Source organism: Oncorhynchus gorbuscha, linkage group LG06, assembly GCF_021184085.1.
Source record: "Oncorhynchus gorbuscha isolate QuinsamMale2020 ecotype Even-year linkage group LG06, OgorEven_v1.0, whole genome shotgun sequence".
Lineage (NCBI taxonomy): Eukaryota > Metazoa > Chordata > Actinopteri > Salmoniformes > Salmonidae > Oncorhynchus > Oncorhynchus gorbuscha.
This window is the reverse complement of record NC_060178.1, coordinates 106,397,305-106,541,483: the sequence shown is the minus strand read 5'-3', so window position 1 is coordinate 106,541,483 and position 144,179 is coordinate 106,397,305. Positions and strand designations below refer to the sequence as shown.

Sequence of the window (144,179 nt, the reverse complement as noted above, 5' to 3'; positions counted from 1 at the left end):
TTCTACTTTTAAACTCGGACAAAACAGAGATGCTTGTTTTAGGTCCCAAGAAACAAAGAGATCTTCTGTTGAATCTGACAATTAATCTTAATGGTTGTACAGTCGTCTCAAATAAAACTGTGAAGGATCTCGGCGTTACTCTGGACCCTGATCTCTCTTTTGAAGAACATATCAAGACTGTTTCAAGGACAGCTTTTTTCCATCTACGTAACATTGCAAAAATCTGAAACTTTCTGTCCAGAAATGATGCAGAAAAATTGATCCATGCTTTTGTCACTTCTAGGTTACACTACTGCAATGCTCTACTTTCCGGCTACCCGTATAAAGCACTAAATAAACTTCAGTTAGAATCCTGACTAGAACCAAAAAATGTGATCATATTACTCCAGTGCTAGCCTCCCTACACTGGCTTCCTGTCAAGGAAAGGGCTGATTTCAAGGTTTTACTGCTAACCTACAAAGCATTACATGGGCTTGCTCCTACCTACCTCTCTGATTTGGTCCTGCCGTACATACCTACACGTACGCTATGGTCACAAGACGCAGGCCTCCTAATTGTCACTAGAATTTCTAAGCAAACAGCTGGAGGCAGGGCTTTCTCCTATAGAGCTCCATTTTTATGGAATGGTCTGCCTACCCATGTGAGAGACGCAAACTCGGTCTCAACCTTTAAGTCTTTACTGAAGACTCATCTCTGGCACAGGAGTGTAAAGGTGAACGGAAAGGCTCTGGAGCAACGAACCGCCCTTGCTGTCTCTTTCTAGGGAGTTTTTCCTAGCCACCGTGCTTCTACACCTGCATTGCTTGCTGTTTGGGGTTTTAGGCTGGGTTTCTGTACAGCACTTTGAGATATCAGCTGATGTACGAAGGGCTATATAAATACATTTGATTTGAAATTTGATTTGATATATTTACAGTGTAAACAGAAAAGCAAGGGGGGAAAAACAAAATGTATTTATTTTTCAAAACGTTGTATTTTCATCCAAATTTCGGGATGAACAGTAACAAACAAAACAAATACAGTACAAGATAAACAAATAGGTTTGTTACGATAAAGAAAAAAACAATTAGGGTGCATCCTGTCTCCTATTTGGGTCTGATCACAGCACCTCATCAACATCACAAGCAATGTTCTCTCTGGCTTAACAGTGGGGGAAGTAGCGTCTGGAGTGGCGTATCCTGCCCTGGCATGCTCCCTCGTCTATGTCACCACAGGCCTCTTCCTTGTCCTCGTCCTCCTCTTCCCTTCACTCCTCTTCCTCTAATTCTCTCTCCTTTAATTGGCCTCCATTGTTGTCCAAACCAAGAAAGCCAACCTGAAGCCTGTTTATAGTGCTCAAGCTTCAATTTCTAAGTGAATAAATTGGCTATGTGTTTTCACACCTGAGCACTGGTGTAGGTAATCACTGGGTGTAGGTAATCACTGGGTGTAGGTAATCACTGGGTGTAGGTAATCACTGGGTGTAGGTAATCACTGGGTGTAGGTAATCACTGGGTGTAGGTAATAACTGGGTGTAGGTAATCACTGGGTGTAGGTAATCACTGGGTGTAGGTAATCACTGGGTGTAGGTAATAACTGGGTGTAGGTAATCACTGGGTGTAGGTAATCACTGGGTGTAGGTAATCACTGGGTGTAGGTAATGTAGGCACTGGGTGTATGTAATCACTGGGTGTATATAATCACTGGATGTAGGTAATCACTGGGTGTAGGTAATCACTGGGTGTAGGTAATCACTGGGTGTAGGTAATCAGTAAATGAGTATCATTTTGAATGGCAGTGTTTTCCAAACGAACCACAAGACCTGTTAGTTTTGAATGACGTGTCTAATGTAGAGAACTGTGTTTAGTGCAATGCAATTTCAAACTGAGTGTAAAGCAAATAATGTGCTTGTAGTTTTGCAGACTTGGTCTGAAGATTAGGTTCATGAGTTAATGGTTTCACTGAGTCTGCCTCAAGTACCACATTTAGAGTGTAAGGGATTGTAAAAAACTGTAACTATGTTTGTGTTCAGTGTGTTTACTGTAGGTTCAGTGTGTTTACTGTAGGTTCAGTGTGTTTACTGTAGGTTCAGTGTGTGTACTGTAGATTCAGTGTGTTTACTGTAGGTTCAGTGTGTTTACTGTAGGTTCAGTGTGTTTACTGTAGGTTCAGTGTTTTTACTGTAGGTTCAGTGTGTTTACTGTAGGTTCAGTTTGTTTAGGTTACTGTATGTGTGTGTTTAAACTGCCCAAGTCATCACAACAGACAATGTACTTCTGCATAAGCTCTTTTCAAACCTCAGAGGCATACTGTAACAATTGAACTACCAAATGATCTCAACACATTAGGCTATAGGTTACAGTACAGGGTAACGTGCCCAAGAAAAGTGCAATACCACCTCATGCATTCATTCCGGATTCTATAAATACAACTATCCCTATGAAACTGTAAATGCGAACAGTCTCTTAAAAGTTTCCAGTCCCTTAACAGTTAATGGTTAATAGGTGATGATGATTGTGCTTGAGGCCCTGCTAAAATGTCCTCCTCCTGTGAAAGTCCCACAGTACCCCATGTCTCTGTCAGGATGAAAATAGCTCTGCACTGCCACCAGAAAACACAGGTTTGTGTGTGTGCACGTGCGCTCGCGTGTGTATCTTCCAGAGGGGCCTCAGGCACATACAAGCCCCCTCTCCAACTGGCTTCCGACCCCACCGCAGTGGCCAGCCAGGCTGTGTGGGGTGTGGGACCAGCAGCCGGTGGTCACAGAGAGACCCAGACGATGATACGCTGTGTTTTTCTAGTGGTATTCCCACTGGCTTTATTTATTCATATCCTAATAGTCCCACGTCTCCACTGCTACAGCTGTTATGACACAGAGTGTGTAGCTAATGGCTTGATGATGTCAGAGACACAGGCTACAGTCCAATATCCCCAACAGCATACCAGTTACAGTATATAAATACCATACAAATGGCTTAGTTCTATGTTGCATGCTAATGTAGGTATTTGAAAGGATCTCGTTGCTATATGTGGGTGGATGATACAGGCATGTCTATATGTGGGTGGATGATACAGGCATGTCTATATGTATGTGGATGGATGATACAGGCATGTCTATATGTATGTGGATGGATAATACAGACATGTCTATATGTATGTGGATGGATGATACAGGCATGTCTATATGTATGTGGATGGATGATACAGACATGTCTATATGTATGTGGATGGATGATACAGGCATGTCTATATGTATGTGGATGGATGATACAGGCATGTCTATATGTGGGTGGATGATACAGGCATGTCTATATGTATGTGGATGGATGATACAGGCATGTCTATATGTATGTGGATGGATGATACAGACATGTCTATATGTATGTGGATGGATGATACAGGCATGTCTATATGTGGGTGGATGATACAGGCATGTCTGCACCATATTTGCCAGTTCTCAATGGGATTGAGATCCGGGCTCTTCGCTGGCCATAGCAGAACACTGACATTCCTGTCTTGCAGGAAATCATGCACAGAATGAGCAGTATAGCTGGTGGTATTGTCATGTTGGAGGGTCATGTCAGGATGAGCCTGAAGGAATGGTACCACATGAGGGAGGAGGATGTCTTCCCTGAAACGCACAGCGTTGAGATTGCCTGCATTGACAACAAGCTCAGTCTGATGATGCTGTGACACACCGTCCCAGACCATGACGGACCCTCCACCTCCAAATCGATCCCGCTCCAGAGTACAGGCCTCGGTGTAACGCTCATTCCTTCGACAATAATCGCGAATCCGACCATCGCAACCGGTGAGACAAAACCGCGACTCGTCAGTGAAGAGCACTTTTTGCCAGTCCTGTCTGGTCCAGCGACGGTGGATTTGTGCCCATAGGCAATGTTGTTGCAGGTGATGTCTGGTGAGGACCTGCCTTACAACAGGCCTACAAGCCCTCAGTCCAGCCTCTCTCAGCCTATTGCGGACAGTCTGAGCACTGATGGAGGGATTTTGCGTTCCTGGTGTAACACGGGCAGTTGTTGTTGCCATCCTGTACCTGTCCCACTGGTGTGATGTTCGGATGTACCTATTGGGGTTCGTTCCTTGTTCCTTGTCAATCATTTGCTTATTGGTGAAATGAGCATTCAGACAATATCTTTAAGTAAATCAATCATTAATTTATTAATGCAGTTGCAGACTGAGGTTGACAACGGGAACATAGCACGCATGTTTCCGAGTAAGTTCTGCAAAATAGAAAAGGGTCCAAGTTGTTTTATTATGCTTGCAGTCAACCCCTAGTGATGTCACTGCCTATGTCATTACCTTCTACACATGAGACCAAGCCCATACCTACACAGCTATACAAACAAGAGTTCCAGTGTTATCTAAATGCTCTGCAGTAAATGTCCATCTTGATTTATAGTGGTATGTCTGACTTGTCTCTTATCTCTTTCAGTCCCCTGCAGGGTTCTGTGTCTATGGAACTCTTGTATCTTTGAGGCGCTTTCTCACATACACCCTGTTTTGACTGCCATAACTCAGACATCTCTCAGACCGTTTGTTATAAGAAGGAGAGACTAGAAAGGTTCTGTGGAACAATATTAAACCTTATAATGCATTGTTCATCTGTAGTCTAGGACCTTATAAATGTAAGGGGGAGGGATCTTATAACCCTTACCCTTCTATTAATACAACATAAGCTTAATAAATTATTATAATACATCAAACATTTGGTACAGCCCCTATCATGACCCCAAGGTGAACCCAACATTTCGATCCTGTGCAGGTGTTGTTACACTGTGAGGACAATCAGCTGTCCATCCTGTCTCCCTGTAGCGCTGTCTTAGGCATCTCACAGTACGGACATTGCAATTTATTGCCCTGGCCACATCTGCAGTCCTCATGCCTCCTTGCAGCATGCTTAAGGTACATTCACTCAGATGAGCAGGGACCTTGGGAATCTTTCTTTGGGTGTTTTATCAGAGTCAGTAGAAAGGACTCTTTAGTGTCCTACATTTTCATAACTGTGACCTTATCTGCCCACCAGTTAGTGTCTTAACGACCGTTCCACAGGTTCATGTTCATTAATTGTTTATGGTTCATTGAACAAGCATGGGAAATAGTGTTTAAACCCTTTACAATGAAGATCTGTGAAGTTATTTGGATTTTTACGAATGATCTTTGAAGGACAGGGTCCTGAAAAAGGGCCGTTTCTTTTTGTTGCTGAGTTTATGTAACCGGTGGATCTTGAGGGAGAGGATCTTCTCAGTTAAACATGATGTACTGCACTCACCTGTAGGCTACTGTACCACTGTGATGTAATGGTTGAGGTCAATGGGACATGGTACTTTTACATTTTCTAACCTAAATTATAACAAAACATGTATATTTTCTATTCTGATTCTGAACAGCAGGGTGAAGGGCTTTCTTTTTTATTCACATGATTATGTGTTGACCAACAGGGCAGTGTCTCTTTTAGGAGGGTTGGCAGGGCGAAGCTATTTTATGAATAAACTAACTTTTCCCAGAGGACTTAGAGGAGTCTTGACAGTAGCTGTGTTGTTGTTGGAGTAAAGATGTGGCATGCTCCCTCTCTTCACAACCCACAGAGAAAACGAACACGGAAACTCCATTCCCTCATCCCCTGTATTTCTAAAGCTATTTATGCTTGATAGTGTTCATGGTTTCGGTCGGATGAGAAGATTTGAAATGAGAGGCACTGGCACATTAAAGAGAATTACAGTGCATTTAATGTATTCAGACCCCTTGACCCCATGACTTTTCCCACATTTTGTTACATTACAGCCTTACTCTAAAATTGATTAAACATATGTATATCATCAATCTAACCCTAACCCTACCCCATAATGATGAAGCAAAAACACGTTTTTAAAAATTATTTTAAATTTATAAAAAAAACAAAATTATCATATTTACAAGTATTCAGACCCTTTACTCAGTACTTTGTTGAAGCACCTTTGGCAGTGATTACAGTCTTGAGTCTTCTTGGGTATGATGCCACAAGCTTGGCACACCTGTATTTGGGGAGTTTCTCCCATTCTTATCTGCAGATCCTCTCAAGCTCTGTCAGGTTGGATGGGGAGCATCGCTGCACAGCTATTTTCAGGTCTCTCTAGAGATGTTAGATCGGGTTCAAGTCCAGGCTCTGGCTGGGCCACTCAGGACATTCAGAGACCCGAAGCCACTCCTGCATTGTCTTGGCTGTGTGCTTAGGGTTGTTTTCCTGCTGGAAGGTGAACCTTCACCCCAGTCTGAAGTTCTGAGCGCTCTGGAGCAGGTTTTCATCAAGGATCTCTATACTTTGCTCCGTTCATCTTTCCCCCGATCCTGAATAGTCTCCTAGTCCCTGCCGCTGAAAACCATCCCCACAGCATGATGCTGCCACCACCATTCTTCACCGTAGGGGTGGTATCAGGTTTCCTCCAGATGTGACACTTGGCATTCAGGCCAAAAACTTCAATCTTGGTTTCATCAGACCTGAGAATCTTGTTTCTCATGGTCTGAGAGTCTTTAGGTGCCTTTTGGCAAACTTCAAGCGGGATGTCATGTGTCTTTTACTGAGGAGTGGCTTCCATATGGCCACTCTATCATAAAGGTATGTTTGGTGGAGTGCTGCAGAGATGGTTGTCTTTCTGGAAGTTTCTTCCATCTCCACAGAGGAACTCTGTAGCTCTGTCAAATTGACCATCGGGTTCTTGGTCACCACCCTGACCAAGGCCCTTCTCCTCCGATTGCTCAGTTTGGCCGAGAGGTCAGCTCTTGGAAGAGTCTTGGTGGTTCCAAACTTCATCCATTTAAGAATGATGCAGGCCACTGTGTTCTTGAGGACCTTCAATGCAGCAGACATTTTTTGGTACCCTTCCCCAGATCTGTGCCTCGACACAATCCTGACTCGTAGCTCTACGGACAATTCCTTCGACCTCATGGCTTGGTTTTTGCTCTGACGTGCACTGTCAACTGTGGGACCTTATATAGACAGGTGTGTGCCCAATCAATTTAATTTACCACAGGTGGACTTCAATCAAGTTGTAGAAACATCTCAAGGATGTTCAATGGAAACAGGATGGACCTGAGCTAATAGCAAAGGGTCTCATAGCAAAGGGTCTGAATACTTATGTAAGTAATGTATTGTATGTAGATTGATGAGGGGGGGAAAATGATTTAATTAATTTTATAATACGGCTGTGGTGTAACAAAATATGAAAAAAGGGAAAGGAGTCTGAATACTTTTCCGAATGCACTGTATATCCTGTAGCTTAGCGCTGTGACAGACCAATCAGTCACTGTATATCCTGTAGCTTAGCGCTGTGACAGACCAATCAGTCACTGTATATCCTGTAGCTTAGCGCTGTGACAGACCAATCAGTCACTGTATATCCTGTGACAGACCAATCAGTCACTATATCCTGTAGCTGCTGTGACAGACCAATCAGTCACTGTATATCCAGACCAATCAGTCACTGTATATCCTGTAGCTTAGCGTTGTGACCTCATCTTTACTAGATGCTGTTCTTCCACTAACCTCATTGCAACTCCCCTCCAAGTCTCCGACCACTGCCTTGTATCCTTTTCCCTCTCGCTCTCATCCAACACCTCCCACACTGCCCCTACTCGGATGGTATCGCCGTCCCAACCTTCGCTCTCTCTCCCCGCTACTCTCTCCTCTTCCATCCTATCATCTCTTCCCTCCGCTCAAACCTTCTCCCACCTATCTCCTGATTCTGCCTCCTTAACCCTCCTCTCCTCCCTCTCTGCATCCCTTGACTCTCTATGTCCCCTATCCTCCAGGCCGGCTCGGTCCTCCCCTCCCGCTCCGTGGCTCGATGACTCATTGCGAGCTCACAGAACAGGGCTCCGGGCAGCCGAGCGGAAATGGAGGAAAACTCGCCTCCCTGCGGACCTGGCATCCTTTCACTCCCTCCTCTCTACATTTTCCTCCTCTGTCTCTGCTGCTAAAGCCACTTTCTACCACGCTAAATTCCAAGCATCTGCCTCTAACCCTAGGAAGCTCTTTGCCACCTTCTCCTCCCTCCTGAATCCTCCGCCCCCTCCCCCCTCCTCCCTCTCTGCAGATGACTTCGTCAACCATTTTGAAAAGAAGGTCGACGACATCCGATCCTCGTTTGCTAAGTCAAACGACACCGCTGGTTCTGCTCACACTGCCCTACCCTGTGCTCTGACCTCTTTCTCCCTCTCTCTCCAGATGAAATCTCGCGTCTTGTGACGGCCGGCCGCCCAACAACCTGCCCGCTTGACCCTATCCCCTCCTCTCTTCTCCAGACCATTTCCGGAGACCTTCTCCCTTACCTCACCTCGCTCATCAACTCATCCCTGACCGTTGGCTACGTCCCTTCCGTCTTCAAGAGAGCGAGAGTTGCACCCCTTCTGAAAAAACCTACACTCGATCCCTCCGATGTCAACAATTACAGACCAGTATCCCTTCTTTCTTTTCTCTCCAAAACTCTTGAACGTGCCGTCCTTGGCCAGCTCTCCCGCTATCTCTCTCTGAATGACCTTCTTGATCCAAATCAGTCAGGTTTCAAGACTAGTCATTCAACTGAGACTGCTCTCCTCTGTATCACGGAGGCGCTCCGCACTGCTAAAGCTAACTCTCTCTCCTCTGCTCTCATCCTTCTAGATCTATCGGCTGCCTTCGATACTGTGAACCATCAGATCCTCCTCTCCACCCTCTCCGAGTTGGGCATCTCCGGCGCGGCCCACGCTTGATTGCGTCCTACCTGACAGGTCGCTCCTACCAGGTGGCGTGGCGAGAATCTGTCTCCTCACCACGCGCTCTCACCACTGGTATCCCCCAGGGCTCTGTTCTTGGCCCTCTCCTATTCTCGCTATACACCAAGTCACTTGGCTCTGTCATAACCTCACATGGTCTCTCTTATCATTGCTATGCAGACGACACACAATTAATCTTCTCCTTTCCCCCTTCTGATGACCAGGTGGCGAATCGCATCTCTGCATGTCTGGCAGACATATCAGTGTGGATGACGGATCACCACCTCAAGCTGAACCTCGGCAAGACGGAGCTGCTCTTCCTCCCGGGGAAGGACTGCCCGTTCCATGATCTCGCCATCACGGTTGACAACTCCATTGTGTCCTCCTCCCAGAGCGCCAAGAACCTTGGCGTGATCCTGGACAACACCCTGTCGTTCTCAACTAACATCAAGGCGGTGGCCCGTTCCTGTAGGTTCATGCTCTACAACATCCGCAGAGTACGACCCTGCCTCACACAGGAAGCGGCGCAGGTCCTAATCCAGGCACTTGTCATCTCCCGTCTGGATTACTGCAACTCGCTGTTGGCTGGGCTCCCTGCCTGTGCCATTAAACCCCTTCAACTCATCCAGAACGCCGCAGCCCGTCTGGTGTTCAACCTTCCCAAGTTCTCTCACGTCACCCCGCTCCTCCGTTCTCTCCACTGGCTTCCAGTTGAAGCTCGCATCCGCTACAAGACCATGGTGCTTGCCTACGGAGCTGTGAGGGGAACGGCACCTCAGTACCTCCAGGCTCTGATCAGGCCCTACACCCAAACAAGGGCACTGCGTTCATCCACCTCTGGCCTGCTCGCCTCCCTACCACTGAGGAAGTACAGCTCCCGCTCAGCCCAGTCAAAACTGTTCGCTGCCCTGGCCCCCCAATGGTGGAACAAACTCCCTCACGACGCCAGGACAGCGGAGTCAATCACCACCTTCCGGAGACACCTGAAACCCCACCTCTTTAAGGAATACCTAGGATAGGTTAAGTAATCCCTCTCACCCCACCCCCCTAAGTTTTAGATGCACTATTGTTAAGTGACTGTCCCACTGGATGTCATAAGGTGAATGCACCAATTTGTAAGTCGCTCTGGATAAGAGCGTCTGCTAAATGACTTAAATGTAATGTAAATGTAAATGTAATGTGACAGACCAATGAGTCACTGTATATCCTGTAGCTTAGCGCTGTGACAGACCAATCAGTCACTGTATATCCTGTAGCTTAGCGCTGTGACAGACCAATCAGTCACTGTATATCCTGTAGCTTAGCGTTGTGACAGACCAATGAGTCACTGTATATCCTGTAGCTTAGCGCTGTGACAGACCAATCAGTCACTGTATATCCTGTAGCTTAGCGCTGTGACAGACCAATCAGTCACTGTATATCCTGTAGCTTAGCGTTGTGACAGACCAATGAGTCACTGTATATCCTGTAGCCTAGCGTTCTGACAGACCAATGAGTCACTGTATATCCTGAAGCCCAGCGCTCTGACAGACCAATCAGTCACTGTATATCCTGTAGCTTAGCGTTGTGACAGACCAATCAGTCACTGTATATCCTGTAGCCCAGCGCTCTGACAGACCAATCAGTCACTGTATATCCTGTAGCCCAGCGTTGTGACAGACCAATCAGTCACTGTATATCCTGTAGCCCAGCGTTGTGACAGACCAATCACAGTGTTGTGCTTGTTGCTGTTATAGGCTTACAAATGAAAAGTAACCTGATACAGCGATTGAAGGAAGGATGAACTGGAGAGATATGGTGAGGAGAAAGGGAGTGACAGTGAGAGAAGAACAGTAATATAAACAGGTGTTAAAACTCCCTTCTTCCAGTTTCTCTTAAACTGTGGACAACATCTCGTTCAATGGCCTCACTCACGGCTATGACACACATACACACACACAGAAACACACACACAGACAGTCTACACTTCAGTCTGATGTGTAAATCACCACCTCTCATGTTTTCGTCAGTATGTCTCTTCATCATGATTCAGGGGTCAGGGTTGTCTTAATCAAAGACTCTTTCATTCCCTCCCGTTCATCCCAAGTCTTTGATTAGTGCTTCACACAGACTGAGACAAAGGCTGTCTAAGATATCTGTAGCCGCCCATCTTCATGTCTCCCACCCTGATGAGAAGCATGAGAAGAATGACATCAAATAGAGACCATTCAAAGTGTCCTAGCCATTTGATTTCTTCCTTGATAAAAGAGACCCATCACCATTACTTCAAGGCTCTGGAAGATCAAAGCAGCTTCGTTGCCCATCTGATTTTTCTTCTCCTCTCTTTCCTCTGACCGCATGTCCCTCTCAATGTTAGTCTCTCTGATTCATGCAGGAACATACCCATTTCTATAGCTTTACTGGCTCTAAGTATTTATGTTCTTGACCAGCTTTGAACTTCTCATAACTGCATTGCATGCCTCAACTCAACAATTGTAATGGTACTTTCCCTCCTCTAATCTACCCCCCCCTCCCTCCCTCGCTCTCTCTCCCCCGTCTCTCTCTCTCTCTCTCTCCCCCGTCTCTCTCTCTCTCTCCCTCTCTAATATGGTCATACATTTGGCAGGAGGTTAGGAAGTGCAGCTCAGTTTCCACCTCATTTTGTGGGCAGTGAGCACATAGCCTGTCTTCTCTTGAGAGACAGGTCTGAATTCGACGGCATTTCTCAATAGCAAGGCTATGCTCACTGAGTCTGTACATAGTCAAAGATTTGTATTCTGGTATTCTGCCACTGTGTACTCTCTGTTTAGGGCCAAATAGCATTCTAGATTGATCAGTTTTTTGGTAAATTCTTTCCAATGTGTTAAATAATTATCTTATTGTTTTCTCTTGATTTGATTGGGTCTAATTGTGTTGCTGTCCTGGGGGTCTGTTGGGTCTGTTTGTGTTCGTGAACCGAGCTCCAGGATCAGCTTGCTTGAGGGACTCTTCTCCAGGTTAATTTCTCTGTAGGTGATGGCTTTGTTATGAAAGGTTTGGGAATAGTTTACTTTTAGGTGGTTGTAGAATTTAACGTCTAATTTCTGGATTTAGAAAGTTAGCAGGTATCGGCCTAATTCTGCTCTGCATGCACTATTTGGTGTTTTACGTTGTACTCCGATTATATTTTGACAGAATTTTGCATGCAGAGTCTCAATTAGGTGTTTGTCCCATTTTGTGAATTATTGGTAGGTATAAAGGACAATGGGTTCTATAACTGATTCAAGTATTTTTATCCAGATCCTAATTGGTATGTTGAATTTTATGTTCCATTTGATGGCATAGAATGCCCATCTTGCCTTGTCTCTCAGTTTGTTCAGAGCTATGTGAAAGTTACCTGTGGCTCTGATGTTTAGGCAGAGGTATGAATCTTTTTTGTGTGCTCTAGGGCAACATTGTCTAGATGGAATTTGTATTCTTTTTTACTGAGATTCACTGTCAGGGCCCAGGTCTGACAGAATCTGTTCAGAAGCTCTAGGTACTGCTGTAGGTCCTTCTTGGTTGGGGACAGAAGCACCAGATCATCAGCAACAGTGGCGTAACGGTTTTCTTCAATTATGTAGTTCTTATGCCACATGAATCATCGTAGCCTGGTGATAAAGAAGTCAGGACGAGAGCATGCTGGTTATCCTCTACATTATATTCCCACATTTACAGCTGTTGTGTGCAATAAGACCAGTGCGGCATACGTAATGGTTTGGAAAACACAGCCGTACAAACAGTTCCACAACATTATTTTCCCCATCCTGCATTAAAAGAGTCTAAATGTGTATTTAGTTCTATGACAAACCAAACTGAGCACACTAATAACTAGGTATTGTGTTGTTGAACAGATACACAGGCCACTGAAATAGAACATACACCCAACAGTAACACTGACCTGGACTGTTACAGTTACTATAAGACCATCACCCTACAGTAACACTGACCAGGACTGTTACAGTTACTATAAGACCATCACCCTACAGTAACACTGACCAGGACTGTTACAGTTACTATAAGACCATCACACTACAGTAACACTGACCAGGACTCTTACAGTTACTATAAGACCATCACCCTACAGTAACACTGACCAGGACTGTTACAGTTACTATAAGACCATCACCCTACAGTAACACCAGGACTGTTACAGTTACTATAAGAACATCACCCTAACAGTCCTGGTGTTACTGTAGGGTGATGGTCTTATAGTAACTGTAACAGTCCTGGTGTTACTGTAGGGTGATGGTCTTATAGTAGCTGTAACAGTCCTGGTCAGTATTACTGTAGGGTGATGGTCTTATAGTAACTGTAACAGTCCTGGTCAGTGTTACTGTAGGGTGATGGTCTTATAGTAGCTGTAACAGTCCTGGTCAGTATTACTGTAGGGTGATGGTCTTATAGTAACTGTAACAGTCCTGGTGTTACTGTAGGGTGATGGTCTTATAGTAACTGTAACAGTCCTGGTCAGTGTTACTGTAGGGTGGTGGTCTTATAGTAACTGTAACAGTCCAGGTCAGTGTTACTGTAGGGTGGTGGTCTTATAGTAACTGTAACAGTCCTGGTGTTACTGTAGGGTGATGGTCTTATAGTAACTGTAACAGTCCTGGTGTTACTGTAGGGTGATGGTCTTATAGTAACTGTAACAGTCCTGGTGTTACTGTAGGGTGATGGTCTTATAGTAACTGTAACAGTCCTGGTGTTACTGTAGGGTGATGGTCTTATAGTAACTGTAACAGTCCTGGTGTTAATGTAGGGTGATGGTCTTATAGTAGCTGTAACAGTCCTGGTCAGTGTTACTGTAGGGTGGTGGTCTTATAGTAACTGTAACAGTCCTGGTGTTACTGTAGGGTGATGGTCTTATAGTAACTGTAACAGTCCTGGTGTTACTGTAGGGTGATGGTCTTATAGTAACTGTAACAGTCCTGGTGTTACTGTAGGGTGATGGTCTTATAGTAACTGTAACAGTCCTGGTGTTACTGTAGGGTGATGGTCTTATAGTAACTGTAACAGTCCTGGTGTTACTGTAGGGTGATGGTCTTATAGTAGCTGTAACAGTCCTGGTCAGTGTTACTGTAGGGTGGTGGTCTTATAGTAACTGTAACAGTCCTGGTCAGTGTTACTGTAGGGTGGTGGTCTTATAGTAACTGTAACAGTCCTGGTGTTACTGTAGGGTGATGATCTTATAGTAACTGTAACAGTCCTGGTCAGTGTTACTGTAGGGTGATGGTCTTATAGTAACTGTAACAGTCCTGGTGTTACTGTAGGGTGATGATCTTATAGTAACTGTAACAGTCCTGGTGTTACTGTAGGGTGATGGTCTTATAGTAACTGTAACAGTCCTGGTGTTACTGTAGGGTGATGGTCTTATAGTAGCTGTAACAGTCCTGGTCAGTGTTACTGTAGGGTGGTGGTCTTATAGTAACTGTAACAGTCCTGGTGTTACTGTAGGGTGATGGTCTTATAGTAACTGTAACAGTCCTGGTGTTACTGTAGGGTGATGATCTTATAGTAACTGTAACAGTCCTGGTCAGTGTTACTGTAGGGTGGTGGTCTTATAGTAACTGTAACAGTCCTGGTGTTACTGTAGGGTGATGGTCTTATAGTAACTGTAACAGTCCTGGTCAGTGTTACTGTAGGGTGATGGTCTTATAGTAACTGTAACAGTCCTGGTGTTACTGTAGGGTGATGGTCTTATAGTAACTGTAACAGTCCTGGTTACAGTGTTACTGTAGGGTGATGGTCTTATAGTAACTGTAACAGTCCTGGTCAGTGTTACTGTAGGGTGATGGTCTTATAGTAACTGTAACAGTCCTGGTCAGTGTTACTGTAGGGTGATGGTCTTATAGTAACTGTAACAGTCCTGGTCAGTGTTACTGTAGGGTGATGGTCTTATAGTAACTGTAACAGTCCTGGTCAGTGTTACTGTAGGGTGATGGTCTTATAGTAACTGTAACAGTCCAGGTCAGTGTTACTGTAGGGTGGTGGTCTTATAGTAACTGTAACAGTCCTGGTGTTACTGTAGGGTGATGGTCTTATAGTAACTGTAACAGTCCTGGTCAGTGTTACTGTAGGGTGATGGTCTTATAGTAACTGTAACAGTCCTGGTCAGTGTTACTGTAGGGTGGTGGTCTTATAGTAACTGTAACAGTCCTGGTCAGTGTTACTGTAGGGTGGTGGTCTTATAGTAACTGTAACAGTCCTGGTGTTACTGTAGGGTGATGGTCTTATAGTAACTGTAACAGTCCTGGTCAGTGTTACTGTAGGGTGATGGTCTTATAGTAACTGTAACAGTCCTGGTCAGTGTTACTGTACTGGGTGATGGTCTTATAGTAACTGTAACAGTCCTGGTCAGTGTTACTGTAGGGTGATGGTCTTATAGTAACTGTAACAGTCCTGGTCAGTGTTACTGTAGGGTGATGGTCTTATAGTAACTGTAACAGTCCTGGTGTTACTGTAGGGTGATGGTCTTATAGTAACTGTAACAGTCCTGGTCAGTATTACTGTAGGGTGATGGTCTTATAGTAACTGTAACAGTCCTGGTGTTACTGTAGTTACTGTAGGGTGATGGTCTTATAGTAACTGTAACAGTCCTGGTCAGTGTTACTGTAGGGTGATGGTCTTATAGTAACTGTAACAGTCCTGGTCAGTGTTACTGTAGGGTGGTGGTCTTATAGTAACTGTAACAGTCCTGGTCAGTGTTACTGTAGGGTGGTGGTCTTATAGTAACTGTAACAGTCCAGGTCAGTGTTACTGTAGGGTGGTGGTCTTATAGTAACTGTAACAGTCCTGGTGTTACTGTAGGGTGATGGTCTTATAGTAACTGTAACAGTCCTGGTGTTACTGTAGGGTGATGGTCTTATAGTAACTGTAACAGTCCTGGTCAGTGTTACTGTAGGGTGATGGTCTTATAGTAACTGTAACAGTCCTGGTCAGTGTTACTGTAGGGTGATGGTCTTATAGTAACTGTAACAGTCCAGGTCAGTGTTACTTATAGTAACTGTAGGGTGATGGTCTTATAGTAACTGTAACAGTCCTGGTCAGTGTTACTGTAGGGTGATGGTCTTATAGTAACTGTAACAGTCCTGGTGTTACTGTAGGGTGATGGTCTTATAGTAACTGTAACAGTCCTGGTCAGTGTTACTGTAGGGTGATGGTCTTATAGTAACTGTAACAGTCCTGGTCAGTGTTACTGTAGGGTGATGGTCTTATAGTAACTGTAACAGTCCAGGTCAGTGTTACTGTAGGGTGATGGTCTTATAGTAACTGTAACAGTCCAGGTCAGTGTTACTGTAGGGTGATGGTCTTATAGTAACTGTAACAGTCCTGGTCAGTGTTACTGTAGGGTGATGGTCTTATAGTAACTGTAACAGTCCTGGTGTTACTGTAGGGTGATGGTCTTATAGTAACTGTAACAGTCCTGGTCAGTGTTACTGTATGGTGATGGTCTTATAGTAACTGTAACAGTCCTGGTCAGTGTTACTGTAGGGTGATGGTCTTATAGTAACTGTAACAGTCCAGGTCAGTGTTACTGTAGGGTGATGGTCTTATAGTAACTGTAACAGTCCTGGTCAGTGTTACTGTAGGGTGATGGTCTTATAGTAACTGTAACAGTCCTGGTCAGTGTTACTGTAGGGTGATGGTCTTATAGTAACTGTAACAGTCCAGGTCAGTGTTACTGTAGGGTGGTGGTCTTATAGTAACTGTAACAGTCCAGGTCAGTGTTACTGTAGGGTGGTGGTCTTATAGTAACTGTAACAGTCCTGGTGTTACTGTAGGGTGATGGTCTTATAGTAACTGTAACAGTCCTGGTCAGTGTTACTGTAGGGTGATGGTCTTATAGTAACTGTAACAGTCCTGGTCAGTGTTACTGTAGGGTGATGGTCTTATAGTAACTGTAACAGTCCTGGTCAGTGTTACTGTAGGGTGGTGGTCTTATAGTAACTGTAACAGTCCAGGTCAGTGTTACTGTAGGGTGGTGGTCTTATAGTAACTGTAACAGTCCTGGTCAGTGTTACTGTAGGGTGATGGTCTTATAGTAACTGTAACAGTCCTGGTGTTACTGTAGGGTGATGGTCTTATAGTAACTGTAACAGTCCTGGTGTTACTGTAGGGTGATGGTCTTATAGTAACTGTAACAGTCCTGGTCAGTGTTACTGTAGGGTGATGGTCTTATAGTAACTGTAACAGTCCAGGTCAGTGTTACTGTAGGGTGATGGTCTTATAGTAACTGTAACAGTCCTGGTCAGTGTTACTGTAGGGTGATGGTCTTATAGTAACTGTAACAGTCCTGGTCAGTGTTACTGTAGGGTGATGGTCTTATAGTAACTGTAACAGTCCTGGTCAGTGTTACTGTAGTGTGATGGTCTTATAGTAACTGTAACAGTCCTGGTCAGTGTTACTGTAGGGTAATGGTCTTATAGTAACTGTAACAGTCCTGGTCAGTGTTACTGTAGTGTGATGGTCTTATCGTTAGTAACTGTAACAGTCCTGGTCAGTGTTACTGTAGGGTGATGGTCTTATAGTAGCCTGTAACAGTCCTGGTCAGTGTTACTGTAGGGTGATGGTCTTATAGTAACTGTAACAGTCCTGGTCAGTGTTACTGTAGTGGTCTTATAGTAACTGTAACAGTCCTGGGTTACTGGGTACTGTAACTGTAACAGTCCTGGACTGATGGGTACTGTCGCCGGTAGGGTGACGTCTTCTGGACTGTAACAGTTCTGTCAGTGGACGCTCTGGACTGGGTTCTAACTGTAACAGCCGGACGCTCTGGACCTGGTCAGGTTCTGTGTGATGGTCTTATAGTAACTGTAACAGTCCTGGTCAGCTCTGGACTGGGTTCTGACTGTAACAGTCCTGGACGCTCTGGACTGGGTTCTGTAACAGTCCGGACGCTCTGGACTGATGGTTCTGTCGCCGGACGCTCTGGACTGGGTTCTGTAGCCGGACGCTCTGGACTGGGTTCTGTAGCCGGACGCTCTGGACTGGGTACTGTCGCCGGACGCTCTGGACTGGGTACTGTCGCCAGACGCTCTGGACTGGCAAGGCGCACTGTAGGCCTGGTGTGTGGTGCAGGCAATGGTGGTGCCGGGCTGGGGACACGCACCTCAGGGCGAGTGCGGGGAGGAGGAACAGGGCGTACTGGACTGCCGAGGCACACTATAGGCCTGGTGCCGGCACTGGTGGTACCGGGCTGGGGACACGCACCTCAGGGCGAGTGCGGGGAGCAGGCACAGCACGTACTGGCCTGTGGAGGCGTACTGGAGTTCTGGAGTATAGAGCTGACACAACCCATCCTGGCTGGATGTTTATAATAATATATATGCCATTTAGCAGACGCTTTTATCCAAAGCGACTTACAGTCATGTGTGCATACATTCTACGTATGGGTGGTCCCGGGGATCGAACCCACTACCCTGGCGATACAAGCGCCATGCTCTACCAACTGAGCTACAGAAGGACCAGTGCCCTACAGTACGCAGAGCCGGCACAGGATATCCTGGTCCATGGAGGTATACTGGAGACCAGGAGCGCTGAGCCGGCACTCTCCTTCCTGGCTGGATGCCCATTCAGAAATGCGCACTGGAGACACTGTGCATTCCACTGCATAACACGGTGCCTGACCAGTAACACGCTCCCCACGGGAAGCACGAGGAGTTGGCTCAGGTCTCCTACCAACGCTCCTACCTAAACATTTTTTATTGGGGCTGCCTCTCAGGCTTGCATGCTAGCCGTGTACCCTTACTAGGCAGGGTAGCCTAGTTGTTAGAGCGTTGGACTGGTAACCGGAAGGTTGCAAGTTCAAATCCCTGAGCTGACATAGTACAAATCTGTCGTTCTGCCCCTGAACAGGCAGTTAACCCACTGTTCCTAAGCAGTCATTGAAAATAAGAATTTGTTCTTAACTGACTTGCCTGTATCCCTCCTCGCACTGTTCCATAGAATCCCAAGCGGGCTCTGGTACTATCCCTGGATCGATGGACCACCTCTCCATCTCCTCCCAGGTTGTCACCCACTCATCCTTCTCCTGGGTCCATTCTTCCACAAAGCGCTGTTCCTCAACACGCTGCTTGGTCCTTGTTTGGTGGGTTATTCTGTCATGGTCGTTGCATGGAGGAGACCAAGGCGCAGTGTGAGATGAACACATCTTCTTTAATAAGACGAAGAACACTTAAACAAACTTACAAAACAACAAAACGACCGTGGAGCTATATATGATAAGTGCAGACACAGGCAACTAACACATAGACAATAACTCACGAATTACCCAAAGAATATGGCTGCCTAAATATGGTTCCCAATCAGAGACAACAATAAACAGCTGCCTCTGATTGAGAACCAATCTAGGCAACCATAGACATACATAACACCTAGATAGTACACAACCCAATAAACATACAAAACCCCTAGACAGTACAAAAACACATACGTCACACCCTGAACCAAAATAATAAAGAAAACAAAGAATACTAAGGTCAGGGCGTGACAATGTCCACAATAATAATACCAGGATGTCCACAATAATAATACCAGGATGTCCACAATAATAATACCAGTATGTCCACAATAATAATGGGGACAATAATAATACCAGGATGTCCACAATAATACTACCAGGATGTCCACAATAATAATGGGGACAATAATAATACCAGGATGTCCACAATAATAATACCAGTATGTCCACAATAATAATGGGGACAATAATAATACCAGGATGTCCACAATAATACTACCAGGATGTCCACAATAATAATGGGGACAATAATAATACCAGGATGTCCACAATAATAATACCAGTATGTCCACAATAATAATGGGGACAATAATAATACCAGGATGTCCACAATAGTACTACCAGGATGTCCACAATAATAATGGGGACAATAATAATACCAGGATGTCCACAATAATAATACCAGTATGTCCACAATAATAATGGGGACAATAATAATACCAGGATGTCCACAAGAATACTACCAGGATGTCCACAATAATAATGGGGACAATAATAATACCAGTATGTCCACAATAATAATACCAGGATGTCCACAATAATAATACCAGTATGTCCACAATAATAATACCAGGATGTCCACAATAATAATACCAGGATGTCCACAATAATAATACCAGGATGTCCACAATAATACTACCAGTATGTCCACAATAATAATGGGGACAATAATAATACCAGGATGTCCACAATAATAATGTGGACAATAATAATACCAGGATGTCCACAATAATAATACCAGGATGTCCACAATAATAATACCAGTATGTCCACAATAATAATGGGGACAATAATAATACCAGGATGTCCACAATAATAATACCAGGATGTCCACAATAATAATATCAGTATGTCCACAATAATAATGGGGACAATAATAATACCAGGATGTCCACAATAATAATACCAGGATGTCCACAATAATAATATCATCCACAATAATAATACCAGGATGTCCACAATAATAATACCAGGATGTCCATAATAATAATACCAGGATGTCCACAATAATAATACCAGGATGTCCACAATAATAATATCAGTATGTCCACAATAATAATACCAGGATGTCCACAATAATAACACCAGGATGTCCATAATAATAATACCAGGATGTCCACAATAATAATACCAGGATGTCCACAATAATAATACCAGGATGTCCACAATAATAATACCAGGATGTCCACAATAATAATACCAGGATGTCCACAATAATAATACCAGGATGTCCACAATAATAATACCAGGATGTCCACAATAATAATACCAGGATGTCCACAAGTCAGCTTGTACTCACATGTATGCTTCAAACAAATATGTTTCAAATACAGGATGACATCATGACAAATACGTACAAGCAAATACATGAATATTCCCTTCTGTACATCTTAACTTAAATCTTAATTTAGTTGATTTTTGTAGATCTTAATTTGGGCAATATATGTCAGTTAATTCATTATAATGTAGCTATTACAAATCAGTTAAAGAGTTGTCCAGGGAAATGTTTCTACTGCATTGTACTGTAAAGCCTGTCTGCCTGCTGTCAATCAGTGTTTTCTATAGTCAAGTTCCTCTGAGTCTCTCACGGAGTACCTTTATTAGAATCATCATCTGCATAAATTACAAACACACATTTGTAAACACTCCTTTTAACATGCCCCAGAAATACGAAGCTCTTTCTAAAATAGTTCAAAGCTAGTTTATAATCATGTTTTTAAATAGTGATTTGCAGTATCAAATAATCTGACTTTTCTTGTCTGTCACAGAGCAGTCCTGAAGCATTACAGATGTAGGCTCTTAATTTGATCACTCTTTGTTGCAGATGAGCTTTGTGATTTACATACATTCACTAAACACCCGCACTAACACAGTTATATTAACAGTATTGCACTTTTCATGTAGCCTACTTTTGGCCAGCCTAACCACTAATCAAGCAACATTATGGACTAAATGTTAAAATCCTGTTCCTGCAGGATTATTTTGCTGTGACAATACTGGTCAAATTGAGATCCTATATCTGTACACCCACTGCAAGTCTTCTAACAACATCACTTCTTCTAAATTCAGTTCTTCTTTGTCCTCTCACTTAAATCTGAAGTTCAAGACATAACTTTTGTACTTTCCAGAACCAATCATTTTTGGTCCAAAATGTTCAACACGGTCATTTCCCATTTCTGAGTGGTCCACATAAGGTGTTCAGAAACCTGCTGTGGTCATACGATTGATGATAATACACTGCTAAAAATAAGGTGCTTTATGAGATGAGTCACTGAACCTTTCATGGTTCTATACAGCATCATTTCTTCTGGCAGTGAACCATGATTCAGACCTGCTTTGTTCGTGTTCCTTTTTTAACTGTCCCTTTAACAGACAATAAGCCACACAGACACAGTGAGTCCATTTCCTTCAGACTAAATAACATGAGAAATACAGACAGTACAGCACTAGTCAAGAAACATTTAACTACCTCAACATAACATCACAACTGGTACTTTAAACTAGCATCAAATAAACATCTTACTGTATATTTATATTCAGAGCATTTCACAATGATGAAATGTGCTACGGTTGTATACCTGATCCAGTTAACCTGAATACATGCGTTTCAGTTCACTCCTTTAAAATATACCTTAGAACTACATCCAGTACTATGTGTACAGACTCTAACAGTATAACGTGATATTAGCTTCCATTTTCCCAGGTGGATGTCCAATTAAATGTTCCCAACTGTGCTATTGTCAAGTTAGTAGGACTTTCTATCAACTTTCTACGAAGCCCATATCTATGTGTTTATAACTGCATCATAACTCACTATAAGCGTGTTCATAAACACATGATAGATATGGATATAGTCTATATAAGAACAGTAGATAGATAGCAAGGCTGTTCTGAACAAGGATCCTGAAAATGAACGAAGCTCCAATAGTAAGGTAGACATTTCCCTTATCGTTAAGTTAACCAGCGTACACATCAACTAGACATATGAAGGCTACATGTTGTGTGTCATTAAGAGGGATAGTTAAGTTCCCGTGGACGATAAAGGGCTAAAATACTATCGTATTCAATATTACTAACAGTTGTTTGAAGTCAAGCTTTTGTTTTTAAAATGTATCCTTTTGCTGAAGCTTAAGTTCTCTGAAATACCCTTCTACTCTATGAGACCCCGGTATCACCATTCCCTTCCTTCATAGGCTGCATCCCGATTCTCTACCCTTCTTATCGAAAAGCATTGAATTGGTGTAAGCATCGATTGGGGAGAGTTTCGCCGAGAGATTTTCAGCTAATGTTACAGAGTTTCACCTGGAGAGAATTGATGGTAGGCAGTGATCAAGAGGCGAAAGAAACGCCCACGTGTTTAGGCGAGGTGCTGGCTAGCGGAGTAGAACACCTGTTTAGGAGAGGTGCTGGCTAGCGGAGTAGAACACGTGTTTAGGCGAGGTGCTGGCTAGCGGAGTAGAACACGCGTTTAGGCGAGGTGCTGGCTAGCGGAGTAGAACACGCGTTTAGGCGAGGTGCTGGCTAGCGGAGTAGAACACGCGTTTAGGCGAGGTGCTGGCTAGCGGAGTAGAACACGCGTTTAGGCGAGGTGCTGGCTAGCGGAGTAGAACACGCGTTTAGGCGAGGTGCTGGCTAGCGGAGTAGAACACGCGTTTAGGCGAGGTGCTGGCTAGCGGAGTAGAACACGCGTTTAGGCGAGGTGCTGGCTAGCGGAGTAGAACACGCGTTTAGGCGAGGTGCTGGCTAGCGGAGTAGAACACGCGTTTAGGCGAGGTGCTGGCTAGCGGAGTAGAACACGCGTTTAGGCGAGGTGCTGGCTAGCGGAGTAGAACACGCGTTTAGGCGAGGTGCTGGCTAGCAGAGTAGAACACGCGTTTAGGCGAGGTGCTGGCTAGCGGAGTAGAACACGCGTTTAGGCGAGGTGCTGGCTAGCGGAGTAGAACACGCGTTTAGGCGAGGTGCTGGCTAGCGGAGTAGAACACGAGTTTAGGCGAGGTGCTGGCTAGCGGAGTAGAACACGCGTTTAGGCGAGGTGCTAGCTAGCGGAGTAGAACACGCGTTTAGGCGAGGTGCTAGCTAGCAGAGTAGAACACTTGAAAAAGAAAAGGAGAGCTGCACACCCAGGGGCTCAGATGCAATCATTTAATATCCTAATAACCAACGTTTCGACAGACAAGCTGTCTTCATCAGGGTATAGTGACAAATGCAGTGATCAAGTGCACACTTCAGAAGAAGGATAGAGAATTGGATTGCAACCTTAGATTCACCATCCCTCCCCCCTGAGTTTCACCTCAACATTTTAACTATCCCCACCCCCTTTCTAGCCGATCATGGGGTCGTCCCCACCGGGCGAGGCCAGCTCGGGGACACTAACGAAGGGCAGGTTCTTGGTGTTGTCCTCCCTGAGCGAGGTGGAGTTGTTCCGGTGGGACACGGCGGTGAAGGCCAGATGGTCGTGCTCCAGTATAGCCAGGCGGTCCTGTGGTTTCTCCTTCTTCAGATAGAACATCTTCCTCAGGGTCTTCAGCTGCTGCAGCTCACAGAACGTCTCCAGGACCACCAGCATCACGACCAAGCCCAGGAGGAGGTAGACTGGAGAGAGAGAGAATCCATTAATATTGTAATTTGATCACTCTCCCCCTATGGTTCATATCCTCACATGCATAGTATGATATAAATAGTGAATAGGCTATCTGCAGCGCTCCTCTTCTCCAACTCATCACTGGCTCATTGAAACCCTCAGCTGACTCAGTTCATAGCATGGCAATCACAACCTCACAACATTGTTTGTTTTTCTATCTAACCACTAGGGGGAGGGAAAGGGCACTGATGAGCCCAGCAAGCAGTGTGTAATCAGTAAAAGGTTTTGGTGTTGGTTTTCCCAATAATAGATGAGCTCATTATTATCATGATCATTACTATGGTGATAATCATTTTTGAACTAGAATTTAGATCAACTAAAGTCTCTGAATAGCAGTAGCAGTCTACATTAATTTAGATGTCTACAATGATGCCAAGCCTTTCTGTGTATTGATGAAGGAAGAAGGGATGTTCAGGAAAGACATGGGAAGATTCTCTTGTCTCAGAGTCAGCCAAACTTCACAAACATGCCAGAAGTACTGAGGGCAATCCAAATCAAATATACAGGACCCCTACTAAGTTCAAAATCAGCCTTTTTCTCTCTTCTTAGCCAGTAGCTGTCTTCTCTTTCACAGCAAAAGGCTTCTGGTTTTTGGCTTCTAAAGAGCAAGATGAGTCTGTCCAATAGGATCCAGAGCCTCAAGACGAACATGTCCAATAGCATCCAGAGCCTCAAGACAAACCTGTCCAATAGCATCCAGAGCCTCAAGACAAACCTGTCCAATAGCATCCAGAGCCTCAAGACAAACCTGTCCAATAGCATCTAGAGCCTCAAGACAAACCTGTCCAATAGCATCTAGAGCCTCAAGACAAACCTGTCCAATAGCATCTAGAGCCTCAAGACAAACCTGTCCAATAGCATCCAGAGCCTCAAGACAAACCTGTCCAATAGCATCTAGAGCCTCAAGACAAACCTGCCCAATAGCATCCAGAGCCTCAAGACAAACCTGTCCAATAGCATCTCTAGAGCCTCAAGACAAACCTGTCCAATAGCATCTAGAGCCTCAGGACAAACCTGTCCAATAGCATCTAGAGCCTCAAGACAAACCTGTCCAATAGCATCTAGAGCCTCAAGACAACCCTGTCCAATAGCATCTAGAGCCTCAAGACAACCCTGTCCAATAGCATCTAGAGCCTCAAGACAAACCTGTCCAATAGCATCCAGAGCCTCAAGACAAACCTGTCCAATAGCATCTAGAGCCTCAAGACGAACCTGTCCAATAGCATCCAGAGCCTCAAGACAAACCTGTCCAATGCTGAGCCTCAAGGTGTTGGATGATGCTGTATCTCTATTTATATGGTTATTTAAGTTCACTTTAATTTGGACAACCCAGTTCTGGATCATTCATCACCCCAGTTCTGGATCATTCATCTCCCCAGTTCTGGATCATTCATCTCCCCAGTTCTGGATCATTCATCTCCTCAGTTCTGGATCATTCATCTCCCCAGTTCTGGATCATTCATCTCCCCAGTTCTGGATCATTCATCTCCCCAGTTCTGGATCATTCATCTCCCCAGTTCTGGATCATTCATCTCCCCAGTTCTGGATCATTCATCTCCCCAGTTCTGGATCATTCATCACCCCAGTTCTGGATCATTCATCACCCCAGTTCTGGATCATTCATCACCCCAGTTCTGGATCATTCATCAATCTCTCATGGACTCTTGGAAGACCAGCACCTATTGTGGGCTAAAAGACATTCAAGCAAACAAATGTGAACACTTACCAGTGATGCCCACTTTATAGATCTGTCTGAACCTCTGGTTGAAGGACTCTCCTGGTACGTAATCTCCCAGTCCGATGGTACTGAGAGATATAAAACAGAAGTAGAAACTCTCCAGGAAGTTCCAGTTCTCCTCTAAGGAGGAGAAGATGGCCGCCGGGATGAGGAAGAAACAGGAAGCAGCCAGGATGGCGAGGAGCGTGGCGTGGACCACGGCTACGAGAGGTTTGGACAGGCCCCAGCGGGTGGACACATACATGACGGGCCGGCGTGTGCTGAAGTTCATGATGCGTTGGACCACGGCAGTGAGGAAGAGGAGGGTGAAGGGGATGCCGAGCACAGAGTAGACGATACAAAAAGCTTTTCCCCCGTCGGAGAGCGGAGCGGTGTGACCGTATCCTGGAGGAAACACAAAGCAGTGTTTCATTCATATTATGATCCATGTTAAAGTACAGCATTATCTAACAACATGTTAATACAATATTGATATTAGTTAAGTCCAACCTTAATACAAAGTGTTACCTACTTCCCAAATATTTGCATCACTTTTTTCATCTACACGTTCAAGGTAGTAGTAGTGATGACAGTAGTCTACTGTCCAGCTGAACCACATTACTAGGTAGTAGTAGTGATGACAGTAGTCTACTGTCCAGCTGAACCACATTACACGGCAGTAGTAGTGATGACAGTAGTCTACTGTCCAGCTGAACCACATTACTAGGTAGTAGTAGTGATGACAGTAGTCTACTGCCCAGCTGAACCACATTACAAGGCAGTAGTAGTGATGACAGTAGCCTACTGCCCAGCTGAACCACATTACAAGGCAGTAGTAGTGATGACAGTAGTCTACTGACCAGCTGAACCACATTACATGGCAGTAGTAGTGATGACAGTAGTCTACTGACCAGCTGAACCACATTACAAGGCAGTAGTAGTGATGACAGTAGCCTACTGCCCAGCTGAACCACATTACAAGGCAGTAGTAGTGATGACAGTAGTCTACTGCCCAGCTGAACCACATTACATGGCAGTAGTAGTGATGACAGTAGTATATTGCCCAGCTGAACCACATTACACGGCAGTAGTAGTGATGACAGTGGTCTACTGCCCAGCTGAACCACATTACAAGGCAGTAGTAGTGATGACCGTAGTCTACTGTCCAGCTGAACCACATTACTAGGTGGTAGTAGTAGTGATGACAGTAGTCTACTGTCCAGCTGAACCACATTACTAGGTAGTAATAGTGATGACAGTAGTATATTGCCCAGCTGAACCACATTACAAGGCAGTAGTAGTGATGACAGTAGTATATTGCCCAGCTGAACCACATTACAAGGCAGTAGTAGTGATGAAAGTAGTATATTGCCCAGCTGAACCACATTACAAGGCAGTAGCAGTGATGACAGTAGCCTACTGCCCAGCTGAACCACATTACAAGGCAGTAGTAGTGATGACAGTAGTATATTACCCAGCTGAACCACATTACATGGCAGTAGTAGTGATGACAGTAGTATATTGCCCAGCTGAACCACATTACAAGGCAGTAGCAGTGATGACAGTAGCCTACTGCCCAGCTGAACCACATTACATGGCAGTAGTAGTGATGACAGTAGTATATTGCCCAGCTGAACCACATTACAAGGCAGTAGCAGTGATGACAGTAGCCTACTGCCCAGCTGAACCACATTACAAGGCAGTAGTAGTGATGACAGTAGTATATTGCCCAGCTGAACCACATTACACAGCAGTAGTAGTGATGACAGTGGTCTACTGCCCAGCTGAACCACATTACAAGGCAGTAGTAGTGATGACCGTAGTCTACTGTCCAGCTGAACCACATTACTAGGTGGTAGTAGTAGTGATGACAGTAGTCTACTGTCCAGCTGAACCACATTACTAGGTAGTAATAGTGATGACAGTAGTATATTGCCCAGCTGAACCACATTACAAGGCAGTAGTAGTGATGACAGTAGTATATTGCCCAGCTGAACCACATTACAAGGCAGTAGTAGTGATGAAAGTAGTATATTGCCCAGCTGAACCACATTACAAGGCAGTAGCAGTGATGACAGTAGCCTACTGCCCAGCTGAACCACATTACAAGGCAGTAGTAGTGATGACAGTAGTATATTACCCAGCTGAACCACATTACATGGCAGTAGTAGTGATGACAGTAGTATATTGCCCAGCTGAACCACATTACAAGGCAGTAGCAGTGATGACAGTAGCCTACTGCCCAGCTGAACCACATTACATGGCAGTAGTAGTGATGACAGTAGTATATTGCCCAGCTGAACCACATTACAAGGCAGTAGCAGTGATGACAGTAGCCTACTGCCCAGCTGAACCACATTACAAGGCAGTAGTAGTGATGACAGTAGTATATTGCCCAGCTGAACCACATTACACAGCAGTAGTAGTGATGACAGTGGTCTACTGCCCAGCTGAACCACATTACAAGGCAGTAGTAGTGATGACAGTAGTCTACTGCCCAGCTGCACCACATTACAAGGCAGTAGTAGTGATGACAGTAATCTACTGCCCAGCTGAACCACATACAAGGCAGTAGTAGTGATGACAGTAGTCTACTGCCCAGCTGAAGCACATTACAAGGCAGTAGTAGTGATGACAGTGGTCTACTGCCCAGCTGAACCACATTACAAGGCAGTAGTAGTGATGACAGTAGTCTACTGCCCAGCTGCACCACATTACAAGGCAGTAGTAGTGATGACAGTAATCTACTGCCCAGCTGAACCACATACAAGGCAGTAGTAGTGATGACAGTAGTCTACTGCCCAGCAACTATGATGTGGGTAACCGTGCCATCCGCTTAGCCTCAGGCGAATGGCGACCATCACAGACCATAAGAACTGAAGCATTACAAGGCAGTAATAGTTATGACAGTAGTCTACTGACCAGCTGAACCACATTACAAGGCAGTAGTAGTGATGACAGTAGTCTACTGCCCAGCTGATCCACATTACAAGGCAGTAGTAGTGATGACAGTAATCTACTGCCCAGCTGAACCACATACAAGGCAGTAGTAGTGATGACAGTAGTCTACTGCCCAGCTGAAGCACATTACAAGGCAGTAATAGTTATGACAGTAGTCTACTGACCAGCTGAACCACATTACAAGGCAGTAGTAGTGATGACAGTAGTCTACTGCCCAGCTGATCCACATTACAAGGCAGTAGTAGTGACGACAGTAGTCTATTGCACAGCTGAACACATTAATAGCAGGTAGCAACAGCAAACCATCATATGTGATTTAGACAAAACAACACGATCTAGAGGGTTGGGAACTCTGTTCTGTAGCTCATGGCACTCACACCAGAAGGTGACATTAAAGGGGAAATCTGTAGTTGCTACATCCACTTTTGGACCTAAATGAATGATACAGGTAACTGCCAAAATAAAGGAAACACCAACATAAAGAGTCTTAATAGGGCGTTGGGTCAAAAGGAGCCAGAACAACTTCAATGTGCCTTGGCATAGATTCTACAAGTGTCTGGAACTCAATGGGAGGGATGTGACACCACTGTCCACAATAAATTCCATCACTTGTGTTCAGTTTGTGTTCAATCTGGCGGCCGAAACATACATACACACACACACACACACACACACACACACACACACACACACACACACACACACACACACACACACACACACACACACACACACACACACACACACACACACACACACACATACATACATACATACATACATACATACATACATACATACATACATACATACATACATACATACATACATACATAAACACACCCTTTAAACCCTCTATGCTCCTTTGAGACCCCTTTTTCAAAGTCACTGAGTCTCTTCTTCTAGCCATTGTAGTCTAAATAATTGGCAACTGGGAATTTTTATACATGACCCTAAGCATGATGGAATGTTAATTGCTTAATTAACTCAAGAATCACACCTGCGTGGAAGCACCTGCTTTCACTATAATTAGTATCCCTCATTTACTCAAGTGTTACCTATATCTACCCATTGATTCTTCAGAACCCCAAATACAAACTTGTTTTCATCCAATTATTTGTAACAATGTAAATGTAAACAAACACTATATAGCCTCAAAACATGGTTAAAACTTTACATTTGATTTGATGGAACAGTCCTTCTATCCATAGCTCTGTCTATGAAGTTGAGAGTGGTTACATTTCTCCAGCCACATCTCTTAGCTTTTTACCAAAACAGTAGTGTGGTGCCCGTTTTGGTATTGTTCTACCTCTAGATTGCCCCTTTAAAGAAAAGAGCATGTAGCATGTTTTGGTTGAAGTGTACCAGTTCTGTTGTCTGTTTAAGATGATCAGTTCTGTGGTCTATTTAAAGATGATCAGTTCTGTGGTCTGTTTAAGATGACCAGTTCTGTGGTCTGTTTAAGATGACCAGTTCTGTGGTCTGTTTAAGATGATCAGTTCTGTGGTCTGTTTAAGATGACCAGTTCTGTGGTCTGTTTAAGATGATCAGTTCTGTGGTCTGTTTAAGATGACCAGTTCTGTGGTCCGTTTAAGATGACCAGTTCTGTGGTCTGTTTAAGATGACCAGTTCTGTGGTCTGTTTAAGATGACCAGTTCTGTGGTCTGTTTAAGATGACCAGTTCTGTGGTCTGTTTAAGATGACCAGTTCTGTGGTCTGTTTAAGATGACCAGTTCTGTGGTCTGTTTAAGATGACCAGTTCTGTGGTCCGTTTAAGATGACCAGTTCTGTGGTCCGTTTAAGATGACCAGTTATGTGGTCTATTTAAAGATGATCAGTTCTGTGGTCTGTTTAAGATGACCAGTTCTGGGGTTCTATTTTGATCAGTTCTGTGTTCCATGCAATAATGGCCCTATATAATAATGTATGCCTTCTTGCATTTGTTCTGGATTTGGGACTATGAAAAGACCCCTGGTGGCATGTCTGGTGGGGTACGTGTGTGCATCAGAGCTGTGCATAAGTTGACTATGCAAACAATTCAGATTTTTCAACACAATGTTTCTTGTAAAAAATAAGAAGTGATGCAGCCCGTCTCTCCTCAACTCTTAGCCAAGAGAGACTGGCATGCATTTGATTAATATTAGCCATCTGATTACAATGAAGAGCAAGACGAGCTGCTCTGTTCTGGGCCAGCTGCAGCTTAACTATACTACAGAGTATGTGGTCCATTGTTGTCTCTGGCTCTTATGATATCAGATTCAGAATGAATAATAACCAGGTTTGTGGTAGTTTGAAAGGGTTTCCAATTCACATGACCCGGTAAGAAACCCCCAGCCCTATAGTCATAACACAGATGAAAAGGAAATAATACGCATGTTCTGTCATGGTCTACAAATAGGACCCAGAGTTTTACCTGACCAGGTCATGAGATCAGGGGGGAGGGTGTGGCGGAGCATAATTGTTTTTGGCCTGCGCTACAAGCGCCTATATTGGTCCGCTAATACAGGACTAGTAAAGGCACCTTGCGCTACTTTTGATTAAAAAAAATATCGTACTTTTTAAAATGCATTTTTTCTTTATTATTCTGATGTGTCAGAACAGCTATGCAGACATCGATTTTGGGGGGTAGGCCTATATAGTAGGCCTTTGTTGTGTGCAATGGCTGCATTGGGGGCATATATGTATTGTCATCACTGAGCTGAGTTCAGGTAACATAGCCAGGTGTTACTTGGGTGTACAGGGTCTCGAAAGTGTACATTTCAGTGTCACAGGCAACAAAACGCAAACTGCTTTCAGGTCGTGTGCCTAGTTACAAGAAGGCTATGACAATAATGAACTGTATAACCATCATCCGTAACTACATAAGCAAGCAACTCCCTTATTTTTCCGAAAATAGATATATTAAGAGCAACACATTTCTGAACGTCACCTTATTCATTTCTGGGATCGATGTCATTGCGCCAACGTAGAACGAGCTGTGACGCGCAGACTGCATCACCTCCAGCCAGCCCACCTCTAGATGGCTGAAATGCAGTACACTTTAACAGGCCAATGACGGACTCACCTGTGGTAGACAATACAGTACTGGCGAAAAAGAGCGAGGAGGTGAAGTCCCAGTTCCAATTTGCCGATGAGTTATTGAGAATGGACACTCCATAGTTACTGGCCTCGAGCGCTTTCTCCAAAAACCCCTCAAGGCGTTCTTCCGACAGACATTCGTGGTCCTGGAGGAACAGTTTTTTGATGGTTCGTAACTCCTGTCTTAGCCGGTCTTCATAAGGCAGTTCCACCGATGAAAAGACAACAGCTCCGAATATAAGATAAAGAATATATCCCAAGACTAGAAGCAAAAAATACCATGTCGATTTGTGACTTTGTATCAACCGCACACACGAATTGCTAGTTAGAGATTGTAGCATTTTCCAAGAGTTGTTGAAACCTCAATGTGTTTCAGTTTATACTCTTGACATAAACAATGAATAGTTTATAGACGCTAAAATAGTAACAACGTCGGCTAAAATATAATGTAGCTTATTTCTAGTTCAAGCGCGCGGTCCTTATCAACTACGACCAAAAGCAAGCATGTGAGAATCGTTACTCTATACGTTTTGGTTTCTTTTCCGTCTCATCTCTGCCTGTCCTCTGTATATTCTGTTCACTTTCACCAAGAAGGGTCGTTCTGCTGCTGAGAAGAGGATGATGTGGCGGCGGAGGATGCCGGGACTATGTTACGTCAGTCTGTTCCCCTCTTCTCTGCTCCTAGGTGAAACACATCGAAACAGACACGTGGGCGTAGAGAGCTAGTATATAGCACCTCTTTGTCTGTAGTCATTGTTCACGAAGCTAACATACGACCAGTGAGAAAGCCAAGGGTGTAGTGAAACCACACCGTTTCCTAAGATTACATCCTATTGCTGAAAGTGACATTGGGGGGTTGACTGTTGACTGTGAGTTTACTCTTACCAAAGAGACAGACAGACATGAGAGCAATGCATTAGAGGGACAACTTTATTATTTTAGTAGGCTGTGCTGTGGCCTGTCTCACCCCTCTTCCAATAGACTACCAGTGTGTATTTGTGTGTGTGTATGTCCAGACAAGTTTGTTTATTTGTCATATACACTGTATATACTGTAGACAGTATATACTATACTGTACATGGAGTACAAGGTGCAATGAAATGCTTTATTGCTGGTTCACCCATAAATCAAACAACACTTTATTGGTCACATAAACATGGTTTGCAGATGTTATTGCGAGTGTGGCGAAATGCTTGTACTTCTAGTTCCAACAGTGCAGTAATATCTAACAACAACCTAATACACACAAATCTAAGTAAAGGTGTGGAATAGCTGCAGGAAGTAGAGGTGCTGAGGGTGCTGCTGCTACCCCTGATAAATAGTAATAAAAATGTGTATATATATATATATATATTTTTTTTTAAATCAACAAAAATGATCTTCAGCACCATCTGCATCCCTGTCACTGTCCCAGACTCTGTCTCCATCGACAGCATTTGAATATGAATAAGAGGCCAGTTGTCAAATTGGCTTCTTTCCAGATTCTGTATTGCATAATGTTTTATGCACTTTGACCTGCAGTGTAACTTAACAATCTAAGGCTGCGTTTACACAGGCAGCCCAATTCTGATGTTTTTTTTTCCTCTAATTGGTATTTTGACAAATCACATCAGTTTCTTTTTCAGAGCTGATCTGATTGGTCAAAAATACCAATTAGTGAAAAATATCAGAATTGGGCTGCCTGTGTACACACAGCCTATGAGACTTAATAGTCTTTTGCTCTTTTAAGATCAATGGATAGGCCTTCATATGGAATCTATTTGACCAGGCTCACAATCTAATGTTCTATCTGTAGGCTATGTACACTACCCTACTAACATTGTTACTTTCTTATGATAAGCTCAAATCCACCAGCACTTCTGTTTATCTCATCCGCCTTTCCTCCACTACTTCTCTTTTCTTCCACTATCCCCTCAACACCTTTCTCATTTCAACGCAAGCTGGCAAAGTGTCTCTATGGAAACAACCTTTACAGAGTTCCTACACTGGCACCAGATGTTGTGTACTGACTGACCACATCTCCTTGACTGCAGCACTCCACTCTGCTGTGTGTGTATGTTTGTGTGTAAGTGTGTGTGTGTCTGTGTGTGTGATTAGATTTATGTTAACAGCTTCTCATGAGAAACGTCTCATCAACAATGTAATTTAGCTACAGTATGTAGAGGCAGGGCCATGAACAACTAGTTAGGAGGTTGAGAGATTGGGGACCTATCTAGCTGGCTAGCTAAAGACAACTTTATACAATTGCTAGGTGGCTAGTATTACAGAGAAACATTTTTGTTTTAAATATTCATCAAGAAGGAAACAGTTGAAACTGGAGCAGCAACACGGCCAGGTGGACTGGGGACAGAAAGGAGTCATCATGCCAGGTAGTCCTGAGGCATGGTCCTAGGGCTCAGGTCCTCCGAGAGAGAGAAAGAAAGAGAGAGAATTAGAGAGAGCATACTAAATTTCACACAGGACACCGGATAGGACAGGAGAAGTACTCCAGATATAAAACTGACCCTAGCCCCCCGACACATAAACTACTGCAGCATAAATACTGGAGGCTGAGACAGGAGGGGTCAGGAGACACTGTGGCCCCATCCGAGGACACCCCCGGACAGGGCCAAACAGGAAGGATATAGCCCCACCCACTTTGCCAAAGCACAGCCCCCACACCACTAGAGGGATATCTTCAACCACCAACTTACCATCCTGAGACAAGGCCGAGTATAGCCCACAAAGATCTCCGCCATGGCACAACCCAAGGGGGGGTGCCAACCCAGACAGGAAGATCACATCAGTGACTCAACCCACTCAAGTGACACACCCCTCCTAGGGACGGTATGAAAGAGCCCTAGTAAGCCAGTGACTCAGCCCCTGTAATAGGGTTAGAGGCAGAGAATCCCAGTGGAAAGAGGGGAACCAGCCAGGCAGAGACAGCAAGGGTGGTTCGTTGCTCCAGAGCCTTTACGTTCACTTTCCCACTCCTGGGCCAGACTACACTCAATCATATGACCCACTGAAGAGATGAGTCTTCAGTAAAGACTTAATGGTTGAGACCGAGTTTGAGTTTCTCACATGGGTAGGCAGACCATTCCATAAAAATTGAGCTCTATAGGAGAAAGCCCTGCCTCCAGCTGTTTGCTTACAAATTCTAGGGACTGGGGCCTCAAGGGTGGCACAGTGGTTAAGGGTGCTGTACTGCAGCGCCAGCCTTGCCATCAGAGACTCTGGGTTCGCGCCCAGGCTCTGTCGTAACCGGCCGCGACTGGTAGGTCTGTGGGGCGACGCACAATTGGCCTAGCCTCGTCCGGGTTAGGGAGGGCTTGGCCGGTAGGGATGTCCTTGTCTCATCGTGCACCAGCGACTCGTGTGGCAGGCCGGGTGCAGTGCGTGCTAACCAAGGTTGCCAGGTGCGTGGTGTTTACTCCGACACATTGGTGCGGCTGGCTTCCGGGTTGGATGCGCGCTGTGTTAAGAAGCGTGGGTTGTGTATCAGAGGACGCCTGACTTTCAACCTTCGTCTCTCCCGAGCCCGTACGGGAGTTGTAGCGATGAGACAAGATAGTAGCTACTAAAACAATTGGATACCATGAAATTGGGGAGAAAAAGGGGTAAAAAAAGAAGACATTCTAGGGACAATTAGGAGGCCTGCGTCTTGTGACTGTAGCGTACGTGTAGCAAGCCCATGTAATGCTTTGTAGGTTAGCAGTAAAACCTTGAAATCAGCCCTAGCCTTAACATGAAGCCTGTGTAGGGAGGCTAGCACTGGAGTAATATGATCAAATTCTTTGGTTCTAGTCAGGATTCTAGCAGACATATTTAGCACTAACTGAAGTTTAGTTAGTGCTTTATCCGGGTAGCCGGAAAGCTGAGCATTAACCTAGAAGTAACAAAAGCATGGATTCATTTTTCTGCATCATTTTTGGACAAAACGTTTCAGATTTTTGCAATGTTACGTAGATGGAAAAAAGCTGTCCTTGAAACAGTCTTGATATGTTCTTCTCGTTGTTGTCAGTGATCAGGCCTACCACTGTTGTGTCATCGGCAAACTTAATGATGGTGTTGGAGTCATGCCTGGCCGTGCAGTCATGAGTGATCAGGGAGTACAGGAGGGGACTGAGCACACAGCCCTGAAGGGCCCTGTGTTGAGGATCAGTGTGGCAGATGTCTTGTTACCTACCCTTACCACCTGGGGGTGGCCCGTCAAGAAGTCCAGGATCCAGTTGCAGAGGGAAGTGTTTAGTCCCAGGGTCTTTAGCTTACTGATGAGCTTTGAGGGTACTATGGTGTTGAACTCTGAGCTGTAGTCAAAGAATATCATTCTCACATAGGTGTTCCTTTTGTCCAGGTGGGAAAGGGCAGTGTGGCGTGCAATAGAGATTGCATAATCTGTTGAGGCGGTATGCAAATTGGAGTGGGATAATGGTGTTGATGTGAGCCATGACCAGCCTTTCAAATCATTTCATGGCTACAGACGTGAGTGCTACAGGTCAGTAGGAATTTAGGCAGGTTACCTTAGTGTTCTTGGGCATAATGACTATTGTGGTCTGCTTAAAACATGTTGGTATTACAGACTCGGACAGGGAGAGGTTGAAAATGTCAGTGAAGACATTTGCAAGTTGGTCAGCGCATGCCTGCAGTACACATCCTGGTAATCCGTCTGGCCCTGCGGCCTTGTGAATGTTTACCTGTTCAAAGGTCTTACTCGCATCGGCTGCAGAGAGTATGATCACATAGTCTTATGGAACATGGTAAGGTGTCACTGGGCAGCTCTCGGCTGTGCTTCCCTTTGTAGTCTGTATTGACGCCTTGCCTGTCTTAGTGCCATCATCAGTCTGTGGTGGTATGTAGACAGCTACGAAAAATACATATGAAAACTCTCTAGGTAAATAGTGTGGTCTACAGCTTATTATGAGATACTCTACCTCAGGCGAGCAAAACCTCAAGACTTCCTGAGATATCGTGCCCCAGCTGTTATTTACAAAACTACATAACCCAACGCTCCTTGTCTTACCAGACAACTCTGTTCTATCCTGCCGGTACAGCGTATAACCAGCCAGCTGTATGTTGATAATGTCGTCGTTCAGCCACGACTCCGTGAAACATAAGATATTACAGTTTTGAATGTCCCGTTGGCAGTTTGATCCACTAAATTCAACAATTTTATTTTCCAAAGACTGTACGTTTGCTAGCAGAATGGAAGGCAGTGAAGGTTTATTCAATCGTCGACAGATTCTCAGAAGGCAGTCCGCCCTCCGGCCACTTTTTCTCCGCCTTCACTACTTGCAAATGATGGGGATCTGGGCCTGTTCCAGAGAAAGCAGTATGTCATTCATGTCGGGCTCATCGGACTTGTTAAAAGAAAAAAAGGATTCTGCCAGTTCGTGGTGAGTAATCGCAGTTCTGATATCCATAAGTTATTTTCGGTCATAAGAGATGGTAGCAGCAACATTATATACAAAATTAGTTCAAAAATAAGTTACAAATAATGCAAGGAAACAAACAAAAAACACAATTGGATAGGAACACATAAAATGTCAGCCTTCTTTTCCGGCCCCATCTTAACAAGATTTATCAACATATCTCCTGTAAGTCCTGCCCATCACTGGCAGCAGAAATCAAATCAAACAATGTGTGTGTCTGTCAACACTCTCCTCCTCCACTGACAATATGTCACGTTCGTTGTAAGGATCGGACCAAGGCGTAGCGTGAGTAGAGTTCCACATAATTTTAATAAATCGAAACTTACTGAACAAAACAAACAACCAAACTAAACGTGACGCTACTGATGTGCACTAAGGCAACTATACATAGACAAGGACCCACAACACAAATGAGGAAAATCGCTTCCTAAATATGATCCCCAATCAGAGACAACTATAAACAGCTGTCTCTGAGTGGGAACCATATCAGGCCAACATAGACATACAAAAAGCTCTAGACATACAAAAACTAGTGTACCCACCCTAGTCACACCCTGACCTAACCAAAATATATAGAAAAACAGAGATATCTAAGGTCAGGGCATGACACAATACTGTCTGCATGCACTAGAGTATCTAGTGTCCTGCCTAGCATATATTTGATCTGTGGTGCACCTTTGATGGAACCACTTACCAGGGAGGATGGGGTACTCTCTTTCCCTGGTCCAGGGAGGATGGGGTACTCTCTTTCCCTGGTCCAGGGAGAATAGGGAGGAGGGGGTACTCTCTTTCCCTGGTCCAGGGAGAATAGGGAGGAGGGGGTACTCTCTTTCCCTGGTCCAGGGAGGAGGGGGTACTCTCTTTCCCTGGTCCAGGGAGGAGGGGGTACTCTCTTTCCCTGGTCCAGGGAGAATAGGGAGGAGGGGGTACTCTCTTTCCCTGGTCCAGGGAGAATAGGGAGGAGGGGGTACTCTCTTTCCCTGGTCCAGTCAGTGTGCCCCCTCCGCAAAATACCGCTAGGCTTAAAAATTAAGTTGAGTAATTCAACATCTGAATTATTTTTATTTATTTTATCTGAGGGGTCACGTGTCTTTTGTGCCACCTTGGCATGAGGGGTGGCAGGTTGCCTAGTGGTTAGAGTGTTGGACAAATAACCGAAAGGTTACTGGATCTGAATCCCTGAGCTGACAAGGGAAAAATCTGTCGTTCTGCTCCTGAACAAGGCAGTTAACTCACTGTTCCCCGGTAGACTGTCATTGTAAATTAGAATTTGTTCTTAACTGACTTGCTAAAATGCAAGCCATTAAACCCTTTTTCGGTTCTATAAAGCACAAATAATTGGCTTGCAAGACTCAATACTTCACAATGAAAATTATTTTTTTATTGTGGAAAATTGTTTCAGTGATTACGGGTTTTCCATTTCTCTATAGCACCATTTATTCTAACAATGTAGATAAACCTGAACTGCTTCTCTTCAGGCTATATCTTGCACATTCTTATCCATCACAGTTTAAACAATACACGCCTATAAGTCATCATCAGGGTTTTCTCACAGCGACAAGAGGAACCAGTTTGTGAGACGGTCTGGTCTCTAAGTCTAAAATGGAATCCTATTCACTAGTACACTACTTTTGACCAGGGTCCATATATATGTATATAGAGAACAAGGTGCCCTTTGGGAGGCAGAGAGTGGGTTGGATATTTTTGTCAGCTATGTAACATTTACTCAACCGTTGCAGGATATGAAAAGGTTTCATTATGAGGAAGTACTTGAAAACAAAGAGTCAACCATTTTCTGTAAATGGTTGTCTAGTATGACCAAGATACAGTAGTTTATGTTGGGCTGTTGTTTGAGGAAGTAACTAGAAACAAAGAGTTGACTAGAGTGAATTACTTCCTGTACCTATATGAAATATGACCAAGATCATTTTCCAAAATAATGGTGAGTTGAAGGGGAGGAGCAAAGTTCTCCTGCATCGGTATAATTACCTAATTCCTTGTTTCAGCACTTTTTTCTGCGCTGGATACAAGGTAGACATGAAGTATAACCTATACAGACATGAAGTATAACCTATACAGACATGAAGTATAACCTAAAAAGAAAAAGGTCTTTGTGAGTAAAAGATCATCGATGTCTAAAATCAAATCGGTTCACCTTTGGACTATGACTGTAGCTACAAGGATGTCAGTTCTAGTTGAGTGGTGGTGGATGGTCACACTAAGCCACATCAAGTCTTCCCTAGTCTTGTAGAAAGAAAATCACTGGCACTTCTCATTTCCATGCATCATTTTTAATATTGAGGCAAGATTTTCATAATGCTAAAATAGTATGACTGTGGAATTATAATATTTCTATAGGCTACAACGCTTGAAAATATGTTATCATATTTATTCCGGCTATAGCAATTACACGTATGTTTTGAATCCACTACTGACCATTGAGTGCTCTTTAAAAAAAGAACAGTGTTGTGTTGTGCTTAGGCAAGCTACAATTTCGACAGGCTAGTCCTTGAATTAACACAACTTTTTCCGATCTCTGTGTGTTGGTTCAGTGCCAGTTAGAGCAGTGGCCCAAAATAGACTGTGTTCTGCGGTGTGCTGTTATTTCAAGGCCCCAGTATTGGGAATTTGAGATTCCTAGCAGAGCATGAAGTAATCAGAAGTGAATCCAAGGTTGTATACTAAGTAGTATGATATGGGGGTAGTGTAGTGTTTGTACACAGTTAGGCTACACACTACTGTGATACACTTTCACACTCCATCCCCAGGTGGCAACACGAACCAGGTCATGGCTGTGTTCTGACAGAAAGCCTTGGTAATTCCTTAGATGATTGTCAGTCTGGGAAAGAGAGAGTTCAGAAGACAATCTGGGAAAGAGAGTGGAGGCCAGAAGCCTCTCAGCCGGCATTTGTTTGTTTCTGTTAGTTAGTTAACCTCTTTAGTTGGGCATGCCATTTTGTAGTTAGTTTTTTGTGCATATTTATTTTGTTCCCATGAACATATGAATAATTTGCTTGCCCGGGCCAACCAAGAGGTCAAGATGGAGCTGGCCCTGAACTCGGTAAGTTCGCTGTCTCCTGGGCACACATGTAAATACAACATACGCTGATTTCTTACATTTATGCACACATCAAATCAGGTTGCAGACCATGTAGCTGGGCCTAAGACCCCTAGACATAATGAATCAGGTTACAGACCATGTAGCTGGCCTAAGACCCCTAGACATAATGAATCAGGTTACAGACCATGTAGCTGGCCTAAGACCCCTAGACATAATGAATCAGGTTCAGTTACAGACCATGTAGCTGGGCCTAAGACCCCTAGACATAATGAATCAGGTTCCATGTAGCTGGGCCTAAGACCCCTAGACATAATGAATCAGGTTCCATGTAGCTGGCCTAAGACCCCTAGACATAATGAATCAGGTTACAGACCATGTAGCTGGGCCTAAGACCCCTAGACATAATGAATCAGGTTCCATGTAGCTGGACCGAAGACCCCTAGACATAATGAATCAGGTTACAGACCATGTAGCTGGACCTAAGACCCCTAGACATAATGAATCAGGTTACAGACCATGTAGCTGGGCCTAAGACCCCTAGACATAATGAATCAGGTTACAGACCATGTAGCTGGACCTAAGACCCCTAGACATAATGAATCAGGTTACAGACCATGTAGCTGGGCCTAAGACCCCTAGACATAATGAATCAGGTTCCATGTAGCTGGACCTAAGACCCCTAGACATAATGAATCAGGTTACAGACCATGTAGCTGGACCTAAGACCCCTAGACATAATGAATCAGGTTACAGACCATGTAGCTGGCCGAAGACCCCTAGACATAATGAGTTAGGTTACAGACCATGTAACTAAGACTCCTAGACATAATGAGTTAGGTTACAGACCATGTAGCTGGACCTAAGACCCCTAGACATAATGAGTCAGGTTACAGACCATGTAGCTGGGCCGAAGACCCCTAGACATAATGAGTTAGGTTACAGACCATGTAGCTGGACCGAAGACCCCTAGACATAATGAGTCAGGTTACAGACCATGTAGCTGGGCCTAAGACCCCTAGACATGGACTAGTAACCGGAAGGTTGCAAGTTCAAACCCCTGAGCTGACAAGGTACAAATCTGTCGTTCTGCCCCTAGCAGTTAACCCACTGTTCCTAGGCCGTCATTGAAAATAAGAATTTGTTCTTAACTGACTTGCCTGATTAAATAAAGGTCAAATAAAAAAAATAAAAAAATTGTTTAGAGAAGAAGAATCCACATTGCATGATTACAACAGAACCACAAATTCTATAAAACTAGAACCGGGTTCTAAAAGAACAACACTATAGAACAGAATGTGTGCCGAAAAGCGGCCATGACTATGACCCATATAGATTGTAAACGGTTAAATACACAGAAAACAAAAGAACCATACTGTGTTTGGCTGATGAAGACTTATTGGCTGAAACATGTCAATGTGACTGCTGATTGAAAACAAAAGAATCATGCTGTGTATGGCTGATGAAGACTTATTGGCTGAAACGTGTCAATGTGACTGCTGATTGAAAACAAAAGAACCATGCTGTGTTTGGCTGATTGATGAAGACTGATTGAAAACAAAAGAATGCTGTGTTTGGCTGATGAAACGTGTCAATGTGACTGCTGATTGAAAACAAAAGAACCATGCTGTGTTTGGCTGATGAAGACTTATTGGCTGAAACATGTCAATGTGACTGCTGATTGAAAACAAAAGAACCATGCTGCGTATGGCTGATGAAGACTTATTGGCTGAAACGTGTCAATGTGACTGCTGATTGAAAACAAATCAAAGTGAAAGTTTAATTGCGAGTGCTGACTGTCTTCTTCATAACATACACATTTCCTGTTCGTAATTAGCCCAGATCCCTTCAAGCCCATTCAAGTTGAATTGTGTGGTAATTATGAGGTAAATGTTGTTACTGGGCCACAAATTGTATATTTCATCAGACATAACCACATTACAACACACTGGGGTTGTGCAGTTTTGATCCAATTTAAAAAGCCAACAGACACTAAGATCTCATAAACCCTGGACTAACCATGTTTCAAATGGAAACTAATGGAATGACCTTTTATGTGAAAGACGTTGGTGGGACAAACAGACAAAGAACCTGGAAGCTAGAATTTGAATAATCAGTTATATACTGCAATTTTGGTACCATCCCCTGTGTTGTACTCAAGGACAGACTGGCTATAGGGCAGTTCAGTCAGATGCCAGAATGGCTGGTCAATTTTTAACCCAGTGGGAATGGCTTATTTGAGTTTTTTTGCGCAGAATAATCATTATTTGGCTAATAATGGGGGCCTCATGGAAATAAGTGGACTAGTGTGGGGGCCTCATGGAAATAAGTGGACCAGTGTGGGGGCCTCATGGAAATAAGTGGACCAGTGTGGGGGCCTCATGGAAATAAGTGGACCAGTGTGGGGGCCTCATGGAAATAAATGGACCAGTGTGGGGGCCTCATGGAAATAAGTGGACCAGTGTGGGGGCCTCATGGAAATAAGTGGACCAGTGTGGGGGCCTCATGGAAATAAGTGGACCAGTGTGGGGGCCTCATGGAAATAAGTGGACCAGTGTGGGGTCCTCGTGGAAATAAGTGGACCAGTGTGGGGGCCTCATGAAAATAAGTGGACCAGTGTGGGGGCCTCGTGGAAATAAGTGGACCAGTGTGGGGTCCTCATGGAAATAAGTGGACCAGTGTGGGGTCCTCATGGAAATAAGTGGACCAGTGTGGGGGCCTCATGGAAATAAGTGGACCAGTGTGGGGGCCTCATGGAAATAAGTAGACCAGTGTGGGGGCCTCATGGAAATAAGTGGACCAGTGTGGGGGCCTCATGGAAATAAGTGGACCAGTGTGGGGTCCTCATGGAAATAAGTGGACCAGTGTGGGGGCCTCATGGAAATAAGTGGACCAGTTTGAGGGCCTCATGGAAATAAGTGGACCAGTGTGAGGGCCTCATGGAAATAAGTGGACCAGTGTGGGGACCTCATGGAAATAAGTGGACCAGTGTGGGGACCTCATGGAAATGTGGACCAGTCTGGGGCTCCTGGCTGGACCCCTCCATGGAAATAAGAGGACCAGTGTGGGGGCGCCATGGAAATAAGTGGACCAGTTTGAGGGTTGGAAATGGGCCAGTGTGTTGTAAATGACAGGATTGATTTCTGGTCCAGGACCCAGTCTGTCCCTGGTTGGACTGTTTGATGACACTTGTGCTGGGGCCCTAAGTGTGTACAGTATTCATGCCTCTAGCATCATGTAAAGCATAACATCTATTGTTACAGGGTTCCATTCAACTGATAATAGCACTCCACAATAATGAGGTCATTCCATTATTCCTTGAGCACCATTATGTTCACTGACCCGGTTGGAAAAAGAGCCTGCTGGTGGACCCAGTCTGTCCCAGTACTGTTTTGACACTTGTGCTGGGGCCCACAAACATTCTGGGACCAGGCTAACATCTGAAAGGTTCCATTCAACTGATAATGCACTCCACAATAATGTTTAGAGGATGATTTATCGTGCCATTGGTATAGAACTGTAATATTCACAATATGTTTTCAGATGAAAGGCTGAAATATGTGTTTAGAGGATGACTTATCGTGCCATTGGTATAGAACTGTAATATTCACACTAAATCCAGGTGTTAAATAAACGATAAAGAAGATGAAAGGAACAAGAGTGTTGAATGCCTGTGTTGTTCACATAAGGAAACTGTAAATGGCTTATTTTCACTTCCTCACGCTTCATCTGATAGGCCTTCCCTTCCATAAACTGTACAACCATTGATTGACTTCCTGGTTAATCACGGGAAACAAACCAAATCCCTGGACCAGAACTAGACTACGAGCGACACTGCACACCAGGAACTCTCATGCCCAGGGGCCATAGATAACTCTGTAAGTGAGAGGCCATGTATTTTCATCAACTTTATTTCCCTGTTTTACAGCTCTGAAGGTTGTGTGTGTGTGTGTGTGTGTGTGTGTGTGTGTGTGTGTGTGTGTGTGTGTGTGTGTGTGTGTGTGTGTGTGTGTGTGTGTGTGTGTGTGTGTGTGTGTGTGTGTGTGTGTGTGTGTGTGTGTGTGTGTATTTACGTAAACATTTCTGCATAGAGATTGGGAAAAGAAAGTTATGAAAGTTTCAAATAAGAGAGGATAGATTGACGTGAGTGAGAAAGATTGACTGAGATTGTAACAGTGTGAAAGAACTGAGGTGTGGCATGGGTTTTAAAGGTGATAGCAACAAATGCTGATCTACTAACTCCATATTATATTAACCCTTTATACCAGATACATCTACTTTGCAGGTTACACAATTATATTGCTCACAGGCCAGCAAACTTCAATAAGCTTTTCATTGCCTGTGTGTGGACTTCTTTACTTCCCTTCGCTGGTTGAAGGGAAATTATGGAACCTCCCTCTAGCCCATGGCCCCAGTAATCAGTTGCTTTTAGATTTGTGAGAAGTAGGGCATGCTTCAGAAAAAAATAGATATTATTGAGAAGCACCCATGGACATTTTCAGTAGTTTGTGGTGTTATTCACCTGCTTTTGAATTTCTCTCTCCAACTGCAAACTATCTTTGGATAGTAATATTGTCCTGCCATCTTGTGGTTGCAAGTAGAACTGCAAATCAGGAAACTGCAGGAAATTAACGTGAGACCACAACACAACAATTCTGATATTTTTTTCACGTAATTGCTCTTTTGAATAATCAGATCAATTCCGAAAAAGATCTGATGTGAAAAGATCTAATGTGATTGGTCCAATCAGGACCAATTAGTGGAAAAATTGCCAGCAACATACCACCCTGTATCCCACTGCTGGTTGACTCTGAAGCAGATGCTGCTGGCAAGAAGCTGCAGTCCAGATGCTGCTGGATGTGGTGTTGGAGGGCCAATAGGAGGCACCCTTTCCTCTGGTCAAAAAATAAATAAAATATCTCAATACCCCAGGGCAGTGATTGGGGACATTTCCCTGTGTAGGGTGCCGTCTTTCAGATGGGACATAAACGGGTGTCCTGACTCTCTGTCACTAAAGATCCCATGGCACTTATCGTAAGAGTAGGGGTGTTAACCCTGGTGTCCTGGCTAAATTCCCAATCTGGCCTTCATACCATCATAGCCACCTAATCTTCCCCAGTTTACAATTGGCTCATTCATCCCTGTAACTATTCCCCAGGATGTTGCTGTAAATGAGAATGTGTTTTCAGTCAATTTACCTGGTGAAATAAGGGTTAAAAAAATGGTCTGTCTGTCTAAGTACAGCCTACTGTAGTAGAATTAGTGCATCCCACAATGCAGACGATGGCTGCCGGTGAGGAGCAACTGCAGAAAATATAAGTCGACTTCAGTCGAAACTTCATGAACTTGATCACATGGTTGTTGTAAAGTTCATGCAGTTGACATGTAGGCGCAAGTTGGACATTTTGTATTCCCATAATGCAACACACTTTGAAAGGTGGTGACTAATGATGATTATCTGCTTGAATGCACGGGCCCATTGTATCGATGACGGACATTACCATAGAATATACACAGTCAAACATACAGTAGCCAAGTGCGCAGACACACACACATACAGTTTGTTCAGGCAGTACGCATATTTCCCTGTTGTTTTATAAATCTGGCACGCCATTAAATCTTGGTAAGGAGGCCTACATACAAATAATTATTGGGAACTGATTGTAAGTTAATTAAAAGTATTTCATTGTTCAACCAGAGATTCTTTAAGGTTTAGCCCATCTGTTTCTGTGACAAACTAATATCTCAGACTCATAGTATACTTCCTGGTTCAATCAGCTGTTTCCCCCCGTTTGGTCAAAGGGTGCCCTTGGCCAGAGGTGCACACTGTTATTGATTGATTTGATCTCATTGTAGAAGTCCACTTTGCTTATGTTTATTATTGTGTGTGTATTGATTTATATAAATGTTAAAATAAGTTGATGATAACGTGTTTGTCATTGAGACACTTACCTGTGGTTGAAGGAAATGTAGCCTACCCCTGTTATTGAACTAGATGGTAGGTTTGAAGCAAATTTACACGCACACACACACGCACACCGTGGAAGGGTACTCTAGTTATTCTATGTAACTATGCAATTTTCTGTCAAACAGACAAAATGTCCACATGAATGAGCTCCATATATAAACTATACAGTCCTTTCTGTGCTCAACAAAAATGACTAGCCACCCCCAACAGACCACATCCTTTTGAAGGGGACATTTGTTGTTCACTGTATGAAGAAGAAATGTTAAAGAAATGTTGCTCCATATATAAACTCCCAGTAATGTATTGAGTATTTACCAACACTTCACTATGTCTTCTTCACTGTTCCTTCTTATGGTTCTATTTGATCAAATACAACCATAATGACTCTAGTGCTTTAGGCGATGGAGAGGCCAACAATCTCTAGAATGCAATGAAATAGATGTAAAATAGTTGCAATAAATTAAAGACAATTCCGTATAAAGAGTGAATCTTATGAGCATTTAGAGAACACAGAGCAGGGAACATTCCTATGAGTCACTTTTTTTGTAAGCTACAATTGTATCTAGGACAAGTAAGTATTTTAAACAATGTAATTCTGACAGTTGAAACGATTGTCTTTTGTGTGATATAAAATTGATTTTATAACCAGATAGAAAATGAGGTAGTCTGGCCCTGGTAACACTTTAGTCGAGAAAGCCAAAAATAATGCGTTGATGCTCGTTATAAGCATGCATGATCCTTTATAATTGCATTGCAAGGGGACAGAATTCGATACATGCTTATGGCAAGTTTTATAATGCATTATAACCACATCATACTTGTCACACCATTTGGCTATATTACTAGGCTGCTGAACGGATGAGCTGTACGAGTTGCCGTAGCCATATATACAGTCATTGGCCATAGCTCTCCTCAATGACTGCTGGAAAGATGGCGACAGCGCACAACCCCGGGAGCTGCAACTCTGCAGGGGGATAAAAAGAACTTCGCCGAAAGACGCCTTTTCGACCAGCTCTTGCAAAAAGAAAACGTGCAAACAGCATTTAAACTGTTATTGTCATGGATGGTCCCATGCACCACTAGAACCGAGGATTTCTCGACCTACTATGGAGCCTCCTGATAATAGCGAACCTAGCAGGTAGGCGAATAATCAGTGCGATTTCGTGAAAATAAAGAAACTACACAGCCGGGGTTTTAGCTAGCTGCCACATTGTGAGCTGAACGTGACAACCCAAGCGGGTCAATTGGCGCGCTTGCGCATCTATAGGAAACCACCTACTGTCACAAAGTGAGCCGCGTACACTTGCAACATTTTTGCAGCTTTAAAGTTGCAAAGTTTTTAGGAGAGAATTCTATTCTCTGAAGTATCACTTTGCACAGTGTTTATATTTGTTGTGGAATTCCTGGAGGATGGAGGAAATGCTTGCCTTTTGAAAGTGGTAACTATTTTCACTTCACATTGGATTTGCAACATCAAACGGCAGCTAGCTAGTTTGCTAGGCTAGTCAACTAGCTATGTGGCTAACGTTGCTTTAGCGCTTCGTTGCTTATTGTTCACAGTTTTGTCGAAGTGGCAAATGACTTCATCCTTGCAAAGTTTGGTATCGGTTTTCATCAGGATTGTGGTAGCACTTTCTAGATGTATGCACAACATCTCAATAGAACTGTATTTGAAACACGAGTTGAAATGTTGCACTCATTTTCTTGATTTGTTAACCAACGTTAGCTAGCTAACTTTAGCCTGTTAGCGAGGCAGTTACCTAGGCGGTACGTCACAACTAGTTAGCTAATTTAGCTGGTGACCGGTTCAAGTAAGTATTCAGTGGCTGGGCTGATATGCTGTTTTTCTATGACTTCTTGGACAGAGGAAGTTGATGGGGAAACAACTCATGTTTTTAAATGTCTGATTTAGTTTTCCTAGAAATGGAAACTGTTCTCAGAAAGAAAAACATGTAGCTGTGCGGTGTGGCTCAGTTGGTAGAGCATGGGGCTTGCAACGCCAGGGTTGTGGGTTCGATTCCCACCGTGGACCAGTACGAAGAAGTACGGCTAATGGCTTCTGTTAAATTACAAAAATGCAAATGTTTGTTGCAAGTTACAACACCTTTTTGTGAAACAGATTACTAGCTAAAATAGGCCACTCATTGCTTAGATTGATTGCAAATGTGTATTATATGCTAAATTATATACTTGATGATTTGAGCCCTGGATGCTGATTGGCTGACAGCCGTGGTATATCAGACCATATTCCACGGGTATTACAAAACATTTTTTTTGGGGGGGGCGGCGCCTTATTATTTGTTTACCCAGCCAGGAATTTCGTGCACGCTGTTGTCTATGATCATTCATCATGTACACAGTGCAAGCATCAAGGGAATATATTGGTTCCCAGCTTGAGCGAATGGGACTAGTATTGCAGTATATCCAATGATGCCTGCTCTTTGTTCTGGTAGAGAATGTTCACGTGTTTTCTACTAGAGCATCTTTGAAGCTTTTCACATGCCATTTGTTATTAGTCAGGGACTATATGTGTACACTCTGTGTATGCTCTGGAATCCATTGGGAAATGCCCTCTGAGTTAAATTATGTTCTAGAATCTGCTAAATCTTATATTTCTAGATTATATAAAGCAACTTTATAATGAAGGTTCACGGAACATTTTTTTTCATTTGATTTTATTGTCAATGATTGTGTATTAGTTTAGATTGCGGCAGCATCACACTACTAGTGATATGTCATTCACTGCCGATTTGTTTCTAGCTGTTTTTCATGCCAGTGGAATGCATGCTGTTTAATGTTTTTCCTTCTATGTACGTCCTTTCTGACCCCACACGACGTCATAGCGCTTGTTTGCTCCTGGTGACAGATTCTCTGGAATCCAATGTTATGTCTCTCTCCCCTCCTCCCTCCCTCGCAACATTTTTATTGAACCCCCCCCCCCAAAGCATTTTAAATGTCATTTTTTATTGAATCCCCCCCAAAGCATTTTAAATGTTATTTTTATTGAATCCCCCCCCCCAAAGCATTTTAAATGTCATTTTTATTGAATCCCCCAAAGCATTTTAAATGTCCCCCCCAAAGCATTTTAAATGTCATTTTTATTGAACCTTTATTTAACTAGACAAGTCAGTTAAGAACAAACAATTATCTACAATGGCGGCCTACAAGCATGCAACAGTACCTGGCCTACACTGCATGGCGTACTGAATTGAATCGTGTTCAATGCTTTCAATTGGGGTTCTTGATTATGGTCTGTGTCATCACTTTGCTCATTCCGGGTGGCTGTGTTTTCAATCCAAGTCTTCTTTGCAAGCACACAGACTTGTCTTGATGTCGAGTCACTGTACTGCTGCTGTATCAGACTAGCCTCGTTCCACATTTGTTTGCACTCTTTCTAACTCCATTTCTCTCGTTGTCAAGCTGAAAATGGCATTACCATTAGTTTAAGTAGCTGGCGGGATGGCACAGACTGTTGAAATCATTGCATATAGAGTGCGTCCCAAATGGCTCTTTATGTAGAGCAATACTTTTGACCTGGTGAAGTTAAAAAATAGTGCACTATGTAGGGGTTAGGATGTTGTTTGGGACTTAAACATAGTTATGCAGCATATGAGTGGGGACTGGGGAGCTTGAAGTTCCCCTCTCCCAGGAATCAGTTTGTGCACTACTCATTTTATTTGTGTCCTAACTCGTAGGCTGTGTTCTACACAGCACCCTTTTCCTCCTTAGTACACTACCCCTGACCAGAACCCATAGGGCTGGAACTGGGATTGCTGTGGGCTTGTGATTTGAGCGATGATGTCATGCTGTTAATCTTAGTTACATGTTCCAACAAATCTGTGTCCCTAATGAGGAAATGGCACCCTATTTCCTATGGGCCCTGGCCAAAAGTAGTGCACTATATAGGATGCCATTTTGGATACAAGCCCCTATGCTGAACAGAGACAAACAAGGCACATGGTTGGGCCACTGTCTGTCAGCTGGAGGTAAGGTCACCCTGTCCAGAGCTATTAAAAATATTGCCTAGTCAGACTATTATTCTGATCCAGCTGGCTGATGGATGGTATTAGATGGCTACTGTTTGGCGTATCAGAGAATTTTAGACCAACCCTGTCCATACTTCCCCAACAATGTGTACACCGCCATCACCGTCCATTTTGAAAGTATTTTCTCATTGATCGAGACAGCTGAGTGTCATCATGACATGCAGCACATTCGGGTGGACTGGACACCCACATGTCTCGATGAGAGAAGATGGCGGCGAACACTGCTGGATTATTTCATGAGCATAAAATTGGTTTAATTTAATAACAGAGCATTTTTCAAAATTCAAACGAACTTCCTGCAGCTAGACTCTGACATTTGGGTCTGCAGGTAGCCTAGTGGCTAGAGCGTTGGGGCCAGTAAAAGAAAGGTTGATAAAAAATCTGTTCTGCCCCTTAAACAAGGCAGTTAACCCACTGCCCCGGTAGGCTGTCATTGTAAATAATACTTTGTTCTTAACTGACTTGCCTAGTTAAATAAATAAAGGTTGCATTTTTTTTTTTTTAAAGTAAGCATTTTTGAAAAAATTGTTTTGTCTTCCAAGTCAGGAATTGAGGAAGTATCACCAAGTTAAGGTATGTTAAATTCTCTGTGCTACGCCAAACATTACCTAACCTGTAACGGCTAATGGAACATCCCAACATCCCTGTCCCGGACTGTGCAAGACCACATCATTTGCAAGCCTGGTTAAAAATGCATACACAATTCACTCACTAACTATTCATTGCTGCTGCCAACCATTGCAGGGAAGGACAGGATGGAAATCTTTTGTCAATGCTGTTTGGGATTCTGGCTGGCCCAGTAGCATTCAGGCATTCTCCCACAAGCATTCCATGGATTTCAGGATAGTGCTGTGTAGAGAAGATGATAATCATCTCATGGCCCAGAGCAGGAGGAGCCCTTGGCTGGAATTCGTTAATGCAACTCTGTGGATGGAACACTCAGCCCCCCACACCTCCCCCCCCCAAGCATTCCCAGCCTACAGACCATCACTGCCCTTCATGCTCCATCAATGCTTCAGGGATACAAGGCTACAAAGCTCTCATCATAGCACTCTTAAAGACATCTGACACTTAGTGTTTTTGTTTTTCTCTCTCTCTGTCTCTAATAAACAGCTGCTTCACTTGCCTTTGCACGCTTGGAAAAGACTGGTGCCCATCATGCCACACCATGTGATTCAGGAAGGAAGTGTCCTAAGGTTATTCAGGCCATAATCATTACATGATTGTCTGTTTACATTACGCCTTAGCAGAGTTTCCTCTGGAAAGGTTGTAGAATTTTTGTTGGACTGAGAAGCTCAGTTCTGGTGTCTTTTTAAAAGGACATTCTACTCCAAAATGACTGAAAATAGATTTATGCTGACGCCATTTAAAATATTATTTCCACCTCCATAAAGGAGCCCAATAACATATTGGTCAGAGTATTTAACATATTAGACCATGCATATATCCTATATATGGTCCATATTATCAGGTATGCTATTAGCATTAAGCATTGTCACCTGTAGCCCAACTGATGCAGTATAGTGCCTATAAAAAAAAGGTAGGCAACCCCATGCTTCAGCCTACCCTGCATTTACCCTACAGCAATATCTCAAATATGATTCTTTAACTAGTTACCATCCTATTAATGAATTTGATGTCCCAAAAAATGTGCATAAACACAGTTCTAGTAACTTTGAGTAACACATTCCCTGTTTGTAGTTCTCACTGAAGTAACTTCATGTCACTATTTTCCTCCCAATACTTTTGTTTGCCACTATTGCTAAAAAATAAATAATAATCTGTCTCATCACAATTTAAGTTACTTCCTCCCAAAAGATGTTGAGGTAGGGTGGCGTTTTACTCCAAGTAACCCTAGAATTGTGTTACATTTGGCCCCACTCTCCCCTATGCACTAGGAAAATTGTGATTGCAAGAATTGTTGTGCATTGAATGCATGTTCCCTTCTCTATGGCACTCCTATGGCACACGTAATTGGAATGCGCCTTGAGAGGAATATTTCTCTCACATAACACACGACAACACGCCGACTAGATAAACTATTCTACTGTGGGATTGTCTGGTTGTTCTAGTCATTACTCGTTTCGTTTGCAGAGAAAGTAAATGTGGACTCTTCTAGCATCTCCAAATTGGTGTTGTTGCAATGACTTTGTCATGGCACAGTGCCAAATCTAAATGACTGCAATGGAAACACTGCACCCTAGCTGGTACTGGCTGGCTTTAGCAGGGAGTCCTTGTCCTTGTTGTCTTTCACTGTTCTGTATTATGTCATGTGTTGTGTGGACCCCAGGAAGAGTAGCTGCTGCTTTTGCAACAGCTAATGGGGATCCTAATAAAATCCTAAATCATATCGTCAGCCAAGGCTGTGGTTGCAGGATCTTGATAGCTGTAAGTTTGACTACCTTTTCTGTGTTCTATGTGGCAATCAGAGGATTCTCGGGGTTAGACATGATTCTCGGGGTTAGACATGATTCTCGGGGTTAGACATGATTCTCGGGGTTAGACATGATTCTCGGGGTTAGACATGATTCTCGGGGTTAGACATGATTCTTAGACATGATTCATGATTCTCGGGGTTCATGATTCTCGGGGTTAGACATGATTCTCGGGGTTAGACATGATTCTCGGGGTTAGACATGATTCTCGGGGTTAGACATGATTCTCGGGGTTAGACATGATTCTCGGGGTTAGACATGATTCTCGGGGTTAGACATGATTCTCGGGGTTAGACATGATTCTCGGGGTTAGACATGATTCTCGGGGTTAGACATGATTCTCGGGGTTAGACATGATTCTCGGGGTTAGACATGATTCTCGGGGTTAGACATGATTCTCGGGGTTAGACCCTCTACTCCCATGGATCTGAAACATTGGCAGGGCATTCCAATCCAGGCATTACAGTTCTAGATTTCAGTTTTAAATGCCACCAGCTGGTCTCTTGGGTTGCAATGTCATGTTTCGTTGTTGTAAGTACTGTGCTGCAAGCAGCACAAAAATGATGACTTTCCCTTTTTTGCAAAATGATTTTGATCAGGGTTCAAGCGCATTCTTCATGCAATCAAAGCTGTGTGTGGGTCATGGCTGTGTGTGGCATGGCTGTGTGGGCATGGCTGTGTGGGCATGGCTGTGCACATGTGTGGTGCTGTCCGATGTAGGGCTGGGCGATATGGACAAAATATAATACATTTGAAAAATACCTTATTTGACAGTTTTATGTTTTTGATTAATAAAAGTTCTACATTTTGCTTTATTACTAGTGCGTGACCATAGGGTGGCAACACGTATATTCTAAATGATTTCAATGGGGGTTTCTCCATTCTGATTGGTTTATACTGTTCAATTCAACTTCAACCTAAAATAATTTCCAGCAATTTCTGCATTTCCTGCACTCGTTTGATATTTTGAAAATTCCATGGATGAGTTATTGTGACAGGGTAGGAACCAAAGTGATGTTCAGTTTTTCCTAGGGAACCCTATAATCTTTGACTACATTAAATCTTTATTCATGTAGCCAACATATTCATGCTTCGCCTATTCCTCTTTGATTTTGAAGATACTGTTGCACAAACAACATGCTGATTTAGGCCTCCATCAGTACTGGTATCAGGCAGTATTAGCTAACTACGTATGCTCTGACTCGGTACTTTTTATTAGCTAGCCAGCTAACTAGGCATTAGCATTAGTGGCTAACACAATTTATAATATATAATAATAATATAATATATGCCATTTAGCAGACGCTTTTATCCAAAGCGACTTACAGTCATGTGTGCATACATTCTACGTATGGGTGGTCCCGGGGATCGAACCCACTACCCTGGCGTTACAAGCGCCATGCTCTACCAACTGAGCTACAGATTTATCTTAACTTGCTAAGAAAATACAAACTAGCGGTTTGCAGATGTAAGAAACCCAAACTGATATTGTAATTATAGAACGCTTCTATTAAGATCAAAGTGGAAACAACATAGTTGTCATCAACATTGTTGCATGTGCTGCATTGACCAAGCAGACTGAACGCAAGCGTCTCGTGGTCAAGCAACAACAAATGCGATCCTTGAGTGGTGATCCTTGAGTGGTGATCCTTGAGTGGTGATCCTTGAGTGGTGATCCTTGAGTGGTGATCCTTGAGTGGTGATCCTTGAGTGGTGATCCTTGAGTGGTGATCCTTGAGTGGTGATCCTTGAGTGGTGATCCTTGAGTGGTGATCCTTGAGTGGTGATCCTTGAGTGGTGATCCTTGAGTGGGGGAGAGGGTGGGAGAGGGTGGGAGAGAGTGATGACTCAAGTAGCGGAGTCAACTATACAAATGGGTGTTACACACAGTGTATCATATTTAACAAACTAAACATTCAAATAAAGTTATAGAAGGTAAAGTAAAAACCCAAACTGGTCCCTGCATCAATACTGTTGTATATAGTAAAATACGGTATACCGCCCAGCCCGAGTCCAGTGTTGCTATCTGGGTGGCGTCAGGCACACATTCACACTGTTTTCTGAGCAGGGTGGGGTCCGGTTTGGCCTGTTTTGTTCTTCTATTTTTCTTCTGGTTTAGTGGCAGATATTCTGCTGTCATCCTACTGGTGTTACAGAGAATGTTGTTGAGGAGCTAGAGACACCGATGCATTCGACACAAGAATGGTAATTGCGTAACACTTGCATATAATTAAAAAAGGAACTCCGTTGCACCTTTCAGTCTTTCAAAAGCTGGAGTCTATGTTCTGACACAGTAATGGATCTTATCTGAAACCACTTGAATTTTTGCGACCTAAAATCTTTCCAGAGTGGAGTGTGGCATTATCACTTTCAGGTGTGGTTGTGTGAACCATAGTGAGCCAATGCATCTGATGGAGCTATTCTGTCATTATTCCTCACTACAGTGAAAAGTGGGCAACAGGCACATGCTTTCTTGTAAAAGTGACTCAAGTTGTCGTCACTAAAAATAAAAAATCCTCCTTTTCAATTGTACAAGAATGACACATTTTTGCTGACAGCTTGATGCTCCTGCAAAAAAAAATCCAGCCAATCCCTCCCGGCCCCCTCCTAGCCCCCTCCTAGCTGAACAATCATTCAATCCTATTTGGTTGTTGATGGCAATGGGCATTGTGAGCAAGGGAGCGTTCCAAATGGCACCCCATTCCCTATGTAAAGCACTACTTTTGACCAGGGCCCATAAGTTATGCACTATTAAGGGAATGGTGTGCCATTTGGGACGTGTCCCAAGTGTGCTGCTCTACCTCCCCAGCCAGCTGTGTCCAGGCTATTTAGCTGTATGGGCCTTCCAGGCCACGTGTCACCCCACACAATGGAGTCCTCCTGCCTGTTACAATAGTCCTGGTGCTATGGGCGGGTCAAAGGTCACTAAATCACCTCTTGCAATCTGGTTCCTGCTGCAGTGCCTTTATGCTTAGAGTCGACACCCCCCACCACAGACACTTTGGCTCCTCCTAACAGTTTGTCATGCACGCTGTGTCCCTGCCCAGAGGCTGTAACATTCCACCAGCCTTTATTACATCCCGACAGTACCAAAAGGCTATCAGATGAGCCATTCAGACACTTGACACCATCTGCACTGAAGCAGTAACGCAACTGCTGTCAGATGTGCACTTCTGAGGGCACGCATACGGAATGCAAGCACGTGCATACTCATGCACGCACACACAAACAGTGCAGCAGTAATTCACTGGTGTCAGATGGGTGCTACTCTGAGGCCATTAGGCAACAAAAGGGCACAGTGGATTTTCCTTCTAGAAGTAGCTTGGAGCAGAAAGAGCATGCGACAGGGACACGAGTGTAGGGCTGTCCCCGACTAAACAAAATCTTGGTCGACCAAGATGTTCTTTTGACCAATAGCATTTAAAAAAAAACACCCTATGTGTTTTACTCAAATCAACTTTATACATATTTGCTAAGGACCTTGCCTACACCTTGCAACTTTATAAAAATTACACGAGCAAAAAATATTATTTTATTTGGAACGGCAGGCCAGACACAATTTAAATGGGCCTACAGTGTCTTGCAAAAGTATTCACCACCCTTGGCATTTTTCCTATATTGTTGCCAAACAACCTGGAATTAAAATTGATTTTTTGGGGGTTTGTATCTTTTGATTTACACAACATGCCTACTAGAGGTTGCCTGATTTTTAAGTTGTCATAACGGTCTGCATTTTTGGATGCCGATTATGGCCGTTTACATTGTAGTCTTAACGTAATCACTAGTTAACTACACATGGTTGATATTACTAGTTAACTAGCTTGTCCTGCGTTGCATATAATCAAGGCGGTGCCTGTTAATTTATCATCGAATCACAGCCTACTTCCAACTTTGCCAAACGGGTGATGATTTAACCAAATGCACATTTGTGAATAAAGCACAATCGTTGCACCAATGTACCTAACCATAAACATCAATAACTTTCTTAAAATCAATACACAAGTATATATATTTAAACCTGCATATTTAGTTAAATGAAATTCATGTTAGCAGGCAATATTAACTAGGGAAATTGTGACTTCTCTTGTGTTCAGTGCACGCAGAGTCGGGGTATGTGCACGCAGAGTCGGGGTATGTGCACGCAGAGTCGGGGTATGTGCACGCAGAGTCGGGGTATGTGCACGCAGAGTCGGGGTATGTGCACGCAGAGTCGGGGTATGTGCACGCAGAGTCGGGGTATGTGCACGCAGAGTCGGGGTATGTGCACGCAGAGTCGGGGTATGTGCACGCAGAGTCGGGGTATGTGCACGCAGAGTCGGGGTATGTGCACGCAGAGTCGGGGTATGTGCACGCAGAGTCGGGGTATGTGCACGCAGAGTCGGGGTATGTGCACGCAGAGTCGGGGTATGTGCACGCAGAGTCGGGGTATGTGCACGCAGAGTCGGGGTATGTGCACGCAGAGTCGGGGTATGTGCACGCAGAGTCGGGGTATGTGCACGCAGAGTCGGGGTATGTGCACGCAGAGTCGGGGTATGTGCACGCAGAGTCGGGGTATGTGCACGCAGAGTCGGGGTATGTGCACGCAGAGTCGGGGTATGTGCACGCAGAGTCGGGGTATGTGCACGCAGAGTCGGCATAGAGCGTAATTAATTTGCTAGAATTTTACATAATTATGACATTGAAGGTTGTGCAATGTAACAACAATATTTAGACTTAGGGTACGGAATGGTTTTGTATTTCTCTGAAAGAATAGACTTTTTTTTCCTCAATTACAGTTTCCCGATTTGACCATATTAATGACAGAAGGCTCGTATTTCTGTGTTTAGTATAATTAAGTCTGATTTGATATTTGATAGAGCAGTCTGACTGAGCGGTTGTAGGCAGCAGCAGGCTCGTAAGCATTCATTCAAACAGTACTTTACTGAGTTTGCCAGCAGCTCTTCGCAATGTTTAAGGCACAGCGCTGTTTATGACTTCAAGCCTATCAACTCCCCAGATTAGGCTGGCAATACTAAAGTGCCTATATGAACATCCAATAGTCAAAGGTATATGAAATAGAAATGGTTGACGTGTCATAATTCCTATAAATTGCGGCTGAACTTGAAAGGGGTTCCTTTATTTTACCATTTGTCTTCCATAGAGAATGTCTTGATCTACTTCAAATAAGGTCTGTGTTTCGTGCAGGCTTAACCTCTCTGGGACATGTGGGACGGCGTCCCACCCCGCCAACAGCCAGTGAAAGTGCAGGGCGCCAAATTTCAAAACAACAAAAAATCTAAATTAAAATTCCTCAAGCATACAAGTATTTTAAAAGATAAAATTCTCGTTAATCCAGCCACAGTGTCTGATTTAAAAAATGCTTCACAGCGAAAGCACCACAAACGATTGTTAGGTCACCGCCAACTCACAGAAGAACACAGCCATTTTTCCAGCCAAAGAGAGGAGTCACAAAAAGCAGAAATGGAGGTAAAATTAATCTCTAACCTTTATTTTTTAAATGTTTATTTCACCTTTTATTTAACCAGGTAGGCTAGTTGAGAACAAGTTCTCATTTACAACTGCGACCTGGCCAAGATAAAGCATATCAGTGTGAACAGACAACAGAGTTACACATGGAGTAAACAATTAACAAGTCAATAACACAGTAGTGAAAAAAAGTCTAGATACATTGTGTGCAAAAGGCCAGGGGAAGGCAGGCAAATAATTACAAATTTGCAGATTAACACTGGAGTGATAAATGATCAGATGGTCATGTACTGGTAGAGCTACTGGTGTGCAAAAGAGCAGAAAAGTAAATAAATATAAACAGTATGGGGATGAGGTAGGTAAATTGGGTGGGCTATTTACCGGTAGACTATGTACAGCTGCAGCGATCGGTTAGCTGCTTTGATCTTCATCAGATGACACTCATAGGACTTCATGTTACACAATACATGTATGTTTTGTTCGATAAAAGTGCATATTTATATCCAAAAATCTCATTTTACATTGGTGTGTTACGTTCAGTAGTTCTAAAAGATACGGTGATTGTGCAGAGAGCCACATCTATTTACAGAAATACTCATTATAAATGTTGATGAAAACACAACTGTTATACATGGAATTAGAGATATACCTCTCCTTAAGAACACCCATCCAAAAGCCCATAAGGAAGCAATGATGAAAAAAAAAGAAGCTAATTCTTCACAAGGAAAAGGTGATACAGACATTGCAGGCTACAATCTTACAACTTTTTAATAAAAAGGCAGAATGTCAGGACAAAGACCCAAAGGCCAAGAAGATGGATGAAGCAATTATTGAGATTTCCACTGACAACCAGGCAGAGCTTCCAGACTTCAGCTGCAGTGCACACAACATACAGCTTGTAATCAATGATGGACTATCCAGTCAGAGAGCTGTGCTAGACATTATTGTCATGTTGAAGAGCTGTGCATCTCACTTTGACCACTCTGTACTGGCTAACAGAGGCTGAGGGCCATTCAGGAAGAGCTTGGCCATCCCAAACACAGCATCATCCATCAGTAGTTCAAACTCACTGGAACTCAACTCAACACAACACATGTTGCGGAGGATGTTTGAACCTTTAAACCACTGAATGTGTATGCAGGTGAATTACGGACACATCAGCAGTTTGTCTGCTGCACAGTGGGACACCTAATTGAGACTGGTACCTATGGAGCAGGTGACCGTGGAGATGAGCCACTCCAACTCTACAGCAGCATGCATCATCCCCAGTGTGTCGGTGCTGATGCTGCAGCAGGAGGGTTCTTCTACTCAAGGCATCAAAAGGGAAGACCATGTTGGACTGACAAGGTGGTTCTTCAAGGCCAAGTAGACAAAGTGCCTGGTGCTGGCAACTGCATTGGGCCGGTAACCAAACAGGTCTCTAGATCGAACAAAAATCTGTCGTTCTGCCCCTGAACAAGGCCGTTAACCCACTGTTCCTAGGCTGTCATTGTAAATAAGAATATGTTCTTAACTGACTCTCCTAAGTTAAATAAAAGTTCAATTTAAAAAATGTCCGGGGATCCATGTTACAAGAGCTATGCATTCACCTCAGGGACAGCACTAGAGAAAGCAAAAGAGTGGCTGAAGGAGGAATCTGACTTACTAAGGAAACCAAATCTCAGAGCCACAGCAGAAGGGACTAGTGAAGCAGAGGACCCAGATCCAGGTAGATCAGCCACAGTCTGGTGGACAGCCTCTACGCTAGAATCCTTGGAAGCCAAACAGGCAGGTCTGAAGTGCAGTTTTGAAATTGAGTGTGAGCGTTACCTCACAGAGAGCCTGTCATTGACAGAAAAAGAGGCTTGCCTTTGGAGTGGTGGAAGCAGAATGAGGACAGACTTCAATCACTCGTTCCACTGGCAAAGAAGTTTCTGTCCCCCACCTTCTTCGGTCCTAAGCGAGAGTGTTCAGTGAGGTGGGGATCATTTATGATAAGCGGAAGAGCAGACTGACAGGGGAACATGGTTTCTGCACTACAACCTAAAACTTATTAACAGGGAATATTGAAGATTCATGTTAGAAGGAACCACCCGCTTTCATATGTTCTCATGTTCTGAGCAAGGACCTTAAACGTTAGCTTTTTTACATGGCACATATTGCACTTCTACTTCTCCAACATTTTTTTTTTTCTCCCAATATTGAATTGTTTCATTATTTGAGACTAAATTGATTTTTATTTATGTACAGTTTTAATTTTTTATATACAGTTGAAGTTGGAAGTTTACATACACCGTAGCCAAATATTTAAACTCAGTTTTTCACAATTCCTGACATTTAATCCTAGTAAAAATTCCCTGTCTTTATTTTAAGAATGTGAAATGTCAGAATAATAGTAGTGTGATTTTATTTCAGCTTTTATTTCTTTGATCACATTCCCAGTGGGTCAGAAGTTTACATACACTAAATTAGTATTTGGTAGCGTTGCCTTTAAATCGTTTATCTTGGGTCAAACGTTTCGGGTAGCCTTCCACAAGCTTCCCACAATAAGTTGGGTGAATTCTGACCCATTCCTTCTGACGGAGCTGGTGTAAATGAGTCAGGCTTGTCGGCCTCCTTACTCGCACATGCTTTTTCATTTCTGCCCACAGATTTTCTATAGTATTGAGGTCAGGGCTTTGTGATGGCCACTCCAATACCTTGACTTTGTCCTTAAGACATTTTGCCACAACCTTGGAAGTATGTTTGGGGTCATTGTCCATTTGGAAGACCCATTTGCGACCAAGCTTTAACTTCCTGACTGATGTCTTGAGATGTTGCTTCAATATATCCACGTAAATTTCCTTCCTCAGGATGCCATCTATTTTGTGAAGTGCACCAGTCCCTCCTGCAGCAAAGCACCCCCACAACATGATGCTTCCACCCCCGTTCTTCACAGTTGGGATGGTGTTATTCGGCTTGCAAGCATTCCCATTTTTCCTCCAAACATAATGATGGTCATTATGGCCAAATAGTTATATTTTTGTTTCATCAGACCAGAGGACATTTCTCCAAAAAATACTTTGTCCCCATGTGCAGTTGCAAACCGTAGTCTGGATTTTTTATGGCCATTTTGGAGGAGTAGCTTCTTCCTTGCTGAGCGGCCTCTCAGGTTATGTCTATGTAGGACTTGTTTTACTGTGGATATAGATACTTTGTACCTGTTTCCTCCAGCATCTTCACAAGGTCCTTTGCTGTTGTTCTGGGATTGATTTGCACTTTTCGCACCGAAGTACGTTCATTGTGTGTTGATTGATGAGGGGGGAAAAGCGAATACATCTTGGAATAAGGCTATAACGAAACAAAATTTGGAAAAAGTCAAGGGGTCTGAATACTTTCCAAATGCACTGTATAACAACCAGCCTTTCACATCACATGCACACAGTAGCATAACCAAGTTACAGGATACCAACCGTAATATACCAGTCAGCTACTTTAGTAGTGTATATGTGCAGCCTGACCAGCAGCCAGTGTTGGTGGTGGTAGTTCTGGGGCCTGACCAGCAGCCAGTGGTGGTGGTGGTGGTGGTAGTTCTGGGGCCTGACCAGCAGCCAGTGGTGGTGGTGGTGGTAGTTCTGGGGCCTGACCAGCAGCCAGTGGTGGTGGTGGTAGTTCTGGGGCCTGACCAGCAGCCAGTGGTGGTGGTGGTGGTGGTAGTTCTGGGGCCTGACCAGCAGCCAGTGGTGGTGGTGGTGGTAGTTCTGGGGCCTGACCAGCAGCCAGTGGTGGTGGTGGTGGTAGTTCTGGGGCCTGACCAGCAGCCAGTGGTGGTGGTGGTGGTAGTTCTGGGGCCTGACCAGCAGCCAGTGGTGGTGGTGGTGGTAGTTCTGGGGCCTGACCAGCAGCCAGTGGTGGTGGTGGTGGTAGTTCTGGGGCCTGACCAGCAGCCAGTGGTGGTGGTGGTGGTAGTTCTGGGGCCTGACCAGCAGCCAGTGGTGGTGGTGGTGGTAGTTCTGGGGCCTGACCAGCAGCCAGTGGTGGTGGTGGTGGTAGTTCTGGGGCCTGACCAGCAGCCAGTGGTGGTGGTGGTGGTAGTTCTGGGGCCTGACCAGCAGCCAGTGGTGGTGGTGGTGGTAGTTCTGGGGCCTGACCAGCAGCCAGTGGTGGTGGTGGTGGTAGTTCTGGGGCTTGACCAGCAGCCAGTGGTGTGGTGGTGGTGGTAGTTCTGGGGCCTGCCCAGAAGCCAGTGGTGGTAGTAGTTCTGGGGCCTGACCAGCAGCCAGTGGTGGTTCTGGGGCCTGACCAGCAGCCAGTGGTGGTTCTGGGGCCTGACCAGCAGCCAGTGGTGGTTCTGGGGCCTGACCAGCAGCCGGTGGTGGTGGTAGTTCTGGGGCCTGACCAGCAGCCAGTGGTGGTGGTGGTGGTAGTTCTGGGGCCTGACCAGCAGCCAGTGGTGGTGGTGGTGGTAGTTCTGGGGCCTGACCAGCAGCCGGTGGTGGTGGTGGTGGTAGTTCTGGGGCCTGACCAGCAGCCGGTGGTGGTGGTGGTGGTAGTTCTGGGGCCTGACCAGCAGCCAGTGGTGGTGGTGGTGGTAGTTCTGGGGCTTGCCCAGCAGCCAGTGGTGGTAGTTCTGGGGCTTGCCCAGAAGCCAGTGGTGTGGTGGTGGTTCTGGGGCCTGCCCAGAAGCCAGTGGTGGTAGTAGTTCTGGGGCCTGACCAGCAGCCAGTGGTGGTTCTGGGGCCTGACCAGCAGCCAGTGGTGGTTCTGGGGCCTGACCAGCAGCCAGTGGTGGTTCTGGGGCCTGACCAGCAGCCAGTGGTGGTTCTGGGGCCTGACCAGCAGCCAGTGGTGGTTCTGGGGCCTGACCAGCAGCCGGTGGTGGTTCTGGGGCCTGACCAGCAGCCGGTGGTGGTTCTGGGGCCTGACCAGCAGCCGGTGGTGGTTCTGGGGCCTGACCAGCAGCCGGTGGTGGTGGTGGTGGTTCTGGGGCCTGACCAGCAGCCGGTGGTGGTGGTGGTGGTTCTGGGGCCTGACCAGCAGCCGGTGGTGGTGGTGGTGGTTCTGGGGCCTGACCAGCAGCCGGTGGTGGTGGTGGTTCTGGGGCCTGACCAGCAGCCGGTGGTGGTGGTGGTTCTGGGGCCTGACCAGCAGCCGGTGGTGGTGGTAGTTCTGGGGCCTGACCAGCAGCCAGTGGTGGTGGTGGTGGTAGTTCTGGGGCCTGACCAGCAGCCAGTGGTGGTGGTAGTTCTGGGGCCTGACCAGCAGCCAGTGGTGGTAGTTCTGGGGCTTGCCCAGCAGCCAGTGGTGTGGTGGTGGTGGTAGTTCTGGGGCTTGCCCAGAAGCCAGTGGTGGTAGTAGTTCTGGGGCCTGACCAGCAGCCAGTGGTGGTTCTGGGGCCTGACCAGCAGCCAGTGGTGGTTCTGGGGCCTGACCAGCAGCCAGTGGTGGTTCTGGGGCCTGACCAGCAGCCAGTGGTGGTTCTGGGGCCTGACCAGCAGCCAGTGGTGGTTCTGGGGCCTGACCAGCAGCCAGTGGTGGTTCTGGGGCCTGACCAGCAGCCAGTGGTGGTTCTGGGGCCTGACCAGCAGCCAGTGGTGGTTCTGGGGCCTGACCAGCAGCCAGTGGTGGTTCTGGGGCCTGACCAGCAGCCAGTGGTGGTGGTGGTGGTGGTAGTTCTGGGGCCTGACCAGCAGCCAGTGGTGGTGGTGGTGGTGGTAGTTCTGGGGCCTGACCAGCAGCCAGTGGTGGTGGTGGTAGTTCTGGGGCCTGACCAGCAGCCAGTGGTGGTGGTAGTTCTGGGGCCTGACCAGCAGCCAGTGGTGGTGGTGGTGGTAGTTCTGGGGCTTGCCCAGAAGCCAGTGGTGTGGTGGTGGTAGTTCTGGGGCCTGCCCAGAAGCCAGTGGTGGTGGTGGTAGTAGTTCTGGGGCCTGACCAGCAGCCGGTGGTGGTTCTGGGGCCTGACCAGCAGCCGGTGGTGGTTCTGGGGCCTGACCAGCAGCCGGTGGTGGTTCTGGGGCCTGACCAGCAGCCGGTGGTGGTTCTGGGGCCTGACCAGCAGCCGGTGGTGGTTCTGGGGCCTGACCAGCAGCCGGTGGTGGTTCTGGGGCCTGACCAGCAGCCGGTGGTGGTTCTGGGGCCTGACCAGCAGCCGGTGGTGGTTCTGGGGCCTGACCAGCAGCCGGTGGTGGTTCTGGGGCCTGACCAGCAGCCGGTGGTGGTTCTGGGGCCTGACCAGCAGCCGGTGGTGGTTCTGGGGCGGTGGTGGTTCTGGGGCCTGACCAGCAGCCGGTGGTGGTTCTGGGGCCTGACCAGCAGCCGGTGGTGGTTCTGGGGCCTGACCAGCAGCCGGTGGTGGTTCTGGGGCCTGACCAGCAGCCGGTGGTGGTTCTGGGGCCTGACCAGCAGCCGGTGGTGGTTCTGGGGCCTGACCAGCTTGCACAGCTAACTGGTCATTCAGGGCAAGCTGCAGTGACAAGGGCAGGATCCTTCCTGTATGACTGGAGGGGAATTGGGGCTATGGAGTGATCAATTTCCATGTCTAGCAGATGCAGTCAGCAGATGCAACTTGCATACCGAAGAGACCAATTGACTAACTGGAACATGATCCCAGCCTGAATGGTGCTGGAGATTAGAGTTGGCCCCAACAACAACAAAATATCTGACGACTGAGACTAGTCTGTTCATTCAACTAATCGATTGGTGTATTTTTCCATAATATATATGCCATTTAGCAGACGCTTTTATCCAAAGCGACTTACAGTCATGTGTGCATACATTCTACGTATGGGTGGTCCCGGGGATCGAACCCACTACCCTGGCGTTACAAGCGCCATGCTCTACCAACTGAGCTACAGAAGGACCACAAGATCCATAAGATCTGCATCTGATGGTCAGTCTGGCGGGAGGGAGGGAAGAGGCTGCCTCACCATCTATCCGCTCTCTCGCCCTCTGAGAATGACGAGGGCACAATCTTCCAGCAAATGGCGGAAATCGAGTCGCACAAAATATTCCTTGATATTAAAAGGACTAAGGCCTGCGTGTTATTATTGGTGGCCTATCTATTCACTTTGTAGCGTGAAGGGATAGGCTGGGCTGGAGAGGGCGTTTTATGGTTAGTAAATTTGCTGAATAAAGTGCTGAACTGTTCTGAATAGAATAGCCCTTTCCTCTATTTGTTGACAGTCGCTCTCTCGTCATTGTTTAGAAATGTCCTTCAGTAACCTATCAAGTTGTGAAAGCTGCTGACACAAACTCTGGCCAGCGGTAGGCCTATAGGTGCACTTGATTTACTCTCTGGACCTGCCTGGTAGGCAGAGTTTAACTTCTGACACATGAGATGGCTGGATCGAACATTTTGACTACCAGGTGCACAGCTGAATCACGTGTGCTACTGCAAACGGCGCCATCTGCGGCCTCTGCAATGGGTTAGTCCACGGAAACAGGCGTGAATCGGGCGGGTGTCTCATACTCCATGAAAATCAATTTGCGACAGCTCGATTTCAAAGGGATCTCTGTCAACCAACAGCATGTTGACCAAACAATCGACCAGTCGACTAAATGGGGTCAGCTTACTGGGGATACTCCAGTAATGGAATGGTTGGTTGTCTGGTTGTGGAGAGTCTGTGAAAGGGCTGTCACCTAATTGGCTTATGAGTGGAGTTTCTTTATTTCTTTATTGATTGGCGAAGGAAAAAGTCCTAATTGTTTCTTTATTCCTTTTGGAAGTCCGGTAGGATAATTTCACCAATATTATAATATATGATAATAATAATAATAATATAATAATATAATATATGCCATTTAGCAGACGCTTTTATCCAAAGCGACTTAGTCATGTGTGCATACATTCTACGTATGGGTGGTCCCGGGGATCGAACCCACTACCCTGGCGTTACAAGCGCCATGCTCTACCAACTGAGCTACACAATATTAACTGTGGGTGGTTGGTATTGGGGGGACACGCCCAGAAGGAGATATGGGGCATGACAGAACTTGTGCGGCTAACCTCAGGTTAGTTAGTCATCATAGCCTATGACCTAGTTACACTAAGCTGTTTTGGTTGTGAGGGACATGGCACAGCTCCACACACATTTGAAGATGATCCCTGGGCTTGGATGAACAGTAAAAGGGTTACAGAGGAGGTGGAGCAGATCAAGTATGGTGCACAAAGACCACTATGTCACAGTCAATCCCCATCCACCATAAACCATCACATACAGCAAGTTGTATTATTCTAAGGTGCCTCTTGTTTGTCATAAATGTATACAGCAACTCCAGGGCAGAAAGTAATTTGGAAAGTAAATGCAGTGAGCCAGTAGGTCATGTTGGATTCAGGCAGACGGACTAGCAATGAATCCAAGCTCACTTCTAAATGATAAGAGGTGACTTAAGAGCACAGGTTATACCACCAGTAGGGGCAAATTTGTTTCTGACTATTGTATCTGTGTTTACAGGTCTCTATTTCCAAAACGCTTCAAGATACACAAACAACAATGATTAGGATATGTCATTTTTACAGTATCAGAGCTTGCGTGAGTTTATGCCACCACCCCTCCTGCCAAGTATTATTCTGCACTGTTTAAGGGGTTGTCACATCTATTTACCCAGTTTTGCAGTAAAATATTTTTCTACAACCATCCATTTCATATTTAGGAGACCTTAAAGATATAGGAAAAACAGCATGGTTGTGCCTCCGGAAGAGGGATCTCAAATGAAAGCACTTTTTGCAGATTGGCCACTAGCCGAATGTGTAGCAAGCAACGTGGGAGATCAATGCAAAATGGAATAACAATGATGGAATTAAGTTAGTTAAATGAGGAGTAATTAGGCTGTTTCATCTGAATGGAGTTGTTGTAGACTAGGACAGCAAAATATCCCAAATGAACATAGCTGGCTAACATTAGTGAGGGATTTTGGAAATCCTTGGGCTGGGCGCCTAAGTGTTTTTCCCCCTTTGGTTCGAAATGGTAGTTTCCGGATTTGATCATATTAATGACCAAAGGCTCGTATTTCTGTGTTATGTTATAATTAAGTCTGATTTGATAGAGCAGTCTGACTGAGCAGCAGCAGCAGGCCCATAATCATTCATTCAAACAGCACTTTTGTGCGTTTTGCCAGCAGCTCTTTGAAACACAGCGCTGTTTATGACTTCAAGCCTATCAGCCTAATGGCTGGTGTAACCAATGTGAAATGGCTAGCTAGTTAGCTGGGTGTGCGCTAATACGGTTTCAAACGTCACTCGCTTTTAGATTTGGAGTAGTTATTCCCCTTGCGCTGCAAGGGACACGGCTTTTGTGGAGCGATGGGTAACGATGCTTCGAGTGTGGCTGTTGTCGATGTGTTCCTGGTTCGAGCCCAGGTAGGGGCGAGGAGGGGGCGGAAGCTATACTGTTACACTGGCAATACTATAGTGCCTATAAGAACATCCAATAGTCGAAGGTTAATGAAATACAAATGGTATAGAGGGGAAATAGTCCTATAATTCCTATAATTACTACAACCTAAAACTTCTTACCTGGGAATATTGAAGATGTTAAAAGGAACCACCAGTTTTCATATGTTCTGAGCAAGGAACTGAAACGTTAGCTTTCTTATATGGCACATATTGCACTTTTACTTCAACACTTTTGTTTTTGCATTATTTAAACCAAATTGAACATGTTTCATTATTTATTTGAGGCTAAATTGATTTTGATGAATTATATTAAGTTAGTGTTCATTGGGCCTCCCGGGTGGCGCAGTGGTTAAGGGCGCTGTACTGCAGCGCCAGCTGTGCCATCAGAGACTGGGTTCGGGCTCTGTCGTAACCGGCCGCGACAAGGAGGTCTGTGGGCTGACGCACAATTGGCCTAGCGTCGCTCGGGTTAGGGAGGGTTTGGTCGGTAGGGATGTCCTTGTCTCATCGCGCACCAGCGCGGCTTGGTATTGGAGGACGCATGACTTTCAACCTTCGTCTCTCCCGAGCCCGTACGGGAGTTGTAGCGATGAGACAAGATAGTAGCTACTAAAAACAATTTGATACCACGAAATTGGGGAGAAAACGGGGTAAAAATAAAAAAAGGGGGGGGGGGGAAGTGTTCATTCAGTATTGTTATCATTATTACAAATAAATAAATAATCATTCATTGGAATCGGCTTTTTTGGTCCTCCAATAATCGGTATCAGTGGTGAAAAATCATAATCGGTCGACCTCTAGTCCGCACCACCCCCTGTAGCGCCATGCGATCGAGAGCGGTGCTATTGCAATACCAAGCAGTGATGCAGCCAGTCAAAATGCTCTCAATGGTAGAGCTTTTTGTGGATTTGAGGGCCCATGCCAAACTTTTTCAACCTCAACATTTTAAGTCTTTAGTGATTTGGACACCGAGGAACTTGAAGCTCTCAACCTGCTCCACTGTGGCCCCGTCGATATGGATGGGGGCATTCTCGCCTCCCTGTTTCCTGTAGTCCACAATCAGATCCTTGGTCTTACTCAAAATCAAAAATCTAATTTTATTGGTCACATACACATGGTTAGCAGATGTCATTACAAGTGTAGTGAAATGCTTATGCTTCTAGATCTGCCAGTGTAGCAGTATCTAACAGGTAGTAATATCTAACAAAACCTAATACACTCAATCAGGTACACTTTAAAAAAATGTATTTTACTAGGCAAGTCAGTTAAGAACACCAGTCTACCAGTGGGTTGGTTTAACTGCCTTGTTCAGGGACAGAACGACAGATTTGTACCTTGTCAGCTCAGCGATTCGATCATGCAACCTTTTGGTTACTGGCACAACGCTCTAACCACTAGGCTACATTCCGCCCCACAAAAGGAATGGGATGAGAATATAAAATGATATGGATGAGCAGTGGTAGTGCAGTGATTATATAGTGTATATATATAAACCCCTTTTTCAGGACCCTGTCTTTCAAAGATACAGGAGATGGGATGGACCGCTGATCGTCCTCGCAGTGGTAGATCATGTGTAACAACACCTGCACAGGATCGGTACATCCGAACATCACACCTGTGGGACAGGTACAGGATGGCAACAACGACTGCCCGAGTTACATCAGGAACGCACAATCCCTCCATCAGTGCTCAGACTGTCCGCAATAAGCTGAGAGAGGCTGGACTGAGGGCTTGTAGGCCTGTTGGTAGGTCCTCACAAGACCTCACCGGCAACAATGTCACATATGGGCACAAACCCACCGTCGCTGGACCAGACAGGACTGGCAAAAGTGCTCTTTACTGACGAGTTGCGGCTTTGTCTCACCAGGGGTGATGGTCGGATTTGCGTTTATCGTTGAAGGAATGAGCGATACACCGAGGCCTATACTCTGGAGCGGGATCGATTTGGAGGTGGAGGGTCCGTCATGGTCTGGTGCGGTGTGTCACAGCACCATCAGACTGAGCTTGTTGTCATTGCAGGCAATCTCAACGCTGTGCGTTTCAGGGACGACATCCTGCTTCCTCATGTGGTACCCTTCCTGCAGGCTCATCCTGACATGACCCTCCTGCGTGACAATGCCACCAGCCATTCTGCTCATTCTGTGTGTGACTTCCTGCAAGAACGGAATGTCAGTGTTCTGCCATGGCCAGCTAAGAGCCCGGATCTCAATCGGAGGGTGAGGACTAGGGCCAATCCCCCCCAGAACTTGCAGGTGCCTTGGTGGAAGAGTGGGGTAAGATCTCACAGCAAGAACTGGCAAATCTGGTGCAGTCCACCAGATACTGACCATTACTTTTGATTTTCACCCCCCCCGAGATGTGCCTTTTAAGTAAATTGGTATTAAATGAGGTGGAAAGGAGACTAAGATCTGATATGTAATCCTATGACTGTCCTTGTTCTGTTAAAGTTTTAAATGACTCTAATTCCAGGAATGCGCATCGATGGTAAGCCCAGATGAATCTACTATCCCAGCCCTCCTATTATTTAACCCATATGCAAACACTGGGTGTATCTGGACTCCTGTTTGGCACAGCTGCGTACACACACACTGCTCTGGCATGTTGGAAGCCCAACGTCTTGCAGCAGGTGTCTTGTCTGGAAGTCCTTGGTTGCTCCCCGGGGACAGAGTTAAGTGTGTGTGTGTGTGTGTATAGAGGAGTCAGTGGGTATGGAAGAGTGGGGGGTGTATACAGGGGTGGCCACTTTCTATGGTCTCTGCATTGAGCCAGATGGGCAGTAAGGGGCCTGTGCTCTCCATGTGGCTCTTTGTGTGTGCTCCCCTCTCCATGCGTCACTTTCTCTGTCACTGAAAGGCTTTGGCCAGTATTTCTCCTATTAGTGAAAGCGATCCACACACACACACACACACACACACACACACACACACACACACACACACACACACACACACACACACACACACACACACACACACACACACACACACACACACACACACACACACGTGGGGGAATGTCTTTGAATCAGTTGATGGATGGAGAGACTGCTGATGTTTAGGGGACCCATTTCTCCCCGCACTCTATTGGCTTTAGTTTTCGGGGTCAACTTCCCCCCGGCCCCCCTCTCTAATCCTATTAAAATCCCCTCTGAAAAGCTTTAGAGGGACAAAGCTGCGCCAGCCAGGGTAATCTGGGATGGCGTGGCCCCTCCCCGTGTCCAGCCAGGGTGATCTGGGACGGCGTGCCCCCTCCCTGCGTCCAGCCAGGGTGTTCTGGGACGGCGTGCCCCCTCCCCGCGTCCAGCCAGGGTGACCCGGGACGGCGTGCCCCCTCCCCGCGTCCAGCCAGGGTGTTCTGGGACGGCGTGCCCCCTCCCCGCGTCCAGCCAGGGTGTTCTGGGACGGCGTGCCCCCTCCCCGCGTCCAGCCAGGGTGTTCTGGGACGGCGTGGCCCCCTCCCCGCGTCCAGCCAGGGTGTTCTGGGACGGCGTGGCCCCCTCCCCGCGTCCAGCCAGGGTGTTCTGGGACGGCGTGGCCCCCTCCCCGCGTCCAGCCAGGGTGTTCTGGGACGGCGTGGCCCCCTCCCCGCGTCCAGCCAGGGTGTTCTGGGACGGCGTGGCCCCTCCCCGCGTCCAGCCAGGGTGATCTGGGACGGCGTGGCCCCCTCCCGCGTCCAGCCAGGGTGTTCTGGGACGGCGTGGGCGTCCAGCCAGGGTCCCGGCGTGGCCCCCTCCCCCGTCCAGCCAGGGTGTTCTGGGACGGCGTGGGCGTCCAGCCAGGGTGTTCTGGGATGGCGTGGCCCCCTCCCCGCGTCCAGCCAGGGTGTTCTGGGACGGCGTGGCCCCCTCCCCGCGTCCAGCCAGGGTGTTCTGGGACGGCGTGGCCCCCTCCCCGCATTCTTCCTTTGTTTTAATTTTTTGTCTTTGTTTCTTCCACTTAAAAGGAAGTGTGAAGTGCTTTGAGAGGTTAGTGTTTATTCCACTTAAAAGGAAGTGTGAAGTGCTTTGAGAGGTTAGTGTTTCTTCTCTGCTAATGGATTCAGTAATATTACTCTTACTCTTCCAGGCTCGACATTAATGCTTGTCCTTTTGTCTGGGAAAAGTATAACAAATAGGTGGACAATTTAAATCTATAATAATTCACACACAAATCACAATATCCAACAAGTACTCTTGATAAGAGAGGCTAACAATGGAATAATATTCAAATCTACTTTTCATGTCGACCTACATAATTTAAAAAGCCTACAGGTCAAAGTGTGGGTAATATGCATGTCCAAACCCATGCTGACATGGAGGTGCCAGAAAATGTAGGCAAACTTTAAATGGAGGCTAAAGGCCAGTCATGTTTGACAAATATAATGAATCTTAACGTATAACGAACATTAACCATAACGTATGGTTTGTTTAGATCAAATGGTCACAAGACCTGAGAGTGAAGGACAGTTCCTGTTGCTAACCGCACATCACCCACCTTGAATCTGAGCTGGAGGTGGTCAGCATTTTAAAACATCAACTTAAAGCTGCGATATTTAACTTATTTTGGGTGAACTGACCAAATTCACATAGAAATGCGATTTATAAATCTGTCATTCTTGTTGATAGCAAGTCTAAGAAGTGGTAGATCTGTTCTATGTGTGCTATTTCTATGCTTCCCGTGCTTAAGTTTTAGTTTTACTTTCGGTTTTGTACACCATCTGAAACTGCAATATTTTTGGTTATTGAAAAGAGATTTCATAGCGGTTTTGTCACAAACTGAAATTAGGTGAACTATTCTCATTTTAGCAAACAGGAAGTGGCGGAGAAATTTCTGCATAATGCATCTGTAATTGTTTAAAATCAGGACATTTTTTGTAATTTTATGAAGCATACCTTGTTTCAAAGTAGCCTTGCCAAAATACGACCATAGAAATAAATGTTGAGGGAATTATTTTATAAATGGTTCCGTATTTCACTGAAAGAATAAACGTTTTCTTTTCGAAATGATTGTTTCCAGATTTGACCATATTAATGACCTGAGGCTTGTATTTATGTGTTTATTATAATTAAGTCTATGATTTGATAGAGCAGTCTGACTGAGCGAGGGTAGGCAGCAGCAGGCTCCTAAGTATTCATTCAAACAGCACTATACAGCGTTTGCCGGCAGCTCTACGCAATGCTTGAAGCACAGCGCTCTTTATGACTTCAAGCCTATCAACTCCCGAGATTAGGCGTGGCAATATAAAGTGCCTATATGAACATCCAATAGTCAAATGTCTATGAAATACAAATGGTATAGAGAGAAATAGTACTATAATAACTACAACCTAAAACCTCTTAACTGGGAATATTGAAGACTCGTGTTAAAAGAACCACCAGCTTTCAAATGTTCTCATGATCTGAGCAAGGAACTTAAACGTTAGCTTTTTTACATGGCACATATTGCAGTTTTTTACTTTCTTCTCTAACACTTTTTGAATAATTTAAACCCAAGATGTTTCATTATTTATTTGAGACTAAATTGATTTTGTTTGTGTTCTATTAAGTTAAAATAAGTGTTCATTCTGTATTGTTGTAATTTTCATTATTTTATATATATAAATACATTTTTTGTTCCTCCAATAATCGCTATTGGCGTTGATAAATCATAATCGGTCGACTTCTAGTTTGTGCCCATAGGCTACATTGTTGCTGGTGATGTAAGGCAGGTCCTCACAAGACAACAGGCCTACAAGCCCACAGTCCTGCCTCTGTCTATTGCGGACAGTCTGAGCACTGATGGAGGGATTGTGCGTTTCTGGTGTAATTCGGGCAGTCGTTGTTGTCATCCTGTACCTGTCCCGCAGGTGTGTCTCCCTGTAGCGATGTCTTAGGCATCACACAGTACAGACATTGCAATTTATTGCCCTGGCCACATCTGCAGTCCTCACATCTGCAGTCCTAAGGCATGTTCACAGATGTGCAGATGTGTTGAATAAGCATGGGAATGCTTGTAAATGATGGGAAATGATGTAAATATATCACTAGCCACTTTAAACAATGCTACCTTATATAATGTTACTTACCCTACATTATTCATCTCATATGCATATGTATATACTGTACTCTACATCATCGACTGCATCCTTATGTAACACATGTATCACTAGCCACTTTAACTATGCCACTTTGTTTACTTTGTCTACACACTCATCTCATATGTATATACTGTACTCGATACCATCTACTGTATGCTGCTCTGTACCATCACTCATTCATATATCCTCATGTACATGTTCCTTATCCCCTTACACTGTGTATAAGACAGTAGTTTTGGAATTGTTAGTTAGATTACTTGTTGGTTATCACTGCATTGTCGGAACTAGAAGCACAAGCATTTCGCTACACTCGCATTAACATCTGCTAACCATGTGTATGTGACAAATAAAAATTTGATTTGATTTGGAAAAGGTGTTTAAACCCTTTACAATACAGATCTATGAAGTTTATTATTTATTTTTAGAAAGACAGGGTCCTGAAAAGGGACGTTTCTTTTTTTGCTGAGTTTAGTTCCTGGCTGTGCCTTAAAAAATGACTGTGCGCATTGGCTCTAGTTGTTTTTAAAAGAATAGCCTGAAATGTAATTTTTTCAGCTCTGATTAACTCCAGGCATACAACACAGTTTATAGGCCTAGTGTTTTTCTTCTTTGTATTCTTAACATTTTCAGGTCACTGCTCTTTTTCTTTTTTTTACACACCAGAGGGCAAGTGAGCTGGGGTGGCTTTGTGACCTTTAGGTTAACCTTTTGAACTATGACTTCGTGCCGTATGGCTGCCCACCACCAAGCAGATATACTTCACGCGTTAGAACAGCCATAAACACTGCCTATTTCTACAATGTATATTCTTAAAATCTGGTTGTAAACCTAACCTTAACCAAATAAACCTTAAATAAAATAAGACCATAAAGCACATTTTTGTTTTTATGATATAGCTAAATTATACTTTTTAGCTGTGGTAACTAGTGAAAGGCCTATGTCCTTTCTTCTGAGATGTTCACTTCACTCTCCTTCACGGATTTAACAGCATAGGATTCTAAGAATCGGCTGGAGGGAGTTAATTTTGTCAATGATTGTTATATTTCCCAATTGTTAAATCCATTCAAAGTGTGGAAGCGGAAGGGTCGGGAGACCCTACAGAGGGGTACTATTTGCTCTCTTCAGGCTGAGAACCAGCATGAGGTTTACCTAGTAGTGGAATGTGAATCCCCATAACTTATTCAGGGCTCCAGACTAACATTTACTCAGGGTCAGACAATTATAATACATTTGAGGTCTCTTCTAATGTAATTCACTATGCTTTATTAAAAGGTGTAATAGATTACTAGGATGTAAAACATTTATTGAATACCATCTAACATGTTCAAGCAGGAATGCATTATTCAAATCATTTTGATATGCATCCTAATCCAGTGATTGTCATGAATTTTGGACAAATAGGCATTTTTCTTTTGTTATTTTACTGTCAAAACAGGGCTTTTTCTGTTCAATGTAGATACATTTTTCTTTACGTGCACTAATAAGGCTTTTAAATACTGTGCATCAGCCATTGCAAGTGTACTTGGTCTCCATTGTACATATATATTTTTAGGACATTACATTTAATCAAGGCCCAGAGGGGTATATGGCCAATATACTATGGCTAAGAGTTGTTCTAAGGTGAAACGTGGAATGCCTGGGCCATATTCCATAAACCCTGAGGTGCCTTATATTGCTATTATAAATTGGTTACCAAAGTAATTAGAACAGCAAACTATTAGTTTAGCATCAGACCCATATTATCTTTATATACCACGTCTTTCAGCATTCAGGGCTTGAAACGCCTGGTTTATAATTAGTTAGCGATCTAGCTAATGTGTTTTGAGTTTCCACTTCCTCAGGTGGTGAATTAGCACCCATTTGAATTAGGCCCATCTTGACTGTAAAAAAGCTTTGAGCGCAGTAATGATCGTTCTCAACTAACATCAAGGCGGTGGCCCGTTCCTGTAGGTTCATGCTCTACAACATCCGCAGAGTACGACCCTGCCTCACACAGGAAGCGGCGCAGGTCCTAATCCAGGCACTTGTCATCTCCCGTCTGGATTACTGCAACTCGCTGTTGGCTGGGCTCCCTGCCTGTGCCATTAAACCCCTACAACTCATCCAGAACGCCGCAGCCCGTCTGGTGTTCAACCTTCCCAAGTTCCCTCACGTCACCCCGCTCCTCCGCTCTCTCCACTGGCTTACAGTTGAAGCTCGCATCCGCTACAAGACCATGGTGTTTGCCTACGGAGCTGTGAGGGGAACGGCACCTCAGTACCTCCAGGCTCTGATCAGGCCCTACACCCAAACAAGGGCACTGCGTTCATCCACCTCTGGCCTGCTCGCCTCCCTACCACTGAGGAAGTACAGCTCCCGCTCAGCCCAGTCAAAACTGTTCGCTGCTCTGGCCCCCCAATGGTGGAACAAACTCCCTCACGACGCCAGGACAGCGGAGTCAATCACCACCTTCCGGAGACACCTGAAACCCCACCTCTTTAAGGAATACCTAGGATAGGATAAGTAATCCCTCTCACCCCCCCCTTTAAGATTTAGATGCACTATTGTAAAGTGACTGTTCCACTGGATGTCATAAGGTGAATGCACCAATTTGTAAGTCGCTCTGGATAAGAGCGTCTGCTAGATGACTTAAATGTAATGTAAATGTAAGGAATAAACATTATACCTACAGGAAGCTGAGACCCTCTTAATATGGATGATTAGTTGCATCCCAAATTGCAACTAATAGTTATACTTTTTTTTTTACCCCCTTTTTCTCCCCAATTTCGTGGTATCCAATTGTTAGTAGCTACTATCTTGTCTCATCGCTACAACTCACTGCGATGCAGTGCCCTAGACTACTGCGCCACCCGGGTGGCCATAGTTTGCCATTTGTCTACTACCCAGAGTCAGATGATCTCATGGATACCATTTGTATGTCTCTGTGTGCAGTTTTAAGGTAGTTTCGTGAGCCATTGCTAGCTAGCATTAGCACCATGACTGGAAGTCTATGGGAGCAGCTAGCATGATACTAATTGCCAAAATGTTGCACTATCCCTTTAAGTGGTGAGCAAACCCACTACATGAGAATAGATTGGCTGGCTGGCTGCCTGCCATGGATAGGCCTACACCTGGATTGGATAAATAGGAAATCATCAACTTTCAGATGTTTTTCTCTCTGACCCCTCAGGACATTTTCTGTTGAAGACACTAGATTTGTTTCCATAGAATCCCTACCAAACAACTCTACTCTTGTCCCGCAGGCAGGCCAATCCCTCAAAATATGGTTTGGTGCATCAGAACTGCGAGGTGGAAGAGTTGTGGGATAAGCGCAGCAAGGAAGAGGAAGCTCTGCACAGCACGTCTCCCCCCTGCACCCCCCGGCAGATGAAACGCATGTCGGGGAAACACCAGAAGAACCGCCAAGGTCAGGGAAGGTCGGCTAGACGCTCTCCTAACAAGGGTAAGTTAGGGGGGTAAGATGTAGTCAGACGTAGAGAGGACAGGGGAGTAGTGTGGTAAACACATCAGGCAAACGCCAGAGGAACAGCCAGGGCAAGACATCTGGATGCTCTCATAACAAGGGTAAGAGAGAAATGAACATTAGATAAACCCACTCTACCTGTTGGGGTAACTGCAACAAACATAGTGGCCCGCATTTGGAATGAGCCAGTAGCTGTGAATAAAGGAACCATAACATGACATAACATTATTATTATTATATTATTATTATGTGGATTTTCTTGACTGTTAAAGGTTCTATAATTAGTAATGATTTTCCACTCTCTCTCTCTCTGGATCTCAGCAGACAAGCAGACGTCCCCCTCCAGCCCACCCCAGCCCAACCCCAACAGGCTAAGAGAAGGGGCCGAGGAGCGAGACCAAGACAAAGGCCCCCACCTCCAGCCCCTGGAGGCCGAGCAACATAACTACAAGTTGGGCAAGAAACAGACCGACCCTTCTGAGGGGATCCAAATAAACAAACAAGAAAAGAAACAAAGTGAGGATCAACAACACAGCTACAAACAGGGTCAGAAACAACGTGCCACCCTGCGCTCCAGTGAGAGAGACCTCAAGAAGACCTTCCACGGTTCCTTCATGCTGGACCCGCTCTCCAAGACCTCTAGCCCCTTCGGTGGAGGCTCAGCCCTCAACATGGACCCCAGGAAACCCTACCTGTCACTGGGCTGTGGCAGCGGCAAGCTCCTGGTCACTATGCCCCACCCCATGGCCCATCGCACCCACCGCCAGACTTCCCGTACAGACTGCCCCGCTGATAGACTCAAGTTCTTTGAGACGCTGAGGTTGTTATTGAAGCTGACATCCATGTCGTCCAAGAAGAAGGAGAAGGAGCAGCGCGGCCTGGAGAACACCGCCTTCATGGCCCAGAACAATGATGTATTTATTCACTGACTTATTTACATATTTGTTTATTCACTTATTTATGCATACTAGTGTATTTTTATCTTGCTCTCTCTCCAACACCCAGGTGGTGTGGCTGGAGCTCCAGGCGTGGCACGCGAGACGCTCCGTCAACGACCAGGACCTGTTCCTGTTCACAGCTCGTCAGGCCATCCCAGACATCATCCACGAGGTCCTCCACTTCAAGGTTAACTACCACAGCCTAAGACCCAGCACCGTAGGCCTTGGACAACCTAGGAGTGGGTACTCCCACTCCACCGTGGGAGTACCAGGGGCATCTCCAGACCATGGGGCCCAGAGGACTCTAGTGTTCACAGAGTCAGTCTGTGGAGGTCCAGGCCAGGTGCCCAAGCAGAGGTCTCCAACCCAGGGCTCAGAGACGGTTTCTGGGGAGGAAAGGGACTCTAACCAGCCTGCTGCTGGTGGAGCTCCAGAGACTAACCACGCTGTTTCAGTTGACCCATGGGGCTTCAGCGCCAACCCCTCCTCGGCAGTAGATGCAGCGGCCCCCCTGGGTTCCGGGGCGGGGTACAGGGAGCACCTCCAGCGCCAGCGGCTGGCCTTCGAGCAGGTCAAACGGGTGATGGAGCTGCTGGAGTCAGTAGAGGCTTTGTACCCGTCCCTGCAGACCCTCCAGAAGGACTATGAGAAGTACGCGGCCAGGGACTTCCAGGGCAGGGTGCAGGCACTCTGTCTCTGGCTCAACATCACACAGGTACGGTGGGGGATGGAGGAGGGTTTTACTGTATGCACATTCAAAGTAATACCAGAGCTGGAAAATGGGAACGGGATTGTCCTCTTAATGGCAAAGCAATCCCTTTTTTCTCTCTTCTGTGGTCCTAGGTGGCTCAGTTGAGTTGATAAAGCAGGGTGCTTGCAACACCAGGATCATGGGTTTGACCATTACTTCAAAATGTAACCAATGGGTGTGAAAAATGTTTGTATAAAAGCGTCCGGTAAGTGGCATATCTGTTATTATATTAGGATCTCAACCAGAAGCTGCGTGTCATGGCCACCGTCCTCGGCCTCCGGGACCTCTCCCGTATCGGCTGGCCTGTCTTCGAGATCCCCTCGCCACGCTGTTCCCGCGGCAATGACGACGAAGACGAGGATGGGGGGATATACTGTCCCACAGCCATCTACAGACCCTTTGTAGATAAGGCCTTGAAACAGATGGGTCTGAGGAAACTCATCCTGAGGCTACACAAGCTGATGGACCCCTCCCTCCAGAGGTCCCGGGCAGCCCTGCTCAGCCACATGCCTGCACAGGAGGTAAGAGAGCGAGAGCTGCCATATTGTTTTAATGTGGTTTTATACAAGAAAAGGTTACATACGAGTAGGCTTTGATGGGATCCAGATTGTCATACCTTCATACTGACCTTGTGCCAAACCGGGATATTTGGTAATACTGGCTGGCACTGAACGAGGCGCTTTTTTCAAACCTAACTGATCTTCTGTTATCCGAAGGTTCGCAATGCTAACAAGTACATGTAAAATCACATAGAGAATGCGAACAAGCCCATTGCGTACATTTTCTAAAGTATTTGCAGGACAGACATCTCGGCTCATACAAGTAACTCAAAAATGCTCAAAAGTCAGTTTGCTGCGCACACAAAACAAACATTACACAGCTAAGCTCTTGATTCGGGAGGGGATTCTCTGCTCTTACTAAGCAAAGCTTGATTTTGGAAGAAGCTGACCACTTAGCTAACTAGCGACTAAATTAGCAATCCTAATGGACAACACCTACGCTTCTACTTCCAGCTTATACACACTATATACATTTTACAATAGTTTTATTTTGTTTTGTGTTAGTCCTGGCCTTCCGCTAACCTTCACCTCTCCCATATATTTCTGATGTCCATTTGCCATATATTTTTTATACTGTGCTATTTCACAAAAGTTCTGAACCTATATACATATTACACACAGTACATTTTTTGACAGATAGTTAACTTAATAATTAAGATATCTGGCAAACATTTACACTGAACAAAAATATAAACGCAACATGCAACAATTTAAAAGATTTTTTACTGAGTTACAGTTCATATAAGGAAATCAGCCAATTGAAATAAATTCATTAGGCCATAATCTGTGGATTTCATTTGACTGGGAAGGGGCGCAGGCATGGGTGGGGAGCCAGGTGGCTGGTCTCAGACAATCCCGCAGGTGAAGAAGCCGGATGTGGAGGTCTTGGTCTTGAGTGAAGGGAAATCTTGAAGCTAGTCAGAATTTGGAAAGCAAATATGAATGCCAATCATGCAATGTTTATTTTTTTTGCACAATCACAAATGACCCTCATTTATACATCATTACAGTTAAATTGATTTCCAACAAAGCTGCACTCTCTCAGCTGTGACTGGTCCATGTGTTATCCTAGCAAAGTGCTCTCTCAGCTGTGACTGGTCCATGTGTTATCCTAGCAAAGTGCTCTCTCAGCTGTGACTGGTCCATGTGTTATCCTAGCAAAGTGCTCTCTCAGCTGTGACTGGTCCATGTGTTATCCTAGCAAAGTGCTCTCTCAGCTGTGACTGGTCCATGTGTTATCCTAGCAACGTGCTCTCTCAGCTGTGACTGGTCCATGTGTTATCCTAGCAAACTGCTCTCAGCTGTGACTGGTCCATGTGTTATCCTAGCAAAGTGCTCTCTCAGCTGTGACTGGTCCATGTGCAGAAACAGTGTGCACAAAAAGCTATCCATAAACATTCAGGATTAGAGGTCGACCGATTTAATCGGAACGGACGATTTTGAATTGGAGCCGATTTGAAAGTTTTCATAACAATCGGAAATCTGTATTTTTGGACCCCGTTTTTAAAACATTTAAAAAATATATATATTTTTTATACCTTTTTATTTAACTAGGCAAGTCAGTTAAGAACACATTCTAATTTTCAATGACTGCCTAGGAACTGTGGGTTAACTGCCTTGTTCAGGGGCAGAACGACAGATTTTCACCTTGTCAGGGGTTTCAATCTTGCAACCGCACAGTTAACTAGTCCAACGTTCTAACCATTGCACTCCACGAGTAGCCTGCCTGTTACACGAATGCAGTAGAAGCCAAGGTAAAATGCTAGCTAGCATTAAACTTAACTTATAGAAAACAATCAATCATAATCACTAGTTATAACTACTAATCCAGTTTATAGCAGGCAATTGTGTCATTTCTCTTGTGTTCATTGCACGCAGAGTCAGGGTATATGCAACAGTTTAGCATACCTGGCTCATTGCGAACTAATTTGCCACAATTTTACGTAATTATGACATACATTGAAGGTTGTGCAATGTAACAAGAATATTTAGACTTAGGGAAGCCACCCGTTAGATAAAATACCGAACGGTTCCGTATTTCACAGAAATTTTTGTTTTCAAAATGATAGTTTCCGGATTCTATCATATTAATGACCAAAGGCTCATATTTCTGTGTGTTATTATGTTATAATTAAGTCTGATTTGATAGAGCAGTCTGACTGAGCAGCAGCAGCAGGCCCATAATCATTCATTCAAACAGCACTTTTGTGCGTTTTGCCAGCAGCTCTTTGAAACACAGCGCTGTTTATGACTTCAAGCCTATCAGCATAATGGCTGGTGTAACCAATGTGAAATGGCTAGCTAGTTAGCTGGGTGTGCGCTAATACGGTTTCAAACGTCACTCGCTTTTAGATTTGGAGTAGTTATTCCCCTTGCGCTGCAAGGGCCAGGGCTTTTGTGGAGCGATGGGTAACGATGCTTCGAGTGTGGCTGTTGTCGATGTGTTCCTGGTTCGAGCCCAGGTAGGGCCGAGGAGGGGGACGGAAGCTATACTGTTACACTGGCAATACTATAGTGCCTATAAGAACATCAATAGTTAAAGGTATATGAAATACAAATGGTATAGAGAGAAATAGTTCTATAAATACTATAACTACAACCTAAAACCTCTTACCTTGGAATATTGAAGTCTCATGTTAAAAGGAACCACCAACTTTCATATGTTCTGAGCAAGGAACTGAAACGTTAGCTTTTTTACATGGCACATCTTACTTTCTTCTCCAACACTTTGTTTTTGCATTATTTAAACCAAATTGAACATGTTTCATTATTTATTTGAGGCTAAATGGATTTTATTGATGTTTTATATTAAGTTAAAATAAGTGTTAATTCAGTATTGTTGCCTAGTGGTTAGAGCGTTGGACTAGTAACCAGAAGGTTATTCAAACCCCGAGCTGACAAGGTACAAATCTGTCGTTCTGCCCCTGAACAAGTTAAACTGTTTCAGATTGAAAATAAGAATATGTTCTTAACTGACTTGCCTGGTTAAATAAAGGTAAAATAAAAAATATAAAAAAATAAATAAAATTACACATAAAAAAAACAAAAATCTTCAGATTAATCGGTATCGGCTTTTTTGGCCCTCCAATACTCTGTATCGGTGTTGAAAAATCATAATCGGTCGACCTCTATTCAGGATGACTAAGTCACCTTCACTGGGGCCCTAGGAGGGAAGGCTTGGTCTCCTCTTCTTCTCTCTGGTAAATTATCTGTAAAAGCAACAAGTGTGCTGGTTGGAAAAAAAAGTTTACCACATACTCAACTTGTAAACAGCAAGAGATTTAGCTAGGAATGTACACTGCTCTTGTTAGGGCTATTTAAAATAAAAAATCTAAAATATTGTCAAGTTTGACAAGTTGAATACTTCAGAGGTTTGGAAACTGCATTCCACTGTCCTTACCTCATCCTCTTCTCTGTAGTTTGACAATATGCTAACCTGTCTGAATTGTGCATTTTTCTATGTGTGTGTCTACCCCTAGTTCACAGACTTCCCAGACCCCATGCTGTACAGTGACTACCTACCAGAACTGTCCCGCCACCTGTCCTCCTGTAGCGCCTCCTGTGGCCCGGAGCTGGGGGCAGACCAGGTCTCTTGGGAGGAGCTGTTGGACATGGACCTCCCCTCGTTCCGACCTGCCTTCTTGGTCCTGTGCCGGGTCCTGCTGAATGTGATACATGAGTGCCTTAAACTGAGACTGGAACAGAGACCTGCAGGGGAGCCTTCACTGCTCAGCATCAAACAGGTCAGCAGGCACACTGTTTTCTTTATTGACTGATTAATGCTATTGGGCTGACCAGAACCTCAGTTGTTGTCATTTTTAAAGCACAGTTCTATTATCTATGGTGGATGTGTAACCAGGCCAGCCTAGTACAGCTTGGCCTGCTCTGTTTGGCTCTGTAAGATTAAATGGTTAGGCTATATGTTGATGCCCATGCTAACCGGTGTCTCAATCTGTCCTGTAGTTGGTGCGTGAATGTAAGGAGGTATTGAAAGGTGGTCTCCTGATGAAGCAGTATTACCAGTACATGCTGAGGCAGGTGGTCACAGACCCCCAGGGACTCCAGACCAACGCCAACATAGACGAGTTTGAGGATGACCTCCACAAGATGCTAGTGGTAAAACAGACTTACTGAGTCAGGATTAGGGTTTCCAGAAATCCTCGATGGAAGAGTTCTGAGGGAATAAGCAGTATATCCGGGAATCCTCCAACCAGGATTTCTGGGAAACCAGAGAAATGTAGATTTTTTGCAACCTAGTTAGGATCGTCATGAAATTACGAAGGGGTCATGCATGCTTATGTCAAGTTTTATAATGCATTATAACTGCACCATAACATCGACAAGATCAAGAACGACCTCCACAAGATGCTGGTGATAACGCAGACGTCTTACTGAGTCCTAAACTGAGTACTAAACTGTAGAAGATGCATTGAATCTCCACTGAAAGTGCTTTTTAGTCCTGGATTAAGTTAAATCTGCGTCTGGGAAAATAGGGCCCTAAACCACTAACGTGTGTGTTGCTCTCAATGGTACAGTTGTAGAACGTTTTGAGGATTCAGCGTGGCGGAGGTCACGTTGCCTACCCTCAATACCTTGGGTCGGCCTGTCAGGAAGTTCAAAGGAGGTTTTCAGACCCAGAGTCTTAATCTTGGTGTAGAGCTTGGAGGGGACAATAGTATTGAGCTGTAGTCAATGAACAGCGTTCTCACATTCCTCTTATCTAGGTGGGTGAGGGCAGTGTTGACATTGCGTGATCTGTTGGGGCGGTATGCAAATTGATTGTGTCTGGGATGGTGGAGTTAATCTGCTATAACCAGCCTTTCAAAGTGCTTCCTGATTACAGGAATAAGCTCTACGGGGTGGTAGTCATTGTGGCATGAAGCCTTAAGAGTTCTTGAGGACAGGAATGATGGTCGTCTTAAAACATGTGTGGATAGCAGCCTGTGACAAGGAGAGGTTGTCCCAGGTCTGGTAGAGCAACATCATTGGGCAGATCACGGTTGGGTCTTCCTTTGTAATGTGTAATGGACTGTAGCCCTTCCACATGCGTTGTGGTATGATTCCACTTTACTCCTATATTGTCATTTTGCTCATTTGATGACGCTACGGAGGTCATAGTGGAACTTCTTGTACTTGTTCCTGTCCTCAGCCGTAGCATCAGGGTTGTCTACGATAGCTCTGTGCGCGGTAGCCCTGCTCTTTAGTTTAGCGCCAACCTGTGTTAATCTTGGGCTTTTGATTGGGGGACAATGTTTCCGATGCATTTTCTAATGCAACCGGTGATTCCGGTGGATAGCTCGTCGGCGGAGTCTCAAAACATATTCCAATCAGCGCTAGCAAGGCAGACCTGTAGCATAATCTCTGATTCTGGTGACAATTTTTCAACGGAGCGAGTCTCAGGTACTTCCTGTTTTTGAGTTTCTGGTTGTAAACAGGAAATAGAGGTACATGATCTGATTTGGCGGATTAGGGAGGGCCTTGCTTGCTTGTTGGTAGAATAACAGTGGTCTAGGACTTTATCGCCCCTAGGGAATTGGGTTCTGTTTGGGACTCATTCAGATTAGAGGTGTACTGTATGAGAGGCTCTCTGGATAGCTGGCCAGTACCCAGGGCTGAGGCTCAAAGGTATAGCTCCTGGTAAATCTGCTTGAGAACACTGTGTGCTGATTTCTGGTGTGAGTGTGTTTTAACCAACCACTGCAAAGCTGAAACAGCACATGGTAGGTAGGGGTGTGGCAGGAATTGGTCTTAGTCAGTCACTGATTACTTCTCAGGAATTTAGGCGGCAGAGTTTTCTTTCCTCGCTGTCGGTCTTTTTCTCTGAACAGACGGCCGGCCGGTAGTCTGATAAAAGCCTGATAAAACACTATGTTCCTGAATTCCAAGAAGGGTCAGAACAACAGAACTCTTAGGGAAAAAGTCTAGTCTACTGCCTACTGCTAGCACTCAACGCTTTCCTTTAGGAATATTACAACCCTGCCCTGAAGAGCAGAGCATGGGGTGGGGCCTGCAGAGCATGGGGTGGGGCCTGCAGAGCATGGGGTGGGGCCTGCAGAGCATGGGGTGGGGCCTGCAGAGCATGGGGTGGGGCCTGCAGAGCATGGGGTGGGGCCTGCAGAGCATGGGGTGGGGCCCAACCAAGCCGCACTGCTTCTTAACACAGCGCGCATCCAACCAGGAAGCCAGCCGCACCAATGTGTCGGAGGAAACACCGTACACCTAGCAACCTGATCAGCGTGCACTGCGCCGGGTCCACCACAGGAGTCGTTAGTGTGCGATGAGACAAGGATATCCCTACCGGGCAAACCCTCCCTAACCCGGACGACGCTAGGCCAATTGTGCATCGACCCCCCCCCGGTCGCGGCCGGCTGCGACAGAGCCTGGGCTCGAACACAGAGTCTCTGGTGGCACAGAGACCACTGCGCCACCCGGGAGGCCCACTCTAGCAATTTTAGTTTTGTTACAAACTTGCCCATTCTGGTTTTCTCATATTTATGTTCTCTAGGCAGTTGGCTGATAAAGTGGATACTGGACAGATTAGGGTATATGATGAGATTGATAAAAACAAAATAGTTGTTACTTGGCAGCTAAGCATCGATCTTCATGTCACTAGTATACAAATGAAGACCCTTAATTTTATTGGAAAGGAGCATCAGTCTCATCACTGCATCACCTGTAGCCTAAACTGCATGCTTTTCCAATTAGCAATGGGAGGACCACACAACATAGCACCGCGGGACTACAAATGTACCTCCATGGTTATTCTATCAACAATTGCACAATAAATTGTTTCCACTGCAATTCGTTGCATAATACAATTTTATCAACACAAATATATCCCACCATGTCAAATGAAGAAATTGTCTGTCGACATTTATTAAATTGTAACGATACTTCCTGTTTCCATCAGAGCTGTCGTGATTATTATTTTTTTTATACAGCATGACTTGACTGGCATAAACAGTGGACAATCATACGATGGAGAAACCATGTTGTTAATCAAATCTAGTTCCTAAATGTATGTTTTATCAAATGTCTCAAACTAGAGACGAAACTAACTGATGCATGCACCTTTTTATTTAAATGAATAACATTGGAAATACACCTTCCTGTAGGTAGGAAAAAATATCCACTTACCTGATGATCACCACACATTCATCCCTCTGTCTGCAGGTGTACTTTGACTACATGCACAGCTGGATCCAGATGCTGCAGCAGCTTCCCCAGGCCTCCCACAGCCTGAAGAACCTTCTAGAGGAGGAGTGGGACTTTACCAAGGTCATCACCCCTTACATCAGAGGAGGGGAGGCTCAGTCTGGGAAACTCTTCTGGTTAGTGTTTGACTGAGTTTGTATCTCATGTTGAGTGTCTATAATCCTTGGAAGCATCCAACTTGCTCCCTCTTTAACATTGTGTTTAGTTAGCTCCGCTTGGCAAAGATCCCCTGTCTCTTCTCGCTCGCAGTGATATTGCTGGGATGCTGCTCAAGTCCACTGGGGACTTCCTGGACGCGGGCCTGCAGAGGAGTGGTGATGAATTCTGGGAAAGTGCCGATGACAGTACAGTCTCAGACGAGATCAGGTATGTCTTGTTTTAATGGTAGAAACTGCCAGGGACCTCATGATATGATATTATCACCATACTTATGTGCCAAAACCGTATGTATTGCAATAATTACATTTTATGTTCCAAACGTATTGCTCATTGTATAGGTCTGCTGCAGAGAGATGAATGTGCATAAGAAAATGGGAGAAAAAAAGTGCTGAAAAACCTTGTTGGCTCACTATTTCAAAAGAAGATGAAGAACAAGCTATATGATGAAAAATACCTGCATTTGTGGTACAGCCGACTAGCGCCAGCTAACGCAACTTTGCAAAAAGTATATACACAGAGTATACAAAACGTTAACATCTGCCCTTTCCATGACCAGGTGAAAGCTATGATCTCTTATTGATGTCACTTGTTAAATCCACTTCAATCAGTGTAGATGAAGGGGAGGAGAAGGTTAAAGAAGGATTTTTAAGTCTTGAGACAACTGAGACATGGATTGTGTATGTGTGCCATTCAGAGGGTGAATGGGAAAGACAAAAGATTGAAGTGCCTTTGAAAGGGGTATGGTAGTAGGTGCCAGGCGCACCAGTTTGAACTGCAACGCTGCTGGGTTTTTCTCGCTCAACAGATTCCTGTGTGCATTAAGAATGGTCACCACCCAAAGGAAATTCAGCCAACTTGACACAACTGTGGGAAGCATTGGAGTCAATATGGGCCAGCATTCCTGTGGAAACCTTTCGACACCTTGTAGAGTCCATGCCCCAACAAATTGAGGCTGTTCTGAGGGCAAAAGGGGTTAGGGTGCAAATATTATAATGTAATTAAAAAATATATATTTAACCTTTTTTAACTAGGCAAGTCTGTTAATAAGAACAAATTCTTATTTACAATGACTGCCTACCCCGGCCAAACCTGGACGATGCTGGGCCAATTGTGCATAGCCTTATGGGACTCCCAATCATGGGCCGGTTGTGATACAGCCTGGAATCGAACCAGGGTCTGTAGTGACGCCTCTAGCACTGAGATGCAGTTCCCTAGACCGCTGCACCACTCAGGAGCCCCATTAGGAAGGTGTTCCTAATGTTTGGTATACTCAGTGTATATATCAGTGTGTATATATAGATTTATACAACAGGTGGGTCTAATCATGAATGCTAAATTCGCATTCCAGCCGGTGTCTATTCCACAAGTTACCACTGGCTAAATCGATGATGTTAAAATGCCTATTTACTCTGTTACATCTGACTGCACAATCCACTGTCTCATCAGCCCAGCCAGGCAATTAATGAACTTGATCTCCACAATAAAAAGCATCCAGACATTATCTCACATTTCTTTTAGACTAACATTTAGTTTTCAACAACAGAGATTTCTATAAACTTTGCTCTCTACAGACAGGCAGACAGCTTTTCTCAGACAGTCAAAATCGCGTATTAGGATAGTTTTTATATATATATATATATATATATATATATATATATATATATATATATATATATATATATATATATATATATATATATATATATATATATATATATATATATATATATATATACAAAGAACTATCAATAGAAAGCAGATCAAACGAAACTAAGTGCAGCAAGTTTGCAATCTTTCCAGCTCCAGCTTGAAGTGATTGTGTTTGCTGTGTTGTTGGTTAGCTCCTCTGAACAACAGTGTCTTGACAAGAGAGCACATTTTCTATGTCTGGTGAAATCGCACCTCATTAGCTCATTGTTATGGATGTATCCAAATAAATGTCACTAGAAAACAGTTCAAATGCAGTTACATTTGTTATTCTGGCTGCACTGTTTGACCTAACTGTAAGTTAGCCATAGTTGGCTAGTTAGCAAGCAAAGGATAAGAACGTTGCCAGCCAGTATGGCAATGGAACATTTAGAATGAACAACTGGGTCGCTTGCGTCCATAGACACAGAACAAAAAGTCTGAACGACTGTGTCGTTCAACCGAATCTATAGAACAAACGACCAGCCGGCTTGGGTAGCAACCCTAGATTTGTGTCGGGACTGTATCTTGTGGAAGGATGAAATAGTATGAATAAAGTCAGCAAAATAAAGTTTTTAATGAAAATATGTCAATCTTTATTTAAATATGTTGGTAACCCGTTTTATAAAAGAGATAATGCCCTCGAAGACAGACAGTGTTTGGAGGATATTTTGGCACGGTTTTCCTCGACTTTGTCTCGAGCCTAGCACCTGTGCTATTAAATCCTTCAAACACCGGCTTCTCGGGCATTATCACTTAAATATGTACTGAACAAAAATATGAATGCAACAATTTCAAAGATTTAACTGGGTTATAGTTCATATGAGGAAATGAGTCCGTTTAAATCAATTGAATCAGGCCCTACTCTATGGATTTCACGTGACTGGGCAGGGGTGCAGCCATGGGTGGGCATCGGCCCACCCACTTTGCAACCAGGCCCAGCCAGTAAGAATGGGTGAATATATTGTACATTTTTAAAATATTTTTTACAAATTGATACTTGTGGTCCAAGCATCGGTATAATATTGCGATATGTAACAATGGATTACCCCCCCGTCACTATTAGATATGACCGAGTGAATTCCTCACTGTTAGGATAATAAAGTGAACTTGACTTTCTAGGAGGCTAATGTTGAGCTGGTTTGTTGTCCTACTAGGCGGTCGGTAATTGAGACGAGCCGGTCACTCAAGGAACTGTTCCATGAGGCTAGAGAGAGGGCGTCCAAAGCTCTGGGCTTTGCCAAAATGCTCCGTAAGGTGAGAGAGACAGTTTTTGTTTTCCCACATTTTCTTCCTGCTTATTTTGACTTGGCAAATGCACAGATGTATTGTGTATGTAAGTAAATGTATGCTGTGTTTTTGGTTATGGCTCACTTGTAAAAAAAGAGGGGGGGAAAAGGATAGCTATCTCAATGTGACTTCCCAGGTTAAATCTAGGAAGTATGAACATAAAATAATTATGTATTTTGAGTGTTCTGACTCCCTCTCTCCACTACAGGACCTGGAGATTGCTGCAGACTTCAGCATTACCAGCGGGGTACCATGCCTCCTGGAGGCCCTCATGGAGAGAAACTATGTCAAGGTGCCTCAAATGACCCCTTTTGTTCCTTTTCACCCTCTGTGCTATTCACTCTGTTCTACAGCGGGCCTGGGTCAATCCATTTCATAAAGTTTCCATTCCAGAACTAAACTGAAATTCCAATATTCATCATTGCTTTTTCAATGAAAATGACATTTCAATGTACTTCCTGAATGTCCCTTCCCTTTCTGAAGGATGAAAATGCTAACTTGTCTGTCTGTCTGCAGGTCCAGATCCCAGGGCTGGAGGAGCTGGAGGTGTTTGTCCCCTGTTCCCTGATGAACCAGCGGGCCCTCATCCTGCAACTTCTTAACGCTGCAGCTGGTAAGGACTGCAGTAAAGAGCCTGATGAGATGATGGCAGAGGACGAGGCCTACCTGCTGATGAGCAAGCACGGAGCAGGGGACTCGCCTGGCGAGGCAGGCCAGGCTGTGGTGCAGTGGCAGTGGGACGGGGAGCTGGTCAAACTAGTGCCTCAGATGGAGACTGTGGATACGTTACGGGCCATGAAGGTCGGTTGGTGGGAATTCTGGGAACAGGGTTTATTAACCAATTTGCAGTGTGCCATGACAACAAGGTGTGTGTGATCCCATCTCCCATTCTGAAGTAGATTATTAAGCCTGATTGCAATGGGAACCTATGTATAACATATGTAGCTGCTTTGCATTAACATTGTACTGACAGTTGATAGAGAAGAGATTGATTACTTGACTCAAACTCAGCTGTTAGACTTGGCTGTACTATGACTCATCCTCAAGGAATTGAGATTGACTCTGACTCTTTTAGACTTGAGACTACACACTCATCCTCAAGGAATTGAGATTGACTCTGACTCTTTTAGACTTGAGACTACACACTCATCCTCAAGGAATTGAGATTGACACCGACTTGCCTAAAGTGATGCAGCCGGGATTGATTGTTTTCTTAATATATTGATCAGGTGGAGAACCTGCTCCTGATAGTGATGCAGTCAGCCCACCTGGTGGCCCAGCGTAAGGCCTTCCAGCAGAGCATGGATGATCTGCTCACCCTCCACAGGGAACAAACTTCCAGCCAGCCCCTCATCGCCCGCTCCCTGGAGCAACTCAAGGTACCATCCATTGTATTTATTTACCTTGATCATGTACTGCTTTTCATTTCCCTGTTGTAAATAAATATTCACTATTAAGCCCAATTTTATTGAGCTGCTATTGGGTAAGTTCACAAATGACTTTGCACAGATGTCATGTTTATACTGCAGTGAGAGCTGTGAAAAACAGTCGTGCACATAACTGTTCTTATTCTACATCACATTGTTTTCAAAATCTGTTAGCTTTCTCTCTCCTCGATTAGACTTTTCCTGTGTGGTGTCTGGTTGAAGCAGCCCTCATAAAATTATGTATTTTTCCTTTTAGTTAGTGTTTTTGACTCCCTCTCGAACTCATTATTTCTCTTTTTTCTTTCCATCCCTCCCTTTTCTCTCTCTTCTCCCACAGAACGAAGCCTTACAGCTGTGTATAAAGATCAGCACAGCCATCGACCGGGTGGAGTACATGTTCACATCAGAGTTTGAGGTGGAGGTGGAGGAGTCGGAGTCGGCCACACTACAGCAGTACTACAGAGAAGCCATGATACAGGGATACAACTTTGCCTTTGAGGTTAGATAATAATACAGAATATTATAACGGTTGGGTTGTAGCAGTCCAGTCTCCAGACACATAGTGTCTCGGTGTCAGATACATTTGTACTCTCTCGGGACAGTGAGGACTCATCATTTTTTCCAGAGACCAGCACAGTAAAAAACTCATAATTATCAGCTTCCATTCAGTCAGCACATAACCGCTTCGCCAGGCCAGTGGTGTAGTGGGAGGGTATACGCAGGCCAGTGGTGTAGTGGGGGGGTATACGCAGGCCAGTGGTGTAGTGGGGGGGTATACGCAGGCCAGTGGTGTAGTGGGGGGGTATACGCAGGTCAGATATAAGCCATATACCTTATTTCAGTGGGCATTGCCTATACCCACTTCTTAATCCCTACTGATGTGTATCAAAGTAGTGTAGCGGAGGTATATGACTTATTAATGATATTATGCACAAAGTAGCCTACACAATTGAAATGCACGTGAAATATATTAATATGCACACAGCCTAGTTTCAGAGGAAAATCTTCTGCAGACAGCCAGAGTATGCAGCTGTCCACTGGTTTTGGCATGAAGCAGCTCACAGAATATTGGCATCGGTAGCCGGCATTTAAATGTATGATATCGAACAGTAAATGCAACAATGGGTATGCAAACCAGGTATTGAAAAAGTTTAGTCTGAAGTGTTGGTTAGTAGGCTATTTGTTATGCGCAATTGTCATCATGCACTGTTTGCATTAGGGGCGTAGACATGGGTGGACTGAGGCCCACCCACTGGGGAGCCAGGCCCTGTCAGGCCCACCCACTGGGGAGCCAGGCCCTGTCAGGCCCACCCAATCAGATTGATGTGTTTTAAGCATTGTTGTGGTCTTATACCATCACATTTTTTTGTGAAATCAGATAAATGTATAGGAGAACTCAGAAGAAAAAAATAGGAAACCGTATGATTTTTCACACAGGGTGACTTTCCTTCGCTGGACGGGCCATTTGAGAACCTTTTGGCAAAATTAAAGTATACCCACTTCTCCAGCACCACTGCATAGGGCCGATGGAAAGACAGCAGTCACACACAGCATGATGTTAAAGAATAAGTAGTCCATAAACTCAGACATAATGAGCCAGTAGGTCCCAATCATAAGAATACAAAAACACAATCATTAAGCATTTCCCAATCTAAATGTACAACTACTTCCCATTGCAAAACATATTTCATGTTTAGCACACAAAGTAACCAGTGACTTAAAGTTAAAAGTGCAACTGATAGCATTTAACTACTTTGGCTGTAGGTTTCATATCTGCAATCATCATATCAGTTAAAAATATCAAATTCCCAGTTTATGCTACAAAACCAACTTTAAAATAGGTTATATTTGACTCTGCGTTACATGACGTACACGAAGGCATTGTTGGTAGAATAGATGGATGCAGTTCAATGCATGATTAATATAATTCACCGATACCAATATTTTGTGGACTACCAATAAATGTAAATCCCAGCTGGCCTGGTACATTGTTTGCTGCCTCCATTTGGGATGCACTATTTCAGTTTCAATGACTCAGTATTCTGGACAAAAAATGACGAATGTAACTAAGGCTGAGAATGTCAATACAATCAAACTAGGAAGGGCAATGATCACAAGTCGGTCATAAAATGGCTTATAGGCTAGCGTATCTATTTGTGTAGCAACCTGAAAAGACGGAGCCTAACGTTAGCTAGCTACTAGGAGGATGTCATGACATTGGAGGAGTGGGTGGGGAACTGACTTTTCCCCCTCATTGTTTTTCAGTGAATATACACAGCTAGAGATGCAGGTGTCATTTGGTTAGCTAGCAAGAACAACTTTTATCAAGCTAGCATATCTCTTGCCTTTGCAAATTCACTCTACTAACCAGCTCTGCTAGGGCGAGTAAAATTGGCAGTGAGGTGTTGTCTCATTTGTCTGGAAGTAGCAAGCTAGCAAACTTTAGCCAGTTAGCTTGGGTGCTTGGTTGGAACAAGCATGCATTGGCAGGCAAGCTGCAGAAGGACAAGGAGGCTACAATTCCCCATTGTTTATCAATGCAATTTTGACGGCCAACTAGCTGAAAAAGTTTGAGAGTTTATCTAATGTTCCTTTGTTAGATTTTAGCTCATCTTGCTCTGGCTAGCATTTGAGATTTCTTAAATGTGACCTTTATTTAACTAGGTAAGTTTGTTAAGAACAGATTATTTACAATAAAGGCCTATCCCGGCTAAACCCTAACCCGGATGACGCTGGGCCAATTGTGCACCGCCCTATGGGACTCCCAATGTGATACAACCTGGAATCAAACCAGGGTCTGTAGTGACGCCTCTAGCACTGAGATGTAGTGCTTTAGACCACTGCGCCACTCATGAGTTGTTGATCTTGTTGTGTATAACTGAGGGAGAGAGAACATACCTTTTTAATGGTTGTTTGATCAATAGGACTGTAAAGTTCCCAAATGTAAGAGACTCCCTTGGTGTTTATATATTTTCAGAAATCCATTCAGGTGTATATTGTGGCTTTTGGCGAATGTGTTCTAATGATCTTAAGTTGCGCTGTTACAACTGCCTGTAAACACACAGACCAGTTCAAAGTGAATGATGGCAGGCCTGTGTGGCAAATGGCTTGTTTGTATGAAGGCCGACTGTATCTCTGATTGGCTAGAGAGCACCGGTCTGTGTAGACTCTGGTCCTGGACTCGACAGATGTTTTATTTCCTTAATTTTCTATTAATTTTCCATACGCAACGGCCGCTTTCCCTCTAAATTGCTATTAAAATTTCACAAATGCCTTAGAATGTTTTGGAATTACGTATACTAAGAATCTATGAAAATAATCATTAAGGGGTCACTTGTCAGAAAATGTTTGAAAGTGTCATTCTTCCTGCGGGTGTATATGAACCGATTTAATAATATTTTATGTTACTAAAATGCAGTTTTTTCCACTTTAAATGCATTTATTTTATTTAACCTTTATTTAACTTGGCAAGTCAGTCGAAAACCAATTCTTATTTACAATGACGACCAACTTGTAAAGCCCCTCGGCCAAACCCAACCCGGACGACGCTGGGACAATTGCGCCACCCACATACAGTGCCTTCAGAAAGTATTCACACCCCTACACTTTTTCCACATTTTGTGTTACAGCCTGAATATAAAATGGATTAAATTTAGATTTTATTTTTGTTGTCACTGGCCTACACACCATACCCCCAATACCCCATAATGTCAATGTGGAATTATGTTTGTAGAAATGTATACACATTTATGAAAAGCTGAAATGTCTTGTCAAATAGTATTCAACCCCCTTTATGTCAAGCCTAAATAAGTTCAGGAGTAAATATTTGCTTTACAAGTCCCGTAATAAGTTGCAAGTCAGTTGAAAACCAACCACACTCACTGTGTGCAATAATATTTAACATTATATTTTAATGACTACCTCATCTCTGTACCCAGCACATACAGGTAATTGTAAGGTACCTCCGTCAAGCATGGAATTTCAAACACAGATTCAACAACAAAAACCAGCAAGGTTTTTCAATGCCTCGCAAAGAAGGGCACCGATTGGTAGATGGGGAGAAAAAAGAGCTGACATTGAATATCCCTTTGAAAATGGTGAAGTTATTAATTGCACTTTGGATGGTGTATCAATACACCCAGTTACTACAAAGATACAGGCGTATCCTTTCTAACTCGGTTGTCGGAGAGGAACGAAACTACTCCGGTATTTCAATGGTGACTTTAACCTCTCTGGGATAGTCGGGGACGGTAGCGTCCCACCCCGCCAACAGCCAGTGAAAGTGCAGGGCGCCAAATTCAAAACAAAAATCTCATAATTAAAATTCCTCAAGCATACAAGTATTTTACACAATTTTAAAATTCTCGTTAATCCAGCCACAGTGTCTAATTTCAAAAAGGCTTTACAGCGAAAGCACCACAAACGATTGTTAGGTCACCACCAAGTCACAGAAAAACACAGCCATTTTTCCAGCCAAAGACATTTACAAATCCAAAGAGTGGAGTCACAAAAAGCAGAAATATAGATACAATTAATCACTAACCTTTGATGATCTTCATCAGATGACACTCATAGGACTTCATGTTACACAGTATGTTTTGTTTGATAAAGTGCATATTTATTTCCAAAAATCTAATTTTACATTGGCGTGTTATGTTCAGTAGTTCCAAAACATGCGGCGATTTTGCAGAGAGCCACATCAATTCACAGAAATACTCACTCATATTAAACATTGATAAAAGATACAACTATTATACATGGAACTTCAGAAACTTCTCTTTAATGCAACCGTTGTCAGTTAAAATAAAATAAAAAACTTTACGGAAAAAGCACACCATGCAATAATCTGAGTATGGCGCTCAGAGCCCAAACCAGCCAGAGAAATATCCAACATGTTGTGTAGTCAACATTAGTCAGAAATAGCATTAAATATTCACTTACCTTTGATCTTCATCAGAATGCACTCCCAGGAATCCCAGTTCCACAATAAATGTTTGATTTGTTTGATAATGTCCATTTATGTCCAAATAGTTACTTTTGTCAGCGTGTTTTGTAAACAAATCCAAAGTCACGAAGTGCGTTCACTAGGAGCAGACAATGTCAAAAGGTTCTGTTACAGTCCGTAGAAACATGTCAAACGATGTATAGAATCCATCTTTCGGATGTTTTTAACATAAATCTTCAATAATATTCCAACTGGAGAATTCCTGTGTCTGTAGAAAAGCAATGGAACGCGAGCTAACTCTGCCAGACCTCTGACTCATTCCCCTCTCATTCAGACCCCCTTCACAGTAGAAGCCTGAAACAACGTTCTAAAGACTGACATCTAGTGGAAGCCTTAGGATGTGCAATATGACCAATATCCCACTATCTTCAGTAGGGGCTGAGTTAAACTACAAGCCTCAGATTTCCCACTTCCTGGTTGGGTTTTTTCTCAGGTTTTTGCCTGCCATGCGAGTTCTGTTATACTCACAGACATCATTCAAACAGTTTTAGAAACGTCAGTGTTTTCTATCCAATACTACTAATAATATGCATATATTAGCATCTGGGACAGAGTAGCAGGCAGTTTACTCTGGGCACCTTATTCATCCAAGCTACTCAATACTGCCCCCCAGTCACCAAGAAGAAGTTAAAACCGTTACAGTTTAATGGTTGCGATATGAGAAATGAGGATGGATCAACAACATTGTAGTTACTCCACAATACCAACTTAAATGACAGAGTGAAAAGAAGGAACTGCCTTCGTCCAGTTCGAGGCCAGTAATCGCTGTTCTGATATGGTGTTCAACCTTCCCAAGTTCTCTCACGTCACCCCGCTCCTCCGTTCTCTCCACTGGCTTCCAGTTGAAGCTCGCACCCGCTACAAGACCATGGTGCTTGCCTACGGAGCTGTGAGGGGAACGGCACCTCAGTACCTCCAGGCTCTGATCAGGCCCTACACCCAAACAAGGGCACTGCGTTCATCCACCTCTGGCCTGCTCGCCTCCCTACCACTGAGGAAGTACAGCTCCCGCTCAGCCCAGTCAAAACTGTTCGCTGCCCTGGCCCCCCAATGGTGGAACAAACTCCCTCACGACGCCAGGACAGCGGAGTCAATCACCACCTTCCGGAGACACCTGAAACCCCACCTCTTTAAGGAATACCTAGGATAGGATAAGTAATCCCTCTCCCCCCCCCTTAAGTTTTAGATGCACTATTGTAAAGTGACTGTTCCACTGGATGTCATAAGGTGAATGCACCAATTTGTAAGTCGCTCTGGATAAGAGCGTCTGCTAAATGACTTAAATGTAAATGTAAATGATATCCAGAAGCTCTTTTCCACATGTACAAAATAAGTTAAAGAATGCGAAAAAACACACAAAATAGCACAATTGGTTAGGAGCCTGTAAAACGGCAGCTATCTCCTCTGGCGCCATTCTATAGTGGTGGCTGCTTCATGTTATGAGTATGCTTGTAATCTTTAAGGACTGGTGAGTTTTTCAGGATAAAAAAAAACCTTTATTGAAAAGGTAGAAGCTAACAAAATTAGCAACAACGTCCTCTTTGATAACACTGTTGCAGCAGCTGCAAACTAACCAACAAAAAAAGCTAGCTAGCTAGACCATGCAAAAACTACTGCTCGCTATTGCACAGTGACCTGTTGGCCTTCAAGAAGGCAGAAGTTTCCATACGTTTTTTGAAAAATTGTCCCACCCATTACGTCAATGTGATTGGTTGATTCCGCTGTCACTCCAAACATTTGCCCTAATACAGCTGAATGGCTGGTGCCTTTATCTAGCTTCTGATGGCTTAGCCAATGGCTGACTTAGCTAGATATATTTATCTCCCCAGATACCAGCTGATTGGATATTTTTTGTCTTTAGTGTTGACCTTTTCTTTCCAACAAAGGGAAGAGATTAAATCAGAACGTCATTGAAAATAATAATAATCATTATTAGGATATTATAATCATTATTTTATAAATCCTTAGCCCTTCTCTGTGTCAAAGGCCCATTGATCCTCACTGTCTGGGTTAGTAATAGTGTGTAGAGTGGCTCTATTTTACCTCAGCATGCATTTGTTCACTATTTTGAATGTGTAAAGAGTCTGAAATATTAACACAGATATACTGGACATTTTGATCTCTCATGGTGGTGATTTGGCAAAATTACAATCATGGTCTTGAAATGGACTCATGTTTTTCTGGTCTCGGACCCCTTGTCCCCCTCCCGGTCTTGACTCTGTATCATCACCCCCCCCCACATTCCGGTCTTGGTCTTGAATCGCTCGCTACAGATGATCTCGAACACAACACTGATGATAATGATGCTAACTAGTACAGAGGGTGCTCTGGCTCAACTTTGCTTTTGAGGTTAGAGGCCAACAGTCACTGCTGGAGTCAGGTGTCATTTGGCTGCATGGTATGGGGGGGCAGGGTGGACTAATGGTCAGTGTTATAGTTGAAATACTACCCCAGTACTCAGGGCAGGCCTAATGATCAGTGTTATAGTTGGAACACTAACCCAGTACTCAGGGCAGGCCTAATGATCAGTGTTATAGTTGGAACACTAACCCAGTACTCAGGGCAGGGCTAATGATCAGTGTTATAGTTGGAACACTACTCCAGTACTCAGGGCAGGGCTAATAATGATCAGTGTTATAGTTGGAACACTAACCCAGTACTCAGGGCAGGGCTAATAATGATCAGTGTTATAGTTGGAACACTAACCCAGTACTCAGGGCAGGGCTAATGATCAGTGTTATAGTTGGAACACTAACCCAGTACTCAGGGCAGGGCTAATGATCAGTGTTATAGTTGGAACACTAACCAGTACTCAGGGCAGGGCTAATGATCAGTGTTCTAGTTGGAACACTACCCCAGTACTCAGGGCAGGCCTAATGATCAGTGTTATAGTTGGAACACTAACCCAGTACTCAGGGCAGGGCTAATGATCAGTGTTATAGTTGGAACACTAACCCAGTACTCAGGGCAGGGCTAATGATCAGTGTTATAGTTGGAACACTAACCCAGTACTCAGGGCAGGGCTAATGATCAGTGTTATAGTTGGAACACTACCCCAGTACTCAGGGCAGGCCTAATGATCAGTGTTATAGTTGGAACACTGCCTCAGTACTACAGAGAAGCCAGGGATACAACTGTGGCTTTGTGTGGTGGAGGGTAGCAGTGGGCTAACTGCCAATTTGAGTTATGATGCAGCCAGGGGCTGCTAGCGGCAACATGAGGGTGGGTTACTTTAGGTAACTTTACTTTAGAAACTTGGTATTTCCTCAGTACCCCTAGTGTGGACCATAACATGTTCTGCTCATTGCCTTGGAGGGTTGTGTTTGTACAGTGATGAACTGTAGAGATGTGAGCTGGAGGGTTGTGTTAGTACAGTGATGAACTGTAGAGATGTGAGCTGGAGGGTTGTGTTAGTACAGTGATGAACTGTAGAGATGTGAGCTGGAGGGTTGTGTTAGTACAGTGATGAACTGTAGAGATGTGAGCTGGAGGGTTGTGTTAGTACAGTGATGAACTGTAGAGATGTGAGCTGGAGGGTTGTGTTAGTACAGTGATGAACTGTAGAGATGTGAGCTGGAGGGTTGTGTTAGTACAGTGATGAGCTGTTAGCGGAAGGTAATTGTCAACATCTATTTGGGTCTGTTTGGACCATTGTTCTCTTTCTCAGGAAGGCTGACATGGAAACACGGCATTGTTTTTAACAATAGGTTCTGTTGAACATGCCACAGAAATAAAGACATTTCAATAATAGCAAGATTGGCTTGGTCCTCCTTTGGTTTAGGGGTCAGACTGGTTAGACAGAAACACGAGTACACCTGACCCTCCTATTGGCTGCGTTTACACGGACATGAGCTGATCTAAGGCTGCCTGTGTGGAGGCAGCGTTAAGTTCCTCACAGTAGCAGCACAAGGAAGAGTGCTGTGGTTCTGCTTGTGATGTAGGGGTTATACTGTTCCAGTGAAGAGCACCTTCAGAATGTACCTTTTGTTCTCCGTAGTACCACAAGGAGGTGGTGCGTCTGATGTCGGGGGAGTTCCGTCAGCGGATCGGGGAGCGCTACATCTCTTTCGCCAGGAAGTGGATGAACTATGTCCTCACTAAGTGTGAAAGTGGCCGGGGTACCAGACCCCGCTGGGCCACTCAAGGCTTTGATTTCCTCCAAGCCATCGAACCTGCCTTCATCTCTGCTTTACCAGAGGACGACTTCCTAGTAAAAACATACTACTTCATTGACTTATTAAATGACTACGTTATTGATTAATTGATTGGGTATTTTGCAGGATGGTATTGTGATTATATAAATCCTTCCCGTTGCAGAATTTGCAAGCTCTGATGAACGAGTGCATTGGTCATGTGATCGGGAAGCCTCACAGCCCAGTCAGTGGCCTGTACATAGGTAAGACCCCGCCTCATCTGCACAAATATGTGGGCCTGTGTGGCTCAGTTGGCAAGACCATGGTACTAGCAGCAATGCCAAGGTCATGGGTTCAAGTCCCTCAGGGATCACATGCACATGAATTTGTAAGTCGCTCTGGATAAGAGCGTCTGCTAAATGACTTAAATGTAAATGTAAAATGAACATGTATGCACTCATTGGATAAAACCCCATCTTGTTAGCCCTAAGGAAATTAGTGTGTAGAAATAGGAGGGCTGGAGTCCTATATCTTGGTCTTGTTGAGGATGGCCCTTCCTCTCTTCTCCACTCAGCCTCGAGGAACAGTCCTCGACCGGTCAAGGTCCCTCGTTGCCATAGTGACCCCCCCAACCCCCAGCTGTTCATCCCCAATGCAGAGGGCTTCAGGTAGGTCAAAGGTCATGAGCCACTAAGAACCATTTGCAGCCTGTTAGAATACTGTGTTTTTATAATGTATGTTTTCCTGCATGTTCTCATGTTCTCTGGTCTTGTGCAATAATTCATGGGTTTTAAATTGGGTGGTTGAACTTGTATTAATGCTTTTGTGACTCTGTATGAGTTAACATGGAGTGTGGGTGTATGCTCTCATGTGTAACTGGTGGCACCTTTGAAAGGATGTTACTGTTTGGGTGCTTGGGACACACACACACACCTCATCTCCAAGGCTCTCCAGAGTTCCTCAGTGTGTTTTTGTCACCAGCTCTAGGAGTCTCCCTTGCGACCTACGGACTCAGCTGTGTCTACCTACAGGCCCCCGCACGGTCCCTGCCCCCCAGGGCCCTGCCCCCGGGGAACACGGTCCAACCAAAGCACCTGGATCCACCCCAAATGACGTCAGGTAGCCCCCCCCCAGTTCCAGTACCTACCAGGGTTGTACTGTCGACCCAGAGCACCCCAGCCACAGGCTGATATCTCACCCCTCCCATCTGAACTCGTCAACTAGTGGTTCAGGTTTAATTTCTAGATTTATTTATTTGACCAGGTGAGTTGACATGGTGGTTTACCCGGCCATACTATCTCACAGTTTGGAGTGGACCCAGAGAGAAGCATGTTCTGCATGCTGATCCAGATGTAAAACATGTGTATTGTCACGTGGCCTGAAATGTGTTTTACAAGGTCAGCCATAGTAGTATGTAGTAGTATGGCATATATTAGGGTTAAGTGCCTTGCTCAAGGGCACAGACATATTATTCAGCTTGTCAGCTCGGGTATTCGAACCAGCGATCTTTCGGTTACTGGCCCAGAGCTCTAATCGTTGTGTTGCCGCTAACAGAAATGTGCATTTATAAAGATCACTTTATAGCACTATCAAAACTACAGTTTTATAAGGACTGTCTTTTTAAAGGAGGAGTTCACTCAAATGTGTTACCTTACACTGAATGCCATCTATGGATATGGTGAGACTTTAATCCATGCTTTCGTTTTGTCCACCTGGCCAATGTCCCACAACACACATTCTCCAACACGTGGTTGTGCATGGTGTGAAATGTAAACATGTTACTCTGCTTTTAATCCATATTAGTGTGGCCTTGCTTTTATTCTAAGCATCTGATGGGGAGCTCTTCTTAATCTTTGGCTTGTTTGGTTTCTGTCCTTCTAAAATGAAAGCATGTGCTGAGCTGTCTCTTTGACCTTTGAACTTTGGTGGGATGGGCATAGAATGATTCTATTTCTATGGATGGGCGTGGGGTTGAGAGTTATAGAGTTATTGTATCACGTATTTGTTATGTTCCGCCATCTCGACAATCTCAAGCCTCTTGACTGATATTGGTTGACTATAGGTCCCAGATATGTTTGTGCTGTGTCCTACAGTCATTGTTATGGCATCACAATAGCCATAGGAGTTTGCAACCGATCTGGACCCGGGCTAGTCTGGGACCTAAGCTGTACAGTACAATGCAGGATCAATGAGTTGGCCAGCTGACTTGGCAAAATATTTTTTAAATGTACAAACAAACCCGTTGTCTAAGTTTTAGCTTTTTTTTAGTGAACCAGAAAATCTAGTTATTTCTGGTTGCTTATCAAAGTTGTCTGGCCAACTCATTGATCCTGCTTTGTAGTATACCCCTCTGATGGCTGACTACTTGGGTAGATTGTAGTTGATTGTTTGATACCTGCCTCTCCCTGTGCAGAGGGACCAACCTCCAGGAGAACGACAGGCTGTGGTCTGTAGCGGCTGAGATGCATTTCAGGTCTCTGAGCCGACACTCCAGTCCCACTGAGAACAGGGAAGGTATTAGACACTTTTAATGGTTTGCATTGTCCTGTTGAGATGTTCGATATTGTCTTAATGGAACTATGCATTCTGCATAATTATGTCTTTTTGACTTTGAACAAGAATGAAATAAAATACAAATTAGGAGTAGTCACTTGACCTGTGTGTTTTTATACCTTAACATAGCTCCCATCTTACTGCCTGTCTGTGTTCTCTCTCTCATCAGAACCCTCCTATCCTAAGGGAGGAGAACCCAGCAGCACAGCTAGGAGAAGCTGGGAGCTCCGCACCTTCATCAGCCAATCAAAAGGTGAGAATAACAGGGGGGGGGGGTTCTCACCTTTACACAACTGAGAACGTACCCAGGTCTGTTTTCTATTCCTCATCATTCCTGAGTCTGTCCTCTTTCTCCTCAGACACTGCAGCCAGACAGAGCCCCATGGAAGCTGTACGTCACTCCATACGCTCCTTCGAGGACAAACGCTACGCTGTCATGAAGCAAAGGAACATCATTGGCCAGGTGTGCGACACCCCCAAATCCTACGACAACGTCATGCACGTTGGCCTCCGCAAGGTCACCTTCAAGTGGCAGAGGGGCAACAAGATAGGTATGTACTGTACACCCTATTCCCTTTATAGTGCACTACTTTTGGTCAGAGCCTCGACTGAACTTGTGTCCCCCCTAAATGATACCCTATCCTCTATATACAGGGCTTTCCGCCAGAGCCCACGAGACCCTGGCCAACAGTTGTACACAGTAAAGGGAATAGGTTGCCATTTTAGATTTTCCCTGGAGTTTGACCTTTAGGATTGTTGTCTCATTTATCATGCCCATGGTGTTTCATCTGTCTCCCGCTACAGGTGAGGGACAGTATGGCAAGGTGTACACCTGCATCAACGTGGACACTGGAGAACTCATGGCTATGAAGGAGGTAGGTAGCCATGGCCTGATAGGATTTTGTAGCCAAAGTGTTGCTACAACAATGTAGCACGGGAGCAGAATGTTGCCAAGAATTGAAATATGTTTATGGTCATTTTAATTCACTGCCAGGTAACATCCATTCCTATAAACAGTACTATTTTCTATGCGTTTCAAAAAAAAAGTTTGTCCAATGAAAGTTTACTTTCCAATTCAGATCCGGTTCCAGCCGAACGACCATAAGACGATAAAGGAGACAGCAGATGAGCTGAAGATCTTTGAGGGCATCAAACACCCCAACCTGGTCCGCTACTTTGGTGTTGAGCTACATCGGGTAAGAGCATGCATGCATGGGTTCTAGAAGGTTTCCCTGGCTTTTCAGATATTCTAGTTGGAGGTTCCCTTAATCAAGAGGGAATCCTCCAATTGGAATCTCTGAAAAGCCAGGGAACTTTGGGAAAGTTTGAAAGGTCAGGTGAAACTCAGTCTGTATGTGAATGAGATGACACTATGTATGAATGGGCTATAACATCAGATTGGATGTCTGTGTCCCTCCCTCTCCCCACCAGGAGGAGATGTACATCTTCATGGAGTACTGTGATGAGGGGACCCTGGAGGAGGTGTCCAGGCTTGGCCTACAGGAACACGTCATCAGGCTGTACAGCAAACAGACCACCACGGCCATCAACGTGCTCCACGAACACGGCATCGTGCACCGAGACATCAAGGGTCAGTTAACACCTCTCACTGGGGAGATGTCTTTCTCTCTGGTCTACGGTTGGTCTCTTAATTCAATGTCAGGGTTATGCAGGCACCTTGTAGCAGTGTTCTGAATCAGTTTATGCCATCAACCCTTCCTGTGGCTCCCGTGTCATTGACCCAGCAGGAGTTGTTCTTACTGTATGGATGTCTCTATGAGCCCAGTGTCTCCCTCTCACTGTTCCACCTCTCTCTCTACCATAGGAGCCAACATCTTCCTGACGTCGTCAGGCTTGATCAAGCTGGGGGACTTTGGCTGTTCTGTGAAGCTGAACAATGCCCAGACCATGCCTGGAGAGGTCAACAGCACCATGGGAACGGCAGGTGAATGAGACGCATTAAGCCTCGTTATACACTCCCTTCAGAAAGGATTAATTCCCCCTCACCCATCTACACACACTACCCCATAATGACAAAGTGAAATGTCTCTCACCCATCTACACACACTACCCCATAATGACAAAGTGAAATGTCTCTCACCCATCTACACACACTACCCCATAATGACAAAGTGAAATGTCTCTCACCCATCTACACACACTACCCCATAATGACAAAGTGAAATGTCTCTCACCCATCTACACACACTACCCCATAATGACAAAGATGATGATGATGTGAATGCATGTTTAGACATTTTTGCAAATGTATTGATAATTAAATATCTAATTTACATAAGTATTCACACCCCTGAGTCAATACTTTATAGAAGCACCTTTGGCAATGATTACAGCTGTATGTTTCTAAGAGCTTTCCACAGTTGGATAGTGCAACATTTGCCCAATTATTATTTTTCAAATTCTTCAAGCATTGTTGATTGTTAATTTCTAGACAACCATTTTCAGGTCTTGCCATAGATTTAAGCCAATATAAGTTCAAACTTTAACTCAGCCACTCTTTGTTTTAGGTTATTGTCCTGCTGAAAGGTGAAATCATTAATCAGTGTCTGGTGGAAAGCAGACTGAACTGCAGTTCAGAACTGCAGAAAAGCAGACTTTTCCTCTAGGGAAAACTTGTGAGTTTACAAAAGGCTGGGTAATTAGTTATCATGATGAAACTGAGTTAGAAAGGACACCTGTATCTTTTTAGTGACTGGGTGTATTGATACACCATCCAAAGTGTAATGAATAACTTCATCATGATCAAAAGGATATTTGATGTCTGCTCTTTTTTTATTTGTACCCATCTACCAAAAGGTGCCCTTCTTTGTGAGGCATTGGAAAACCTCCCTGGTCTTTGTGGTTGAATCTGTGTTTGAAATTCACTGCTGGACTGAGGGATCTTACAGATAATTGTATGTGTGGGGTACAGAGATGAGGTAGTCAATCAAAACTCATGTCAACTTCTTGACGCTACCCATCCCTATCGCGGGATCATTTGTCAGCAACCGCTGAATAGCTTAGCGCAACAGTCAAATAATATTACGAAAAAATATATTCATGAAATATTGCAAAACACAGCTCAGCCTTTTGGTAATCCACCTGTCGTCTCAGATTTAGAAATTATGCTTTACAGCGAAAGCAATCCAAGCGTTTATGTAAGTTTATCGATAGCCTAGCATAGCATTATGTACACTTAGCATCAGGAAGCTTGGTCACAAATCAGAAAAGCAATCAAATTAACCGTTTACCTTTGATGTTTTCACTCACGAGACTCCCAGTTACACAACAAATGTTCCTTTTGTTCCATAAAGATTATTTTTATACCCAAAATACCTCCGTTTGTTTGTCGCGTTATGTTCAGAAATCCACAGGAAAGAGCTGTCACGACAACAGACGGAAATTCCAAATAGTCTCCATAATGTCCACAGAAACATGTCAAACGTTTTTTATTATTTTATAATCATTCCTCAGGTAGTTTATAATATATCAACCGAGTGTGTAGGTTTTTCAATAACTGCGGGAGAAACAATGGCCGCTTTACTCTGTAGCGCAAAAACTCACTCTGAGAGGCCCACCTATCCACTTACGCAATGTGATCTTTCACGCTCATTTTTCAAAATAAAAGCCTGAAACTGTCTAAAGACTTGACACCTTAGGGAAGCCATAGAAAGGGACTCTGGTTGATATCCCTTTAAATGGAGGATAGGCATGCATAGGAACAGAAGGGTTTCAAAATAAGAGGCACTTCCTGATTGGATTTTCCTCAGGGTTTCGCCTGCAATATCAGTTCCGTTATACACAGATAATATTTTGACAGTTTTGGAAACTTGAATGTTTTCTATCCTAATCTGTCAATTATATGCATATTCTACCATCTGGTCCTGAGAAATAGGCCATTTACTTTGGGAACGTTATTTTTCCAAACATAAAAATAGTGCCCCCTGGCTTTGAGGTTAAACACTATTGCTCACAGTGAGTCCGTGCATTTTATTATGGGACTTGTAAAGCACATTTTTACTCCTGAACTGATTTAGGCTTGACTCAAGACATTTCAGCATTAAACTTTTAGACATTATTGGGTATTGTGTGTAGGTCAGTGACACAAAATCAGTTTTAAATTATGGTTGTAACAACAAAATGTGGACAAAGTCAAGGGGTGTGAATACTTTGAAGGCCTAGTATAGAACCTGTATGTCTGCTGTGTACAACTACGTAGGTTTATTTTTGAACAATTCCAAAAAATAATTTCCTCCTGGGGGGGAAATTGTATTCTAATCTAATAGGACTTTAGTTATTAATGTCGTCACCCCTTCTCTTCTGGTAAAAGAGACTCACGAGGTGAAATGTGCGTTTACAAAAGCCTGGGTAATTAATTATCATAGTGAAACTTGCCTTGGCATATCTGTTTAAATGTAATGTAATGTCTTTTTGGTTATGTATCGGACCCCAGTAAGACTAGCTGTCGAACCGAATGAATAAAACAAATCTAATCAATCTCCCTGCTATCACAATTCATACACTTATCAAGATCTAAGAATAGAGATATTTCATGTTTCAGATTATTGCTTGTTCAGTTGTTGACCTGTTCTTTCCCTACTCTATTCATCAGCATATATGGCACCTGAGGTCATTACGAGGGCAAAGGGCGAAGGTCACGGGCGAGCAGCTGACATCTGGAGTTTGGGATGTGTCCTTATCGAGATGGTGACTGGGAAGGTAAGAATTCGCTCAAGGGGAGGATAGAGCAGACTTTTAACCAAAATGGTCCTCAAACAATTAATCTGTTTCTAGCATTTCTACTGCTGCTGCTACCACCTAATAACCTACGTACCTATTATTCATTACTACTATTATTCACCACCTACGACTTTTCTACTAGTATTATTATTCACTACGTTCACCACCTATTCACTAGTACTACCACCACATAACACTAGCTACTTATTCGCTACTACTATTATTCACTACTTTCACCACCTACAACTACTACTCACCACGATTATTTATTACTATTATTCACCACCTATGACTTATTTTCTACTAGTTATTATTCACTACTTTCACCACCTACGACTACTACTATTATTTACCACCTACGACTACTACTATTATTTACCACCTACGACGACTACTATTATTTACCACCTACGACGACTACTATTATTTACCACCTACGACGACTACTATTATTTACCACCTACGACGACTACTATTATTTACCACCGACGACGACTACTATTATTTACCACCTACGACGACTACTATTATTTACCACCTACGACGACTACTATTATTTACCACCTACGACGACTACTATTATTTACCACCTACGACGACTACTATTATTTACCACCTACGACGACTACTATTATTTACCACCTACGACGACTACTATTATTTACCACCTACGACGACTACTATTATTTACCACCTACGACTACTATTGACTACTAGTATTTACCACCTACGACTACTATTCACTACTAGTATTTACCACCTACGACTACTATTCACTACTAGTATTTACCACCTACGACTACTATTCACTACTAGTATTTACCACCTACGACTACTATTCACTACTACCACCACCTACGACTACTATTCACTACTACCACCACCTACGACTACTATTCACTAGTACCACCACCTACGACTACTATTCACTACTAGTATTTACCACCTACGACTACTATTCACTACTAGTACCTACGACTTACCACCACCTACGACTACTATTCACTACTACCACCACCTACGACTACTATTCACTACTAGTATTTACCACCTACGACTACTATTCACTACTACCACCACCTACGACTACTATTCACTACTACCACCACCTACGACTACTATTCACTACTACCACCACCTACGACTACTATTCACTACTACCACCACCTACGACTACTATTCACTACTACCACCACCTACGACTACTATTCACTACTACCACCACCTACGACTACTATTCACTACTACCACCACCTACGACTACTATTCACTACTACCACCACCTACGACTACTATTCACTACTACCACCACCTACGACTACTATTCACTACTACCACCACCTACGACTACTATTCACTACTACCACCACCTACGACTACTATTCACTACTACCACCACCTACGACTACTATTCACTACTACCACCACCTACGACTACTATTCACTACTACCACCACCTACGACTACTATTCACTACTACCACCACCTACGACTACTATTCACTACTACCACCACCTACGACTACTATTCACTACTACCACCACCTACGACTACTATTCACTACTACCACCACCTACGACTACTATTCACTACTACCACCACCTACGACTACTATTCACTACTACCACCACCTACGACTACTATTCACTACTACCACCACCTACGACTACTATTCACTACTACCACCACCTACGACTACTATTCACTACTACCACCACCTACGACTACTATTCACTACTACCACCACCTACGACTACTATTCACTACTACCACCACCTACGACTACTATTCACTACTACCACCACCTACGACTACTATTCACTACTACCACCACCTACGACTACTATTCACTACTACCACCACCTACGACTACTATTCACTACTACCACCACCTACGACTACTATTCACTACTACCACCACCTACGACTACTATTCACTACTACCACCACCTACGACTACTATTCACTACTACCACCACCTACGACTACTATTCACTACTATTCACACCTACGACTACTATTCACTACTATTCACCACCTACGACTACTATTCACTACTATTCACCACCTACGACTACTATTCACCACTATTCACCACCTACGACTACTATTCACCACTATTCACCACCTACGACTACTATTCACTACTACCACTATTCACTACTTTCACCACCTACGACTACTAGTATATTCACTACTACCAACACCACTATTACCACCTACTATTCACCACCTACGACTACTATTCACTACTACCACTATTCACCACCTACTAGTTATTATTATTCACTACTACCACTATTCACTACTTTCACCACCTACGACTACTAGTATATTCGCTTCTACTACTACTACTGCAGCTACTACTACTACTACTACTACCAACACCAGCTACTACTACCTATTATTCACCACCTACGACTACTAGTATATTCGCTACTACTGCTGCTTCTACTACTACTGCTGCTTCTACTACTACTGCTGCTTCTACTACTACTACTGCTGCTTCTACTACTACTACTGCTGCTTCTACTACTACTACTGCTGCTTCTACTACTACTACTGCTGCTTCTACTACTACTACTGCTGCTGCTTCTACTACTACTACTGCTGCTGCTACTACTACTACTACTACTACTAATGCTTCTACTACTACTAATGCTTCTACTACTACTACTACTAATGCTTCTACTACTACTACTACTAATGCTTCTACTACTACTACTACTACTGCTGCAGCTACTACTACTGATTCTACTACTACTACTACTACCACCAACACCAGCTACTACTACTGCTTCTACTACTACTACCACCAGCTACTACTACCTATTATTCACCACCGACTTATTTTCCATTACTTTCACCAGTATTATTCGCTACTACTACCACCACTTATTCACCACCTACGACTACTAGTATATTCACTACTACTACTACTACTACCAACACCAGCTACTACCACCTACGACTACTAGTATATTCACTACTACTACTACTACTACCTCTACATTCACTACCACTACTACTACTACTACTACCAAAACCAGCTACTACCACCTACGACTACTAGTATATTCACTACTACTACTACTACTACCTCTACATTCACTACCACTACTACTACTACTACTACTACCAACACCAGCTACTACCACCTACGACTACTAGTATATTCACTACTACTACTACTACCTCTACATTCACTACCACTACTACTACTACTACCAACACCAGCTACTACCACCTACGACTACTAGTATATTCGTTACTACTACTACTACCACCACTTATTCACCACCTATGACTACTAGTATATTCACTACTACTACTACTACCAACACCAGCTACTACCACCTATTATTCACCACCTACTATTATTCACTACTTTCACCACCTACGACTACTAGTATATTCACTACTACTACTACTACTACCAACACCAGCTACTACCACCTATTATTCACCACCTACGACTACTAGTATATTCGTTACTACTACTACTACCAACACCAGCTACTACCACCTACGACTACTAGTATATTCACTACTACTACTACTACTACCTCTACATTCACTACCACTACTACTACTACTACCAACACCAGCTACTACCACCTACGACTACTAGTATATTCGTTACTACTACTACTACCTCTACATTCACTACTACTACCACTACTACTACCAACACCAGCTACTACCACCTACGACTACTAGTATATTCGTTACTACTACTACTACCAACACCAGCTACTACCACCTATTATTCACCACCTACGACTACTAGTATATTCGTTACTACTACTACTACCTCTACATTCACTACACTACCACTACTACTACCAACACCAGCTACTACCACCTACGACTACTAGTATATTCGTTACTACTACTACTACCAACACCAGCTACTACTACCTATTATTCACCACCTACGACTACTAGTATATTCGTTACTACTACTACTACCAACACCAGCTACTACTACCTATTATTCACCACCTACGACTACTAGTATATTCGCTTCTTCTACTACTACAGCTTCTACTACTACTACTGCTTCTACTACTACAGCTTCTACTACTACAGCTGCTTCTACTACTGCTGCTGCTTCTACTACTGCTGCTTCTACTACTGCTTCTACTACTGCTGCTTCTACTACTACTGCTTCTACTTCTACTACTGATGCTTCTACTGCTACTGCTGCTTCTACTGCTACTGCTGCTGCTTCTACTGCTACTGCTGCTGCTTCTACTGCTACTGCTGCTGCTACTACTACTGCTGCTGCTTCTACTACTACTGCTGCTGCTTCTACTACTACTGCTGCTGCTTCTACTACTACTACTGCTGCTTCTACTACTACTACTGCTGCTTCTACTACTACTACTGCTGCTTCTACTACTACTACTGCTGCTTCTACTACTACTACTGCTGCTTCTACTACTACTACTGCTGCTTCTACTACTACTACTGCTGCTTCTACTACTGCTACTGCTTCTACTTCTACTGATGCTTCTACTGCTACTGCTGCTTCTACTGCTGCTTCTACTGCTACTGCTGCTTCTACTGCTACTACTGCTTCTACTGCTACTAGCTGCTTCTACTGCTACTACTGCTGCTTCTACTACTACTACTGCTGCTTCTACTACTGCTGCTTCTACTACTGCTGCTTCTACTACTACTACTGCTGCTTCTACTACTACTACTGCTTCTACTACTACTGCTACTGCTGCTTCTACTACTACTGCTACTGCTGCTTCTACTACTACTGCTACTGCTGCTTCTACTGCTACTGCTGCTTCTACTACTGCTGCTTCTACTACTACTGCTTCTACTACTACCGCTTCTACTACTACCACCAGCTACGACTACTACTTTCATCACCTACTCACTACTACTTTCATCACCTACTACTGCTACTACTACTACTACTTTCATCACCTACTACTACTACTACTACCATCACCTACTACTACTACTTTCACCACCTACTACTACTACTATTAACCACGGCTAATTATTTATTACTATTATTTACCACCTATGACTTATTTTCTACTAGTTATTATTCACTACTTTCATCACCTAATACTATTCATTATTCACTAGTAGAGGTCGACCGATTTAATGTTTTCATAACAATCGGAAATCTGTAGTTTTGAACACCGATTTTTGCCTTTAACAAAAAGCTTTTTTTTTTTACTAGTCAGTTAAGAACACATTTATTTTCAATGACTGCCAAGGAACGGTGGGTTAACTGCCTCGTTCAGGGGCAGAACGACAGATTTTCACCTTGTCAGCCCGGGGGATATAATCTTGCAACCTTAGTTAACTTGTCCAACACAATAACGACCTGCCGCTCACTCGTTGCACTCCACAAGGAGACTGCCTGTTACGCGAATGCAGTGAGCCAAGGTAAGTTGCTAGCTAGCATTAAACATATCTTTATAAAAAAACATTTAAAAAACAAAAAAATAATCACTAGTTACCTACACATGGTTGACGATATTACTAGATTATCTAGCGTGTCCTGTGTTGCATATAATCTGACTGAGCATACAAGTAACTAACTGAGCGGTGGTAGGCAGAAGCAGGCTCGTAAACATTAATTCAAACAGCACTTTCGGGGCGTTTTGCCAGCAGCTCTTCGTTGTGCATCAAGTATTGCGCCGTTTATGACTTCAAGCCTATCAACTCCCGAGATGAGGCTGGTGTAACCGATGTGAAATGGCGAGCTAGTTAGCGTGCGCTAATAGCGTTTCAAACGTCACTCGCGCTGAGCCTTGGGGTGGTTGTTCCCCTTGCTCTGCATGGGTAACGCTGCTTCGAAGGGTGACTGTCGTTGTGTTCCTGGTTCGATCCCAGGCAGGAGCGAGGAGAGGGACAGAAGCTATACTGTTACACTGGCAATACTAAAGTGCTTATGAGAACATCCAAACGTTAATGAAATACAAATGGTATAGAGGGAAATAGTCCTATAATAACTACAACCTAAAACTTCTTACCTGGGAATATTGAAGACTCATGTTAACAGGAACCACCAGCTTTCATGTTCTGAGCAAGGAACTGAAACGTTAGCTTTCTTACATGGCACAATTGCACTTTTATGTTCTTCTCCAACACTTTGTTTTTGCATTATTTAAACAAAATTGAACACGTTTCATTATTTGAGGCTAAATTGATTTTATTGATGTATTATATTAAGTTAAGTGTTCATTCAGTATAGTTGTAATTGTCATTATTACAAATAACTTTTTTAAAGATTAATCGGTATTGGCGTTAAAATCATAATCGGTCAACCTCTTCACTAGTATTATTCACTACTTTCACCACCTACGACTACTATTGTTATTCACTAATCACCACCTACGACTGTTATTCACTTATCACCACCTACGACTGTTATTCACTTATTTCACCACCTATGACTACTAGTATTCACTAATCACCACCTACGACTGTTATTCACTTATCACCACCTATGACTACTAGTATTCACTACTTTCACCACCTACGACAACTGTTATTCACTTATCACCACCTACGACAACTGTTATTCACTTATCACCACCTACGACAACTGTTATTCACTTATCACCACCTACGACAACTGTTATTCACTTATCACCACCTACTGTTATTCACTTATCAACTCTTATTCATTATATCACCACCTACGACAACTCTTATTCACTTATCACCACCTACGACAACTGTTATTCACTTATCACCACCTACGACAACTGTTATTCACTTATCACCACCTACGACAACTGTTATTCACTTATCACCACCTACGACAACTGTTATTCACTTATCACCACCTACGACAACTGTTATTCACTTATCACCACCTACGACTACTAGTATTATTCCCATCTACCACCTAACACTAGCCATTACTCCTATTCACTACTGTGAATGCTTCAGTAGTAGAATTAGTTTGTACTGTGTATTCAAGGTTGTTTAACATTTTTGCCTGATTTGAGTCTACTCCCTCGACAATCCTCAATGTCTGTTTTGTTTGTAGGCTGATTGAGGAAGTAATGTAATCTAAACCCTGTTCATGTCTGAAGTTAGTGTTTAGAAATGTCTTGTTGTCCTTCTCCCCTCTCCCACCACGCAGAGGCCATGGCACGAGTATGAGCACAACTTCCAGATCATGTACAAGGTGGGTATGGGCCACAAGCCCCCCATCCCAGAGAAGCTGTCCACTGAGGGGAAGGATTTCCTGGGTCACTGTCTAGAGAGTGAGCCCAAACGACGCTGGACCGCCAGTACCCTGCTAGACCACCCCTTCGTCAAGGTCAAACACTTTTCTACTTTGAAAAACGCATACAGTTCACTGCAAGGGTAGACTATGCTGGCAGTCACATTGTGGTCTAACTAGATTCAATGTGAAGATCACAAGTCTAATCGAGAGCTCGTCTCATGTCTTTCAATCCCAGGTTTGCACGGATGAAGAGTGAGGGGGAACTGACACCACAGCACTACTGTTCATGTTGGCCAGAGACCGAAAGACGAGGGTCTTGTGAACACAGGAAATTATGACTGCAGGCATATGGAGCTAAACTGAGGAACTTTAAGACATCATTTCCGATGGACGACTAAACTGGATCAATTGGATCGTGTTCCTTACAAACCAAGCGGAAGAAAACTGACTGCAACAGGGAGACACTACCTGTATCTGTTAAAACGTTTTGCTACAGTGTGCCCTAATGAACATGACCCTGTAGTAGTCGACTTATGTCCTGGGGAGGGCAATGTATTGTACATACTGTAATAATAGGATTGGATCCTTCCTTGTATAAACAATATTGTAAAGCTTAGGTAATAAGTATAGCCACATCTTGTTGTTCTCTCACTGGTGAAGATGAGATGGAACAAGGCAAATGAGGAAGATATTGATAAACAAAAGCTATGGCACTTTAAATACGTTTTTTTCCTCCTTTCAGTGAGTGTATTAGGGACAGTTGAGTGCAGGGGAGATCTAAGTTCACTGCAGACATTTGGGCCTCGTTCAGTAGACAAACGTTGTGGAACATTGCAGCTAGAAATGTTTGTTTTACATAACATCTGAATGTTACACAATATTGTGCCCTTCTGAACGTGCCCCAGGTTTGGTCGAGGCAGTCTGAAGTCTTGCCTTCAGTCGTTTGATGGTGAGTGTCATTGCACAGAAGCAGGGGATGCTGTACTTAGTGCCAGAACATTTTTTAACATTTTAAATCCAACAATGACTGGGGGGTGGGGACTAGAATGCCAAAGTTTTGGGACAAATTCACTTATGTATAGTAAAGAAAATGATGTTTTTGGTCCCATATTCATAGCACTACATCAAGCTTGTGACTAAACTTATTGGATAATGAGTGAAAGTTCACCACACAAATCTCATACCCCCAAGACATGCTAACCTCTCATTATTGTAATGGTGAGAAGTTAGCTTGTGCGGTGACCTCACTCATCATTATCCGAAAGTGTGTAGAAACATATTGTATTTTTTTACAATAATTGACTCCAAAGACACTACATTATAAAATGACACTAGCTTGTTATAGTCCTTGTGTGCTATAAATATTGGACCAAATACTGAATGCACCAATTTGTAAGTTGCTCTGGATAAGAGCGTCTGCTAAATGACTTAAATGTAATGTAAATGTAAAAATACTGACTACTTTAATAAACAAGTGAATTTGTCCCAATACTTTTGGTTCCCCAAAATGTACAAAAAGTGATGTATTTCTAAAATGGTTCACCTGATACATATGGATGAAAATACCTTTAAATTAAAGCTGACCGTCTGCACTTTAACCTCTGTCATTGTTTGATTTTGAGTCCATAAGAAACAATGATTCACTAATTACGGAGGACACTGTATAAGAAACTATTTCCATACATTAAATGAACAATCAAAGGCTGTGGGGAAGAGTCTAGGAAGGAAAGAGTTTTTCATATTTTTGGTGGATTTGTTTTAAAATCGTTTTTATTTCACCTTTCTGAGGATCCCATTTTTACAGTTGGAGATTAAACTTATGTCCCAACTGGCACCCTAATATAGTGCACTATGGAAGAGGGTGCCATTTGGGATGTAGGGGATGTGGGCAGCACTGATTGGTTGACAGAGTCAGACAGGTGTGTTCCGATTGGAGAGCCACGGAACTGAAGCATATCCAACCGAGGAGCGAGACAAAGGTCCGATCTCACTCCCTGCTGCTGAATGCACACACACTTTCTGGTCCTCTGCTGCTCCTAGTGTTTGCTATGTACAAACAATATTAAATCGTTAAGAAATGCTGTGTGAGATTAGTTTGTCATGTCCTAGATTCATCAAACATAACATGGTAATGTTTACACAGGAGCTTAATAGAAGGGACTGCCTGCGTTTGTACGTACACAATGCTGAAACTAAAGCCAGCATCAAACTGAAGTGGGCTTATCTGGTACTTCAGAATCTCATATGTGCAAAAAATTCATGCATTTTTAATCGAGTGCATTTAACATCACAACATACTTTAGTCATACATGTTGATGTATGGCAAGGACAAAGACATGGATGCATGCCCTGAACCTACAGTGCAGTCACACCCCTTGACTTTTTCCACATTGTTACATTACCTTATTCTAAACTGGATTAAATAAAATAAACTCAATTGCCCATAATTAAAGTGAAAACATACCGTATTCACATAAGGATTCAGAACTTTTGCCATGAGACTCAATTGAGCTCAGGTGCATCCTGTTTCCATTGATCATCCTTGAGCTATTTCTACAACTTGATTGAGTCCACCTGTGGTAAATTTGTTGGACAGGATTTGGAAAGGCACACCCGTCTATATAAAGTCCCACAGTTGACAGTGCAAAAAACAAGTCAAGAGGTTGAAGAAATTGTCCGTGGAGCTCCGAGACAGGATTGTGTCGAGGCACAAATCTGGGGAAGGGTACCAAAACATTTCTGCAGCATTGAAGATCCCCAAGAACACATTGGCCTCCATTCTTAAAATGGAAGTTTGGAACCACCAAGACTCTTTTCTAGAGCTGGCCGCCCAGCCAAACTGACCAATCGGAGGAGAAGGGCATTGGTCAGGGAGGTGACCAAGAACCCGATGACTATTTAATCCATTTTAGAATAAGGCTGTAATGTAATCTGGAAAAGGTCATGGGTTCTAAATACTTTGAATGCACGGTATGTGTTTAGGTGCAGTATATTCATGTACTGGCAAGAGGAAGACTGCTGAAGCACCTTCCACCCTTCTTGTCGTACTTGAGTTGAATGCAATGCCATCTCTGACCAACATTCTTTCTTTGGAATGAATTATCTGCTGGAGGTGAACTGTGCTGTAGGGGAACTGTGCTGTAGGGATGAGATTAGTAATGTGCGTGGTCCCTGGGAGCTGGGAAGGATCTTGCAAGGCCATCTCAGTTATGTGGGACCCCATAGCTGGAGCTTCTCTTAATCTCAGTCTGTCCAATCATCCAGCGCACACCAACCGACACTGAGAATGGAATAGAGGAATGTGATGAACATACTGTATGCTGAGGCGAATATTATGAAGTCTGGTTACAGTATCCAGTGGAAATGTTTGACCAACTTTTTCAACGGTATGATTTGTGCCAACACTATCGTGTAAGCGATTACCAACCAATGGCATTACAGGCATGCTCATGCGATATTATTCAGTACTTTCCAAGAGGAAGGAACAATCAGTTTCAAAATATTTGGTAAACAATGGATAAGATTGAGAATGTACTAACAAAAATACCTTTTAGCAAGAGTTAGTCACACCTGTCACAAAGCGGCCTTAGTTGTAGTCGAGTTGTCACGAATAAGGAAACAGGGCTTGCAGTTGATAAACGACGCCACCTGGCGGCCATGTTGGAAGACCACCGCAGGAATTATTCTGACTACAGCCGAGTGACTGCCTAAAACTAGTTGATTCATCACCACAGTCCTTTCTGTAGAGTAACAAGGCAGCAAAGTCAACGGGGGGGAAATGTTTTCAGATTCGCCGCAATCATGAATCACCGTTGGTGAGAAGTCTCAAGAACTGTCAGAAAAGTTAGGAAACCATCTGACCGTCAAGCCCTCAATCCAGACAGCTGTCAGTAACAGGCCTGCTACTGTACGATCAATTCATCACTGGTAAATCAAGTCAGATTTTCGAGTTTAGTTTAGCTGTTATCCTAACAACACTAAGTTAAACAATTAGACTGCAAGCTAGCGGTTAGCAAGTGTCACGTGAGTTTAACATTTTGGAGAAGCCATTTATCACCATAAAGGCACCTTTGTTATAAAGGCTTGCATGCATCCATCGCATTTGCAGACTAATGTAAGCCTACTATTCCTGATGTAGATTGGATAGAGAATTTAGGCTAATAAAACACATAGGTTTATAGGCCATATCAGAGACGTTTCCTTTGTACGGGTTTTTATTTCACCAGGTAGGCCAGTTGAGAACAAGTTCTCGTTTACAACTGCGACCTGGTCAAGATAAAGTAAAGCAGTGCGACGATAACAGAGTTAAACATGGAATAAACAAAACGTGCAGTCAATAATACAATAGAAACATCTGTATACAGTGTGTGCAAATGGAGTAAGGAGGTAAAATGGCCTTTGATAAACAATTCAACTACACATGATTACCCATACGAGGAGAAAAGGAAAGTGCAGTATGCTGTAAATAATGCGTCCAAAATACCAGTTTCAAAATATTTTTTTTTGTAAGGGTGGGATAAATGAGCAGAATTTTGTTTTTAATACGATGGTAGTCCAGGCCTACTCTACTAAACACTGACAACAGATGAATAAAAACGACCTCGTCTTGAATGCAACCAGCTTGTCAAAAGTTTTTTTTGTTTGTTGCATTTATAGATAACCTTCTGCCTAAATTCTAATCTACGAAATGTCATGACGTTAATGTAACAATAGCTGGATTCCTTCTAGCCATGACCATGAAAAGGGTAGTCGCAAATTGTACAATATGACCTACATATGGAGATCATTGTTGTCCAAAACAATCAAATAAAAATCCTCCAGTGATTATCATGATTATTCATGAGGGAAAATGTATGGACATTACAGGGCAAAGACCTCAATGTGCCAAGACAACCTGCTGTGTGACTGACTATTTGTTCCAGTCAAACAATAAATTGATTCTTTATGACAAACACCTGAATGAATTAGTCTTAACATCAGATGTGCTTTTCATTTGTTTATGTACTGTAGGTTCACCAGCTGACCTCAAGACACCCATGTGGATGGGATTCCCACTGAAGATGAAATGCTGCAGCATCAGTTTCTACTACTTGGTCACTTTACAGATATGAAAAGGAGACAACCCTCAATTATACGAGATGGTTGTCATATGCTGTGGTTAACCTGAATGATTCTGTTGTGCCATTTGAGTAGAGCATCTTCACTTCGCCGTCATGACAAGTCCATGCTAGGTAAAGCTCCGCCTTATCTCAGTTCACTGGTCACGATGGCAACACCCACCCGTAGCACGCGCTCCAGCAGGTGTATCTCACTGATCATCCCCAAAGCCAACACCTCATTTGGCCGCCTTTCGTTCCAGTTCTCTGTTGCCTGTGACTGGAACGAATTGCAAAAAAAAAAAAAAAAATCGCTGAAGTTGGAGACTTTTATCTCCCTCACCAACTTCAAACATCAGCTATCGCTGCAGCTGTACATAGTCTAGTGGTAAATAGCCCACCCATTTTCACCTACCTCATCCCCACACTGTTTTTATTTATTTACTTTTCTGCTCTTTTGCTCACCAATATCTCTACCTGTACATGACCATCTGATCATTTATCACTCCAGTGTTAATCTGCAAAATTGTAATTATTCGCCTACCTCCTCATGCCTTTTGCACACATTGTATATAGACTCCCCTTTTTTTCTACTGTGTTATTGACTTGTTAATTGTTTATTCCATGTGTAACTCTGTTGTCTGTTCACACTGCTATGCTTTATCTTGGCCAGGTCGCAGTTGCAAATGAGAACTTGTTCTCAACTAGCCTACCTGGTTAAATAAAGGTGAAATAACAAACTAAAAATAATGACAAAAGTGCCCCCTTAAACCATATGAATATATCAAATGTAATGTGCAACATGTAAAAGACTTGTTGATATTGTTGTCTGGGTGAAATTAATAGTCTCATCTCTGCAGAGACGAGCACCATTGAATAAAAGTATTTCTTATAGCCAACTACTTTATTTCTTTACAATTTAAACACATTTCGCATAGACAATGTAATTGTGGTAGTCTTAGGCTAACCATCTTCATTATCACAGTGCCACTCAGCTGTTCTGAGAAAAGTATCTGGCATTGGACTTGGTGTGTTTTAAGCTAATGATCGCATCTCACCACCTAGATTACAAGGGTTGGATTTGAACCAAAGCATGTACAGAATCCAGTATAATGATTAGCCTCATATACATTTTCTAATGGTATGGTTTTTAAATTGATAACATAGCTGAACAATATGGAAACAGTGTGGGAGTTAAGCTATTCTTTGCTTCAGATGCAATGTCAAGGGGTGCATAGCAAATGCCCATAAGGATAATGCCATCATACTGTAGGCCAGTGGTTCCAAACTCCAGTTTTATTGTAGCCCCAGACAAACACCGGATTCAACTTGTCAACTAAATCATCAGGCCCTCTGAGTTGAATCAGGTATGTTTGTCTGGGGCTACAACAATGTGTGCTGTTGGGGGAACTGGAGGACGGGGATTGGGAACCACTGCTGCATGCCATTATGAGCTACAAAATGGGTTCACATGGCTGATATCCTGAGAAATAGTGATAGTCAAATACAACTCATTGTAGAATTTATGACTGAACAAAAAGGTCATGATCATTTGAGAATACAACAGAATTGTGATCTGTGATTAATCAACTCTAGTTCATCTTGAAAAATAGTTTAATTAAAACAAGCTTACTTGCACAGTTTGAAATGATATGAAAGTGTTGATTCTTTGAAGATGAAAATGTCTAACGTTTACATGCAAGTTAACGGTTGTTACTAAAACAATGCCAGGTGAAGAAAAAATAAATATCCATCTCCATGGCAATAGAGGTTGGTGGCACTTTAAATGGGGAGAACAGGCTCATGGTAACAGCTGGAGTGGAATGGTATCAAGTACATGGTTTCCATGTGTTTGATGCCATTCCATTCGCTTAGTTCCAGGCATTATTATGAGCGGTTCTCCCCTCCACTGCTCCCTGATCTACAGTGGGGAGCACACTTGATTATTAACTACTTAGGTTTGACACATTGAATCAGGTGTTAGTACTGGAACAGAAGCCTGCACCCTCAGCAGGGATGCCCTGCTCCAGTTGTAAAATGTTTATACATGTGTCACTTTCAAACTATTTTTGCTAACATACTGTAGGTATACATAATCCATGGCATACAAGGATGTACCGGTACTCTCTTGGGACATTCATCTGCAGACGGATCCATAGCGCTCTGTAGCTGAGGACAGAAAACAGCAAAGAAACAGGCTTCATTGTACTCTAATTAGACAGCACTGAATATTATGTTGAAATATCTGTCCTCAGTTTCTTGATAGGGACTCGAACTGGAGAATAGTTTCATGAGGTCTTCCCACAAAGGTCCTTGCCCTATCCAGAGTAGCCTACTCTCCCTTCATCCTTTCACCCTCTATGGCTGTAGCTAGCAAACTGGTGACATTTAATTCACGTAGCTAGCTACCTAGTATGTAATGCTAGCTAACATTATGTTAGCCTGCACACTAAGTTTCTGTTGCAAACTAGCTAGCTAATAACACAGTTTTGTATAATTTTCAAAATATATTTACTTACTTGAATAAGTTCTCCCACTGCCTCCATTTTCTCGGTCCTTAGAAAAACGAAATAATGGGCAATCTTCCCGAAGTTTTTGGTGGTAGCAAAACGCAGCTAGCCGTGTGGACGAGTGAAGGAATTCCAACATGGCGCTTGGTGTGGTTGCTAGGTGATTTGTGACGCAACTGCAAGCCCTCTATAGTGAACTTGAATAATTTTGGTCTCAAGGGACAGATTTGGCTCGGGGGCCACTAGTTGATGACCTCTGAAATATATACCCATAAGACCAACCTGCAGAGCAGAAGGCCACAGTGGCCAGTATGGTGAGAATAGACCCAGAGAGGACCAGCTGGACCAGGAGGAGGTAGAGGGGGTATAGGAGAAGGCAGGTCCAGCCTATCCAGTTGATTAGGGCCCAGGGTCCACGCAGAGGGGTGACTACAGGGCCAGGGAAACATCCAGTGTGGCTGTAGTCCTCCTGGAACTGGTCCTAGAAGCACAATACATGAGCACATCATAACCTAACCTAACAAACAGGAGCATAGTCCATTGGCTTCACTGCCATAACCACAAGGAAGTGGGAAGGGAGGGGTTCAAAGTCCTTGAAGCTGTCTTTTTGTATGTCTGATATAGTATGTCAATATGTCTTTTTGTGAATCTCTTTAATGCAGTGCAATTTAGTACTAATCTAAATGGGCCAAAGGTACATGTTCCAGATTGTGCATGTGCTGCTCCCATGTTGTGTTGCTGCCTTGCTATTTTGTGGTTTTAAGTCTCTATGTAGTGTTGTTGTGATGAGTGTTGTCCTACATTTATATTCTATTTAAATAAATAAAAATTAATCCCAGGCCCCCGTCCCCGCAGGAGGCCTTTTGCCAGGCTGTCATTGTAAATAAGAATGTGTTCTTAATGGACTTGCCTCGTTAAATAGAATAATAATACATTGATGAAAGTGTTTGAGTCGTAACTTGGTTAAATCATTTTTGTTTTAAATGGACCATTTTAACATAGTCTCCAAGAGCACATGTTCAAATTGATTAAAAAAATAAAGTTCCCATCTCAGGAGGTTAAATAAAATGTTTTATATGGTGTGCCAAAGTGCCTAATAAAGTAACCGGGTTAAAATCAGCCATAAATCCCCCTGGGACGGGGAATGGAAACTTTGTGCAACGGAGTGGCAATTGAATGAAAGCTTCACAAAATGGTTTTAATTGTTAAACATTTCTAGCCTGTCTATCCATCTATGGGTAACAGGGTTAACATGTTATGCTCAACTGGCTCAGTTTCCCACCACAAAAATGGCCAAGAAGAGTAGAATCAGCTTTTACACTATGATCTCACTATTCGATGTTCAATGGAAAACTTTTTTTTTTAAAGGAATAGTTTCACCATATTAAAGCGAGAGTTCAGGTCACTTAACAGGGTTGACCAGAAAATGAAGGACAGACATAAATGCTGAATTTTGGCACTTTAGCAAGCCTTTACTCATATTTAAAAAATCATATTTACTGAATTCGCCATGTGGTCTATATTAAAAAGGGCACTTAATTTAATAAAACATGCTTTTAAAATCCAATACTCGTGCACAATTTCCACTTAAAATATCAAAGGGACGCAAGAGGCACTTGTAGAATGATCTGGCAATTTACATAATATAAAAAGTGTAAATTAAGAGTTTGAGCTTAGTCCTTGGTGCTTACTGCGCTCCAAAGAGCTGGCTGTTCAAAAAATAAAGCTCTATCTAATCTAATCCAGATGCATGACACTATAATAATAAAATGAATCAAACTAACAGGGGCCAGTTTATCAGAAAGAGTTTGGTGCAATGTTTGTGAATGAAACATTGAGGACAGAACAAAGTTATAATGTGAAGAGTAGGTATTGACATTAAACTAATTTAAATGGAGAGTTTTAGCTTTGCCCTTGTTTTCATTCCTTTAATAGTGAACAAATAGATGCAAACTCTGCACCTTGTGCAAATGCTTAGTTGGTAAATCTGGTCCATAGTGTGAGCTCTCCTCAATTATAACACTACCTTCTCCTGGTAGAGTTTGTGAAGCCAGGAAGAACATTCAGCCTCATCCTCTGGTACGGACTCCAGAGGGATTCTCCTAGAGACGGGTGAGGCAGAAGAAAGAGACGGGTGAGGCAGAAGAAAGAGACGGGTGAGGCAGAAGAAAGAGACGGGTGAGGCAGAAGAAAGAGACGGGTGAGGCAGAAGAAAGAGACGGGTGAGGCAGAAGAAAGAGACGGGGAGGCAGAAGAAAGAGACGGGGGAGGCAGAAGAAAGAGACGGGGGAGGCAGAAGAAAGACACGGGGGAGGCAGAAGAAAGACACGGGGGAGGCAGAAGAAAGACACGGGGGAGGCAGAAGAGAGCAGAAGAGACAGGGAGGCTTTCAGGATTTCAGCTGAACTTTAGGGTCCATTAAAATACACTGGAAAAATATAAACATAACAAGTGTTGTTCCCAGGTTTCATGAGCTGAAATAAAAGATCCCAGAAATGTTCGATACGCTCAAAAAGCTAATTTCTCTAAAATGTTGAACACAATTGGTTACATCCCTGTTAGTGACCATTTCTCCTTTGCCAAGATAATCCATCCACTTGACAGGTGTTGCATATCAAGAAGCTGATTAACAGCATCATTATTACAGTTGCACCTTGTGCTGGGGACAATAAAAGTCCACTAAAATGTGCACACAATTCAACAGATCTGAAGTTGAAGGAGAGTGCAATTGGCATGATTACTGCAGTTATGTCCACCAAAACTGTTGCCAGAGAATGTAATGTTTATTTCTCTACCATAAGCCGACTGCAATGTCATTTTAGATAATTTGGCAGTACGTCCAACCGGCCTCACAACCCCAGACCACATGTATGGTGTTGTGTGGGCAAGCGGTTTGCTGATGTCAACGTTGTGAACGGAGTGACCCATGGTGACGGTGGGGTTATGGCATGGGCAGGCATAAGCTACCCTGATGAGATCCTGAGGCCCATTGTCGTGCCATTCCTCTGCCACCATCCCCTCATGTTTCAGCAGGATACTTAATTTTTTGTATTACCTTTATTTAACTAGGCAATCAGTTAAGACTAAATTCTTATTTATAATGACAGCCTAGGAACAGTGAGTTAAATCCCTTGTTCAAGGGAAGAACAATATATTTTTTACCTTGTCAGCTCAGAGATTCGATCTAGCAACTAGGCTACCTGCCGCCCCAAAGCACGGGTTCATGCCGTAAGTATCTGTACACAATTCCTGGAAACTGAAAATGTCCCAATTCTTCCATGGCCTGCATACTCACCAAACATGTCACATATTGAGCATGTTTGGGATGCTCTGGATCTACATGTATGACATCATATTCCAGTTCCCGCCAATATGCAGCAACTTCGCACAGCCATTGAACAAGAATGGAACAACATTCCACAATCAACAGCCAGATCAACTCTATGCGAAGGAGAGGTGTCTGGCTGCATGAGGCAAATGGTGGGCACACCAGATACTGACTGGGTTTCTGAACCATGCCCCCACCTTTAAGGTATCTGTGACCAGTTTCATATCCGTGTTCCCAGTCGTGAAATCCAGATTAGGGCCTAATGAATTTATTTCAATTGACTGATTTCCTCATATAAACTTCAAGTCAGCAAAATCTTTGAAATTGTTGAATGTTACGTTTATATTTTTGTTCAGTATTAGTCCAATAAACCAATATAAGGGGCTTGAGATCAGTGAGTTTAGCCTCTAACTAATGGCCATCTCAGGTTCCACTCAGCCAAGCTTACGATAGAAAATGCAGGCTGAAATGAATTATTATATACCTTATGTATAAATCTGGATGATATTTCTTCCCGTTGATAACTCCCAGCAAGGTTGGTGTTTCGTTGTTTCTGAAATTTAGTGTACAACAGTAGACCGCAGCAACTGAAGGGGTAACAGACACAAAAACATTAAGTTGTCAAAAGATCATTGGCAACAGTCTTTATCCAAAATAATGGGGATATACAATCATGAGTCATGACATGTGTAGCATTTGGACATTCTGGGGCTCCCAGGGGTTCCGTACCTGTCCCTCTGAGGTTCTGGACGGCTACCCAGAAGCCCTTGGTCCTGGGCAGGAGGTGGTGTTTGAGTTTAGGCAGGCCTTTCTTCTCTGCCACCTCCATACTGATCTGATGCTTCTCCTCTGTGAAGCGTGTTCCCTCACAGTGTAGCAGGAACTGGCACACAGAGATTCGCTGTAGTGTCACTGCTGTGTTTTGACTGACCAACCAACCTGCATACTCAGGTTTACAAGGTGAGTATCATTATATTCTCACGTTATCCTTCCTAGACTTGTGACAATATTGATTGTGTCAATCAACACAATCTTATAAATTAACAACCATACTGCATATGCATGTTTACATAGTTGCAAAGAAAGTTTGGAATAAGGAGTTTGATAAGACCTGTTATATCCTCTCGAACTAGAAAATGCCCAGTCAACTTTTGACTATTAAGTGTCATTATTGATTGTGTTCATGGCTCACCCAGAAGTTCTCAGGGTAATCCCGTAGGTTCTGAAGACCCTGGACAAAGCTCCTCTTATCCTCCTCCCACTTCCTCTTAATAAACACCATTTCCAGGAAGTACCACATCCAGCCAATCACAGGCAGGTACGACAACTCTTTCTTGGCTAAACATTTGGAGGCCTGGAAAGGGAAAGATTGTTCAAACACATTAACACAGAGGGCATCAAACAACGTCTGAAAATCTTAGTCTCTTCTCAGTCTTTATACAATTCCTTGCTTCCCACCTTCGACGGTATTGGAGGACAATTTCCAAGGTCCCTCCCATTGGACGTTCTTCTCCAATGCGTTTTGAGAAGGAGATAATGAGAGAGGATACGAGGAATCTAAGACCGATGAATTGAGAAAAATCCCTGTTCCCTTACCCCAAGGACCCCGAATCTGTCACAGAAGGTCCAGCCACACAGAAAGTCTATTTCAAAGTTGTGGTTAAGGACGACGATGGCGTTCTCTTTGCCGTAGAATTGGTAGTCCGCTGGGTCTGTGTAGAAAGTTACTTCAGTGCCAGACCACCACTCTAGGAGAGCCACAGACTCTGGGGAACACACAACATGACATTAACATAACACAGCACAACCTAGCAGAGCGTAAATAAGAGACCACTGTGTCAGCAGCTACAGTAACTTTATATTTCAGTTATTGCACAAAAGTTAGAGTATAGCCCCTGCAGCATCAGTTAAGTGAAACAATAGTGAAAGAGAGCGATATCCTACTCACGGCTGGTGAGGGAATATCCCAGTTTACAGTTGATCCTCCGGGCCAGCTGCTTGTTGATTGGCCAGAGGGGCAGAGTGCAGATCTGTAATAGGTTGACCAGGAGACCGCTGACCAAGAACCCATAGCAGATGATCAGGTGACACAAAAACTGGCCCTTCAACCACTGTACCAGACCCATCTACAGGGGAGGAAATGAGGATAGGCATAATAATTAGGCATAATAAAGATAGAGTTGATGCACAGCAGGTGACATAGGAACCACTGCACCAGCCCCATCTTTCCATTGGAAGCTAGACCCTGTTGGTATGAAAACAGAAATCTGACCACACCTTCTGCGCTGATTGGAAAATGACTTGGTGAAAATCAGCTCATCATTCAGCTGGCCAGTTCTTTCAGATCAGAGGACAGATCTTTGAGACAGCGCCAGACATTTTAGTCATTTAGCAGATGCTCTTATCCAGAGTGATTTACAGGACCAATTAGGATTAAGCACAGACAGATATTTCACCTAGTTGGCTCTGGGATTTAAACCAGTGACCTTTTGGTTATTGGCCCAACACTCTTAACCGCCGCCACAGACCGATCCAATCTCGTACAAACATCCAATATCCTGAACAACATACAATAGACAAGTCTGAAAGACAGATATGCAACAATGAGAGAACTTGTAGTTATCAGTACAGGTCTTACTCAAACAGCCAGGATCACCTGAAGCATGCACAGAACAATGTAAACATGCACAGAACAATGTAAACATGCACAGAACAATGTAAACATGCACAGAACAATGTAAACATGCACAGAACAACGTAAACATGCAGGATCTGGCCTACTATGCTCTGCCTACATGCATTTACATAGTGTGTGCATGCTTCTGGAAACAGAAATATGAACACACTACCAGTGTTTTAAAGTCTGATTAGTAATACTTTCCTGTGGATATTTTCTCTCCAATTCCCAAAGGGTATGAGGACCAACCACCCAGAGCAGGTTCCCCAACTGGCTGACCAAATTTGGCCTGTGGGTGGTTTTATTTGCCCCCAAAGTTTTTTGAGCAAAAAAATAAATAAACGTAATTTTGTGTGTGGGATTTTAATTGTTGGACCTAAGACAAAAACCCCCCACCAGAAAAATCAGCTCTAAGTCATTTTAGTTAAGAAATCTGTTCAAGTATTCCCACGCATAGAGAGATTTGATGTGATCATATGCAAATGTAAGCAAGCTTTGAAATGATATTTTAGTCAAACATATCCGTTTGGGTTTCTCGCAGTCAATATGCAGTCTACAAATGATTTGTAATTATGTTCCGGCTCCACAACCATCCGCTCAAGAAAAGAAAAGAAAAAATCTCACACACACCACACACACACACACACACACATATCAACCCACGGCTGAATCTAGTTGATGATCCCTGTGGTGGAGTAAGTTCAAATATTATTTTATTCAACATTCTGTCTTGGAGAAGTCCTGAAATGGACATTTCCAAATAGTTGAACTGCAATATATATTAGACGTGAATTGCGAAAGAGAATAAAAAAATAAAAAAACACAAATCGGGCAAAGTTCACCCCACCCTTGCTCCAGAACAGTGGGAACTACCCTTATGACTCATCTCTCGCTCTCCTGACCAAGGCTGACAAAGTGAAGCGCTCTCTGCACTCCAAAGAGCTGGCTGTTCAAGAAGAAATTCAGCCACTCTTCAATTACACTTTTTCTTCTCTCGCTCTACTGTGTCAGACTTGTTCACGTAGAATGATCACAAGCACTCACTGTGTCAGACTTGTTCACGTAGAATGATCACAAGCACTCACTGTGTCAAACTTGTTCACGTAGACTGATCACAAGCACTCACTGTGTCAGACTTGTTCATGTAGAATGATCACAAGCACTCACTGTGTCAGACTTGTTCACGTAGACTGATCACAAGCACTCACTGTGTCAAACTTGTTCACGTAGACTGATCACAAGCACTCACTGTGTCAGACTTGTTCATGTAGAATGATCACAAGCACTCACTGTGTCAAACTTGTTCACGTAGACTGATCACAAGCACTCACTGTGTCAGACTTGTTCATGTAGACTGATCACAAGCACTCACTGTGTCAAACTTGTTCACTGCATAAGAACTGGGAATAGGAATCTTCCTGTAGAAAAGGTAACAATTCCCTGTATAATATGTGGTAGCATTGGAAATAGTTGATAGTCCACAGAACTCACTCAGTTTCACCTCCTAGCTGCTCAACAAGGCACGTCTAGGCAGACCGTTTTTGCACGTACACATGGTCATGAGATAGCAGTCTGACTATACATAGTTGTGTACATATTACCTCAACTGGTTCCCCCACATTGACTCTGTACCCCCCCCCCCCGTGTCACATCAGTTTGCAAATAATGTAAAAAAAAAAAAGAGTTAATAAAGCCACATACTCAAGAAAACAAAAGGGACCATGTTTGTAAGGCAGCTTCAAAATGCAGGTGTTTCAGCCTAGCTCAGTGCTTCCTGTGATGGTAGGGCAAGACAGCAGAAAATACAGAGCGTTGCCCCGTGTTTGGCTAAGTGTTCTGTCACTCATGGGGACACTGTCACCACCAAGTCGAAGGGTAGAACTAGAAAAGTCAAGCCCCTTGGGTGCTGCCATAGAGTTACATTAGAAGTCCCTAACCAAGAACACTCAAGGTAATTAGAAATCTATATGTTTTACCTTTATTTAACAAGGCAAGTCAGTTAAGAACAAATTCTTATTTTCAACGACGGCCTAGGAACAGTGGGTTAACTGCCTTGTTCAGGGGCAGAATGACTGATTTTTACCTTGTCAGCTCGGAGATTCGATCTTGCAACCTTTTGGTTACTAGTCCAATACTAACCACTAGGTCAACAGTAGCTTTGATTGGACTGATGTCAATATCATACTTTCAAAATCGACAAACAGAGTTACACATGGAATAAACAAACATACAATAGAAAAAGTCTATATACAGTGTGTGCAAATGAGGTCGGATAAGGGAGGCAAGGCAATAAATAGGCCATAGTGGCGAAATAGTTACAATATAGCAATTAAACACTGGAGTGATCAATGTGCAGAAGATGTGTGCAAGTAGAGATACTGGGGTGCAAAGGAGCAAAATAAATAACAGGGGATGAGGTAGTTGGATGGGCTATTTACAAATGGGTATTGTGGGATTCTGTATTTTACATTATAGCCATTAATGAATTAATATATATATATATATAGCCATTAATTAATATATATAGCCATTAATTAATTAATATATATATTAATTAATATATATAGCCATTAATTAATATATATGATTAATTATTATCTGATGTTGGCTGTGTGAAGTATCTGCATTTGTGCACTTGAGCATCATCATGAGATTAAACAACTGCTTGCTACATTTACTTGCCTGTTTTTGTGTGTGACAAGAACTGAGTAACATGGTGTGACCTGCATGTTGAAAAACTTTAGATAACAGCCCCGCAGATGCTTTGTCCTTGTGTTTGTATGTAACAATATTGAGCACATGGTGTGACTTGCTGTATCTTACAAAGTTGTGATTAATCAGATATAGGGAGGGGTGGTCATCATGAGGTTTAACTGAGATGGAAAAATACTGAACAACACAATAGCAGGAACTGAGCAACTGTTATAACTAGTCTGCGATACCAGAACAGTAAGAATCTATACATCGACGGAGGGAGGACTCCAAGAAGCGCCAAGAGGCGGGGACCCGCCTGAGCGCCTGCGATAGGCTGAGCAAGTTTAAACCATGCCCAGCCTCTACTGTGATAGGCCAACAGACGGGTTGGAACTATGTCCATCACAGTATAAGAACTGTTTACATACATCCTGTCAGCTCCCTGTTCTGCCCTGTGTGGTATTACAGTGAGCCCATATATACGAAAGTTGCATTTGCCATTTATTACTTAGCTAATAAAAAAATACAGTATACAATCAGTGACTCATTATCATATTTATCCTGATACCAGATTCAAATTTACACAACTCTAACACTATGTACAGGTGCAGTGATCTGTGAGCTGCTCTGACAGCAGATGCTTTAAGCTAGTGAGGTAGATATGAGTCTCCAGCTTCATTGATTTTTGCAGTTTGTTCCAGTCATTGGCAGCAGAGAACTGGAAGGACAGGCAGCCGAATGAGGAATTGGCTTTGGGGGTGACCAGTGAAATATACTTGCTGGAGCGTGTGCTATGGGTGGGTGCTGCTATGGTGACAAGTGAGCTGAGATAAGCCGGGGCTTTACCTAGCAAAGACTTGTAGATGACCTGGAGCCAGTGGATTTGGCAACGAATATGAAGCGAGGGCCAGCCAATGAAAGCATTCAGGTCGCAGTGGTGGGTAGTATATGGGGCTTTGGTGACAAAATTGATGACACTGTGATAGCAAATTGGACGCAGTCTGAGTAGAGTGTTGGAGGCGATTTTTTAAATTACGTCGCCGAAGTCAAGGATCGGTAGGATAGTCAGTTTTACGAGGGTATTATTGCCAGCATGAGTGAAGGATGCTTTTTTTGCAAAATAGGAAGCCGATTCTAGATTTAATTTTGGATTGGAGATGCTTAATGAGAGTCTGGAAGGAGAGTTTACAGTCTAACCAGACACCTAGGTATTTGTAGTTGTCCACATATTCTAAGTCAGAACCTTCCAAAGTAGTGATGCAGGACGGGTGGGCAGGTGCGGGCAGCGATCGTTTGAAAAGCATGCATTTAGTTTTACTTGTATTTAAGAGCAGTTGGAGGCCACGGAAGGAGGCCACTAAAGGAGAGTTGTATGGCATTGAAGTTCGTCTGGAGGTTAGTTAACACAGTGTCTAAAGGGCCAGAAGTATACAGAATGTTGTCGCCTGCGTAGAGGTGGCTCAGAGAATCACCAGCAGCAAGAGCGACATCATTGAGGTCTACAGAGAAAAGAGTCGGCCAGAGAATTGAACCCTGTAGCATCCCCATAGAGACTGCCAGTGGTCCGGACAACAGGCCCTCTGTATTGTCTCTTATCGATGGTGGTTATGATATAGTTTAGGACCTTGAGCGTGGCTGAAGTGCACCCATGACTAGCTCAGAAACCAGATTGCATATCAGAGAAGGTACGGTGGGATTGGAAATGGTCGGTGATCCGTTTGTTAACTTGGCTATCAAAGACCTTGGAAAGGCAGGGTAGGATAGATATAGGTCTGTAGCAGTTTGGGGTCTAAGGTTGAACAGGCTAGTAATGGGGGTTGCAACAATTTTAGAAGGATAGGGTCTAGATTGTCTAGCAAAGCTGATTTTGCAGCACTTTCAGAACATCAGCTATCTGGATTTGGGTGAAGGAGAAATGGGGGACGCTTGAGCAAGCTGCTGTAGGGGGTGCAGGGCAGTTGACCGGGGTAGGGGTAGCCAGGTGGAAAGCATGGCCAGCCGTAGAGAAATGCTTATTTATCACGGATTTATCGGTGGTGACAGTATTTCCTAGCCTCAGTGCAGTGGGCAGCTGGGAGGAGGTTCTCTTATTCTCCATGGACTTTACAGTGTCCCAGAACTTCTTGGAGTTTGTGCTACAGGATGCAATTTTCTGTTTGAAAAAGCTAGCCTTTGCTTTCCTAACTGCATGTGTATATTGGTTCCTATATTGGCCCCCTTTATTTTCCTACAGTTCTGACTTGGTGTACAGGGAGAACACTGTAAGAACGGCCAATGTTCTGATTTCTGTCGCTGTAAATTTCAAAAGTGCTGAACAAATAATTATATTGACTAAACAAGTCAGCCATGTCAGCTGTTTTTTTGAAAGGCTGTAAATGAGGCCGAATGAACTGTTTCGCTGTCAGACAAGGCTCCACTGATAGGCAGGTGTAGCAGTGGTAAAGTGTTGGGACAGATTTATGTAGGCCCTAACAGTTTGTGGTCACAGTTTGTCACCGTTATAGTGCAATTAATGTATTGTGGCTTTGCTGGCATGCATCCCACATGGGTTTTTTTGCCCACCAAGATTTACATGCTAAAATCACCACTGCAAATCTCACCTATGCTTTTAGGAAGCATCAGGAAGGGAGATAAATAGTTTTGCATGTTTATAAGCAATATATGTATACAATTCAGTCTCATGGAGTTAGACACAGAGTGTACAAAACATGAAGAACACCTGCTCTTTCCATGACATAGACTGACCAGGTGAATCCAGGTGAAAGCTAGGATCCCTTGTAGATGAAGGGGAGGAGACAGGTCAAAGAAGGATTTTTAAACCTTGAGACATGGATTGTGTATGTGTGCCATTTAGAAGTAGAATGGGCAAGACTAAATATTGAAGTGCCTTAAAACGAGGTATGGTAGTAGGTACCAGGGGCACTGGTCTGTGTCAGGAACTGCAACACTGCTTGGTCACACACACACACACACACACACACACACACACACACACACACACACACACACACACACACACACACACACACACACACACACACACACACACACACACACACACACACACACACACACACACACACACACACACACACACGAGTCAACATGGGCCAGCATCCCTGTGGAACACTTGAAACCTTGTAGAGCCCATGCCCTGACAAATTGAATTGGTTTGTATCTGCAGGGCAATGACATTTAATTAGAGCAAAATTACTTAAAAAAAATAAAAGACATTGATTTCAAACTAGAGCCCAAATTATTTATCTCCTCAACAGGTTATTTTGGTGGTGATAACATTAATCTCATAAATGATATACTTCAAAGTCACAAAGTATATTTCAATGATTGAAATCTTCCAGACTATGGATTTAATTGTAATCAATAATTGTTATGGGTGTAACAATAATCTTACCAAGGACTCTTCCAAGTAGTCTAGTTGTATTATAATAACAATACAGGAGTAGCCTAATATGACAGAGTGGGGGGAAAACACATTTTGAGAACCATAATAAAAGTAATGTTACAGTACCTACCTTGTCCGTTGTCCCTGGCTTTGGTTCCTTTCTGTCAGCGATAAAGCTGTCCAGACACTGACGGAAATGTTGTCTCCAAACTGTCTGTCTGTAGGCTTGATCAGAATGAGCATTGAGAGATGTCCTTATGTCCCCAAACTAACTCCTTCAATCTAATTATAGGAACACCCGCCGCCAGAACACCCACCTGACAACACGCCACTTTTATTTGGCATTTTCTCAATTGGTCAAAGTTCACCCTCTCCCGTTTCAAAAGGAGGCGAGGAGATGACGGAGGAGAGGACGCGAGTAATCGAGAAAATTCAAAATGATTCTCGTCATTCGGGGGGGTTGCATTGGGTTCGCCTACCCTACGTGTTTATTACAGCTGATGTGAGGAAATCCCTCTTGCATGTGCTCGCTGCTGCTGTGTGTAAAAAGTGTAGAAAGTAGAAACTTCTCGTGCGGAAACAATTGGCGGGGTTTATATGACTTTGCCACTTGCCCAGATAATGACAACCCAAACAATGTAGCGCCACTGCTGAACTTTCTGTCTCAACTTTCTATTTCATTATTCGGCCTGTAGCTCCATCTACTGGCTGATTAAGTGTGTTGCATTAATGAAGCGTTTCCTACAGAACTGTGTGTACTAGGGCTAGGCTTCTACAGTATTTGATCAGCCTATGATATTTAGTAATAGGGTGTTAGTTGACTGCTTCTCTATGTAGCATTCACATGTTATATTACAGTTGGACTTATTTAGAAAACCTTCTAGAACAGTGGATGACAGCAGAGTGATGGTATGCCTACAGCCTCTCCCTCCATAGTTATTTCCTTGAATGAAGATATCTACATTTAGTGAATCTCTTATTGTTTCAAAAGTAGAAGCAACGGTCTCATACAAGGCATCTAATAGTGGCATCTGAGAGAGAGCGTGAAGAGAGAAGGCTCGATGCCATGGCCTTGGAATCAAAATACATCCTCACGAGAGCCAGTAGAGGGTACCAGAGATGTATTAAACAGAGGTTCCTAGAGGTATCCTCAGCCCAGTTCACAGAGGTTCCTAGAGGTATCCTCAGCCCCAGTTTACAGAGGTTCCTAGAGGTATCCTCAGCCCCAGTTCACAGAGGTTCCTAGAGGTATCCTCAGCCCCAGTTCACAGAGGTTCCTAGAGGTATCCTCAGCCCCAGTTTACAGAGGTTCCTAGAGGTATCCTCAGCCCCAGTTCACAGAGGTTCCTAGAGGTATCCTCAGCCCCAGTTCACAGAGGTTCCTAGAGGTATCCTCAGCCCCAGTTCACAGAGGTTCCTAGAGGTATCCTCAGCCCCAGTTCACAGAGGTTCCTAGAGGTATCCTCAGCCCCAGTTTACAGAGGTTCCTAGTGGTATCCTCAGCCCCAGTTCACAGAGGTTCCTAGTGGTATCCTCAGCCCCAGTTCCCAGAGTTCCTAGAGGTATCCTCAGCCCCAGTTTACAGAGGTTCCTAGTGGTATCCTCAGCCCCAGTTTACAGAGGTTTCTAGAGGTATCCTCAGCCCCAGTTCACAGAGGTTCCTAGAGGTATCCTCAGCCCCAGTTCACAGAGGTTCCTAGAGGTATCCTCAGCCCAGTTCACAGAGGTTCCTAGTGGTATCCTCAGCCCCAGTTCACAGAGGTTCCTAGAGGTATCCTCAGCCCAGTTCACAGAGGTTCCTAGAAATATCCTCAGCCCAGTTCACAGAGGTTCCTAGTGGTATCCTCAGCCCAGTTCACAGAGGTTCCTAGTGGTATCCTCAGCCCAGTTCACAGAGGTTCCTAGTGGTATCCTCAGCCCAGTTCATAGAGGTTCCTAGTGGTATCCTCAGCCCAGTTCACAGAGGTTCCTAGTGGTATCCTCAGCCCAGTTCACAGAGGTTCCTAGTGGTATCCTCAGCCCAGTTAACAGAGGTTCCTAGAGGTATCCTCAGCCCCTTTCTATTTCTTTAAAAGTGCATCCCTCCTTCTTCCTTTACTTCACCTGTCCAATCATGATCAGTTCAATGAAGGAAGGAAGGAAGCAAGGATACACATGATATTTGAACGGGGACCCTTTCCAGAAAATACATGTTGTCCTGAGGAATCTGTCAACTTCAGGAGTTATTGGGGTGTTTTTGTTTCACTGTCGCCTAGGAGACTAAGGCCTGTATTCTAGGATCAGTTTTGCCTTTTGAATCATAATGAATAACCTGATCCTAGATTTCTATTCTAAAACACTGTATGGATGTGGATCAAAATATGCTTCTTGAAATAGGTCAAGGAGTCTGTTTAATCTTGATGCCTGTGTGTGTGTGTGTGTGTGTGTGTGTGTGTGTGTGTGTGTGTGTGTGTGTGTGTGTGTGTGTGTGTGTGTGTGTGTGTGTGTGTGTGTGTGTGTGTGTGTGTGTGTGTGTGTGTGTGTGTGTGTGTGTGTGTGTGTGTGTGTGTGTAGGTGCATGTGTGTGTGTGTAGGTGCATGCGTGTGTGTAGGTGCAGGCGTGTGTGTGTGTGAGACTGTGCATGCGTGTAAGCATGTGTATGTGTGTTATTTTGACTCAGGCCAATTTAAAAGGCAGCCCCCAAAGCCCTCATTGAAGCTGATGGATCTATAGAGGTAATCCTTAAATACCTGATTGAAGCTGATGGACCTCTACTGAGGTAACACCTTAAATACCTGAATGAAGCTGATGGACCTCTATAGAGGTAACCCTTAAAGACCTAATTGAAGCTGATGGACCTCTATAGAGGTAGCCCTTAAAGACCTAATTGAAGCTGATGGATCTATAGAGGTAATCCTTAAAGACCTAATTGAAGCTGATGGACCTCTATAGAGGTAGCCCTTAAAGACCTAATTGAAGCTGATGGACCTCTATAGAGGTAGCCCTTAAAGACCTAATTGAAGCTGATGGACCTCTATAGAGGTAGCCCTTAAAGACCTAATTGAAGCTGATGGACCTCTATAGAGAATAATATACCTTTATTGGGGTATATGAATTTACACGATGACGGGAATAGGGCGCCATTTGGGATTTAGAAATAGATACTGTAGTATGGAAACTTACTCCTAATCCTAGCAGGTGTGTGTGAGAGGTAGGATATGGGAGAGAGGGAAGCTTTTGGCTGACATAAACACCCTCAAAACAGTACAGACAGGCACCACATGTTGCACAGAACTTGCACCTGAAAAAAGTGTGGGTTAAGAGTGGCTGGCGCTGGGTGGGTGGTGATGAATGATTACAGGATAGTCTGTGTCTCTGGTAGTGTGAGGAGAGAGATACAAGGAGAGGGAGAGAGAAAGAGAGTGGGAGAAGGAGAGAAGGAGGGAAGAGGGGGAGAGGGAGACAGAGTGGGAGAGAGAGAGAGGAAGGGGAGAGAGAGAAAGAGAGGGAGAGGGAGAGAGAAAGAGTGAGAGCTGGCGAGGGGGGAGGGAGGAAGAGCGAGAGAGAGAGAAAGGTGGAGGGGGAAGAGAGAGGGAGGGAGAGAGAGAGAGAGCTAGAGAAATAGGGGAGGGAGGAGTAGAGGGAGAGAGACATACAGGAAGGAAGATGGAGAGGGAGAGGGAGAAAGAAACAGAGAGAGGGAGCAAGATAGATAGATAGATAGATAGATAGATAGATAGATAGATAGATAGATAGATAGATAGATAGATAGATAGATAGATAGGAGGTAGAGGGAGGGAGAAAGAGGGAGAAAGAGAGAGGAAGGGGGAATAGGCTTTGTCGTGCCCTCTCTCAACCTGCTCCACTACAGCCCCATCGATGAGAATGGGGGTGTGCTCGGTCCTCCTTTTCCTGTAGTCCACAATTATCTCCTTTGTCTTGAGCACGTTGAGGGAGTGGTTGTTGTCCTGGCACCACACGCCAGGTCTCTGTCTCCTCCCTCCTCCTCTCATCGTTGTTGGTGATCAGGCCAACCATTGTTGTGTCATCGCCAAACTTGATGACGGTGTTGGAGTTATGCCGAGCCATGCAGTCAAGAGTGAACAGGGGGTACAGGAGGGGACTGAGCATGCACCCCTGAGGGACCCCCGTGTTGAGGATCAGCAGGCAAATGTGTTGTTACCTACCCTTAACACCTGGGGGTGGCCCGTCAGGAAGTCCAGAATCCAGTTGCAGAGGGAGGTGTTTAGCACCAGAGTCCTTAGCTTACTGATGAGCTTTTAGGGCACTATGGTGTCGAATGCTGAGCTGTAGTCAATGAATAGCATTCTCACATAGGTGTTCCTTTTGTCCAGGTGGGAAAGGGCAGTGTTAAGTGCAATGGAGATTGCATCATCATTTCTGGATCTGTTGGGGCGGTATGCAAATTGGAGTGGGTCTAGGGTTTCTTGGATAATGGTGTTGATGTGAGCCATGACCAGCCATTCAAAGCACTTCATGGCTACAGACGTGATTACTACAGGTCGGTAATAATTTAGGCAGGTTATCTTAGTGTTCTTGGGCACAGGGACTATGGTGGTCTGCTTGAAACATGTTGGTATTACAGAGTCAGTCAGGGACAGGTTACAGGTTCTTGTAATCCATCTGGCCCTGCGGCCTTGTGAATGTTGACCTATTTAAAGGTCTTACTCACATTGGCTATGGAGAGCGTGATCACACAATTGTCCGGAACAGCTGATGCTCTCATGCATGCTTCAGGGTTACTTGCCTCTGGTGCACATACACACAGAACAAGGACATCAAGACACTAAGGACAATCACCCACAAAACCCAACACCAAACAGGCTACCTAAATATGGTTCCCAATCAGAGACAATGACAAACACCTGCTTCTGATTGAGAACCATATCAGGCCAAACATAGAACTAGACAAACTAGACATGTAACATAGAATGCCCACCCAGCTCACACCCTGACCAACCAAAACATAGAAACATACAAAGCAAACTATGGTCAGGGTGTGACAGGTCTAGAGTTTTTTCCCTCTGGTTGCACATTTAACATGCTGGTAAAACGGATTTGAGGTAAAATGAGATAAAACGGATTTGAGATTCCCTGCGTTAAAGTCTCCGGCCACTAGGAGTGCCACCTCTGGATGAGCATTTTCCTGTTTGCTTATGGCCGTATACAGCTCATTGAGTGCGGTCTTAGTGCCAGCATCGCTTTGTGGTGGTATATAGACATCTACGAAAAATACAGATGAAAAATACAGCTGTTTTTTACAAATATATATAGACCGCCACCCCTTGTCTTACCAGAGGCTGCTGTTCTATCCTGCCGAACAAGCTTAAAGCTCGTCAGCTGTCAGAGCAGCTTACCGATCACTGTACCTGTAGTGTACATAGACCGCCACCCCTTGTCTTACCAGAGGCTGCTGTTCTATCCTGCCGAACAAGCTTAAAGCCCGTCAGCTGTCAGAGCAGCTTACCGATCACTGTACCTGTAGTGTACATAGACCGCCACCCCTTGTCTTACCAGAGGCTGCTGTTCTATCCTGCCGAACAAGCTTAAAGCCCGTCAGCTGTCAGAGCAGCTTACCGATCACTGTACCTGTAGTGTACATAGACCGCCACCCCTTGTCTTACCAGAGGCTGCTGTTCTATCCTGCCGAACAAGCTTAAAGCCCGTCAGCTGTCAGAGCAGCTTACCGATCACTGTACCTGTAGTGTACATAGACCGCCACCCCTTGTCTTACCAGAGGCTGCTGTTCTATCCTGCCGAACAAGCTTAAAGCCCGTCAGCTGTCAGAGCAGCTTACCGATCACTGTACCTGTAGTGTACATAGACCGCCACCCCTTGTCTTACCAGAGGCTGCTGTTCTATCCTGCCGAACAAGCTTAAAGCCCGTCAGCTGTGTGTTAATCATTTCATTGTTCAGCCAAGACTCGGTGAAACATAAGATATTACAGTTTTTAATGTCCCGTTGGTAGGATATACGTGATCATAGTTTGTCTATTTTATTATCGATCGATTGGACGTTGAGTAATAGGACTGATGGTTAAGGTAGATTACCCTCTCGGCGTCGGATCCTTACAAGGTACCCGAACCTTCATCCCCTATGTCTCTTTCTCCTGCGAATGACGGGGATGAGGGCCTTGTCGGGCGTCTGAAGTAAATCCTTCCGGTCCGACTCGTTGAAGAAGAATACCTCCAGTACGGGGTGAGTAATCGCTGTCCTGATATCTACACGAGAAGCTATTTTTAGTCATAAGACACAGTGGCAGAAATATTATGTACAACATAACTTACAAAAAACTCCAAAAAACATACACAATATCACAATTGGTGATGGGATTGTAAAACTTGCAGCCATCTCATTTGACACCACACTACCTCATTGCTTGCTCTTTAGGGTTTTAGGCTGGGTATCTGTAAAGCACTTTGTGACATCTTGCTGGTGTGAAAAGTTTTTAAAAAAGACAATTGATTTATTGATTGATATCAAGAAGTGTGACTTTGTGAAATATAATAACATCTACAGACAGTCTACAGTCTACAGTCTACAGACACCTTGGATCAGTCCACTGGCTTTTGTTGGAGCTAAATCTAGTCCATGTTTTTGTTTCATGGTGGATTCTGTCATTTCAAAACAAAGCTATATGTTGTATCCAGTCAGTCAGTGAGTCGGTTCTGCTCATCCAATTGGCACACTCCTCCTTTAAAGAGCAGATCTTTACCATGTGGTAGAGATTACCTTCCATGCCCCCTGCACCTCCCACAGCTACACGTGCCACCTAATGTGCGTGTGTCTTTGTAACCTTCATGTCACCACCATACTGACAGCTACATGTGCCATGCACCAAAACGCTTCCTGAATGTTGAAAAGGCTTTGAAATGTTCTGTCTGCCTATCTTTGTAGATTGTCAAGGCACCCACTTTGAGATTTCACATATTTCTAGAAATATGTGAACAAAGTTGGCATGCTAGAATGGTTGTTAGTAGAATGTTGAATAGATGTTGTGAGGGCCACAACGTTAAAGCATGAAACCACGTATAGTATATAGATAACCTTTGGATGTGTGTGTGTCTGGTTGTTAATCTCCCTCTGGACTGGGTTGTTGTTCGGCACCTTTCGACTCAATAAGTTAACTATGTTGTTGTAACACTGGCTACAGTACCAGAGGGGTATCCTACCAATGAGGTTTCAGAAGTTAGCGAGGTAACTTTGGTCAACTCTGAGTTCAACTTGAGATAACTGGTCAAGTGGCTCAACTTTTAGCCAGGTAATAAGGCAAAGGCAATGAATCCTTCAGAAATAACCTGCTCCAGGGCAGGCTACCAAAGGGCTAACTCCATTTATCCTGAATGAAGTGTCCGAGCTGTGGTTTTAAAAATGTATTTTACCAGGCAAGAAGCAAATTCTTATTTACAATGAACAATAAGTTCAGGGACAGAACAACCCATTTTTACCCTGCCAGTTCAGAGATTTGATCCAGCAACCTTTCAGTCACAGGCCAAACACAACTACTAGGCTACCTGCCACCCCAGGTTGAGGACCAAGGAAATCAGATTCTCTCCCTCTCACAAAGATTGCATCATCATCCATTTGAGGAAGACAACTGAGTAAATATTTTTATTAATCAAAGGTTTTATTGCTTGTAAGAAAAATAGTAAAGTTAAAATACCTCTCACATTACACATTTAGTAATGACCGAATGCTTTTGAAACTTCACGCTCTGTAAAAAGATGCTTGTGTATTGATAAAAATGATTTGTGTCATGTGAGTTTTAATGACTCCATGACTGTGTGTAAACTTCCCACTTTAAGTGTGTTGAATAAGATCTAATTGGGGTGACTGAGGAGTGGAAGTCGGTCATGGTCTGTCGAAGAAGACAGGTCTATTATTCTCTCTAATACACTTATTCATCCAATGTATGTTATTTATAGTGTTGTCATCCAAATCATCTATGTATGTTATTTATAGTGTTGTCATCCAAATCATCTATGTATGTTATTTATAGTGTTGTCATCCAAATCATCTATGTATGTTATTTATAGTGTTGTCATCCAAATCATCTATGTATGTTATTTATAGTGTTGTCATCCAAATCATCTATGTATGTTATTTATAGTGTTGTCATCCAAATCATCTATGTATGTTATTTATAGTGTTGTCATCCAAATCATCTATGTATGTTATTTATAGTGTTGTCATCCAAATCATCTATGTATGTTATTTATAGTGTTGTCATCCAAATCATCTATGTATGTTATTTATAGTGTTGTCATCCAAATCATCTATGTATGTTATTTATAGTGTTGTCATCCAAATCATCTATGTGTTACCAGACCAACAGTCCCAAGTTCTTTCATGATTGAAGGGTTTTGGGCCCAAACATGCTTTTGCACTGCATTCTTTACCAACTGAATTGAATCCTGACCCAGAAACATCAGACAGTGTTTTACCCCCCTCAATAACATCCCGGTAATGTAATGGGAACAACCATCAGTGACCTACATCACAAATCATTCCCCACTGACAACAGGGTGAGAGATTTGGGATAAGGATAAGAAGGGAACAGTATAGGGCCGTGGCGTTTCAGATGGCCAATGTTCTCACAAGTTAGAGTAGCATGTCAGCTGACGTTATTACATTTGAGTCCTCTGGTCTGGTTTGGCAGGGCTGTGTTCATCCAAACATATAACTCATTTATGAAACCTGACATTAACAGGAGAGGGGCTAGTTCCTGCAGTGACGTGCCCCCACAGTGTATTTACTGTGAAACACCCTTCCCTTTCCTTCCCATCTAGCGACCTCATTTGAACTCCACAAACCAACTTCTCCACAGTGAGTCAAACAGAGGAACCCAATCAATCTTATCCCCCTATCTCAGAATTGCTACCAGGGTTTGGTTCAGTAGAGATAAAATGTTTTTAAACCAAGTGAAATGGGGAGGTTTCACTAAGGTCTAACACCTAAACTTGCCCAGTGAGAGAACAGATTGTTGCCCATCTGAATAATGAATTGCGAAGCAGTGGCGTGGTTGACTGGAAACGGTCCTCTGTTTTCTGTTCGGTACTTCTGCTTCCATGAAGCTTGAAACAGAGCAGTCCTACTGTTTCTGCCAGTCCTGGGTCCAAATTGTATGTGTTGTCTTTCAAATACTTTATCTGTGCTTGATTGATCCTGTCCGGTTTCTTGTTGTCCATTTATTCCCATGGTTACATGACTGGAGGTTTCAGTTTATACTGGAATACAAGAAGGAGTCTAAAATCGGCATTCATTCATGAATGTTTACAGAGAGGATGGTAGTTCGTTGATGTCAGTCAGTTAGTCAGTGAGCAGTAGTCTAGGCCCATGGTTCTGGTTCTGGGCTGTTCTGAACTCACCTGCAGCATCTCAATTCAAACAGTATGGAAACCATTATAAGACTCCTGGTCTTTTTCATTTTGTACAAAAAACCCATCTGGACCAGAATGGCATGGTCCCTAGATAGACACAGTCATGTCTGAAAACATGTGACTATCCTCTTTCTTTGTGTGAAAAAAATATATAATTGCTTCTGTTTTCATGGATCCTGTCTTCTTCTTCTTCTCCTCTCTGATATTGTAAGTATGTTTACGTTTGTTAGTGAATAGCAGCAGACTCTTGAGTCAGAGGATGAGATTATGATTAAAACCTCTCTGGGATAGGGGTCCCGCTAGCAGGACAACTTCCGGGTAAAACCAGAGGGCAGCAATTCAAATAAATAATCATAAAAATTATGAATATTAAACATTTAGGTACATGTCGGTTGAAAGTTTTAATTATTTTTAATCTAACTGCACTGTCCGATTTACAGTAGACTTTCCAGCGAATGCATGAAATGCGATTGTTTGAGGACGGCGCCCCACATCAAAATAGTTTCCCACCGGCACAGGTTT

General features: G+C 43.8%; 3 protein-coding genes and 1 non-coding gene across 9 annotated transcripts; 2 read left to right on the top strand and 2 right to left on the bottom strand.

The window, feature by feature from the left end:
• Positions 1–23,232: 23,232 nt before the first annotated feature.
• On the bottom strand, positions 23,233–32,452 carry LOC124037342 (potassium channel subfamily K member 1-like). Its single transcript, XM_046352054.1, has 3 exons — positions 31,628–32,452; positions 25,612–26,007; positions 23,233–23,836 (listed from the first exon to the last, which is right to left on the bottom strand). The coding sequence occupies exons 1-3, from the start codon at positions 31,980–31,982 to the stop codon at positions 23,565–23,567; spliced, it is 1,023 nt and encodes a 340-aa protein (XP_046208010.1). The 5' UTR covers positions 31,983–32,452; the 3' UTR covers positions 23,233–23,564.
• A 14,518-nt stretch (positions 32,453–46,970) lies between these two features.
• Positions 46,971–116,163, top strand: LOC124038652 (mitogen-activated protein kinase kinase kinase 4-like). Of its 4 annotated transcripts, none has more exons than XM_046354756.1 (28): positions 46,971–47,216; positions 76,674–76,873; positions 77,219–77,808; positions 77,900–78,547; positions 78,817–79,104; positions 82,623–82,886; positions 83,107–83,259; positions 86,317–86,474; positions 86,608–86,724; positions 89,361–89,460; positions 89,702–89,785; positions 90,010–90,294; positions 90,723–90,872; positions 91,258–91,419; positions 99,923–100,135; positions 100,243–100,321; positions 100,633–100,726; positions 101,040–101,177; positions 102,472–102,572; positions 102,781–102,864; positions 102,971–103,162; positions 103,416–103,486; positions 103,691–103,807; positions 104,043–104,202; positions 104,437–104,556; positions 107,224–107,330; positions 114,481–114,660; positions 114,803–116,163. In XM_046354756.1, the coding sequence occupies exons 1-28, from the start codon at positions 47,185–47,187 to the stop codon at positions 114,821–114,823; spliced, it is 4,908 nt and encodes a 1,635-aa protein (XP_046210712.1). In that variant the 5' UTR covers positions 46,971–47,184; the 3' UTR covers positions 114,824–116,163. The 4 variants fall into 4 exon arrangements, with proteins under 4 accessions (XP_046210712.1, XP_046210711.1, XP_046210714.1 ...); XM_046354755.1 differs by having other exon boundaries at positions 77,216–77,808; XM_046354759.1 differs by lacking the exon at positions 46,971–47,216 and adding an exon at positions 47,368–47,517 and having other exon boundaries at positions 77,216–77,808.
• Positions 48,037–48,110, top strand: trnaa-ugc. The gene has a single exon. It is a non-coding gene; the product is annotated as a tRNA-Ala (tRNA).
• A 1,209-nt stretch (positions 116,164–117,372) lies between the features above and the next one.
• Positions 117,373–134,585, bottom strand: LOC124038651 (1-acyl-sn-glycerol-3-phosphate acyltransferase delta-like). Of its 3 annotated transcripts, none has more exons than XM_046354753.1 (9): positions 134,402–134,585; positions 127,450–127,627; positions 127,098–127,267; positions 126,694–126,855; positions 126,231–126,384; positions 125,986–126,088; positions 124,200–124,275; positions 122,456–122,654; positions 117,373–117,847 (listed from the first exon to the last, which is right to left on the bottom strand). In XM_046354753.1, the coding sequence occupies exons 2-9, from the start codon at positions 127,625–127,627 to the stop codon at positions 117,771–117,773; spliced, it is 1,119 nt and encodes a 372-aa protein (XP_046210709.1). In that variant the 5' UTR covers positions 134,402–134,585; the 3' UTR covers positions 117,373–117,770. The 3 variants fall into 3 exon arrangements, with proteins under 3 accessions (XP_046210709.1, XP_046210708.1, XP_046210710.1); XM_046354752.1 differs by having other exon boundaries at positions 134,406–134,583; XM_046354754.1 differs by lacking the exon at positions 117,373–117,847 and adding an exon at positions 120,588–121,832 and having other exon boundaries at positions 134,406–134,582.
• Positions 134,586–144,179: the final 9,594 nt, after the last annotated feature.

What these genes read in the sequence shown, in the direction of transcription:
- LOC124038652 (XM_046354755.1), top strand. Translation starts at nt 47,185, where the DNA reads ATGGAGCCTCCTGATAATAGCGAACCTAGCAG. An exon ending in CACTGCTCAGCATCAAACAG is followed by an intron (nt 82,887 to 83,106) that starts GTCAGCAGGCAC and finishes TCTGTCCTGTAG; the next exon opens with TTGGTGCGTGAATGTAAGGA. An exon ending in GATACAACTTTGCCTTTGAG is followed by an intron (nt 91,420 to 99,922) that starts GTTAGATAATAA and finishes TGTTCTCCGTAG; the next exon opens with TACCACAAGGAGGTGGTGCG.
- LOC124037342 (XM_046352054.1), bottom strand. Translation starts at nt 31,982, where the DNA reads ATGCTACAATCTCTAACTAGCAATTCGTGTGTGCGGTTGATACAAAGT. An exon ending in TACTGTATTGTCTACCACAG is followed by an intron (nt 26,008 to 31,627) that starts GTGAGTCCGTCA and finishes TGTTTCCTCCAG; the next exon opens with GATACGGTCACACCGCTCCG. An exon ending in CTATAAAGTGGGCATCACTG is followed by an intron (nt 23,837 to 25,611) that starts GTAAGTGTTCAC and finishes CTCTCTCTCCAG; the next exon opens with TCTACCTCCTCCTGGGCTTG.
- LOC124038651 (XM_046354753.1), bottom strand. Translation starts at nt 127,627, where the DNA reads ATGGGTCTGGTACAGTGGTTGAAGGGCCAGTTTTTGTGTCACCTGATC. An exon ending in ATTACCCTGAGAACTTCTGG is followed by an intron (nt 126,385 to 126,693) that starts GTGAGCCATGAA and finishes TCTGTGTGCCAG; the next exon opens with TTCCTGCTACACTGTGAGGG. An exon ending in CCAGAACCTCAGAGGGACAG is followed by an intron (nt 126,089 to 126,230) that starts GTACGGAACCCC and finishes TTACCCCTTCAG; the next exon opens with TTGCTGCGGTCTACTGTTGT.